Below are 144,179 nucleotides of genomic sequence, written 5' to 3' on the forward strand. Positions count from 1 at the left end.
TCCTCCTCAGAGTCCACACTTTGATGACATCATGTAGTCCAGACTTTAGGGACCCTTGATGCGAGTCCACGTGGGTGCACCGGAGTCATATTTTGGGACAGACTCGAGCATCACACCGGAAATAGGTAGAGAAGATGCCCGTCAGTGTAAACGACTCCCTTCTGTCGTCTGATTGGTCTGATTGCCCTTTTGCAAGGACTTCTGGGTTGGTAAAGTGCGCGAAGCCTGCTGCAGTGTGGGCTTCGCTGAAGACCGCATCAAGAGGGCAAAGAAGGCGCTGATGAGCACACTTCAAAGCGTAAAAATGACAGATGGGACACCCTATGGACTCGTAGACTAAGCGAGAACGCGCAATTTAAGGCCACGAGACCGAAAGTCCACATGAAGTGTGCCATTTGGGACAGGGCCTCAATCGCAAAATCTGTTCAGTGCACTGGAACGTTCGTTCCCTAAAAATTCCCACAATGCAACGCAAAAACCAGTGAGCATCGATGGTCCCTATGTTCCCTAACCGGAAATCACGTGACCTTTTCTGAAGCTCGCCAACCGAACATCACGTGATCCAACTCAATAGTTTATGAAATGTTACAGAACTTTTATAAAGATAAACGTTTGTTTAAGTTGTAAATATAAACACACATTGCTTACACAGTAAGGGACTACAATCTACTCAATATTTAAAATAATAATATTTATTTAAAATTGTAAATATATTTATTACATTTAAAATGTAATTATATGCCTCCAATTTTATGCACAGACAATTAAGAGAATAATGACAGAATTTTTCACAATGTACTGTTTTTAAAATTAAGTCAGAGAAATGTTTTGCCGGTTGTTGATGAGCTGTGAGTGATAACAACGCGCTTAAGCAGCCACGTGACAGAAAAATAAGTGAACATTTTCCCAATGTGAAGTGAGCTAGGGTCCTTACCAGTGCCTGAACCTGTGTACACGATATAGGCCCTGTCCCAAATGGCGCACTTCATGTGGACTTTCGGTCTTGTGGCCTTAAATTGCGCGTTCTCGCTTAGTCTACGAGTCCGTAGGGTGTCCCATCTGTCATTTTTACGCTTTGAAGTGTGCTCATCAGCGCCTCCTTTGCCCCCTTGATGCGGTCTTCAGCGAAGCCCGCACTGCAGCAGGCTTCGCGCACTTTGCCAACCCAGAAGTCCTTGCGAAAGGGCAATCAGACCAATCAGGCGACGGAAGGGAGGAGTTCACACTGACGGGCAACCTCTCTTCCTATTTCCGGGGTGATGCTCGAGTCTGTCCCAAAATACGACTCCGGTGCACCCACGTGGACTCACATCAAGGGTCCCTAAAGTCTGGACTACGTGATGTCATCAAAGTGTGGACTCTGAGGAGGACCACAAGTCCGGAGTGTGCCATTTGGGACAGGGCCACTCTGATTCACGACCTCGGGAGCTAGGGAACGTATTGAGACACACGGGTCGTCTTCGTCACCGCCGCGTTAATATGACGTATTCCATCTAAATTGCGTCTAATTTGCGTCATGCACCAATTTTTTTAAGGGGGCAGAGTGTGCACAGTTCACAGAAATTTGTGCATACACATACATCAAACGAATTATATTATAGAGCTTTCAGTCTTTTCCATGGCACTTACATTTCTAACAATATGAGCGCCCCTGCCTTCATGCAAAAAACTCCAAAATAAAAGTGTTGACTCACTTTCATATCAAATACTATTCAATCGGAATAATGACATGATATTGCTATCATATTTAAAACAGAAACGACATGTTTTATTTATTTAAGTTTTTATGAAATTAATGTCATTTAAAATCCATAAAGTATATAAACAACGAAAATGACAGCAACGTGATTGATTTTAATGTTCAATAATGATTTAAAAAAATATGTTTAGGTAAAATGATTGGAGGAACGAATTTTCGCCTTAAACTTTACCTCATATGTGAGCATGTGTGATCCCGCGCCCACGTGAACTCTAGCGAACTTTGACGTTGTGCCAAGGAGATGAATCTAGAAATTTCTACTAATATAACGTCGAGACGGTCACATTTTAAAACATACATTTTCTACACAGAGGAGGTTAACTGCACATTACCGTACTGCGGTTTGAAGATGTTGTGAGCGTTTCTTGCACGTTTTAATTCCTCAGATAGCCAAATCCAGCAGCAACATGAAAGCTCGTGAGCGCGCTCACGCTGATGACGTCTGCGGCTGCTCTGACTGCAGCGCCTGCCGCCAGAAAGTAACATGTTCAAAACACTATCATAACGGCAAAAATCTCTGAAAAGTGACAAGGATGCGGCACATAATTAATAATATTGTGCATATTTAAACAGATTAAAAGGCAAGTTACCGATTGATGGACGCTTGTTTGATTTTCAGGTTGCATGCAAAATCCATTTGGCTCAAAAAACCAAGGGGGCACGTCCTCCCAGTTTGAATGGGCATGACGCCTCTGCTTGTACATGTATTGTTATTGAAATAATATAGGCATAAAATCGTTTTTATTTTGCATATTTAATCTGAAATTAATTAAAATGATGATTTATGCACCCGGTCTTTATCCATCCACATGGCTATAAAAGTTCAGTAGCTTTTACAACTTATAATATTAATAAATTGAATGATCTAGTCACCTTAATGAACAAATAATAAAATCAAAGCTATCTTGAAGGTATCTTTAAGGTGTTTGGGGTAATTTGTTTACAACTCAACAAGTTTTGTTTTGCTTTTACTGGACGCTTTATGTTTTAAGTAATGTAAAAGGAAAATGTATTAGGAATTCATTAAGTGGCAAGAACCCTTAGTGCATGTTCACTGTCAGTAGTCAACACAGACAGTAGCTCCATTTTGAATCTGTGACTTTCTTCCCTTTTTTGTGTGCTGATTCTAAGTCAAAGCCTGTGGCATTATGTGGAAATAATTTTGATACGGAAAAATGTTAATCAAAGCTTAGATTACAGTAGCTACTGTTTCTGAAAGTATAACCATAACCAGTTTAGCCAATTTATATTTAAAGAGCAACTATTGTCCGATTCACAATTTTACATTTCCTTTAGTGTGTAAGTGTGTATTGGTACTAGGGGTGGGCGATAAACCGGTAGACAAAATTAACCGGTAGAAATTTGTCAACCGGTAGAGATTTTGGACTATCGTTTCTATCGAGGTTACGTGCCCACGTCACGCTCCTGTGCGTGTGGTCGCGAAAACGTAACGTTTGTACACGTATTTAAGCACTGCAGTTTTAAAACAAGTTATTTTAAGCCATTGAAACACAGACAACAGATCTGTATGCGTGCGTTCTTTCTGTGTGTCAGGAGCGGACAAGTCGCGCAACCGCTGCTCTTTCTGTCTGTGAGGAGCGCGCAAGTCGCGCGACCTCTGCTTATTAAGCTCGTGAGCATTTTTCCCGCTTTATTGGCCTTAAATACACATATGCGTCAAAATTCCCGTCTTTGCAAGCATCATCATAAACACGACCAGGAAGGTCTTAAGAGAAAGTAAACAGCTAAAAGAGAAAGCGCATGTGTAACAGTGTATTGGATCCGGACTTTGGTCTTAAAGGGGAAGTTACCTAATTTTGCTCCTGTCTGTCACTCGTGTTAATCAAACAGCATTGAGAAAAAAATCTCTCACTGCTCCTGATTAAATCACTTTTCTACCTTAAATAAAAATATATATAGGCCTATACATACATGCATAATTATTTATTATCATTCTTATTGACTGTGTATCTTCAGAGAGCTTGAGTTTTGTTTGTTTTTATCTTCTTTCTATGCTTGTATATGTTTTTTTGTGAGAATTATGAACATTTCTATGGTATTAAAGATTTAAACCTTATTAAAACATAACAAAACTCTACAGTGATACATATCGTTATCATGATATAAAATTAATCCTATCGTGATAGAAGATTTTGGTCATATCGCCCACCCCTAATTGGTACATGTTAACGATATGCAAAAGTTACAAACCCTAAAGTAAACGATGACGCAAGTAAATCTATTTACAACAAACATGGATTGTAGACAAAAATGTACTTCCTGGGGATGTTGAAGTAGACAAGACTGACATTTTCAGTGTTGGGGTAACCATTACAAGTAACGTGCATTACGTAATAATATAAATTTTCTAAAGGAATGAGTAAAGTAAAGCATTACTTTATAAATGTACACATTAATATTTGATTTATTTTTAAAAAAAGTAATGCGAGTTACTTTTCTGTTTAATGAATAAAAAAAAAATTAATTAGCCAAGTAAGAAAAAGTAATGCATTAGTAACCTAAAAGTAACGCATGTATTACTTTCCATGAAAAGTAACGCATTTAGTTACTTTTTGGGGAGTAACTTAATATTGTAATGCATTACTTTTAAAAGTAACTTTCCCCAACACTGATCATAATTCCTCTCGCTTCAGACTCAAGGGGGTCGCACACCGGATGCACAGCTCGGTGTCGCACAGCGCCACGTCGAGTTGCGTCTAGGACAACTCGGAGGTATCGTACACCGGAATGGCACATTAATTAGCGCAAGCTTATTCAGATATTGTCTACTTCAAAATGCTAAATATACGTTAGCAGCCAATGTTAATCATTAATGATTTGTAATAAAATATAATGTAATTTAATGTTTAACCCTGTGAGTGGAGCTCTGTGCCACAACAGGGATTTGAGCAACTCCCTGAGTCGTAGCTGGGTGCCGCGAACAGTCGCCACCTGTCGGCTCTGGTGTGCATATACTTATAGAAAACAATGTGTTCGCTGAGCTGCGCGTCCGGTGTGCGACCCCCTTCAGCCTGTAAGTTAACACCTGTTAGAATTGCATTGTGACCGAATCTTTCAAACATGGTAAGGAGCGTCACATTTCCTGCTGACGTCAGAGGTATTCAGGCCAATCACAATGTACAGATTAGTTGGCCAATCCGGGACACAGAGCTTTTCAGATCAATGAGTTTTGTACAAAATCAATGCGTTTGAGGAAAACAGCATATCTGGAGCTACAAAAATGTATGGTATGTGGAAAATAATGTGTTTTTTGAACCATAAACCACACAAACACATTGTATTATACCAAATACACAAAATAACATTGTTTTTTAGCAATGAAATTGGTGCACTTTAAAGGTCCAAGAGTAGCATTTGTCCCTCTATCGCCATCTCCGTTTAAACATAAAATTGCAGCTTATACTATTACCCACATACGACCCCACAGCAATTTATAAATTAGTATTATTACAACTCTACAGTTGTTAATTGGGGTAAGGTAAGGAGACATTTTTGAACACTGATTGCTTATGTAATTGCTCAATAATTTTTTCACAAAAAGAGTTATGGATTGCATTTAATATACAAACAAATAAGGGATGGTTGATGTGTAGAAATGTGTCAGTTACGAGGATAAAAAAATTATGTGGGAATCTGCAAAACATTCTGCAGAATTAAGCACGCGTGGACCTAGCAGTTAGCTCAAAACTGTTGATATGTGAAGCTCCAAAAAATTTCTGCAGCACTAAACACATGTAGGTCTAGTTCTAGATCCGAGGCTCATGGGAAGTTCAATGAAACATATTTGTGATGTAATTTAGGGGGAATTGTATGTACAGCTTTTCTGCATCAGTGAAAACAGGTAAAAATGCCAAGAAAAATTTTAGCTCTAAAAGCGGTCTATGCTAGGAAAAAGTCTGCATCTAAGTAATCTGTGTGTGTGTTTAGAAAAGGTGTGAGAGGGCACCCTAATGTCCATCTATCCTCCTTACCCTCTGACAGCCACACTGGAGCTCACTGGCCTTTTCTATTCCAATCAAACCAATTCTATCTATATTTACTCCATCTGCCCAGCCCAATGCTCCACTGAGCTGTATTCGGGTGTGTGCAAGTGTGTAATGGCACAGGGTTTGGCTGATAGATGAAGATTTAGCCCAGTGGATGAGAGCATTGGATTAGTGATGACATTGTGACTACGCTCCCATCATTCCCTGTCCAGCACCATATCCCAAAAGCCCCAAACCAGTTCCACTCCATCGAGGGGCCATGATGGGGTGATGAATGATTGGCGCTATGGGAGAAAACGGGGGCAGAAATGCTCTTTTGCAGTGAGTGACGATCCACTTTTGTCCTCTTTATCTTTCCTCTCCTCTTATGCAATGTAAGAGATATGTATTATTTGACACGCACACACTCACTATTGCTTTAGTATGCACACAAACATGCACACAAATCCAGGGTTAACAGCTTTTTATTGGCTATCCCTTGCTAGAGAGCAGTAATCCCTGGATCCATTATTCAGAGGCTCCTCCCATCTGTAAATGAACCAATTATGGGTGTTTATGTGTTTGTGTTGCTGTGATGAGGCTGAGTTAGCTGGGAAACACTGCAACGCTGAACAGCTAATCAATGCTGTTTTAGCGCTAAATCACTTTCTCTGTCTTGCACACATTTTTCTATCCTCTTTTCCACACCAACCGTCTCGCTCTCTCTCTCTCTCCCCATTTCATTCGCTCTATCTCTTTACCTCTTACCTTGTTCAATTAACACAGGCATGGATGAACTGTCAAGTCAATTGACCATGAAGCAAACATCAAGTGCAGCAGTGATATTGGAAACAGTTGTTCTTTCATTACGACATGATGGTTTTAAGAGCTTTATTTCCATAATGTGAATTCCGCTGTTAAAGTGACACACTTAAGTGTATTGATTATTTTGTTATATTGCCTAATTTATACAACTTGATTGCCTTGGTTCGTCCAACCCAATTAGTCCTGCCAAACAAGCTCTGAAGCAGCGCTTAGAGACTGTCAAATTAAATTTAGAAACATAAAAAGGATAAAAATGAAGCAAATATTGTCAGGCAAAAAATGCTGAGGCCACTAGGGTACCGTAACTGACACAGCAATGTAAAACGTGCTGGACTGAAAAATGCAATATTATAGGCTGATTGGTGTGGAGATAGAGAGCCCCTGAGATTATTTGTGATAGCATTTTAATATCATATATGTTTCCTCAAGTACCACACTATAGCATCTGAACACAAGATACAGACAGCTCAAAAAAATGGGGTATCTTTTCTGAGAAATAGCCCCATGGGTAATGTTACGATTTATGGTCCAGTAGCATCGCATTGACCTAAGTTCTTAATCCTGTCCCCCGTTCCCTCCCTTGTCATTTCAAATCTCTCCTTCACTATCCTATTGCGATAAAGGCAAAATTATCTTTAAAAAGTAGGCCATCTCCATAATGTTATGTTAAAAAATGACATAGAATTAAAAAAGAAAACATTAAGATGAGTTGTTTTAGTGTTTTGTAGCATGGCACAATGCTTTTAGCCAAGCTTTACTATCATAATGTAAAGGATCCCTGTGGGGTACGGTGTGCCATCAGCACCTACGCTATGGTCATCATTTACCAGGGTAATCGTCAAGAAAACAGGTCGTGGAAGGGTTCTGATCGCCACAGGATTCGGTATGTGATGGATTCTGATAGGGTCGATGATCATTCTTCCAATAAGAGTAATTAATACAATGAAGACCTTCTGAACACATGCAAAAGAGGGTGATGAATATAAGAAGCCATTGCTCATTACTCATATATGGCACTGTATGAAGGGAGAGAAAGCAAGAAAGAGAGAGAAAATAGATAAACACAAGGGGATGAAAATGTTCTGGAATAGTGCAGTAAGGATGTAAAGTATTGTAATTACTAAATACAGCAGATTCAAAGTATTATCCCTATTAAGACCACTGAACTTTACCCAAAATCTCTATTAAAACAAAGGTATGTACTGATTAACCCATTGGGTTAAATTAACCTTGAAAATGCCCATATTTGACTCAACCATGATTGAAACAAACCAGGATAGGTTAAATTAAACCCAAAGGTTGGGTTTTTCCAACAACCCAGAGTACTGGAGGGCAAAAGATAAATGTAACTATCAGCCTCAGTCACCATTCACTTCCATTAAATTGAAAAAAGCAGCATAAGTTTTCACAATTTCACATGTATTAGTTATAATTGCCCTGTAAATATTAACAGCATATATTTCAATACAGAAGTTACGGTTTGGCCTTTCAAGGAATTGGAAGTAAATCATAGCCCCCACACAAACACTCCTCCACCCACCTCTTACCCCTAGGGCACTAACGCATGCATCTCTCTCTGTAAAAGCCGCAGTTCTAGTTATTAGAGTATGATAATGAACACAGTGGAATGAACTGAGGGCTCACCACAGAGGAATCTAAATGAGTCTACATACACATACACACACTGGGGAAAGGGCAATTAATGTAGGCCCTTCTAGCTGACCCCATAACACACACAAGCATACAGTGAGGGACCTCCCACGGCACAACATGAGTACATATGCAGATATGTCGTGGGATGTGACTAATTGGCTAATCTTGTACCTCCAGCACACTTAATCATCTTAAGCACTTTTAAAAGGGCTAAGCAACAGGAATGTAATGAGAGAAAACCGCAGACTCCCGGTGGTGCAGTATACATCTCATCCACCTTACTTCCTCTATCTCGATTTTTCATCTTTTTTTCCACCATTAATCGGCGATTACTAAACACAATTGCTGGTCTGCAATGGTTTCTCATCTGTACATTTCTGACAAGCTTCCTTTGGAATATTCCTTAGGTTTGCTGCATGTACTTTACTTAAAGGGATAGTTCACCCAAAAATGAACATTCTGTCATCATTTACTCACTCTCATGTTGTTACAAACCTGTATACATTTTTTTGTTCTGATGAACACGAAGGAAGATATTTTAAGGAATGTTTGTAACCAAAGCGTTCGTGGACCCCATTCCCTTCTATAGTAGGAAAAAGGAATACTATGGAAGTAAATGAGAGAGTGAGTAAATGATAACAGAATTTTCATTTTTGGGTGAACTATCCCTTTAACGCTTTCCATGTTCAGAAGATGGATGTTTGAGGAAGACATATAAATAGGTCTGTCCATTTTTTTTTATAGCCAGTAGGTTTTTAGTTCCATCACAACCAAGCACAATGACTTGCTACTTGCTAGTCATGCAGATGGTCAGGAGGCGAGACACTGTCAATCTAGAGCATTTGATTGCGTGTAAATGGAAGAAAAGAGATTAGATTTTAAACTGTAGGGTACCAAAAAATTGTTCTTCACTGGCAGCGTGAAGACATTTTTTAACACCTGTATTTTAAGAACCTTTGTACACAAGGGCATAAATAAAGGTTCCTATAATACCGCTTTTCTATTGCATAGTACCCCACGGGTCAGGTCGTATCAGCTTACTTTAATTTGGCTTGGTTAGCTTTTCTATTGAGTTTATTACCACTTCAGAGTGGAAGGGATTATAGGTGTGTCCTTTTATTTGCGCTGCCTACTGCTGCGACATCATACAAAGAGTAGGAGCGAGCATGGTTGTAATGCAGTGTTTCCCATACATTCATTTATTTGTCAGTCCGCCACAAAATCTAAATTGAGCACCACAAATAGATGTTTGCACATTGCATTTATCACTACCTCTGTATCACATGACAGTTTCTGTACAAACACTGTGGCATCAGTCGTCGCGCTCGGCTAAGTTGCAAAAATGCATATGTGCGCGTCTCAGATGTGCCGCCACAAACTGCAAGGAAAACACTGGTCATGGTCTTTCTGATTCTTAGCCTGTGGATGTTTTTGACCGCTAAAAGGGAGTTTGGGAACTTACAACAAAGCCAAAAGACAACAGGTTTGCTGCGCAAGCACAGCTAGCTTCTCTCAGACCAATCAGTGATCTACAGTGTTTTCACATCACACTTAGTATCAGCTCAGCTTGCTTGGAACCCCAACCGAGGTGGTCCTAAAAAAATATCAGGGATGGACATAGTGTCAGTGACGTCACACATAGGTTTCTGAAGTTCGTTTTTGAAGCCAATAGTAGGCGGTATCTGCCGTGGCCATCTTGGCCGCGCATCACTGCTCATCACTCGCGGATAATGGAAAATGGGTAAAGAAGCGGGACGTGGGTGAAGCTGAAGTGGCTTGTTGCAAGTGGCCACGCCCAGAATTTTAAGACTTAATATAATTAAAATGGATGAGTTACAAAAAAATCACCCCTCTCACAGTTGTCATGAAGGGCAAAATTAGCTATACAGACCAAAAACTATTTTTGTACCAGGCTTTTGCTCTTAAGATGGGAATTGACTCCCTTTGGAGCCAGCCTTTAGCGGCCAGTCGATGAATTGCAGTTTAAATCACTTCCGTATTAGCTTCATCAAAGATATCTGATGGTTCCCTCTCGGGTATTACGTAGTGTACCCAGTGGAAAAGCCCCAAAAGTAAACTGACCCAACCCATGGGGTACTATGCAATGGAAAAGCGCCATAAGATGCCTTTCGGTTTCACAAAGAACTTTATCTTTCCCAGAAAAGTTCTGGTGCACGATTCTGTTGTTTTAGTGGGAAAAGGTTATATAGACTAGGAAAGGGTAACAAAAGGTTCTTTTAAGAACCTTCAAAACTAAAGGGTTCTTTGAGAAACCAAATATGGCTCTTTTGTGGCATCACATTGAGGAACCCTTTTAGCACCTTTATTATAAAGAATGTGCAGAAAGGCACATACAGAAAAATATGGGACTAAAAGCCATTACATACATACATTACAGTGAATTAAAAGAAGGCAGTGAATTTAAAGAAGCATGTGTAACTTCAGATACAAAAACTCTTATTGCATTGCTTTTTAAATCTTTTTGAAAGGATGCAAAACCAAGAACAAAGAGGAATATAAGTTTTTACCAAAACATGTATAAACTACGCATCAACAGAACTTTTTTAATGTCCATTTTAAAAATGACAGGACAACATTTTGATTGACTTGGTGAGGTTGAGATGCTTAAGATAGTTATGACCTCTAAAGTGGATGGGAGACCATGCCCGTCTCAACAGTTTGTCCATGTGTGTTTGAGCGCACAGACGTCAGTGCGGGCCGCTTTCACCGCTATTCGATTTACAGCGCCTTTCATGTCCTGTTAATGAGAAAACCACAGCACCCAGCATTCCCCTTGTAAACAAGGACAAATTAAAACCCAAATATGAATCACCCTCAACATGGCTGACGCTCAAATGTAGCATTTTACCAAGGTCAGACTGGACAGCACATCGTCTGGGCAGCTATGACACCGATTCCCTGGCATGTCTGTATGGCTACCACTACTTACACAAGCGTTATACAACCATAATATTAAAAACTGTTCATAAAGTGAATACAAATAGTTTTTTAATACTGTATTTTCAAGACAAATAGTTAAATGTAATATTAATAAAGTAACATAAGTGTTTATTTCAATATACATCATCTTTAAAGTAATTACTTCCAAGAAAATTCACAACATTGAGTTAACTATTTGTTTTGAAAATACTGATATGCAATTGATACAATTCACTAACGCAATGCTCTAAAATACAGTATAATATCCCCCTTTCCCAAAGCCATAATGTAAATATATTTATATATTACAACTTGGTCTCTATAACTAACTATATTCCCTACAATCAATACATTAAAAAACACTCACCCCTGATTTCAATCTACTGTATGACCTTTCGCATTGCTAAAATCATCCCCTATCACCATCTATTATAGCCCCACCGCCTGCATTTTCCGTTAAACACTCTTAACCAGATTCACTCTTTAGGTTTCCACTTAACAGCCGACAGTCTCAGTTAAACAATTAGTGCACTTATTGTGCGTAGGACCGTCTGAAACTACAGCCACATAACTGCACATCACGAGCGCTGGTCATAAAATTAAGACCTACAATTAAAAGTTGAGGATAAGAGCACTTTTAACAACTTATGCGTTAGTTCAGACTGGGCTTGCCTGTCTGAGGCTGTCTACAGACACAAACAGAACTGCCGGAATAACAAAAACACACAAAACTAATAACCAAGAACACTTAAAGAGAGAGCCCACGGATGATGTGTTTTTGGGGTTTCTGATTGTGATGATGGAAATAAGGCATCATCATTTGTGCAGTACGAATGTGTGTGTTTGTAGGGTTCAGTGTCTGGGCAAAACAATGGAAAAATCAGACAGACCGCAGAGACTGAAGGACCAACACTGGCACACAGGCGGATGGAAGGAGGACATTCACATAGGTAGCCAAATATTAAATGTGACCCTGCCTGTGAAGTCAAAAATCTCAGAATCTAATTAAGAGATTAAAGGAACAGTATGTAGGATTGTGGCCAAAACTGGTATTGCAACCACAAAACTTGTGGCTAAAACTGGTACTGCAATCACACAACTGGTGGCCAATACACAAAATGACAACATAAACATCAGTTGAGGGCTGCAACTCCACTTTTTAAATGACAATATCCTGGCCAGAACACTGTTGTCAGTGATATAAGTATTTGAAATGAAAATGATTTCTTAATGTCTAGTGACATATCAGGGCCATTTTATGATTAATTGATATACATTTCTTACATACTGTTCCTTTAAGAACAATTTTGATTTTATTCAGTGATTTTACATTTCAATCTTCAGTCTTACTCGGTTAATATGAATTTCAAGATAATGTCATTATGTAGCACACCTTTAGCCTGACATCACTTATCCTTTAATCTGAGTAAAACAATAATTATACAGAGCTCTTATGAGCTATTTTTGTGAGAATGATTGTTTATATTAGAATATTGATATTGATATTCAGTACCCCTAACTTGCCCCCAATGAAACCCTCTTAAACATGTTTAAAATATGGCAATTCACAATATTTAAATGGCAAAAAACCCCGCAATATTGAAATACATCAGGGTGATTCTTACAAAATCCAGATTTAGAAAGTGTCCAGCATCAGATTTTTTTTTTACAAGCCTTTGAAGCCAATTTTATTTTTGCACATATAAGATTAAGGTCTGAACTATCCAATAACCATTATTTTTAGAGGATTTAAAAAATATTTCCTATAGATTTAAATTTTTTAGATTATCATTATCAAAAATTATCATTACCGCAACATGATATTACATTAAATATATGCATTTACAAACTCATGTTTTCGGTAAAGAGAACTAAAAAGTTGTCTAGGTACTATGACAAACAAAATTTCCACTTTTATCTGGAGAGAAAAAATAAGAACTGCTTACCGGGTAGCCATCTTGAGTGTCACAGTCAATTATGTCCCTTCCAACAATTTTTTTTTTAAATGTTAGTTCCTTTTTAAATGTTAGTTCCTTGATGATTGAAAATTGTTGCGGAGAATGAGAACAGAGAACAGAAGAATGAGAACATTTTTCTTGGACACATTTATATTCCTTATTATTGTCTCTACATTTACCAATGATCACCAAATACTACATGTTTCTTTACTGTAAATGTTTATAGTATAACATGCACTGAAGCTTTTTATTTTTTACATTTTTTAATTATAAATATTTCCATGTTAAATAACCCAAATCCAGACATGTTGCGGTAATAAAAATGTTCCCCTTAAATGTGGAAAAAAACAACAAAATTGGTTTGTATGATTTTGTTTGAAATCATGTGCAAAATAGTATGTGAAGAGATGTTTGTAATTGTATGCTTCTTATTTTGATGCTCTTACTTTACATTTTTTATCAAAATGTTTTATTACACCTCATAAGTCTAATTTCACAAGAATCGCCCATCAGGAACACAAGAAAGTAAATGGCATAACAAATATTATAAGGAACCTTTCATGCAATTGTCAATACTGTGATGCAATCAAACATCCAGACCCGAGCATCTCCTAAAGCAAGGAATCTGAGCTACATACAGTACACTATCAAAAGTCAATAAACAGAGGTCAGCTGCTGACCTTTAGGCGCAAAATCAGTTCATCCATCAATGGAAAGACTCAATTAGGAGTTTAACTTTATCTTTATTGTGGAAATAATTGCCAAAAATATATATATATATTTAGAGGGCACAACATGAGTATTGGCATCTATCTCTCTTAGTATGAGTCTCAAGAGGACCTTAATAAAGAGAGATGCTGAACAATTATTGTCAGTTTCCGATACAGCACCATTACTAGTGTACTTATGTACAGACACATAAGGGTGGTTTAACACTGTTTGTTTAGATGAAAACTTAATTACAGTTGGAAGAAAAAACAAGAAAACTATAGAATATACAAAAATACATAAATATATAAACTGTTTCGTATAAAACAAAGGTCCATTTATTGTAAAGACGTGCAAACTCCAGAAAATGGAGGGAACTACTTTTGGTAAAACAAATTCACAGTTTGGAATTAGTTTAAGTAAACTGATGTACTGTTTGAGGTATGTCTTAGAGATCCTTAAACATTTCTAGCAGCGTTTGTTCACGGTGAGAATAAGGACCACATATCCATTTTAGTATAAAAAAATCAAAAGCCCTCACACGGTCTATGTGAGCAATATAGGATTTTTCTCTTACCATCAAATGGAAAAGAATTAGTGTTAAGTGTAAACTATTGCAGACTAGCGAGCATATATTTGAGTAACAGCAAAACAGTCATACAAACGTGTGAAGAACTTGCAACTAAAGCTAAACACTCATTGTCAACATCACTTTCAAAACAGACACACATGTATATCAACACTAAACTTGCCGATCATGTTTGTTTTGCATAGACAGTGTCTTACATCTGTATTACACAGCACTGTATTACTGTAGCCCCTCCTCCCGTAAGAACTGAAAGACTGAAGAAAAGTCTTTGTTTGCGTAGCCACGAGCACACATGATGCGGTAGATCTGATGTGCCAAAGACCCGAGAGGAATTGGGATCTGGCAATTGGTAGAAGTGCTTTGTGCCAAACCAAGGTCCTGTGCACAGACAGCATAATTATTTGTTAAATATTAATACACATTTTTTTTAAAGAAAAGACAAAGTCTACCTACTTTAGCCATCAGCGTAGTGAGAAATCCTCCCTGGTAGCTGTTTGCAGACGGCACCCCTTCCATGACACCCGGGACGGGGTTGTATGTGTCACTAGACCAACATCTTCCCGAGCTCATGTTCAGAATCTTCGCCAGCAGTTTCGGATCTAAACCCAGTCTGAGCGAGAATCAGAGATAGGTTAAAGGGCGGAGGTCACACAGGCTGCTGACCTTTAGGCCCAGAATCACATCATCCTTTAGTGGGAAAGTGGGCTTGGATAATACAGTATTGATATTTAACAAGAGCTGTAGTTCATCATTTTCCACTCTCTCGCTTGTTGTCCCACACACACAAATGCAGGGGTAATAAAACTCCGACACAAGCAGCTGTCTTATTAACTCACCCCCACCAATTCACCCCTGTAAGAGTAACGGGTGATTTCAGAGCTGCATTTAAAGCAGATCTGACTGAAATGGCCCTCGCTGCTTTGACTCGTCCACAGTTGATAGTGCACTTAAATATTATATTGAGTAACACCCTATGGTTCTATGATGTTCTGCTCTCTTTATGGTTCACATCCCTTTTTTAATGCAAGTCTGTGGGATTTTATTTATACACGTTTTAAAGAATGTCAGGCTCATGTAATTATATGTACTACTACTACTAATAATAACGTAATAATAATGCATTTATTTTAAAGGAAAACACCACCGTTTTTCAATATTTTACTATGTTCTTCCCTCAACTTCGACAAATTAATACATACCTATTTTTTTTCAATGCATCCATTAAACTTGCACGTGGTGAATGTGTTAGCATTTAGCCTAGCCCCATTCATTCCTTAGGATCCAAACAGGGATGAATTTAGCCATTAAAAACTTCCATGTTTCCCCTACTTAAAGTCTGTTACATGAGTAGTTACATGAGTACGTATGGTGACACAAAATAAAACGTTGCAATTTTTAAGCGGATAAAAAATGAGAACTATACTGTATGGCGGAAGAGCACTTAGTTTGCAGTACTTCGACCGCGGCGCACAATAACATCATCACTCCTGACTACTCCCCCTCTGGCTCAAACATCTGCCAATATTACTGCACCCAAGGTCGAAGTGCTGCAAACTAAGTGCTCTTCAAATGTCACAAACACACCAATTGGTTTAATCATTAGTATATAAGTCATATATGTTATTATACATTTTTGTGTATTATTAAACTATACACTGCAAAAAATGACTTTCTTAGTTAGTATTTTTGTCTCGTTTTAAGCAAAAATATCTAAAAATTCTCAAGTCAAGATGCATTTTCTTGATGAGCAAAAAACCTAAGAAAATAAGTCTATTTTTTAGACAAAAAATATAAAATGTAAATAAATTTGTGGATTAAACAAGCAAAAAAATCTGCCAATGGGGTAAGCAAAAAATCTTGAACTTTTTTTCTTAAACACTTAATTCAAGAAAAAAAAAAAATCAAGAAAAATTAGCTTACCCCACTGGCAGATTTTTTTGGCTTGTTTTATCCACAAATTAAACAAATTTGATACATTTTGTCTAAAAACTAGACTTATTTTCTTGCTCATCAAGAAAAAACATCTTGATTTTAAATTTTTTAGATATTTGTTCTGAAAACAAGACAAAAAAAGTAAGAAAGGCATTTTTTTGCAGTGTACCTGTCAAAATGATTCGCAGCAGCATCCGGGTTTCTGTATGTTATTAGTTTTGAGTGGTTGTTATCGGGGAATAACAAACCTGCAAATGTCACAACTGGCCAATCAGAATCAAGCATTCCAACCGAATGCTCTCAGCACGTATTATACGTTCATCAAATACTTTATCCTGGCCTTGGGACATTCAGACCTCTTTGTTGATTAATTAAATGATTGAACAATACATTATGATTTTTCAGCAAAGTCCTTTAAGTGCACAGAGAAAAACTGAATGACGGCGGTGCAAGACTTTTTCCCCGGTTAAAGGAGGTTTACCAAATATATTAGGATATTGACCGAATTTTTGAGGCTTTTACCTTTATTCAGGAAGGAAAGTGAAGAGTGACTGAAGACTTTTTTTACTTTATGTACTTTTGTTAAATACCAATGAAATTACTAAAGTGACATTTGTGAAGGCATTTCAATTACTAAACCTAATAGCCTGATAAAAGTGCTAAAAAAGAAAACAAGTCAGATGCACTTTCGTTTGATTTCACACTAATATTCACTGAGGCCTTATTAAAGATTGAAGATATCAAGGTTATATTTGAACAGAATGTTCTTTACATTATGTAGGATGATTATATTTGGAAAATGTCTGTGTGTTTTTAATAACCTTAAAGGGCTATTATACAAAAATCCACGTTTACAAAGTGTTTGGACATAAATGTTTGTGAACACAACCACCCTACTGTCAAAAAATCCTTCCAACCCTTTTTTTTATCCCCATTAAACCAAAGCAGTCTCATTAGACATGCTGTTTTGATTCTCTTAGCAATGTGACATCACACTGCTAAAGCACCGCCCACAACTGCTGACTGAAAGTCCTGTATTACCATAGTTTCTGCCCTAGGTGAGTTGGATGCTGTCTACTATTTTTTTTTTGTGCTTCTTTGTGAAATCAGATCTATTTTAACCAAAGCATCTCTTTTGTTAAGGGAGCTAAGAGCAATGGCTCATTTGCATTTAAAGGTACACACACACAACAGTGTGTTTTTGCTCCCACCAAAATAGGTGCATTTACGACATGCTATAACAAATTATCTGTGGGGTATTTTTAGCTGAAACTTCACAGAAACATTCAGGACACACCTGAGACTTATATTACATCTTGTAAAAATGAACATAATATATGCCCTTTAAATACACACAATAAAGTGACTTGATTGTCAAGCATGGAACGCATACTCGAAATGTGACCTCTGCATTTAACCCATCCCAGTGAGTAGAGAACACACGCACTGCAAGTACTGAACACACACACACACACACACACACACACCAGGAGCAGTGGGCAGCTATCCTTACATCGCCCAGGGAGCATTTGGGGTTAAGGTGCCTTGCTCAAGTCACAACCTGCCCGCCAAGAGACTTAAAACAGGCAACTCTCGGTTACAAGCCCGACTAGGCTACGACTGAGTAGTGAAAAGTAGTGGCGCTTGTCTCCGAAGACACCACTAATAAAAGCACAACAACAAAAACCGGACAGACATCAGACTGTTTACAGAGACAAAACATTGGATGGCAGTTGATGAGGAAAAAACATTTCAAATAAAAAATGATGACAAAGAGAAAAGGGAAATGTAAGAATGATGTGTAACTGGGCAAAGCGCTGCAGTCTCCTGCTTTAACAAGAACATAAATATGGCCACATCAAGAGCGACCCGACACACATGCGTGTGCGTGCACACACGCTGGAGTAGCAGCGGTGGTGAGACAGTAAAGTGAGCTTTGTAGCTTTTGCAATGTCTATTAAACTATGATGAGTATTTAAAGGCAGTTATACAGTAACTCCACCTGTCTCTCATTCGGCGTGCCACGCCTTCATATGCACAGACTTTTATAAGTCTCTCCAATAATTAAGAGTCAAGGACACAGCTGTGCGTAAAACGTCTATTTCTTTTCGCTTTCTACAATTTTGTCCAACCCATACTGTCTGTGTTTACAGACTGCTTTGAAAATAGTAATCACTATGATGTGTGTGCAACTATGTGTGTGTGTGCAAGCTGTTGGGATACATTGACAGTTGTTTTTGGGGGGTTTTAATGTCTGTAAACAGCCTACTGACTGACCCCGTATCAATCTACTGCGTTGTCTCTCTCTCACTCACTTTCCTTCTTTATGTCTGTGTCTCTCTGTCTCTTGGGGACAACCGGTGACATATGTTCAACATCGTCCCCTTCCCCTCCTCCAGAAACACTCACACAAACCCGTTCTGGGTCAGTGACTGAAAAGGTTACCGCCTCAACTCCAACCTGGCTTCTGTGGTACAACACAAATCACTCTCTCAGCACAAGAAATGAGAGAGAAAGAGGAGAGGAGGTGTCTTGACTGTTAAAATGCTAAATAACAACTCTGTATAACACACGCTTGGCTCCTATGTACATTATCCGAATTATCTGCATGTTACATTCACAAAAATGAAACGTGACACTTTCAAAGGATGCTTGCAGATAAAATTGAGTTGTAAAGTGTGAGCAGGTTAATGCAACGGCAGCGTGTTTAAGGAAACCAGATGTAAGAGTCTACTAGTAAGTTAATTGAATTAAAAGAAATAGAAAAGGAGAGGAAATAAACTACAGGCGTTTTGTGTTTGATCACAGCATTAAAAATACAGACCCCCTCCAAACGACGCATGTTTATGAACGATGCCTCTTGTTCTCATTTTATCTTCATCAAACCCTGGTGCACTCAGAATTAAGTAGTAAACAAGTAGTCTTATAAGCAAACACACGGCCCACAATTTTATTAATGTCTTTAGGAGGCAACAAACTGGTTTATTAGCAAATGTCAATTATCTTTTTAAACATCTGTACACAGGCTGTGTGTGTGTGCACTGGTGGATGAACTGGGAATTTCAAAGCCTTTTCAATCTCTATTCTCCATGTATGTAAAAAACACATCATTAAAAAAAAGAGCTCATTCTCGCTGGTAGCTACTGTTTTAAAGTGTAGACAGCAGCATATGCATGCATAAGTGATGATAGATGGAGAGAGCGAGGAGCGAGAGAGGGAGCGGGAGAGAGCACGCAAGAGAGAAAGGATATAACTGTCTTTTGGGGACACCTTTCCAAGCGAAACACCACGCATGGCCGGAGATACCCCGCGCTCCTTATGAGATCAACAAATTAGACAGAGAAATAGACAGCGTGACGAAGATTAGAGAACAAAAAGAACAAGAGATTCTACTTGAAGGGTGAAGTTATAAGAAAATGTATCAATAATTTTCCGTAGTGAAAGATTAATTATCTTCCTATTCTCAAATAGGCCAAACTCACATTCTTTTTACATTGTTTACATGCTGGTTGCAGCATGAGATAACTGGCTGCAATGCAGTATGGGAGATTAATGGCAGCCTGGAACCAAAGGCATCTAAATGAGTCTGTATAAATGTATATGAGCATGCACAGGCCTGATATTCCCGAGAAGAGGTTATGTTATGTGTTATGATTCCACAGCTGCAGAGGAAAAATGAATATACATATCAAATGTAGAGAGGATCTTCGAGAAACGTAGACTTAAAATCTGTTTCTCTCAATAACAAGGGTCAGTTGGAGCATGTACTCCGTAGTGCCCATGCCAATGAGATTAGTTTGAAAATGCTTTCCATTTACACCATAATATCCCATTTTATAATCAATAACAATGGTAAGAATGGCAATTTAAACCATAAAAAAATCTGTACCCTATTGTCATTAATCAATATTTTAAACAAACAGTAAACATAACACTGAATAATTTTTGCCAACAATTTCCCATAGTATGTCTTTTACCTAATTCCAAGGTTCATGGTCTCTGCCGTACCAATCATGCCAATTGCCAATAGCATGTTGTTGCAGATTTTTGTTGCCTGAAAGAAAAATTAAATATCAGTTCAGGCACAATAGTTGTTCAAAGGAAAACACCACCGTTTTTTCAATATTTTTTTATGTTCTTACCTCAACTTAGACAAATTAATACATACATTTCAGGGTTTCCCGCAGAAAATTTGTTAGTCAAGGTGGTAGTGTTGGGTGGGTGGTCAGGGCCTAGGGCGTGCCAATCAAAGGGGCGGGGCGTATGCGTCATGATGAAAATTTAAATATTTTAATAAAATAAATAAATAAAATATTTATTTTTAAAACACTAAAATAAAATTTAATTTTGAAGAAACTATGACAAAAAATGAACACATACTAGATTATTAATTAACTTTAATGTTTTTAACAGATACCTCTAATGGGAATAGCTGCGTTATGAAGTGAAACTAAAGGGTTAATAAACACAAACTAAAGCAGATGTTGTAGAACGTCTGGCGAACGATGATAGATGGCGCAAAAATGGTAAAACTGATTATTTCCCACTATTTATTACATTATCTTAAAGGAGTGTAACTGTAGCATGTAAATAATGCACATGAATAAAGTGAGCAAGAGCGCTCAACAATTATATCTAATCAACAGGCACGTAAAAAACCTAGCTAGCAGGTTGCTCAAACAACAAAATCACCAGCTAACTTAGACTTATACAATAACAGGCTTAAATAAACCCAAACCATAAGTCCACTTACAGTTCTCACGGACACGCGTTTTATCAACTGGCTGTCCTCCAGACATGACGGAGCAAGTCTTAACTCATTTCGGCCGTGTGGTGCACGTGCACGCTCGCAGTGTGAAGCACGTCGGCACTATTCTCAAAGATGTTTTATCAACTGGCTAGTTATCCTCCAGACAGTGACAGTCCGGACCACGTCTTTCTCATTTCGGCCGTGTGGCGCGCGTCCCCGCATGCGGTGTGATGCGCGTACGCGCTATTCTCGGAGATAAACTTGGCGGCCTTTTGTGCAGCAATTTTTTTTTAAGGCGGTAGGGTTTCCAAGCTTAGGCGGGCCGCCATAACTGAAATATGCTGCGAGAAACCCTGCATTTTTATCAATGCGTGCACTTAAACTTTGTACAGCGAGTTGTGAATGCGTTAGCATTTAGCCTTGCCCCATTCATTCCTTAGGATCCAAACAGGGATGAATTTAGAAGCCACCAAACACTTCCATGTTTTCCCTATTTGAAGACTGTTACATGAGTAGTTACACGAGTAAGAATGGATCCCTAAAAAACGCCATGTTTTATTTTGTGCAAATAAAAAATGAGAATTATATTGTATGGCAGAAAAACACTTAGTTTGCAGCCCTTAAAATCTTTTTAGTACTTGTGTAACTACTCCTGTAACAGTCTTTAAATAGGCAAAAACATGGAAGTATTTGGTGGCTTCTAAATACATCCCTGTTTGGATCCTACGGAATGAATGGGGCTAGGCTAAATGCTAACACATTTATGATGGGCTGTACAAAGAGTAACTGCAAGCATTGAAAAAAATAGGTAAGCATTAATTTGTCTAGGTTGAGGTAAGAACATAGTTAAATATTGAAAAACAGTGGTGTTTTCCTTTAAGCATTACAGAACTGTGAAGTTCATAATACAACATAAAACATAGCCCTTCAGCATTTCTTGGAGATCCACTCAAATTTGTGATCGTCAGCGTATTTACCTGTCCAGTTCCCACTTGGCCACAGTACACTACATTTGCTCCCATACAGGTGAGGAGCTCCTTGGCAGCATTAAACTCCACCTCCACTCCACCCACCAAGAAGGTAAGTTTAGCCAAACTGGCAGCACCAACACCTAGACAAAAAAACTCAGCCTTATTAAAACATCTCCTCAATATTAATGATTATCAGGTACCAGATGGTAATACAATAATGTGCTTTGATACATACAGTATATATACCATGGTAATGATGATAGTATCATGGTACTGTTTACTATGGTACAGTACTTTTAAAAAATGAAATTAAAGCTCACATTCTTTCTGATCCCATTTTTACATCCTAGTTAGTGTGTAATGTTGCTATAGTAGCATAAATAATACTTGTAAAATGATAAAGCTCCAATGCCAGGCGATTATATTTTCTGTAACAAAATTTGCCTTTTAAAGACTACAGTGAACAGCCAGTTTGGACTACAGCCCTCTACTTCCTGCTTTAATGACGTCACTAGAATAGTTTTTTGACTAAACTCCGCCCACAGGAATAGATCAGTCGCCAGCTAAGCTGCTATCGAATCACAACACACTAAACAAACTACACAATCAGAACTTATAACGTATTTCTAAAGGAGGGACTACATAGAACAAGGAAGACATCAGCCCGTTTTGAGGACAGTGAAAACAGCGCTATACAGATGAGTAAATTGTGTGAAAAATACCACTTTTTTACATGTGAAACATGAACACATGTTATATTGCGCACTGTAAACACAATCAAAGCTTCAGAAACAAAGAAAGAACGCGACCTTTAACCAAAGTATATATTTTTTGTATGCGTTTTTTTTCCAATCATTTAACTTTGTTCAAAAAATCCACCCTACACTACTTATAATATTATAAAGTCATCCTTATCACTTTTATGCAATAATTTCTGTAGATCTTAGCTATATGACATAATGCTGCTGCTAATTTAAGTTAAGCAGGTCAGGCTTTAGTCAACTGTGTATGTGTGTGTTTTAAAAGAGAGGAGGGTATTAATAAGCTGTCTGGCACCAGAGGGACAGCATTTGAGTGTTTGCCTTTAAAAGGCGATTGTCCAAATCATCCTTCACAGCTCTCTGAGGACAAGAACCCATTGTCCTCCTCCATACAAACACATACACTGCGTACGACAGCTGTGCCTGAAGCGACACTCCGCCCCCTAAGTGAACACGCCCCCTGGGGTATGAGTGACAGCTCTAAGAGGTAATTAACTTTACACTTTATCATGTTCAATTAAGCGCCACGCCTTAAAGAGGACCAAGCATGGCCAATCACGTTAAAGCGTGCCATGTTTTACATGGGAGGGGTTCTTTTTAAGGCTGCTGACATAGATATGTGTGTCCGGGGAGTTGCCCGATTATAATGCAATTAAAGCAGTAAAATTGGCCTGAAATTTGTTTTTAACACTAAAACCTCATCTGCTGCACTAAAATCCCCAAACTTGCATATGAATAGCAGCATATAAACATGCATCCATTTTGACATCACACAATTGAATACGATAATCTAAAAAGCATAGTTTTGTTTGTGTCGACACTAATGAATAGGCTGTTCATACTGAAAAGCTAATAATGCTTTAGTTAATTATTAAAGACAGGGAAAAGAGCTGATGCAAGACAGACAGAGCGAAACGTAAAGCGAAATAAAGGAAAAGAGAGACTTTATGACTTTCCCTTTGGTCTGTATTGATTTTTGCCGTACTTATCTGTCATCAATAATTCTCTCATTAGCTCAGCGTGTCTGTCATTTCCCTTACGCCACATACACACACAATGAGTAAACATGTGCGTGCCTGCCTAGTTAATAATATAAATGCAAGTCAGACATGTAAGACCTGTCAATCAAATCAATTCAATGATGTGCCAATTCATTAATCTAATCATATTTTAACAAATAAAACTCAATATTTATCAATATTTCTAAATTAACACATTAAACTGACAGGACTAGTACAAACAAAATGTGCACACAGAAAAATAACAAAAAAAAACTGTGTTGGAAATACACAAACATTAGATTAAAAAATTGCAGAATCATAATTTCTTACAATTTAGATAATTAATAATAATATAAATAAACTGTAATATTTTAGTTTCCAACATGAAATTGACTGCTACAGTACATGCACTGTAAAAAAAAAAGATTTGTTGGTTCAACTTAAAAAAGTTAGTTACCTGGTTGACTTAAAAATATAAGTTAATTCAAAAAAGTTAATTAATTTAAAATGTATGTAAAAATTGTTGTGTCAAATAATATTTTTAAGTTAAATTAGCTCAAAATTTTAAGACAACAAGGTAACTTACTTTTTTAAGTTACCCACTTATTAACAGTGTAAGAGAACATACAGTACTGTGCAAAAGTCTTAGGCCACCCCCACCAGACTTGTTGTTTTAAAAGTTTTAATGGCCATCCCTATTTATTTTTCAATCCATTTTATTAAGATACAAACAGAAAATACAGAAAAAATATGTACAAAAAATTAATTTTTCAGGACTAAATGTCTTCTTTAGGCATCGTCTGTGTTTAGTGTGACCTCTCTAGGGACTAAACACATCTTGAGCGTTTTTGAGCAGAATGAAGTAAAAACACAATTTTTTTTTTATTAGAAATTAGGATTTAATTTTATTAAGGTTTAAGAGATCCTGCAGTTTCCTGCTATTGCTTAAGTGGAAGGGGAGTTTACCCTTAAAACTTGACAAATCAGTTTACATTTTTACAGTTTTTAATACTATATACACATTTCCTGTATTTTCTGGATGTATTCTATTAAAGAGACTAAGAAATAATTATAATTGATCACTATAACATTGCAAAAACAACAAATCTAATTGTGGCATGGTGGCCTAAGACTTTTGAACAGTACATCCATACATATGTTTTGTATCAAGCACATCATCCTCAATATAACATTTTTAATTAATTAAAATATTAATTAAATATAACTTTTTTTTATAAAGATTTAAACGAGAAAGCACTATGGAAAGCGAATCCGTAAAAATGAACATAAATTAAAGCTGAGCGAGATCTAAGCAGTTGCTTGTGGTGTCAGGTACCACGCACTCTTTCCGACGTCTAAAATGTTCACATAAGCCACTGAACGCTTTAAGCAATCTTGAAACATTTCATTAGTGGCCCAGTTACATTAAAGTACATTTGTGGATACAAGCTACAACACACACACAGTTGAATGAGATGTTCATATGAGCCTAAACCACCTCGTTGAGCTTAAAGGTCTATGGGCCTTTATTGTGTGTTAACAAAAACCCCAAGAAACCTTCTGTCTTCTTTCTACAAGCTTCTATAACTGCTGACAGTAATAAAGACCATACATGCCACTTTTTCCAGCCCGCCCCACCAGACACACGCACAAACACTTGTCCTTTTTGCGATCTATCAGTTAGCCTCCTGAGCTGATCGATAACTTTTTCTTTGTGACTGTAAAAAGACCAGCATTGATCTGAAAGAGACAATGGGGATTCAAAGGCGATTGTCTCTGTAAATGACTGCGCTGGCAGGGCATTAAAGAGATCTCTAGAGAACGTTCTTATTGTGTTTCCAATAACAGAAACACTGCTGTGAAAACATTAGGCAAACCTCAATAAAATGCTCTTTTTTTTAAAGGCGTTATCAGAGAATGTCGATTCGTTCATTTTACAATCAAACCTATACTTGTCCATACTGGATATACAAGCAAATAAACGCACACAGTCCTCAAGACGCCTAAACTTGTTAGTCAAAACGAATTTTGATAATGCAATTTTGTCCGTTTCTCACGGAACGTTGGAGTAACGATTTTGGCTTTTGATGCAGTGGGAACGCTGATGTTGGTTAACAGTAGAACAGAAACAAAAAAGTATTTACTAGCTTCATGTGGCAAAACCTTATAATTACGACCAAGAGCAGATATTTTCTCAAACAAATTAAAAACACCAAACAAACGTAATCATTTTTTAAAGAAAAAGCACACGAGAAAACGGTTCATATGCCAGCAGTGCTAATGTGGTGTTCTGACAGGTTCACAGAGGCAAAACGGTTTTACGAGCCACCACAAAAACACGAGATCGCAAGCCTTCGCACGGTCACATGAGAGAGAGACTTACACAAACAGTAAGAGCCATGTGCTATTGGATTAGCTCATTATCTTCATCATTCCGATAAGCGGGAGTTTAATCACTGCGATACCCAATCACTGTGTCCCTTTAAGTGTGAACAAGTGAGGAATGATCTGGAATCAATGTTTTCACAGGGCCTGGGATCATCTGTATATTGGCTCATAAGGGTGCAGATTAGTAGATCTTCACACATACAAATGTTCCTCTAACCGTGCCATCATCAGCATTTTAAAATATCAATAAAAGAGGACTTAAAAGCTATTTAACGACACTGATCTTTTGAACACACACACACACACACACAAAAAAACTTCTGCCATATAAAGTGTCTGTTTAATGCAGGAGATGGGATTTGGCTTGGATTTTGAGTGACAGCTTCTCAACAGGGGGCATAAATGCATACCAGATGACACTGGAAAATGATGGACAGCTTATAGTATGGCAATCATATACATGCCATAGACATTAAAAGAGGTTCTTAAAATGTCTTCTCACCTTTAGTCTGAATATTCTTTTTCAGCTCAATCAGACTGGACAATATAAACAACACACGTAGACTGCTGTAAGGGGCTTGGTTAGACAGCTGCTATGGGTCTATTTCCATCTGGAGTTCAGGACAGACACCGACCACCCCCTGCACACACATGCAAACACACACACGTCTCCCAGTCCCTGGCCTTCCCAGCGAGGATCTTGTTATGCTAATTCTTCTGTCACTTACCTATCTATCAGCCCGTTTCTTCCTCCCCCTTCTGCTCTGGCCAACAGAGGGCAGAGATATAAATGAGTGCACTGGTGGTGCCCCAAAACAGCGCAGGAAAAGCTGATCTACATTAGGATATATCTGGCTTAACACCTCTCCGTTAATGATCTCGTTTCTGGGCAATCGGAAAACCAGATTACCTATCGTGTACAGCATCTGCTGTCCCTTCAGGATAGTAAATTAACAATTATAAGTGAATAAATAATGTTGACAGTCTAAAGGACTCCATTAACACTGTAGATATGAAAAATGAAAACTCACACACATGCACAAACAAACAAAAGCATGGACAGAATTTGATCAGTTAGCGGAAGCAGGTTAGGGTTAAGTTTAACTGTACAATTTACGGTTATTGAAACTTAACACAAATGCAAAGAGAGATACCAGAAGAATTTTTGAGGCCCAGTTGAAGAGTAGGGTTGCATAACGATTAATCGCGATTAATCTATTGCAGAATAAAGGTTTTTATACTGTTTATAATAACTTTGTATAAATAAATACACACACATGCATGTACATATATTTAAGAAATGTATACATGTGTATACACTTTTGTATATTGAAGTAAAATTTATATTATATAAATATAAATACTTAAAATATAAATTAGGGTTGTCATGAAAATCGATTAAAAAATATTCTCTGTGATTAATTAATCTAAATTATATTAAATATATTTTTTCTTAAAATTATAAATGCGTATTTACATCATTAGTATTTCACAGTTCACACAAATATATGAGATAAACAAAAAGCTTTATTCTGCGATAGATTAATCGCGATTAATCGTTATGCAACCCTACTTACTAGCTTCTCCAAATAGATCATTGATCCTGTAAGAAACTTAAAATGACACTAAAAAATTCTCATAGTCTTTTTTAATAGTGCTGATAAGGACCTGATGGGTGAAGGCAAGATGACGGCTACCCCATCAAGACAGCAAATCCATGCAGTCTATCAGAGGCAGTAAAGCCGAGGAGAAAAGACAAAAGGCTAATTTCTAGGGCTGTTTATTGGCAAGTATTTCGTGATATGATACGTTTCACTGATAAAAGTTTGCGATGCAATATGTTGCGATTCATTGCGATACTTTGAAACAGGACAGTCTTTTAGGAATATAACAGGATATAATTTAGGAAAGCTGTCATTGAGAACACATCACCATATGCAAACCTGTGCTATCTACTGGTGGAGATGTAAACTCCAAACAAAACAAATGGCATGAATCTTGTATGATTTTTATTTTTAAAATATCAATACTGCATTATTGAGAGTCGATACAGTACTGTAATACTCAACTTTCAGGATGGGCCTAAATTTAAGTCGAGGTAAAGACTGAAAAATAAAAGCAACCAGATGAAACTAAAGGGAAGGTTGACAGCCGCACGCGAATACAGTCAGCGACTGTGTTACGCAAATACACATTATGACTTACGTACGTTAGTAAGTACCACACATGACTTGAGGTTTCTGCATCGTGAGAGCAACGTACCGACGTGGCCAGGCAAAACACAAGCAAAAAACCAGATTCAAGCCCAGTCCCACCACACACAAAACTGTGACACAAACACTCTCTAGCACAAAGAACCAAAGTTTTCCCACTGTGAGGTTCGCAGTGAAAATGAGCGACAGTGTGGCCGCAATCTCAGCAAAAACCAAGGAATGTGGGTAATTACTGTTAACTAGCAGAGGACTTGTTAGACGAGGCAACGGCCACACTGCCCACGTTTCAGAGCGCGTGACGTTAGCCGGGGGTTTGTTGTGAGTCCAATTCTGCAACGGCAGACAGTGAGGTTTGTGCCTTTGACTTTATTACAAATCTACGCAAAAGAGGACAAAGAGAGGGAACGAGAGAGCGAGAGAGAGACAGAGAGGGTTCGTTTTGTCACTTTACGAGTGTATTATTTGAGAAACACATTCTTATTTGCCAAACCTTAGTGACGCACAAGAGAGAGACACCAAACCGAGAGTATAAAATTATATCAAAAGAAAATTAAATCAACAACAACATGATTTCACACACATGCAAATTTGGTCTCCCACAACTGAGACCATATATGAGAGGACAGATGGTGGGAGATTGCTGGGAATGGACCATCACACATACCATGGCGTAATGATGGCTGGAGTGCCACCTTCTGGACAGCTAAAAATGTCATTCTGTGCTGTGTTCAGAATAAGGTCTATTAAATGCTCCCCATAGACCTGACAAGGCCTTAAAGGTGCTTGTTCAGGGTATGAAATAGAGTTATTCCTGCACTACTGAAGCATCCTGTCATAAAGAAAAAGTGCACCTAAATAAATTTACTCACCCTTGTGTTGATCCAAACATGATTTGCTTTATTCTGTGGAACACACAAGGAGATATTCGAATATCATGATGCTTGTTCAGCCAACACAGCTGTAAAGCCTCATAAAATTGTTTATAAACACACCTTAGAGACTATGGGCCAAGACAATTTATAGAATTGTTAAACGAAATCCAATTCACATATGCACATATTCAAACCTAGCATAATGAAAAAGTCTGACAATAGTAAAAAAAAAAAATTATGGTGATTTGTGAACCAATATTGACTAAGTAAGGGCATGTCAAAGATTCATCAATGTAAATTCAATTACTAAATTCAATCTTTGATGCTTTATTAGCCTGGATTTCATCGACAGGGTCACATTTTTGTTATTTTTTTGTTTGCTTTCATTGAGTGAAAAAGAAAAGTGTCAATTTTTAAAAAATATTTCTTTATTTGTATTCCATGGAAATACAGGATCAATGAGAATAAATTATCAATGACCATATTTCCGTAAAATGTTTTATTTGATTTTAATATTTTTGTTTATATCTATGTTTGTATATGATATGTGACCCTGCTTGTGAAGGCCCAGCTAAAGTCCTTTTTTTTAGATTTGCTGTTTTCTACAAAAATCATCCTACATAATATAAACAACATTTTAAATATGAAAATATAACCTTGATATCTTTAATATTGACTAATTGAAAAAATTGAAATCAGTGCAATGAAAAGGTTAAAATAAATTTTGAGACTTCAGCCTGGTTTTTACAGACAGGGTCACGTCATTTTTAATGTGTTTTGTAACACAATTGATCTGACTTGGCTCAACTTGACAGTTACTGTTACAGTTTCCTGTTAAAACTCAAATGGCAAACGTATATTAATACTAATCTCACTCGACATGCATTCAAAATGATATAATCTGAGGAAATTGCTATAACGGTTAGAAGGTTTAGATCACAGTCTAGTCCAAGGGCATGGAGACATTCACCTTTTTATAGCCTAGTCCACACACAGGCCCTTTAAAACCGTGTCTGTGCTACAGACGCCACTCAGTAAACATACATCCAGCAAACCTTTAATGCTTAAGAAGTGGGGAAGAGTTGTGCAGCTTAAGCATGTGCAGTTTCTCAGCTCTTTATGGCCTTTTATCTACATGAAAGGCGCTGGCACTGGGAAAGCCAACATTACGGCTCCATCAAAGTGAAAGCTACTGACAGCGCTGTCCTCCATTATGGCTCAGGCCATTAAAGGCCTTGTCACAGAGCCTTCACAGAGACTGCATAATATAACAGCTGGGTGTTTGTGTTTCTTGAAAATCATGGGGTTTTTCATAACAATTTACTTCATAAGAAACAATTTGGCGACACGGCCCATTAAGGATTCCTTTAGGAAAATTAAATTCTGCAATTCTTTCCTCAAATCTGCACCACAATTATAAGCATTGTACAGAATGTACTGGTCACGTTTTTCATGTAATTATAAAGACTGGGACTTAAAAGTACTATTAAAGTACCAAAAAATACGACTTGTGCGCTGCAGTATATGATCTAAGCGATAGACAAAATTGAATTAAATGTAATAAATTATTTATTTAAAATATTTATATTAAAGAATTGACTGTCATTGACATTTTCTGTAAATAACATCTTAACTTTGCATTTATTTATCTATCACACATAGCAACTGTATACTCTAAAAAGACTTAAAACAAAATGAACAGGTACTATGAACTGCCATTTTAGGGCTTTCGCGATCATTATAAAGATCGACAAATGCAGTCTCCTTTCATTGCATTTGCACTGAAACAAATTGATGAATACTTTTTAAAACTTTTGTGTACATGTTTGAATGACATAAGAGCAATATTCTTTCTGGATAAACTCTTCTGTTGATCCATTCTACACCTACATATAAAGCATCTCTTTTACACTTAGATTGTAAATGTGGAAAAAAATCCTCAAAAAATTGGACCAAATTAAGTAGGGATGCACTTACACTGTATGATTTTTTGGGCCCGATACCGATTTAAACAGACAACTATTGGCCGATACTGATTTTAAACACTTGTATACAATACTATACAGTTGTTCTATTAGCTAGTTTATTTTTGCATCAAATTATTTTTACTGAACATGGATTGGATCTATTTAACATTCAACTGACCAACATAATACAGTCTTGTTCAAAATAATAGCAGTACAATGTGACTAACCAGAATAATCAAGGTTTTTAGTATATTTTTTATTGCTACGTGGCAAACAAGTTACCAGTAGGTTCAGTAGATTCTCAGAAAACAAATGAGACCCAGCATTCATGATATGCACGCTCTTAAGGCTGTGCAATTGGGCAATTCGTTGAAAGGGGTGTGTTCAAAAAAATAGCAGTGTCTACCTTTGACTGTACAAACTCAAAACTATTTTGTACAAACATTTTTTTTTCTGGGATTTAGCAATCCTGTGAATCACTAAACTAATATTTAGTTGTATGACCACAGTTTTTTAAAACTGCTTGACATCTGTGTGGCATGGAGTCAACCAACTTGTGGCACCTCTCAGCTGTTATTCCACTCCATGATTCTTTAACAACATTCCACAATTCATTCACATTTCTTGGTTTTGCTTCAGAAACAGCATTTTTGATATCACCCCACAAGTTCTCAATTGGATTAAGGTCTGGAGATTGGGCTGGCCACTCCATAACATTAATTTTGTTGGTTTGGAACCAAGACTTTGCCCGTTTACTAGTGTGTTTTGGGTCATTGTCTTGTTGAAACAACCATTTCAAGGGCATGTCCTCTTCAGCATAGGGCAACATGACCTCTTCAAGTATTTTAACATATGCAAACTGATCCATGATCCCTGGTATGCGATAAATAGGCCCAACACCATAGTAGGAGAAACATGCCCATATCATGATGCTTGCACCTCCATGCTTCACTGTCTTCACTGTGTACTGTGGCTTGAATTCAGAGTTTGGGGGTCGTCTCACAAACTGCCTGTGGCCCTTGGAACCAAAAAGAACAATTTTACTCTCATCAGTCCACAAAATGTTCCTCCATTTCTCTTTAGGCCAGTTGATGTGTTCTTTGGCAAATTGTAACCTCTTCTGCACATGCCTTTTTTTTAACAGAGGGACTTTGCGGGGGATTCTTGAAAATAGATTAGCTTCACACAGACGTTTTCTAACTGTCACAGTACTTACAGGTAACTCCAGACTGTCTTTGATCATCCTGGAGGTGATCATTGGCTGAGCCTTTGCCATTCTGGTTATTCTTCTATCCATTTTGATGGTTGTCTTCCGTTTTCTTCCACGTCTCTCTGGTTTTGCTCTCCATTTTAAGGCATTGGAGATCATTTTAGCTGAACAGCCTATCATTTTTTGCACCTCTTTATAGGTTTTCCCCTCTCCAATCAACTTTTTAATCAAAGTACGCTGTTCTTCTGAACAATGTCTTGAACGACCCATTTTCCTCAGCTTTCAAATGCATGTTCAAGTGTTGGCTTCATCCTTAAATAGGGGCCACCTGATTCACACCTGTTTCTTCACAAAATTGATGACCTCAGTGATTGAATGCCACACTGCTATTTTTTTGAACACACCCCTTTCAACTAATTCAACTACTTGTCCAATTGCACAGCCTTAAGAGCGTGCATATCATGAATGCTGGGTCTCATTTGTTTTCTGAGAATCTACTGAACCTACTGGTAACTTGTTTGCCACGTAGCAATAAAAAAATATACTAAAAACCTTGATTATTCTGGTTAGTCACATTGTACTGCTATTATTTTGAACAAGACTGTACGAGAGGCACAAAGTAATATAAAATATGAGCTTTTTTGTCTTTTTCTGAGATTTTGAAAAAAGCCCAGACCACAGACATTCTCCCAAAATACTCTTACTCTAACCGCATGGCTCCCATGAATGAGTAATCTCTTACATGATAACCTACATGATTTACTTTTTTTCATTGCAGGTCTGACAAACTATAATTTGTACAAATTTTGTTTTGGGAAGGATCAGTATCGGCCTTTCTCATGCTATTGCCGATATGCCGATGGTTTCTAATTCATCTAAAAACGGCAGATACATATCGGCGGTCGATACATCGTGCATCACTACGTTTTAACTATTTGATGACAGAATAAAGATTACAGGGTTTGGCATTCCAAATAGCATTCAGCATTGTCAGTTGGCCTATCAACGTCAATTTGTGTATTGGATAAAATAGTATCCTAACACTAAAACAGGGGTTTTCAAACTTTTTGTGTGTGTAGACCACTATTTGTAATCAAGAATTTTCGCGGACCACCTCATAATACTCATAATAAAATATGTCTACACAAAGTCATGAATTTATCTGCACTTCTAAATAGGCTTACTAGCACTAAAACTGGTCTTCACATCAGTACAACAGATTCTTAAAACATATTCTTAAAAAAATATATTTTTTCTTAAAAAATATATTCTTTTATATTTTATTTTGCCTTTACACGGACCACCTGCAGTACCCCCACGGACCACTAGTGGTCCGCGGACCACAGTTTGGGAATGGCTGCACTAAAAGTCAGTTCAAGTTACTCCCATGGACTTACAAGCATTTGTGATAAGTTTTATACATTAATAGTAATTCTTCAGTTGCTATAGGAGGTGAATGCGTTATGTGACTGTATACACAAGCCACTAAGTTATCAAGAGTAGGTAAAACTTTTGCTACAGTTTCAGCAGCAACAACATAAACAAATGGCTTTTGTGGACTAAACACAACATCCGGTAGTCTTCCACATAGAATCAATAACAGTAGAGTCCTTTTACAGAAGTTTATTTCTGATAACAAGGGTAATAAATGACAAGTAAATTACCTTATATCATATCTATCGCTTATCAACTATTACACTGAGCTAATGTTACTGTGTAAAATTAATGTATGCAATGCTAACTACAGATCCTAACCTCTCTGCACAGTTGTGATTCATTCTCGTCATCACCCCTCGTCTTTAGCAAACCAAATAATTTTATTTAGGTGCGTAAACTCGACAACACGTTTGCATCCGATGAAACCATCTATATCACCAATGAACTACTTTCACCCATTACACATGGGTAAATAAAATGATCCAGAACATTTTTAGCAATGTTAAAACTATCTTTGAATATACCGAGCACAATAAAGCGAGAATGACACAGAGAGAACAGAGTTTAATTATTAAACAGGTAACCACACTGTAATTAAATCTTCACTCAACCACTTCCAAGAAACCTAAATAATGTGATCTGTCAATCAAACCGAGTGCGACATCATGTCTATGGTATCAGTGGGTTGTTCATACCTCCTGCCACTGGAGCATCCATGTACACCGCACCAGTCTTTTCAGCAGCAATAGCCATCTCCCTAGATACTGCAGGGTCTATGGTGCTGGAGTCGATGAGAAGTGTGCCCTTTTTTATTCTCCTGAAGAAAGATTAATGTAACTGTCAATAGAGTGCTGCAGGAAGATAGTGGGATTCTGGTTCAAAAAATAAGATCTGTGCTTAACAAAAGTTTATGACACTTACACGTTTTGTCCAACAAGTTAGTCTTCACATATAAACATAATTCAGCTTTTTATATTTCTAGTAAAGGCATTTACACTTACACTAATTACGACTATTCATCTGTAAATATTAACTTGAGGGAAAAACGTGCAAGTGTCATAAACTTTTATAAAACAAGAAGTCAAGAAAAAGCTCTAACCTGTTGTGCAATAAGATGTATACAACAGTCTTTACACATTTTACATATAGGGGTGGTTTTCCTGGACAGGGATTAGCTTAAGTCAGGCCTAGGCCTTAGTTTAATTAGTAAATATAACTAGCTTTAACAAACATGCCTTACTTAAAACATTACTTGTGTGCATTTTGAGGCAAAACAAAGGGCACTGATGTATTTTAAGATATGCAAGTTGTTTTCAGTTTGGACAGCTCTTACATTTATTTTAGTTTAGGACTAGTCTGATCCCTGTCCGAGAAATCGCCCCAATATCATCTAACAATAAAAAGGTAAAGGCATAGTACAGTATTTGTGTTTATAGGCAACATATTTATATTTTGGGGTTAATCGACCCCAATATTTTTAATCAAACCTCAAATTTTAAGTAATTACATCACACATTCATAAATTGAAAGTGCAGAAACATCTTTTAAAAACTTTTGATGAATGGAAAACCTTCACTAAACAAGTTATATACCATCGGTGCATCCCTATTAAATATTGTGAGTAAATGTTAGGAAAATGTATGCAAAAAGTATAAAATGGCATTACATTTATATTGGCCATATCCATCGTTGCCATGCTTGAAGTTTTTTTTTTGGTGACTTTAAGATTTTACAAAATTACTAGATTTAGGGAGGGGCAATTTGACATGTCTAATTTATCTAACCTGCATTTTTTTGGAATGTAGTTCAAAACCGGAGTACCCGGAGTAAACCTACGCTTACACAGGGAGAACACAGAAAGACTTCCTGACCCAGCCGGGGCTCGAACTGGGGACCTTCAGTGCTACCCACTGAGCCAGTGTGTCACCCAGGATTACTAGATTAAGCCCAGACCAAGACTTATCACACTGCTAGTTAAACTTCTTTCTGGGAAAAACTCTTTAATTTTGGATGGGTCTCAAATCTTATAAAAGACCCTGACAGACATATGCTTTTTACAATATATTCTATCCAAATTACAGCATAGTAGTCCTGCCATATTGCAGGATATCATATTTTTAAGTGTCTTCTAACTTTAACAATTGATTCCGGGAGGGCAGCATTAAAAACTTTGTTTAATTTAACATACTTAAGTATCCCATTTGGTCCCGTGTAAACTTCTATGACATTGGGGCTGGATGGCAGCATGGTGATGATGCGGTCTGCTTTTTCTGCCACTTCAGCAGGGCAACCCAGGATCTGTGTGGAAGAGCGAAGGCAATTAGACTCACATTTAGCAATGTGTGTGATCTAGTTACAGAAACAAAGTGCAAAACATGAAACTACAGCAACTGATTAAAGAGTAGTAAACCTGTGCTCCCGAATCCTGGAGTTCTTTACAGGATTCTGGGAAGACATCCGTTGCAATGACAGGGTATCCATGCTTCAGTAAGTTCCTAGCCATGGGTGTACCCATGTTACCCAGTCCAATAAAACCCACTGGGGTCTTAGAAGCCATTGATCTACAGGATGCTGAAAAAAACACTTCATATGTTTAAGAAATACACATGCAAGAAAAGTTCTAATCTGCATAAAACATTGCATTTATATGGAAAATACTATAGAAAAATCTTTTACAGTGAACAATAAACATACGAATTAAAGAAGAACTTTGTGATCCAGTTCAATAGGTTCCTAACTAAATATCTGTAACAACGCCTTTAATGTCTCGTGGAAAAACTCTGTAGTGTTTACAAATATATATTGACCAAATGAGGCGAAAGGTAATAATCTGAACTTTACGGTTTACAGTACATACTTTGCTAAGTTACTTCTCAAAGTAAAGCACATCCATATTACAATGTAAATAAATCCCAGTTGTGTTGCACAGCTTGTACACATTTTCAATAGGATGCTCAAAAAACAATATTTCAAATTAACTGATTGCAATGACATTTGTGACGCTTTGTTCCCCTTAATCTGTTTAAAGAAAATTCAGTACGCATACGCAATAACATACCCATCATAATGTCCACATGTCTAGAGCACCTTTTATAGAAACTCCAGTTCCCTCTTAACAAGGCGGCCATGCTCACTTCCCTTGACCTCAGTGCTTCACTGACAGACTCAGGAACTCAGGGGGCGTGTCCTATGAGTGACAGAAAAAGTCCTCCAATAACTGACCATCTCATGACACTGTTTATGTTGTTTAAGTAACTGACTTTAATTAAACTACAAATTCCGGTTACAAACCACTGATCTATATAAATGACTGGATTGCGCATGACGTCACACTTGTGAAGCCACTGCGCCGCCATGTTGGTATACCCAAACGTTCTATTAAATCAATGGACGTTATCAGATTTTAATGATAAAACATCACTTTACTCGTCTTCGTTTTAATATGTGAAGTTACCCTGTACATTATTACAACACAAACGTTCAAAGCATGTAAATAGTTATTTACTGAAAGTTGTACATTTTGCGTTTTAATCAGTTATTATACATTCATCTTTATTACAGTATCAGATCAGCAGACAGACCGTAGCATATTTAGTATTAATGACAATAAACGTGCTCATTCTGAAATCTAAATAAATAACCATGCTTTGTACCGTATGTGCATGCAATAATTTGCTAGTTTTGTAATTATGTTACTTACAAGTTACCTAAACTTATTTAGAGAAATAACGCTGAAAAAAAACTTTATTTATACCCGTGTCATTAACAAATGCAACAGACGCACTCACCTTAACGGTTTTTTATAAATCCATTATCCTGCCCGATTAAAACATAAACATTGCAAATAACACCAGAATTAACAAATAATTAAGGTACACATATCCTAAAAATTAACCTTGTGTAACTGATACGCTGTAAAGGGGGTAAATTTTGATCATGATTTTGAATGGAAGTCAATGACGCTCTCTGCCGGTTGGGTATACCAAGATGGCGGCTCGAACTCTGCGCTGGCTTCACGTCACGCAGTTACATCAATCGTTCTATGCGCAATCCAGTCATTTATATAGATCAGTGTTACAAACCTATTTAAAGTATTCTAAATATTTCATTCGTTTCCGTTTTTCCTTAAGTTATTTATTGTCTGTATTAATATCTATTAATTGCACAACATATGCGCTACATAAATACATGTGTTTTATTCAAATGAAAAATTGAAAGGACAACAAAGAAGTTTGCAAAATAAGAACTGCATCTGCATGAACATATTCTTAAAACGCTTTCTTGTTTACGTAGTTTTCAGGTATGTTTTGTTGGTCTGTTCACCAACCAATGGCAAATCACGAATGCCTTTGGTCAGAAATAAACCAATCACAGGGCGCAGCCGCCCGGAAGTAGGATGAGGGATTCAGATTCCCAAAACATCTTGACACCCTGATCAGCTACAACGATACGTTTTCTAGCGATACAACCTACTAGAGTTATTGACCTTCAACAAAACATGAATTAACTTACAGGTATAAACTACTTTATTGTGAACGCTGTTGTGTGTATGCTGTTGATCTGCATGTTGCACGCGGTGCTTCTCGATGTTTCCAGAGATGGGGTTGCGGTGTACGCGCATGTGATTAAAACTCATTTAATTAGCTCCTCTTCTAAGACCACCGACTTGTTTTTGCTCGTATAACATACTGTAAAACGATCATGTGCAAACGGATTTAATATAGTACACTTATAGCTGTTATTTAATCCGCAGTGACTTGCCAGTTAACAATGTGATACAAATATTATTTAAATAATCTATTGATGTAAAATGGAGATGGTATATTGCGTCCCAAGCCGTTATACTTTGACATCAGTAGGAATATATGCAGTATATTTTATTCAGTTGAGCTGTCAGTGACGATCAAGGCCTTTGTTAACTGGGATAAAAGCAGCAGTGCATTACATGCAGGCCTTATTCGGCATCGCCCCATCCGGCCTGAAAAAGGGCAGGTCTTCTTCATGCGGTTTTCTTTAAGTGTGTTTTATATCTATTCCGCTTCTTTTAAAACTTCAGATTCTTAATAACGTTATCATATTTTCCTATTATGTAATAGTGTAATCATTAGCTTGTTGCAACTTGCAAGTCGTATATGCTGTATATTACTTAATCATCATTATGTAATTTCCTATAGGATATTATTGGCTTTCTATAATGTCTGTAAACTTTTATACACAATAAAAGTTATGTGACTGTATTAAGAATTTATCATCATGTTCATTATGGAGGATCTACCTATGCGCAACCTTACATTATGCTTTTATAAAAGCCAATTTTGTTATATAGTAGTTTTCAGTTTTAAAAGAACATTTGGCTTAAAACTGTATTATTTCTTTTATACCCATTACTTTTCTTTTCTACTGCAAATTCTTGTTTTTCTCTGCAGGTTTTTCTCTGCTTGCAAGCTTTACTTGACCACTTATGATGATGTCATCAGCCTGTGGTACAGGAGTATCTGCAGGTGGAGGAGGAAGTGTTGCCATGGAAACATCAAACTTCGCCCATGTCATATTCCAGAATGTGGGAAAAAGCTTCCTCCCGCAGGCAGCACTTGAATGTCATTACACACTCACATCTTTCATAACCCCACATCCTAAAGATTGGATTGGCATCTTTAAGGTTGGTACACACATAAGTGCCTTGGCAGACATGCTGTGTGTCTCAATCAGCTGCTTAGGTCGTGAATCAGTATATAGTGTATGGGTTTGGAGTTTCGGACTCTACACATTTCAGTCTAAGAGCTTCAAAAAATTAGATTTCTGTTAAGGTAACATAGTAAGCTGCGATGCTCCCTGGTTTTTGTATTGTATTGTGGGATTTTTAAGAAAACAAACTGGATTTTGTGATAAAATGGATCTGATTGAGACGCACCCAATGTCTCTTAAGTCTAAAAGATTTGAAGTTCTGTGTAGGTACTTAACTTTTTTAATACACAGAAATACAGCAACAATTTAAAACACTGGCACAGATACATTACACTGTATATACTTCAATATAACTTTCATTGTTTTGAGACGATGGTCTGTCTTTTCGAAAGGTTTATACATAGGCCTCCCTAAAGATGGGGTCTGCTTTACTTGGTTATATGTCTGTCCAAACACATACAGTACACACTGACTTAGCCATAAACTTCTGAAAACCAAGACAAGCCCTCACTACAGTTGATTTTAGTATATGGTAGTCTGTCATGCATTATCTCCATTTAATGTCACAGTTTTTTTGTATCTGTCCCTCTTTCTTTCATCTTAAAATGAAACCTTACAGTTAATAAAGAGGAAATTAGTGTGTGGAAACTTTACATCTTATTAAGATAAAATGACAGTTTATGGCTGGCATAAAATGCACTTCAAATCAACCAGATCTTTCCAGAGAGCATTTAGAGTGGTGGGTTGCAGAGTAAAACGTGGATTGGAAAAAAGATGGTTAATCTGTTTAATATCACTCTGTTTTGATGGTTAGTTTATAGTGGAATAGGATTTCATTGTGCATGTGTTTTCGTGTCCTTTCTGCAAGCTGTGGGCCTTTTTTTCTGACTGCCAGCTGCAACTAAATCTTTCGTATAGTCATATTTACAGTTTTTTTTCACCTTAAATCTTTGTGGTGGTTTTTGTGCAATAACTTCCAGTGTAATCACATACATTACCTGCCATATACACAACATTTGAAGTAGATCAAAAAAGTTAAAAGTTGTCCTAAGACATGAACGGGTATGGTTTAAAATTATTGAAAGGTTTTGATCCACTTCAAATGTTGACTTATTCATTATGCTTGGCTAGGTACTATAAATTCATTAGGCCTATATTTTATACATATATATAATGGGTATATATACTTTGAGAAAACATGTGGTATCATATTTAAGGAATTATTAAGAGAATATGGCATGAATATTTCTCAGGTCCTCACATGCTCAGGTAATTTCATCAGCACACCTTAACTTGAGTTTATATTACTTTGGTGAACCACAGGTGCCCTCTTGTGGTATTGAGTAAGTATTGCGCCTTTAGATTTGCATATTGGTTTGTTTACTTTCATTTTCTGTCCAGATATATTATCATTCTTTAAAAAAAAAATCAAATTCAAAATAAATTTGCAAATGTTTTTGCTTTATTCTCCTATATCATATATAAATCAGATTGGAATTTTCTCTAAACACTAAAGATTTGTATGTATGGCTTTGGGATTTCAGGCTGAACAAACTTTAGTACTGTTTATCTAAAGGATGTTTATGAGATGGCGGTTAAACGGGTTAAAAGGTTCTGTACATATACACGCACATACAGTAAGTTTGCAAACAGATACGCACACACACAGATACGCACACACACACACACTCAGACAGGTATCATATAATTAAGTTGTCGCACACATGGGAAACGTGTTGTTATGAATTTGATTTATAGTTACGTCAACCCTCTTATTATTATTTGATTTATCATTTACTGGTCGTGTATCTACAAGCATGGTGTGTTTGAAACGCACTCAGATATTCTCTCTCGCTCTATTTCTTCTTGCTTTCCTCTTTCCTTCTTTGTAATTAATCTGTGATTTCTTTATAGATAACTGTGTGCCAGATGAAAGCTGAATACTTTCTATAAAGTGATTATAGATGTGATGTATTGTAATCAAACAAAATTTTAGGTGGTGTGAAAAATCGCAATGACAAATTACTATCAGTAAAGATCTGTATGTGTGTGTTTGGGTTACACTGTAACTGTAATTGACCTGTTTACGATTGTGGGTTAGACCTGGGGAAATATGATATTCTTTGTTGCAATCATATTTCAATATACACAAAACCATATAATCACTCATGATTGCTTATGTAGGTGAAAATGTTGCTTTAAAGGCAAAATTATGAAATTGATGTACACACACTTTACAGCAGTGACACAACTTAAAGAATTTATGATAAATTAAAATGTAAAAAAGCTGGCCCCCCAGTTTGGCAAAACCACTGCTTTGGGACAAGCAAACAATTTCAGCTGCCTTTAAAGCAAGTGTAAAATTTTCACCTTTTCTCGTTTCTGTTTTCCATGACGCCTACTTTTCCGAGTCCGTAACACCTCCCACGCAACGCATTGTGCCATTTCACTACTGCTAAGTGTTAACATTCCTCCATAGGAATAGTTCAGACTCATATTCTAACACGCATCCTAAAACAGACTGATAGTATTAAGTTAAAATTCTGTAATTAATTACAAATTCTTATTTGATATTTATTCAATTTCAATTTTCTTTTTGTTAGCTGGCCGCTCCTGAAACTTAAACCGAGATTGTATGATTTTACTTGTATTGTTATGGTCCCACTTTATGTTTTCCTCTGTGTTTATGTTAGGTGGGCTGGAGCAGCGCGAGAGACTACTACACGTTCCTCTGGTCTCCCATGCCTGAAAACTACACCGAAGGATCTACTGTTGACCGAACCATCATCTTTCAGGGTAAACACACACACCCTGGGCATGTCTGTGTGAGAATGTATTACATAGTTAGTAATGTAATGACGCCCAACAAAATGCTCATATGTTTAAGGTAACTTTCCCTATTTAGCAATTAAACAGGCATTCATAATGCATTGATCCCATACCATTAAGTGAAATTAGTGTAATATGTTAGTTTGCATTTTAAGCCATGTTATTCCATGCTATAAAAGTAAATTTGCTGGATCTTGTTTTATGCCAGTTTTAAGAAAAAAGAGCATTTAAAATTGTACATCAACTTCTCGTTTATGCACAAATTTCAGTGCATTTGGCTTTTTAATTATCATTTAAAACATTTAGATGCTATATATTTAAATAAATATGAATGGCTAACCAAATACCATGCTTACTATTTCCTAGGTTATTACGTTCCCCGTAGTGATGGTGAGTTTTATCAGTTCTGCTACGTCACACATACTGGTGAAATCAGAGGGGCGAGCACACCGTTCCAGTTCCGCCCGGCCACGCCCACTGGGGAGGAGTTACTTACAGTGGAGGATGATGGGAATTCAGACATACTGGTTGTAACGACAAAGACCGGACTACTTGAGGTATTATGCATGAATGCACCCAAGCACCCACACAATGTGTTGATTCATTATTGATTCATGTGTATGTGTTTATGTGAGCAGCAGCGTGTAGAGGAAGTCCAACAAGAATGCAAAGAACTGCAGAAAGCGCTTCGCCTCCTCACACAGGAGAGAGATCAGCTACAGGAAAAGCAGAGAATCCAGAACCAGGTACTAAACACACACAATCCCATATAAAAGTGTCGGACCAATGCAAAACAGCCCCCCCACACACACACTCACAGTGTTACACACCAGAGATCACAAGTTCAAGTTATCTTCACATCAAAGCACTCCTGTGTGTGTGCGTATGTGCACATTTCAGCTTTAAGACTTACTGGCTCCACAAATAAAATGCTTTTTGTTTGACTGACAGTGAACCTACTCCCACAGAGCACTTTATCTTATCAAGTGATGGCTGTGTGTGTATTACTGACCGTCCGGATCGAGTGATGTGATTTTATACATGATTGAGAGTTTATGAGGATGATATAATGAATGCGAAGGAACCATGAGTTTGAGAGAGGGAAGTTTGCTTGGGCGTCTGTTATCATGGCTGTGCCATGACGACCACAGGAAGGGCAGACGTGACGTCAGGCCTGAGCACACAGCCAGGAGTAAATGTCCACAAAAACCACTCAACAGAAAGGAGCAGACCTGCCCAGTCTCTGAGACAACAGCAGCCTGTCACGCAATGCTTTTTATCTCCTTTATTTTATCCTTTATTCTATCAGTGTTTCCCTTTCTTAGTTTTACTGTATGTGCATCAGTGTAATCCAATGATGGATGGATGGATGGATGGATGAATAGATAGATAGATTTTTCACTACACTGGACACACATTGAGCCATAAATGTAGCTAAAAAAACATCAGGATTCGAATCATTTGGTTTGTTGGTCTTTTATCGCCCCCTGGTGTTTTAACAGAGACCTATTGAATATGTGCTCATGACTTATGAGCATCGCTAAGGACAAAGAACAGCACAAATAAAACATTAACACTTTTATAATTCAGTCTCACCCCAACCACACAAACCATCTCTTATGTCATAACTGTGTATATGTCTGTTAAAGTGTCAGAACATACATATGAAAATATACTTTCTCTTTATCGTAAAGGCATAAGTGTTTTGTGGCTGCTAATTTTATGACCGCAGATTTTATATGCCTGTGCAACAATTCCGAAACATCATCGGCCATAAAACACCACGAGTCACCAGAATAGCCGGAGGACAAGGGGTGGATGAATGCTTTCCAAACCAGATGTTACTGTGATTTACTGATGATGACTGTTAAACATGAACTACCGCATTGAAAGACAACTCTTCCACTGCCAACATCGAACAGCGATACTATCGTTGTGTTTTAACTTTTTATTTTTGTTTTGAATAGAGCGAATCACTATAGTTCTTTTCTGTCAATTGGTTTGATTTATATCTGCATATTTCTTCTTCTAAAAAAGAGCTTTGAAGTCTGTGTCATTTCCTGCAGGTTAGTCTTTAACCTGCAGGCCATATGAAAACTGACTAAGAGGAAGTTGCTTGTGTTAAAGCCTGTTCACACCAAACACGAAACGATTTACATCGAGTCCATGGTCTGTTAAAGCTTAAAATTAATATTTCTGGTTTCGATTTTAAGATAACCGTAAAAAAATAAATGCATTTAAGAAGCAAAACTGTAAATGATAAGAAAGCCTTTCTAATAAAATGTATAATTGTATTTGGTTATTTTTGGTTTGTGCCTAAAAAAATAGAATGGTAACACTTTACAATAAGGTTCATTACTTAACTTTATAAGTTAACATGACCTTATAATGAACTGCACTTATACAGCATTTATTATGTTGGCTTGAGAAAGCCAACATACTGTTGTTGCACTTAAACTTATTATTATTATTATTATTATTATTATTATTATTATGTTGGCTTGAGAAAGCCAACATACTGTTGTTGCACTTAAACTTATTATTATTATTATTATTATTATGTTGGCTTGAAAAAGCCAACATACTGTTCTTCATCTTAATCTTATTATTATTATTCTTCTTCTGATCCCTACTTTTTCTGACTGTAACTCCTCCTAGAGCTTTCAAGCTACACCCACAAAACTTTACAAAACTTTTAAGACTGGTCCGTAGATTTATGCTATGACTTTTCTAACTGATGGGACCTTCCGAATTCCTAAACGGGGGGCTCAAACACCCCAAAATTTCCATTGACTTAACATTGAGACAAACTTTGACGAGTCATAGCTGCGAGTGAGAAACTTGTAGAAACTTGTGGGTTACCACATTTAAGGAGGCTGACAGGCTCTGTAAGAACATACCTCACATTGGGGTGTAAGCTGTACCCCTGGGGTGTAAGAGGCCCCCAAAATTTCCCATTGACTTATAATGGGGCAGGAAACATGCCCATATAAAGGAATAAAAGCGTCCCAGATGGAATATCTTCACTTTAGAGTGTCATAGAGACACGGGGGTTGGACCGTTTTACTTGTGGCTTGAAGGTTGATTATTATGGGATGCCATTTTTCTCCCTAGCAACCAAACTTAGTACCCTAGCAACGGAATAAACAAAGCCTTATATCTCAACATCAGAACATTGTAGAGACACGGGGGTTGGACCGTTTTACTTGTGGCTTTAAGTGTGATCATTATGGGATGCCATTTTTCTCCCTAGCAACCAAACTTAGTACCCTAGCAACGGAATAAACAAAGCCTTATATCTCCGCTTCAGAACATCATAGAGACACGGGGGTTGGACCGTTTTACTTGTGGCTTGAAGGTTGATCATTATGGGATGCCAATTTTCTCCCTAGCAACCAAACTTAGTACCCTAGCAACGGAATAAACAAAGCCTTATTTCTCCGCTTCAGAACATCTTAGAGACACGGGGGTTGGACCGTTTTACTTGTGGCTTGAAGGTTGATTATTATGGGATGCCAATTTCCTCCCTAGCAACCAAACTTAGTACCCTAGCAACGGAATAAACAAAGCCTTATATCTCAGCATCAGAACATCATAGAGACACGGGGGTTGGACCGTTTTACTTGTGGCTTGAAGGTTGATCATTATGGGATGCCAATTTTCTCCCTAGCAACCAAACTTAGTACCCTAGCAACGGAATAAACAAAGCCTTATATCTCCGCTTCAGAACATCATAGAGACACGGGGGTTGGACCGTTTTACTTGTGGCTTGAAGGTTGATCATTATGGGATGCCAATTTTCTCCTTAGCAACCAAACTTAGTACCCTAGCAACGGAATAAACAAAGCCTTATATCTCCGCTTCAGAACATCATAGAGACACGGGGGTTGGACCGTTTTACTTGTGGCTTGAAGGTTGATCATTATGGGATGCCAATTTTCTCCCTAGCAACCAAACTTAGTACCCTAGCAACGGAATAAACAAAGCCTTATATCTCCGCTTCAGAACATCATAGAGACACGGGGGTTGGACCGTTTTACTTGTGGCTTGAAGGTTGATCATTATGGGATGCCAATTTCCTCCCTAGCAACCAAACTTAGTACCCTAGCAACGGAATAAACAAAGCCTTGTATCTCCGCATCAGAACATCATAGAGACACGGGGGTTGGACCGTTTTACTTGTGGCTTGAAGGTTGATTATTATGGGATGCCAATTTCCTCCCTAGCAACCAAACTTAGTACCCTAGCAACGGAATAAACAAAGCCTTATATCTCAGCATTAGAATATTGTAGAGACACGGGGGTTGGACCGTTTTACTTGTGGCTTTAAGTGTGATCATTATGGGATGCCATTTTTCTCCCTAGCAACCAAACTTAGTACCCTAGCAACGGAATAAACAAAGCCTTATATCTCCGCTTCAGAACATCATAGAGACACGGGGGTTGGACCGTTTTACTTGTGGCTTGAAGGTTGATCATTATGGGATGCCAATTTTCTCCCTAGCAACCAAACTTAGTACCCTAGCAACGGAATAAACAAAGCCTTATATCTCCGCTTCAGAACATCATAGAGACACGGGGGTTGGACCGTTTTACTTGTGGCTTGAAGGTTGATCATTATGGGATGCCAATTTTCTCCCTAGCAACCGAACTAAGTACCCTAGCAACGGAATAAACAAAGCCTTATATCTCCGCTTCAGAACATCATAGAGACACGGGGGTTGGACCGTTTTACTTGTGGCTTGAAGGTTGATCATTATGGGATGCCAATTTTCTCCCTAGCAACCAAACTTAGTACCCTAGCAACGGAATAAACAAAGCCTTATATCTCCGCTTCAGAACATCATAGAGACACTGGGGTTGGACCGTTTTACTTGTGGCTTGAAGGTTGATCATTATGGGATGCCAATTTTCTCCCTAGCAACCAAACTTAGTACCCTAGCAACGGAATAAATGTTAGCTTCATTCTAGCTTCATGCTAATCATGTTAGATTCATGCTAGCTTCATGCTAATCATGCTAGCATCATGCTAGCTTCATGCTAATCATGTTAGCTTCATGTTAGCTTCATGCTAATCATGTTAGCTTCATGCTAGCTTCATACTGATCATGCTAACATCATGCTAGCTTCATGCTAATCATGCTAGCTTCATGTTAATCATGCTAACTTCATGCTAATCATGCTAACAGCCAGATAGCCTACTAAAATAAACTTCTGTCAAACCATTTAAAATGTTCAGGCTACGCTTTTTCAAGCCAACATAAAGTTTGTCCTCAAACTTTAAAATCTAGTTATTATTATTATTCTTTTTCTTCTGAGACTAAAATTTCTAACTCTAACTCGTCCTAGAGCTTTCAAGCTACAGCCATCAAACTTTGGACAGACTTTCGGTCTGATCTGACGAGGTGTGCTATATCTTTTCTAACTGATGGGACCTTCCGAATTCCTAAACGGGGCGCTGAAACACCCCAAAATTTCCATTGACTTAACATTGAGACAAACTTTGACGGGTCATAGCTGCGAGTGAGAAACTTGTAGAAACTTGTGGCTTACCACATTTAAGGAGGCTGACAGGCTGTGTAAGAACATACCTCACAATGGGGTGTAAGCTGTACCCCTGGGGTGTAAGAGGCCCCCAAAATTTCCCATTGACTTATAATGGGGCAGGAAACATGCCCATAAAAGGGAATAAAAGCGTCCCAGATGGAATATCTTCACTTTAGAGTGTCTTAGAGACATGGGGGTGGGCTCATTTTACTCAAGCATCCAATCAGTCTCTTAGGATCACCCCAGAGCTATTAAGCCACGCCCCTAGCAACAATTTTGGGTACCCTAGCAACATCTCCCATAGACTACCATTATAGAAAGCCCAGATGGATATCTTTGCACCAGAGTGTCATAGAGACATAGGGGTGGGCTCATTTTACTCAGGCATCCAATCAGTCTCTTAGGATTCTTATTGAGGTATTAAGCCACGCCCCTAGCAACAAAATATGAAGACCCTAGCAACATAATAAACAAAGCCTTATATCTCTGGATCTGAACATTGTAGAGACACAGGGGTTGGACCGTTTTACTTGTGGCTTGAAGTGTAATCATTATGGGATGCCAATTTTCTCCCTAGCAACCAAACTTAGTACCCTAGCAACGGAATAAACAAAGCCTTATATCTCCGCTTCAGAACATCATAGAGACACGGGGGTTGGACCGTTTTACTTGTGGCTTGAAGTGTGATCATTATGGGATGCCAATTTTCTCCCTAGCAACCAAACTTAGTACCCTAGCAACGGAATAAACAAAGCCTCATATCTCTGCATCAGAAAATTGTAGAGACACGGGGGTTGGACCGTTTTACTTGTGGCTTGAAGTGTGATCATTATGGGATGCCAATTTTCTCCCTAGCAACCAAACTTAGTACCCTAGCAACGCAATACATGTTAGCTTCATGCTAGCTTCCTGCTAATCATGCTAGCTTCATGCTAGCTTCATGCTAATCATGCTAGCTTCATGCTAATCATGCTAACTTCATGCTAGCTTCATGCTAATCATGCTAACTTCATGCTAGCTTCATGCTAATCATGCTAGCATCATGCTAGCTTCATGCTAATCATGCTAGCATCATGCTAGCTTCATGCTAATCATGTTAGCATCATGCTAGCTTCATGCTAACTTCATGCTAATCATGCTAGCTTCATGCTAGCTTCATGCTAATCATGCTAGCATCATGCTAGCTTCATGCTAATCATGCTAACATCATGCTAGCTTCATGCTAATCATGCTAGCATCATGCTAGCTTCATGCTAATCATGCTAGCATCATGCTAGCTTCATGCTAATCATGCTAGCATCATGCTAGCTTCATGCTAATCATGCTAGCATCATGCTAGCTTCATGCTAACTTCATGCTAATCATGCTAGCTTCATGCTAGCTTCATGCTAATCATGCTAGCATCATGCTAGCTTCATGCTAATCATGCTAACATCATGCTAGCTTCATGCTAATCATGCTAGCATCATGCTAGCTTCATGCTAATCATGCTAGCATCATGCTAGCTTCATGCTAATCATGCTAGCATCATGCTAGCTTCATGCTAATCATGCTGGCATCATGCTAGCTTCATGCTAATCATGCTAGCATCATGCTAGCTTCATGCTAATCATGCTAACATCATGCTAGCTTCATGCTAATTATGCTAACTTCATGCTAATCATGCTAGCTTCATGCTAATCATGCTAACTTCATGCTTATCATGCTAGCATCATGCTAGCTTCATGCTAATCATGCTAGCATCATGCTAGCTTCATGTTAATCATGCTAACATCATGCTAGCTTCATGGTAAATCATGCTACCTTCATACTTAAACATACTAACAGCCAGATAGCCTACTAAACTAAACTTATGTCAAACCGTTTTAAACGTTCAGGCTACGCTTTCTCAAGCCAACATAAAGTTTGTCTTCAAACTTTACTATCTAGTTATTATTATTCTTTTTCTTCTGAGACTAAAATTTCTAACTCTAACTCGTCCTAGAGCTTTCAAGCTACAGCCATCAAACTTTTGACAGACTTTCGGTCTGATCTGACGAGGTGTGCTATATCTTTTCTAACTGATGGGACCTTCCGAATTCCTAAACGGGGCGCTGAAACACCCCAAAATTTCCATTGACTTAACATTGAGACAAACTTTGACGGGTCATAGCTGCGAGTGAGAAACTTGTAGAAACTTGTGGCTTACCACATTTAAGGAGGCTGACAGGCTGTGTAAGAACATACCTCACAATGGGGTGTAAGCTGTACCCCTGGGGTGTAAGAGGCCCCCAAAATTTCCCATTGACTTATAATGGGGCAGGAAACATGCCCATAAAAGGGAATAAAAGCGTCCCAGATGGAATATCTTCACTTTAGAGTGTCGTAGAGACATGGGGGTGGGCTCATTTTACTCAGTCATCCAATCAGTCTCTTAGGATCACCCCAGAGCTATTAAGCCACGCCCCTAGCAACAATTTTGGGTACCCTAGCAACATCTCCCATAGACTACCATTATAAAAAGCCCAGATGGATATCTTGGCACCGGAGTGTCATAGAGACATAGGGGTGGGCTCATTTTACTCAGGCATCCAATCAGTCTCTTAGGATTCTTATTGAGGTATTAAGCCACGCCCCTAGCAACAAAATATGAAGACCCTAGCAACATGATAAACAAAGCCTTATATCTCCGCTTCAGAACATCATAGAGACACGGGGGTTGGACCGTTTTACTTGTGGCTTGAAGTGTGATCATTATGGGATGCCAATTTTCTCCCTAGCAACCAAACTTAGTACCCTAGCAACGGAATAAACAAAGCCTTATATCTCCGCATCAGAACATTGTAGAGACACGGGGGTTGGACCGTTTTACTTGTGGCTTGAAGTGTGATCATTATGGGATGCCAATTTTCTCCCTAGCAACCAAACTTAGTACCCTAGTAACGGAATAAACAAAGCCTTATATCTCCGCATCAGAACATTGTAGAGACATGGGGGTTGGACCGTTTTACTTGTGGCTTGAAGGGTGATCATTATGGGATGCCAATTTTCTCCCTAGCAACCAAACTTAGTACCCTAGCAACGCAATAAATGTTAGCTTCATGCTAGCTTCCTGCTAATCATGCTAGCTTCATGCTAGCTTCATGCTAATCATGCTAACATCATGCTAGCTTCATGCTAATCATGCTAACTTCATGCTAGCTTCATGCTAATCATGCTAACTTCATGCTAGCTTCATGCTAGTCATGCTAACATCATGCTAGCTTCATGCTAATCATGCTAGCATCATGCTAGCTTCATGCTAATCATGCTAGCATCATGCTAGCTTCATGCTAATCATGCTAGCATCATGCTAGCTTCATGCTAATCATGCTAGCATCATGCTAGCTTCATGCTAATCATGCTAGCATCATGCTAGCTTCATGCTAATCATGCTAGCATCATGCTAGCTTCATGCTAATCATGCTAGCATCATGCTAGCTTCATGCTAATCATGCTAGCATCATGCTAGCTTCATGCTAATCATGCTAGCATCATGCTAGCTTCATGCTAATCATGCTAACATCATGCTAGCTTCATGCTAATCATGCTAGCAGCATGCTAGCTTCATGCTAATCATGCTAGCATCATGCTAGCTTCATGTTAATCATGCTAGCATCATGCTAGCTTCATGCTAATCATGCTAGCATCATGCTAGCTTCATGCTAATCATGCTAGCTTCATGCTAATCATGCTAGCATCAAGCTAGCTTCATGCTAATCATGCTAGCTTCATGCAAATCATGTTAGCATCATGCTAGCTTCATGCTAATCATGTTAGCATCATGCTAGCTTCATGTTAATTATGCTAACATCATGCTATCATCATACTAGCTTCATGCTAATCATGCTAGCTTCATGCTAATCATGCTAGCATCATGCTAACTTCATGCTAATCATGCTAGCATCATGCTAGCTTCATGCTAATCATGCTAGCATCATGCTAGCTTCATGCTAATCATGCTAGCATCATGCTAGCTTCATGCTAATCATGCTAGCATCATGCTAGCTTCATGCTAATCATGCTAGCATCAAGCTAGCTTCATGCTAATCATGCTAGCTTCATGCAAATCATGTTAGCATCATGCTAGCTTCATGCTAATCATGTTAGCATCATGCTAGCTTCATGTTAATTATGCTAGCATCATGCTATCATCATACTAGCTTCATGCTAATCATGCTAGCTTCATACTAATCATGCTAGCATCATGCTAGCTTCATGCTAATCATGCTAGCATCATGCTAGCTTCATGCTAATCATGCTAGCATCATGCTAGCTTCATGCTAATCATGCTAGCATCATGCTAGCTTCATGCTAATCATGCTAGCTTCATGCTAATCATGCTAGCTTCATGCTAATCATGCTAGCATCAAGCTAGCTTCATGCTAATCATGCTAGCATCATGCTAGCTTCATGCTAATCATGCTAACATCATGTTAGCTTCATGGTAAATCATGCTACCTTCATACTTAAACATACGAACAGCCAGATAGCCTACTAAACTAAACTTATGTCAAACCGTTTTAAACGTTCAGGCTACGCTTTCTCAAGCCAACATAAAGTTTGTCTTCAAACTTTACTATCTAGTTAATCTTTGTTCATGTTAATTTCAACAATTACTAATACTTTATTAAAATCTTGTTAACGTTAGTTAATGCACTGTGAACTAACATGAACAAACAATTAACAGCTTTATTTTTATTAACTAACATTAATAAGTAAGATTAATAAATGTATTGCTCATGGTTTGTTCATGTTAGTTAATACATTAATGTTAACTAATGAACCTTATTGTAAAGTGTTACCAATGGAAAAACGTAATTTCAAATATGTTACCTGAAAACACACACGTTTCAATTTGTAAATGTATAATTTTACTTGAAAATGCTATTTTATTTTTATTGTATTGTTGCACAGCTGTATCTGAAACGATTACATTTTTAATGATTTCCAAATCTTAAAACTAACCGTTAAATTCTACTTTTTACTTAACATTTTTACATTTTAATAGTAGATTTTATAAACGGATTATTATATATAATAAGTAGTGCATTTATTTTTTAGCTAATACTTTTTTGGAGGTTAATATGTGTGCAGTAATGATAAATAAGTAGTTAGATTTGTACTTTTTAAATCAGTATCGGCCATTTCAGCTATGTGATTTTATTAAATACTAATTTTATAACAGTTCCTGCTGTATTTTGAACCTCAAATCGTATGATTAATAGCATTACTGTATGTTGGCAGGAACTGCAGAAAGGCCTGTGTGAGGAAAAGGAGGCAGCCCAGGCCAAAGTGAGACAGCTTGAACAGGACCTGTTAGAAATTACACAAAAAGCAGTCCTAAAAGAGACTGAACTTGACTGGTAAGCACACACACACACATCTGTAATAAAACATTACATTACACAAATCTGAGACTACTATTTTAAATGTATTTATGAAACCTGATGATCCATGTTATAATTTGGTGACATTGTTTCCAGGAGCATCTTGTGTGCTCCAGTGGAATTGAGAAAAAAAAATATATGTCCAAAATCAGGGCATAAAAATTTAATTGCATATATAAAATATACTGTAATACATCCATTCATATGAGAGTTTAAATGTCATACTCTGTTTTTGCGTTCAGCTTGAGAGACCGCCTGCAGAAGGTGATTTCTGAGAGGGACAGTCTGCAAACTCAGCTGAAGAATGAGAAAGATGAAAGGGAGCTTTATAAAGTGAGTGAGGGTTGTATGTTGTAATGGTATGCATTCATCAGATGCATGACAGGCATTGACAGTGCTGTATGCATGCATACCTGTAGTCTCACGTGCGAAGCGCGGAGCTGGAGAACACTAAACTCAGCGCCGAGCTGCAGATGTTAAAGGCGATGGAACTGAACAGAGAAGTCACCATCGCACAGTATCAGGAGGAACTACACCGACTCCGCACAGAGAGAGACACACACTCCACTGATGCTGTGAGAGACACACAAAACATTACCACATACTTATACAATTTTTGCTAACTTCAGGCAAGCCGACTACTTTTAAGATGCTACAGTTGCTATTTATTTTGGATTGTCAGAACATAATTTCCATAGTTGAAGTTGTGTTATTGCATCAAAGTGTAAGATTTTTCCAAAATGTGGAAAAATTGTAAAGAATTTATATTGACCGTTAATGTTTCATATCCAGGGTCTCAAAGAGCAGCTGCGTCAGGCTGAGGAACAACTTCAGGCCAGCCGACAGCAGGCTGCCATGTTGGGCTCCGAGTTGCGTGATGGGCGAGATCGCACCATGGCAGAGTTGTACCGTGCACGCCAAGAGACCCAAGACCTACAAACTCGTTTAACTGAAGCCCAGGAAGAGTGCAAACACGCCCAGAATCAGCTGGATAGGATGAGAAACCAGGCATCGCAAGAAACGGTAACCACAAATGTGACATCCCATGTGATGATTTGCCTGGGAATGACTATAAAAAATGTAGACACTATGTGAACTGTGGTGGTGTGACACTCTTGCTCTCTTTTTGTCTTTTTTGTTCACATTTTATGTATTTTTTTTTTTTAGGGCAGGAATGATGGGGGATTGGGCGTGGGATCTGAATTGGAGGCGGAGCTACAGAAAGAGGTAGAGGAACTCAGGTTGCGTCTAAATATGGCAGCAGAGCACTACAAAGAGAAATACAGAGAGTGTCAACGTTTACGAAGACAGGTCGTCAAACTAACCCAACAACAGGAGGCACAACAGGTAGTAAGTATATGAAATATTGGCTCTACCCTGATGAGTCATTCACAAATATGCAACCATTAAGTATTAATATATTCTAGTTTTGTTCAGTTTAGGTTCCTGAGAATTTTCTCTGTGAAGAAACTAAATCTATTATGTGTGTTTCAGGACTTTAACAGAAATGATGCTTCTACCGAGACCACACAGGAGCTAAACACCCCGGATGCAGAGATGCCTCCCGCAGGTATTGACATGCACAGAAATATACCATAACTTTCTTTAAATTTCTTCATGCATATTTAAAGTAGGTTTTGTACAAAGCAGAACATACAGATTTAGAGTAGTTATTTTGATAATAAGTAATAGTAATGGGTATGAATGCTTTACCTGCATGTTTCTGAAAGTTCAATGTCCTGTGGAAATAATTGCAGTGAAGACGGATGCTGAAAAACAGAAAAATGTTGATGAAAAAGAAGGCGAAGAAGACGAAGAAGAAGAGGAGGAGGAGGATGATGAAGAAGATGAAGATGAGGAAGAGTGCAGTGTGTCAGTAGAGACTGAGCTTGCATGCATGGAGGAGAAATGGAGAGAACAGTGCACCATCAATGAAAACCTAAAGCTCCAGCTAGCAAATGAGGAAAAGAGGTTTAAGGTACGTAAACGCACTCATAGACAGATATACATGCATCAAGTTCTTTCAAAACAGCATGCACAGATAAACGTCTGCACCCCACACGTTTGTATGCTAAGGCAGGTATGACGTCTGTGCATGCGGGTATGGATTTGTTTTAGCTCATATGCTCTGGTTCACTGATATATTACATTTCCAACAGCAGTAGTGTGTGTGTGCGTGTGTGTATAAAAGACTGAGTTGGCCAAGTGGAAAGGAACTGGGGTCATAAAGGACTCTACTTGTCTGAGTATTTAAACAAAGCTGGAGACACCATCAAAAGAAGAGCCTTTTATTTATAGCGTGTTTAAACACGTGCACACGTTCTCACTGCATGCTTTATGACTGTTTACTGCAGAGCAGGGTAAGCAAACCCATTTCGACAGAACCCAAACAGACATTCACACAAACATCACTCAGGGAGAGAGAAATTAGCAGACACTAAGTGGGAGATTGCTTTTCTTTATTTAGATGAGAGACCTCTTGTTGTGTAAATCAAGTCAGACTTATATGTCTGTGTGTCTCAGTGAGTTATACGTGCTGATGTTGCCTTTCCATTAAGGCAGTTAAAGACCATTGTGCACTAGGGGTGTAAAAAAATATCAATACATGTGAGTATTGAATTTTTTTTGCAATAATATATCGATAAATTCTGACGTTGTGTTTACCATATATGGGGCTCAACGTCGTCTTGCTGCCCTTGCTTCTAGTGCCTTTATCAAAAATACTGCATTTCTTTTTTCTGTGCACATCATTCAGTTTGGCAATTACAAGCAGCACTGCTAATAAATTAATAACTTGCCCATCGTGACTACATGCGTCTCCATTTTCCAAGCAAGCCTTCTTTTGCTTTGTTTACTGTTTGTTATTAGGGGTGTATCTCAAGGGTCTGGATCATTCAGGGGCTTGGTCCCATTAAAGCCGCGGACTTTGAAGGCATGGCTCGATATTTGAATGCTGCAGCCTCTAAAGTGCACGAAGGAAACTGAAATTAGATGGTCTAGCCTACGTGGGGAAGTTGGGTCACCTGCTGTTCCCACCCACTATGCTTGTCAGCGGGACACAACAGCTGATACCTATCAGACTTTTAAAAATTAATATGGAGGCAGATTTTTATTTCTTTTTTATTTGAGAAAATATGACACATTGATGCAGATTAAACCATCCAACAGTATGTACAATTCACCACCCTTTGAAATATACAAAAGCAAAATGCAACACGCACAGTATTGCAGCAATAATATTAATTCACATTACTAAAACATCATTTATAATAGTAAAACAGTGACAAGGACCTTTTAATTGGCAAAATATACACAGTTTTGAATGTTTATTTCAAAATACACAGACGTCATATGCGCGCATTGAATCTTGGGATAGCCAAGGCTGTGAAAGATACATCTATGGAAAAAACCTTCTAATTGGGACAGCCTTCGTCGCGCCCCGGTGACGTCATTAGCCTTCAAATACGGCCTTGGAAAGCTGCAGCTCCTGAATTGGGATGCACCCTAGGTTACCAATACCACCGTTATTCGCCACTGTATGGAAACGCACCTAATTTGCATTTGATTTTTGATTTTTTGCCAGTTTTGAAAAGATTCAATTTCAAGTTTCGATGGAAACCCAGCTACAGTCAGGAAGTGCTACAGACAGGAAGTACTAACATAGGGGCGCGCCCCAAAGTGTTTTGCTAAGGTTTGCATATGGGGGTGTGTTCTCAATGGCAGTTTTCCTAAAATAATTTCCTATTATATTCCTAAAAGAGAAAATATCTCAATAGATCACTTTGCTTTACATTACCACTATGTATTGCAACACATTGTACCGCAACCCATGTGTCGTCTCGCTTATACACACCCTATTGTCCACATTGCTCTACCATTTGAGCTGCAAAGACTATTGTATAATGACAATTTATTTTGGTTTTAATAGTTGCAGAAAAATGACATTAAATTTAATTGAATATGTGAATTACTTTATAGGCTCATGTGACGGAGAAAGACAGAGAGGTATCAGCATTAAGAGAGAGTCTTGTGGTGGTGACCAAAGAAAAGGAGAGATTGGAAGAGGTAAGATCAAATAAAGGTGTTATTACACATTATTGACGACTTGTACAAAATCAGCAATATAGCAGTGAAGAATCAATCAGCTTTTTACATTTATGCGTTTTACTTACAGTGCTTTACAACGTATACATCAACATGTGTGTTCCCTGGATTCGACCTAATGACCTTTGCGCTGCTAACGCAATGCTCTACCTCTGACTTTTTTAATTTCAAGTTTTAAAATTCACTTGTACTGTGTTGTACATGTTATGTTTTTGCCAGTTATTTGCTATTTATAGATAAAAAAAACTGAAAAAACTTCTTAAACTAGTATTTTTATAACTTGAACTGCTGAATGGTAATGAATTTAAATATTAAACACTTTAACTCGGACTGAGTGTGAATGTTTGAGCCCCAGGAGTCACGGCTAAATGCCACGTTCGGCTCCCTGATTACCCATCAGCATCTGTGTGAAATGTTAAGTGTGGGAATAATGCCTCTAATCATGGCACACAGATATAGGGTCAGAGGAGAGAGAAGGAAAGATTAGGAATAAGAATGAAAAAGGACAAAGTTACACACTGTGTTTCATTGCTATTTAAAGACTGATAATTTCTTATCTGTATTACAGTAATTTATCATTCACTGGTTGAGAATTGAGGTTGAAGAGGTTCAACCTTGATTCTAAAAGATTATTAGGATTATAATGCGGACGCGACTAAGTTTTAAATATGGATATTTCTACAACAACACCGCGCGGATTACCCTCAGAAGACTTTTGTTTATCATCCTGGAGCCGTTTGGATTTAATTTGTGAAGGATGGACACACTTTTTTTGGACTTGAAGGTCGTGGACCCCGTAACATTACATTTAATCAACTGAAAGACCTAAAACATTTTCTAAAATATCCGAAAATGTGCAACTCGGACAGCTTGGGGGTTAGTAAATCATGGGTTTAATATCATTTTTGGTCGAACTATCCCTTTAAGAATACTGTCATTGCTGCTGTCATAATTGGTACGTTGTCGCAGAACTTTTTCGACAGCGATCAGCTGTAAAATGTTTTTGTCCTACTCCATTTTCGTGGACTTAAAAGTAATATAATGGAAAGTTTTTCATAAAATCCCCTGGGGTCAATGTGTTAGCATGAGAGAAACTTGATGCTGTCGTGTGACAACAAGAAACAGCCGGCATTTTTCCTTCACCCGAGTGTCTCTTACGTAAATTATTTGATTTTGATTGCTTCCGTTTCTTCCCCGCCACAGAAAACCACCAAAGGTTTATCAATGTCATACATTTTTTGTTGTTGTTTATTGATCATGAAGCACAAAGTAGATGGGGAAAGGATTCTTGTGTATTTAAAGTGCCTTCAGTATTGTTTACAATGTGTGGAATGGTGCGCTGTGATTGGTTAAGCAGATTTATTGCATTCTGTAGAGAAGGAGGATTGGTGTTTGTCGCGGTTTGGGAAAAAAGGGAGAAAAGATGACAGAATAACACGCCAGATATCAGATTTTGCGTAAAATTAAGAATGTACTTTTTAATACTGACCAGATACAATACTGATTTTGGCGGTAACTTTCTTTTATTGTGTTTATTGCGTTTTGGAACCAAACTCTTCAAATGCATGTTGTTTGTATATCCTTTTCACTTTAAATACTTTTAAATAAGAATAATGGTAACAAACTAGTGTAGTTTCCAATTCTTACTATTAACTGGTTGGTTATTAGCATTATTACTACTAAGATATTGGCTGATTATTATTACTTAAAAAGAACATATTAATGCCTGAATCTGCACCCTTAATTTGACCCAATACCTACCAATACACAACTCCTTTACTAATTATTGAAAAGCCGTAATCGGGTCAAGTCTATCTTTGTATCATTTATTAAATAGGATTTTTATATATATATATATATATATATATAAGAATAATATTTTTTGAAGAGTTTAATTTATACAGTAATCTAATTACATGATTGAAGATGTAATTAGTAACTAGTAATGAATTACTTAACACAGAATCAGAGTTAGGAATGACTTGTGTAGCTACAGCATCTATAAACACTGCTGTAAGCAAAGCATTGATAACTGCTCATGTCTTTTAGGAGCTGCGGAAGTGTATGAACCGAGGGGAAGCAGCAGGTGGTCTGAGATCAGAGCCCAGGGAGCTGGTGTTTCTTCGTTACCCGCTGCCCTACCGGCAAGATCCACCCCCAATTCCACTTGTGCCACAGCAACCTGCTGAACTGCAGTATGGAAACCCCTATTTAGAGCAGGAGACCCGTGGTAGGACTGTGTTCCATTTTTAGTCCATTTTATAAAAACGGATACTTACGATTTATTCAAAACTTCCCGTTTCTTGTTGCTCAGATGGAGCAGATGGGGCGTTATCTCCAGAACAAACCTGTCGGCCCCCTCTTTTGGCACCGCTGCTGTGGGGTGGTCCTGTAGTTTGCAGTCAACCATCAAGGAGTCTCAGCCCCCCTGATGGACTGGAGAACCCTGCTGAGGAGCGGACTAATGTAAGGATGCATACCCAACATTAATGGAAGTAGTTGAATAGAAGGCATAACAGCAGCTTTTCCTATACACGATCAGCCACATATACATGTTCCTAAGTACTAGTGTTTCCGTGGGGAATTGTGTTGGCTTGGCAAAAGTCATGCATTCAAAGAGAACATGCATACTGAGCTCAGATGCACAACTGAGCATCTGACATATTTTGTTATGTACTCTTAAAGTCCCTGTAAAGTCTTGAGAATTGCATCCTAAATGTTTGAAAAGTATTGCTGAAACACACCACAAAGACTGTAAACTAGGGATGTAATGGTTTTACAAATTTCGCTTTATTCCGGTATCAAAATTTCCCAGAATCATTGTGGTCACGATTCGATTAAACATTAGGTATTCCGGGCAAGTGTATTGTTTTTTTTCGTCAAGTGTAGCGAGTGCAGGGAGACGCAAGGACTACAATTCCCATGCCACTCTGATGCCTCTCTACAAGAAGACCGACAATGGCGGATGCTGCTAGTGGCGAAGAAATGCAAATTTTAAATTGGATGTGTGGAAAAATGTCAGGTTCGCTGTGACAAAAAACGAGAGAGGACAAAAGGTGACGGATATAAAAAACAAGTGTCGAACCTTGAATAATAGAAAGTTGGAAATTCTGATTTTCCCAGTTGAATAGTACACGGGATTACATGGCATCTTCTTTTAGTTTACCTCACTCTTCAGTCTTTTACGGCAACCATCACTTAATTCTTTGTCTTTCCATCATTTCTAAGCTTTCAACCCCTTCATCTTGACTTCCACCTCTTCACCCTTTTCTCTCATCCCTTCCTCTGTGCCCCCAACATTCCTCGCAGGTTCACAGGTGAATACAGAGGTGGCTCATTTGCATGAAACGGCAATTAAGTCTTTTTTCTTCCGAGCTCATTAGCGTATTGGAGTGACGAGGGTAGAGGCTCGCTAGAGAGAGATGTTGACTAGGGCAATGCTAATTGGCTCAGGGTGCCGGCCTGTGATATTTGAGGGTGCGGATCCGAGATGACCCTTCTCTCCTCTTCTCTCGTTTGCTGCGTTAAAAGCCCATTAACCTTTGCAGGAAGCCAGTTGTGTGCAGACAGGCGTGGCTTATAGCAGAATGTGTGGGTTTGCGTGAGATCTGAGCTGGTGTGTCTCAATGAAGATGTGACAGCTTCTGGAGAGCGCTGTATTGTTACGTTTCAGTCACAAAGAAAAGATGTGCGCGTTTCAGTTTTGCTTTTTCTTTCTTTGTTAGGAAGCTGATGGCGAGGCCCCGGAAGTTTGCGAACATCAGAGCCCGGAATCCGACGAGAGCCATGCTAGCTTCTGTTTTGACACCAGGTAAAGGCTATATAGACAGACAGCATGCTACTCGAAGTATTGGTTGATATGCGCAAAATACACGACTTGCATACTATGTTTGCCAGAAATGTGCAGTGTACCAAATTTCCTTTAGGGATAGTCTTGATGTTCAGACTGACGGCTCAGGTCTGTATTCCATAGCAACTTTCACTGGTCATGGATTGCCTACGAGGACATCTTAAGTGACATTTATATCAAGCAATCACATTTTGTTTTGTTCAGCATAATATTTAGGGACATTAAAGGGATAGTTCACCTAAAAATGAAAATAATGTAATTAATGACTCATCCTCATGTCGTTTCAAACTCGTAAGACCTCAGTTCATCTTCGGAACACAGTTTAAGATGTTTTAGATTTAGTCCGAGAGCTTGTTGACCCTTCATTGAAAATCTAGTACGGTATACGGTTCATGTCCAGAAAGGTAATAAAAAACATTATCATAGTAGTCCATGTGACATCAGTGGGTCAGTTAGAATGTGTTGAAGCATCAAAAATACATTTTGTCTTCTCTTCCACGTCTGCTGTGAAGCATATGCGCGAGACTAAAGTCACGTGACTGCAGTGACGCGGCTGACGTGTTATCCTCAGACATGTTTGCTAAGTTTTTTTTTCAAACTTACAGCGTGCGTCTCCTTCAGACTGTAAACGAAGTCTGGGCGCACAAACAAAAACAGCTGGAGCGCACCATATAACACGTCAGCCGCGTCACTGCAGTCATGTAACTTTTTTTGAAGTCGTATTTTTTGTTCTTTTTTGGCCAAAATGTATTTTCAATGCTTCAACACATTCTAACTGACCCACTGATGTCACATGGACTACTTTGATGATGTTTTTATTACTTTTCTGGACATGGACAGTATACAGTTACTATATTTTCAATGTAGGGGGCAGAAAGCTCTCAGACTAAATAAACATCTTAAACTGTGTTCTGAAGATGACAGAGGTCTTACGAGTTTGAAACGACATGAGAGTGAGTCATTAATTACATTATTTTCATTTTTTGGTGTACTATCCCTTTAAAGTGTGAAATCGAAGTCTCTATGTCAATCAATCTAAATTTGAAACTGAACAGTTTTCAAATTTGGGAAACCTTATGCATCAGATGCTCAGCCAATGGTCTGTGTATATAAATATATATTTAAAAAAATCCCTTTTGCTCTAGCTACTGTGCATTTGCAGAGGTTTGCCAGTTCCTCACAAAACTCAGTAAAGGGCCGCTTTCCAGAGAATCGTTAATCTTCAATGATTGGCTCTTTTTGTTGGAAGGTGTGTCTTCCTTTACTCGAGCAGCCATATTGAGTGTTGCACTGTTTCCCATTCATAGTAATAGCACTGCGACTGGGAACAATACTGTGCACCGAAGACTGCATCTTATGGTAGAGACAATACATTTCACAGTATGCAGTGAGTTACACCATCTCATGTCTTTCTCCAATAGAGCTGACGTCCATAAGCAATGTCCTCTCTGTGAGGTCATCTTCCCACCACACTTTGAGCAAAGCAGTTTTGAACAGCACGTCGAGTCTCACTGGAGAGTGTGTCCCGTCTGCAGCGAACAGTTTCCTCTGGACTGCCAACAGCAGCTTTATGAGAAGCACGTGCACACACATTTCGACGGCAACGTTCTCAATTTCGACAACCTTGATGATTAGAGAGGTTTTTTGGCGGTTAAATAAAAATGCATCAGGTTATGGAGGGTTTTGGCTAGAAGGGATACAGCTACGACCTAAACCTCACAAGATGTTTAGGTTTAAAACAGCGCTCATTTGGTGAAATCTCTGTGTTTGCTGTATCCCTTCTATCCAAAACGTGATGGTGGGGCTTTAGTGTTTTGTCGAACACACGCTTATGATGTTGCTTTGTTGTAACAGCTGCGAAATAACTTCACCAATCGGAATATTTTATTTGCACATAGATGAACATTATTATTTAGATATTTAAACTTTTAAAGAGACAGATAAGTTGTATTATATTGTCTTCAGGTGGAATAGATATTTAAAAAAAAAGAATACAAAATTACTTTTTTAGTTCAAATGGTGGTGTACCACTGTAAATCTAATGCTTTAATATGAGTTGTGTTTGCAAGCTTTATAGGCCTTAGGTTATGACAATTGTTTATTAAATTAAAATATTTATTTAAAAAAAAAAATTTAAATTTAAGACTTTAAAAGGACCAGTGATGAAATGATGTTTGTTTTATGTGACCGAAAAAAAGAAAGCCATCATAAATAAATCAAACCCTCAAACAGCCCTGAAATTAAAATCATAACCTCAAGAGCATTGAAGCATTTCTTTATGAGCTACTAATATACTCATTTAAAGGAATGGTTAACCCAAAAATGAAAATTCCACCGCTTGACATTCCCTCTTGTGTATAACATACAAGTAGTTAAAGGGATAGTTCACCCCCCAAAAAAAATTTATTGGGTCATAATATACCCACCCTCACAATTTTCCAAACCTATATTAATGTATTTGTTCTGCTAAACACAATGAAAGATATTTGTAATCAAGAAAAAAAACAGGAGCACCATTGACTTCCATAGTAGGAGATGTCAATGGTGCTTATAATCACTTTGGTAACAAACATTGGCCAAAAAAATCTTCATTTGTTTTCAGCATTACAAAGTAATTTATACAGCTCTTTAATAACTTAAGTATGAGTAAATGATGCCACAATTTTCATTTTTGGGTTAGCTATCCCTTTAACTAGCACATCTTTACCATGTTATTCAAATAAAAGGTGACAACTTCTATTTCTGGTCCCTTATCCACTTTCATTGTTGGGAATACCTAATTAGTCCTAAATAGTATTAAAAACCTATTTGAGGGTGAGTAATGAAAAAATTTTGGGGTGAATTGTTCCTTACAAACAGCTTTTCAATGCATCATTGGTTCAAGCATCTTACTTTAAGCAATGCCAACATAGACACTGGTTTTAACATTATATCCATCCAATATTTTACTCATGACATAGCTTAATCACATTTACAGTTGCTGCCTGAAATCCATCTATCCATCACAGCTAATGCTGAAAATGTGACGGGAAGTTTAACATACAGTTGCTCTGTGTTTGTGTGTCAAATGTATAAGAATGCTACAGCTCCGGTCCTTCGAATTAAATTTGTTCTTGTTTCGGTAATGAATTGTGCACATAAACGTGTGCGGTCAGACACTGTATAAACAATAAATCAAAAAACAGGCACCATACATCGTGTTTGCTCTTTTATTGTTTTTATCAATGTCCTAAGGTTTACATTGCAGCTTGAGACGTCTCAAAGATGTCTCTCATTCGCTCGCACAAACACGCACACGTTACACATCATCTCACGTACAAATAGCCTCTGTTCCACAAAACATTTTCCACAAAAACATACAGTACGAAAATATAATTTCAAAGCACTTTACAAAAGACTTGCAATACGATACATTCACTATATATAGTATATCAAACTCCCTCCAAAATAAACGCATTTCAGTCGATTTTAACTAGATTGTTGTTCTAGCAGGTTCTGTTTTCTGTGTCAAATTCGAGACCAATATGACATCGTAGCCAAAAAGAGGTACAAATGCGGTAACCGCTACAGCCTGTAAAAATACACGCGTACAAACAAACATGACACAGGGTGACTTGAAAAATAAGATGAGTCACTCACGGACACAGTTCTGTTTTCAGCTCAAGTTTTTGGCATCTAAGTAACTACTCATTCAACTTCAAGCCTCTTCTTTCCAAATGCTGTCAGGTGGAAAATATTTTCCATTATCTCAGTACGTATGACTGATCTAGATATTAGTGTTTAACTGCAGGCACCACTTTTCTCAAAGATAACATGGAGCCATGTTGAAGTCTTATTCATTTCTAGACTTTTCAATCTTAGCACCACTTACATAAAAGTACCATGGTATTTTCTCCACATGGTAATCCCATGGCTTTTTTTACTGGTAATACCATTGCATTCCTTTAAGTATCTTTGAAGTACAAGATAAGCACCATGGTATATGACTACATTAATCATGGTATCTTTTAATTGTATTACCATGCAATGCCAAGGAATTTTTTTTGTAAGGGACGATAACACCATATTTTACATTCCAAGCATCACACCTTGAAATTTGGCAGTGCCATTTTTGGTCCACGTTGTTAAATTTGACCAACATTACTACAGCGAACCAAAAGAAATAAGGTTAGTCGACAGGTCCTTACTTGGTCCTTCTGCACACCACCAAGAGTTCAAACTCTTCGCAGTTGCTAAGATAGGCTGACAAACAGCCCAGAGGCCTTTTTCTTTTGTAAACTGGTATGCTTTTTTGGCTAACGAATAGGACCGATGCAGAATTAAAGTTGAGAAAATATATTCATGCATAGCTATGCATCTGGCACTATTAAACCGTAATACTAACGATATAAAGTAATGCTATAATACTTCTGAAAACAGAGATTGTAACAGTAAGACTATAAGCCAAGAGACAGCAAAGCAGCTAAACGTTCGTGTCATGCTAAAAAGCCGTAGTCTACGTTACAAGGCAAGCATAGGGCAACAAATACTTTCTTTACTTATACAAATACAACCACGGACGTTAAAATCGAGGACCAAATGTGTAAATAAACAATCAACAAGGCTGACGAAATCTTGCAAGCTAAAACTGACGGAAACAATACTGCAAGGCTGAATATATAAACGGAAGTTAAGGTTTTTCCGCTAACAGGCACCGAACGGATAGCCAGATGTTTAGATTTGGCAGATCAACCATGTTTCATTTTAAACTAAAGTGGAAACATCTTGGCACATCTGCACTGCTGGCATAACAATAGGAGAATAAATCTGCCCTTCTTTGTACAAAATGCATTTTGAATGCATGGGTCATCATACTATGAAATATTGCTCGGAGGTCAAATGCAACTCAATGCATGTTTCTATCTGATATTGAATGCAATCTCCATGATTTCATATTAGGTGCTGCATGCACGGCGACTGCATACGAACGGAATCAGTGAAAAAAAAACACTTTACTGCGTGATGTCGGTCGTTTTTTCTTTTTCTTTTGTGGAATGTTCTGGAACGAAGTGAGTGGTACTTCCATGTTTTCCTTGTTTTGAAAGTTGGCAGCTGATGTGACCTGAGATCAATGTACTTCCAATTGGGCAATAAAAGACTGCTTCTTTAGGAAGCAAATGAAAATATGAAATGTCATTTAAAAAAGGTCCATAAAGATGAGATAAAGTTCTTGTATAAAAACAATATAAATGTTCTTAAAAATATAGAATGTAAAATTAAATGTTTGGATAATACAACTTAGCTACTAATATTTATATATGTATATATATATATAAATGTGTATTTATATAACTTTATATGTACACATGTGTTTCATAAGTATGTTAAACTGACAAAATAAAGCTTATCTAGAATCTCTCTGCTCTTTTTGCACTGATTGAACAATTTTCAGCAAGAGTCCTTCGATTTACCAGTCACTTAAATAAAAGAAACAAATAAAGGAAATCTGAAGAAATAATGAATGGAATGTGCAAATGTACAAAATATCTACATGCATATATAAGTCACACACACAAAGTAGAAGGAAATGTGAAAAAATCAGCGTTTGATCCCAGTCTACGCATGATTTGTGTTTAGGCAGAAATGTCAGCGTGTGTGTATCACAGGGGCGGGTGAAAGTTGATAGTGTGATGTCTAAGACCTTGTGAGGTTTTATAACTTTTCCCACAGCGACACTTAAAGGGCTTCCTCACGCGGATCTGCGTCCTGTGCCCGTTTTTGGCATGGTACTTTATACCGTTCACATTCTGAAGAGAAAAGGAAAAAGAGATTGAAGCACAGAACGGATGCTCTAGAAATAAAGTTTGGCATAATCGACTGCAACGGTTAACTCAAAAATGTTTCAGACAAGCATGCAAAATAACTTTGGCCCTCAAAGGAGCTTTTTTATTGCACTAGTAATAGTTTCATTATTATTCTGTAGCCACGCCCACAATAAATTCTTACGGTCTCCTAACAAATGCCTTTAATATTAAATATTTTCTGATTGGCTTTTACAGTGTTGTGCAGAAAGCATCATAGTAAACATCATTACAGACAAACGTGTTTGTTTGTGTGTGCAGTACCTTGTATCTCTTTTTGCATCCTGGAACAGGGCAGGCAAAAGGTTTTTCATCCCCTCCGTTCATGCACATGGAGCTGAGAATGGATTCTGAACTGATTGCGCTTTCTGTGGTCCAGGATTCATCGCTGTCTGAGTCTTCATACTCCACCTCCTCTTCATCGCACTCACTGCCTGGGGCACAACAGTGAAACTCTTTAATTAGTCATTTATTTGCTTCATATATTAGCTGATGAAAGAACTAATGAGAACTGAAAAAGCAAACGTGGCCTTTGGTCCAATTATCCAGCGTTTCATTATCATTAGGGTCCTAATGCGTTTTATGTTGCAGATCAGGCTTAACTATTATATGTAACATGGATTTAATCTAATTCAGATGAAACCAACAGTGAAAAACCAATTTATACTTATTCAGACTTATTAGGAGAGACTCTTTGGTTTCCAGTTTCAATGCGGTTTAAAATTGCAGCTTTAAAGGGCTCTAAACGATCCCAGCCGAGGCGTAAGGGTCTTATCTAGTGAAACGTTCATCATTTTTGCAAAAAAACAAAAAACTTCTCGTCTTGCAATAGTCGTCTGACATATTACGTAATCACGGCAAAAGGTCACGCGTTACATATGTGAAATGCACACTTGCGGGCCATTAAACAATAAACTGACACAAAGACATTAATAGGTATCATTCCACATACAACAACGTCGGAACGGTCCTCTTTCTTCACACTTGTAAACACCGGGGCAATAGTTCGCATACATCATGTGTGACCTTTCGACATGATTACGTAATACGTAAGGTCAAGCTGGCGCATCACAAGGCTAGTGCAAAATGAAAAGTTGTGGTTAAAAAGGTTTTTTTTTTTTAGCGAAAATAACGATCGTTTTGCTAGATAAGACCTTTATGCCTGGGTTGGGATCGTTGGGAGTCCTTTGAAGCTGGATTGAAACTTTAAACTCCTATAAAGTCCATTATATAATCCTGGAATGTTTAAAAAAAAAAAAAACTTATGTTTCTTTGTAACTGAAAAAAGAAAGACATGAACATCTTGGATGACATATGAGTGAGTAAATTATCAGAATTTTTTTAAGACAGTGGAATAATCCTTTAATCTCCTAATTAGACAGACAGGATAGTTTTTACGACTTTCAAACGTCATTCTCATTTAACAACAAACACACACACACACTCCAGTAACCTGTTGGTGTGCTGCTGCGAAAAGAGGATGAGGGAGTGATGGGCGGGGTCACGGGTGGGGTTAAGCTGCCATTGCTGTGGCGAGGAGGAGTTGCCGTATTGCTCCGTGATATGCCTCCGGTGACTGATATAGCGATTTTGGGTTGGACCTTCTTCTTCAGAGTTTCTTGCTCTCTACGTGCTGCTTCAGTCATGAATCTAAACAAAAACAGAAATTAGGCCATGCTTGCGGACCTGAACTTGAAGGCACCACCATACCTGAGGACTTAAAGACCCCATGAAATTAAAATTAAACTTGTTTTACTTTTATTATAAATTCCTTAGGCTTAAGAATAAATATAAACTGGTATGGTCCAAAACACTGACAACATTCTTATACAGAAGATATAAGCATTATACAGTTTGGCACATGCGCTAAAATTTTTATGACATCACTAAACGCTTCTCATCAAATTTCCTGTCCAATAAAATGCTCTTTAGATGATGAAGCATCCTGCCCTATGATTTGTTATGCAAATTTTTTTGTAATAAATTAAATGCTATTGGTTATTTTCTTTAAAGTGTGAGGGTCTCCTCGATAGTTCACCAAACCCACCTGTTAATATAGCTCAAAGCAACATATGTGGGCTGCTGCAACTCCTGCCTCTCCAGAACTCTGGGGTCTGTGTCTATGAGAGAGAACAAAGCACATAATACTGTTAAATATCTGTCGATGAAAAAATGTACATATACATACAGTACTGTGCAAAAGTCTTAGGCCACCACCACCAGACTTGTAGTTTTAATGTCCATCCATATTTATCTATTTTATCAAGATACAAACAGAAAAAAAAATGTACAAAAAAATAAACAATTACATTTTAAGGACTAAAGGTCTTCTTTAGGCATTGTCTGTGTTTAGTGTGACCTCTCTTGGCACTAAACACATCTTGAGCATTTTTGTGCAGAATGAAGACTAATTTCTTTAAAATTAGAAATTAGGACTTAATTTTATTTAGGTTTAAGAGATCCTGCAATTTCCTGCTATTGCTCAAGTGGAAGGGGAGTTTACCCTAAAAACTTGACACATTAGTATACATTTTTATAAAAATTTTAATACATACACTTTTTCTGTATTTTCTGGATGTATGTGAATGTAAATATTACATATAACACACACACATAATATACACACTTACTGTAAGTTTAATCAAACAATGCTCTCCCCAGAACCAACCCACCCGCCACAATACCACACTTTTTCCATTCGACTTGTGATAGCAGGCAGCTTACAATGCCTGGGGCACACCAGGCAAAGCTTCAAACACTTCTTGCCAAATGTGTGTGTGTTGTGCTTTAGTCTGTATCATGGCCTGAGACTGCCCTCATGTGGCAAATAATGTCCTATAATGACATTGAACAGTATATCTGTCATGTGCACACATATAGGGGCCCAACAGACCTCATATATAAAAAGAAGTGTGCAAAAGTTTAGGTAAAACTGTCGCTTTCTATCACACAGATTCCCATGACGGCAAAAAAAGAAACCCAGGCTTTGCATGCGTGTGCACAGTTATATCTAAGCATAACAGGCAGTGTATATAATAGCTCCCATATGTCTAAATGAGGTATTACCCGATGCCATTAAAAGCATTCCTCCATGTTCACTTAACCATTATTCTCATTTAACATGGAGCAACTTCTACACACTTTCTTGGCTTTGTAAAATGTGTCGGATTTCACGTGCCAACACAACTCCTTTGCATTCAGCCCACTTTGCAATCGATCAGCATTAAGTGAACACCTTTTAATTTCTGGAAGTCTTTACCACCAACTAGTCCAGAGTGCTACCTGTTTGTGTGTGTGTGTGTGTGTGTGTGTGTGTGTGTGTGTGTGTGTGTGTGTGTGTGTGTGTGTGTGCGTGCGTGCGTGCGTGCGTGCGTGCGTGCGTGCGTGTGTGTGTGTGTGTTACTGCCTCAGAGCACTTTCTAGTGTCTGCACTGCATGGAATAGGCATTCCTCACCTCATAAAAGGACAAACACCCTCGCACACACATTACTCTATCTCAGGTGGTCCACCGAGGTGGTCTTCATCAGTGGTTTATTAGCGTTCCCAAATCAGACTACCTGCTGGTGTGTGCTTTCAAGCTTAAAAATGTGATTTTATACCAGCTTGTGAGGACAGTCTTAGGTGCTCCTCACTATAGTAAAAAATGGGGGAAATTTAGCATTTGCCTGGTATGAAAACCATGAAAGTCTAGGTTGTCCTCACTACTATATAGTGAAATGTGTATGTGTGTGTGTGTGTGTGTGTGTGTGTTGAGATGTGGTTAAGTGTAATTAAGTGTGCCAGGTGCAGAAAAGTGTAGGGAAGGCAAAGTTAATGTTTTCCGATTTTATGATTTCCTTTCACCTACAGAATGGAGGCACACAAGCTCTTTCCACAGGAAAGGTAGCTTGGAAACACACACATACACTCACAAATACATCTAATACGCCTTACATTAAACGCCCCGGAGTTAATTTTCACATTTAACAAAATCATAAACTTTAATAATGGCCATCATAATTCAGAGCAAACAACGAGTACTCTAAAGCCTTGAGTTAAGGCTCTTGTCCCCACCAGTAGCAGTAATATTACATTTTAATGGGCCATGACCAGTATTAAATCCCTATGAAATCTTTATGTAGGGCTAATAACACTAGGCCCTCTGTGAGGACATTAAAGAACTTTCGCCCATAAACATGTCCCATATTCACAGCCTTATCATTAAATCCTCTGCCTATCAAACCTCACAGCTGTCTTGTGCAAACACTGACTTGGGATCAGGTGGATCTAAATAGAAATATATCCCTAGAACCTTTTTGAAGTATAGCTGGGAATGGGAAAGTGCACGAAACCACAAGAAGAGCACATATGCTACCCTGTGGTGAAGTACCGCAACTACATCAGATGTGGGTGTCACTGTTAAGTCTCTGCTGAAGTGTTTGCGTGTAGGTGAGTACAGAGAGCCCGGTATGGAGCGGCTATGCAAGAATGCTGGGTTTGTTTTCCAGACGGCTAATTAAAAAGCAGGAGAGTGTTTTAATGTGTTGGAGAGCAGCAGGTCTCCGGATGGAGGGAACAGAGAGGAGGGGAAGAGGGACCGAGAGGAGAAGTCGAAACGTGGCTGTAATTACGCTTCTCAGAGCTCAGCAGGGCACGCCGTTCCAAACACTTCTGTATGCACATGCAAACTAACACACATGCTACATGCACACATGAAAAGGGAAGCACAAACATAAACATTCGCCCAACCACACACACACACAAATGAACGGATTATGCACACACCAGCACATACAGACAAACACATACTGAGTTTTGGGTGGGACTGGGATATAAAGCTGGGATAATGGATTTTCCACTGGATCTCACTAATTGCCTCATAAAAGAGCTGACGAGTCATTTAATGCAACTCTCTCTCACTCACACACACACACACACAAATAATTAACTTTTGTAGTTATCTAATCTTTTGGTATTGGTTTATTTCATAATTTGTAACCCTGAGTATTATAATCTAATGTTGAGATAAGTAGCATGAAAGTTTGATTCCACTCATTGATTTAACATTGATTTCAATCTTTGACATGCCCTTAATCAGTCAGTATTAAATATAACAAGGGTACATTTTCACAGAATGTTCTGTTGTGTGTAAAAACAGTAAACCACATAAAAAAATGAACTGGATTTTCACATATTGGATCACATTTATAAGACAGTGAGCCTTAAACATACTCAGAGAGACACCAAAGTGTCCTTATGTTGGAAAATGCTTAGAAACAAAACATTCACCATTTTATTATTTAACAAGTCAAGCAATATTGATGGAAATGTGATACTCATGAGTACTTATTATTATTATCATTTTCTTATGTTCTTGAAGAATCAAAGCTTGTTCGTTTACAAGTCTTTTCCTACAGCAATGTACAGTAGCACTTTCCTTGCAAACCTGTCCTGTGTAACAAGCCTGACATCTTCTGGCCACTGAAAGAAACTCGATTTTAAAAAATGAAAATCTGTCATCATTTACTCACCCTCATGTTGTTACAAACCTGTATAAATTTCTGTGTTCTCTAACACAGATTGAGATATTTAAAGCAGTGGTTCTCAAACTGGGGGTGCCATGGGGGCCCCAGATTTATGACATTTTATAAAATAAATAAATTTATCATAAATTCTGTGTAATTAAACAAAAAAAATAAGCCTACTAACCAACAACACTACTTTGTATAATTTAATATGTTTTGTTTAATTAAAATGTTACATTTTAGAACTAGTTTTTGGCATACATTTTCTTTGGGGGGCCGTAAAGGAATGCAATGTACACAAGGGGGGCCGCACATTGAAAAAGTTTGAGAACCACTAAAGGAATGTTTGTAACAAACCAATCAGAAGCGCCATAGTATTCCTTTTTCCTATGGATGTCAATGGGGCTTCTAAATGGTTTGGTTACAAATATTTTTCAACATATCTTCCTTTGTGTTTATCAGAAAAAAAATATTCTTTATAGGTTTGTAACAACATGAGGGTAAATTTTCATTTTTGGGTGAACTATCCCTTTAAAAATCCCACGTCCACCATTCAGTTAAAATATTAAATCTGGGTCCTTACTACATTAAGAGAGGAACCAAGAAAATTGTATCACCCATTTATGATGGCCATTTGCACCAAAGCTGGGCTGAACTAGAATTGCAAATCGTTTTTTCATTGTTTTCTCATTTGACACTGATGTTACAGAAGTTGTGAATGTAAAGAATTAAACAAATTTTATAGATGACAATTAATAAAATTTGCAGATAGTACTGGTGCTTTGTCTGTGATACTGAATAACTGTTCATGTTACCAACTTTACAGTATACCAGTTTAGGCTTTATAAAGATGACTAATTCATAGTTAAAAGATTACTCAACTTTCTTAAAAGAAAAATCTAGATTATTCACTCATCCCCATGTCAGCCAAAATGTATTCATTTGTTCAGTATAGAGAAAAAAAATGTTAAGGTCTCGCTGGCGTGTCACACGTATAGCGCAAGACAAGAAGTTATGGTTTAAAAGTAAAAAAAAAATTTATTCCCGAAAATGACAATCGTTTCGCTAGATATGACCCTTATGCCTCATTTGGGATTGTTTAAAGCCCGTTGAAGCTGCACTGAAACTGCAATTTTAAACTGCATTTAAATTATAAAGTGTTGGGGTCCAATAAAATCTATTAAAAAAAGTCCTGGAATGTTTTTCTTAAAATACTTATTAGCGGTGTAGTTCTCGAGACCGGTCTCGGTCTCAAGACTGGTATCAAGACCGCTTTTAAGGTCTGGTATCGACCACATTTTTACTCTGTCTCGTTTCGGTCTCAGAAAAGAGGACTCGGAATTTTATTTCAAGACCAGTCAAGACCACAACTGATGGCACACTGCAAAAAAACTATTTTCAAGAAAGAAAAAAAATCTTTGTATTTTTGTCTTGTTTTCAGTAAAAAATATCTAAAAATTCTTAAATTAAGACACTTTTTTTCTTGAATTTAGTGTTTAAGAAAAAGGTTCAAGATTTTTTTGCTTAACCCATTGGCAGATTTTTTGCTTGTTTTATGCACAAAATTACTTAAATTTGATATTTTTGGTCTAAAAACTAGACTTATTTTCCTGGGTAGTTTTGCTAATCAAGAAAAAGCATCTTTATTAAAGAATTTTTTGATATTTTTACTGAAAACAAGACAAAAATACTAAGAATTTTTTTTTCTTGAAAATAATTTTTTTGGAGTGCACATCACAAATGTATTTTTTATCATTAATTTTATGCAGTTCATTCAGGTTTGGGATATGCTGTTGGCATTGTTTAAGCATTGTTTAAGTTTTTCCCAATGACAGTTTTTCAAATTTTATTACTAAAAACACCTGCATTGTGTTAAGTGGATGGCAAGCCATGGAAAGACAGTTCAGAATAAATGGTTAAGTTGATTTTAGGTCTTTAGTGTTTGTTCACTTTTATCTGCTTATAGAAAACATAAATTCCCATATATCTGCAATGCCTTTGATTATTTTATCAACTTCTCTAATGGGACACACCCACGTGCACACACACAGACAAGAAGTGCCTTATCATATGCATATTCTACATTTTATCGTAAGTGTTTTAATGCAGTGACTTGCACTGGTCTTGGTCTTGACTCGGTCTCGGCCTGTCTTGGTCTTGGTCATGACTTGGTCTCGGTTTAGGTGGTCTTGACTTCAACACTAATACTTATTTTCTTCTCGACTGAAAAAAGAGAAACATTTTAGAACACAGGGGGTGAGTAAATTATTGGGATTTTTTTTTTTTTTTAAGAAAGTGGAGTAATCCCTTAAGTATTCAAAGGCAGCTTAAAGAAGATATGGTATAAAACTGTTGCATCTATAAATAGTTAATAAAAATACAAGTTTCTAAATAGCACTGTTTAATGTTTAGCTTTAAATGTTTTAGTGACACATGAAAGAAAGTGTTATTTATACTAGCCTAACTATTGACACAGCCCGGCTGGCATTTGGTTACTTTACCTCTCTTGCATTAATTACTAAAGCCATTGATCTATCACAAAAGTTTTATTTAAATGCATTGTTTTCACAGTTGTGGGGGGACAGACAAGACCTGCGATTAAAAAAAAGACGCAATATGCAGATGAGAGGATTTGAGTTAAACAAAGTAATTCTCTATTCTCAGTTGTTTTAGATGACGTCATCTGCTACCTGCTACATGCAATTACAACAGATGGGAAATGTACCGGGCATGTTTGAACATATGTTCATCCTCGCAACACAAACAACTTTAAATACAGGTCAGTCTATCTGACAAGACGTGGGTATGACATAATCCAAAATTCCTTTTGGCCTTGGCAACTATAAACAGACATTACCAATGAAGTCTCTCTCCTAGCCTAGCTGTATGCATCTCTTGCTCTCATTTGCATGCCCTGACACATACTGCACATAGAGGTACAGGTGTTGAACCTAAATTTTGAGGAAACAATAACATTACGTTCTGGCACCTACAACAGACATGTCAACTGATTCTCGTATTTAATCAAACCGGCTTTCAGTTAGAGCAATAAAAACATTGATATGATCTCTAATTCTGTATGGGCTGCTTTGATAACTGTCAGTCAAAGTAAATGTGTGCACAAAGATCTTATAACTGTAAGCAAGTTTCTGTTCAGCTGATATAACGGTGCATCCACTATACCACAAGGAGGCAATGTTGCTTAAGTTCAATACTGACAAGTATAAGCAACTTCACCATGCAAATCATAGATTAACAGATATAAATTTGTATGACCTATTCAGAAACTTATAAATTGAAGCAACAAAAAAATTGATTAAAAAAAGTGCACTTTACACACACGTGTACTCTAAAATTCTGGGTTGTTTCAGCCCATGGGTAAAAAACAACCATTGCTTAAGTTAACCTAAACAATGTTTATATTTGTTTATGGATTAAAACACAAGTTTTAGGGCGTATACAAAGACTCAAATTGCATTCAAATGTATTATGTTTCATTAGTGAATGTTTTATTTTGATTGGTTGAGTAATCTTCCACAGCTGTTGATTATTATTCTGTAAAACGCACACCTAACCTATCAAATGTTTTAAAAACACAACCAGAGCAACGTTTGTGGTAACCGTGGTATAAGCAGAATAATTGACTCCGGTCATTAAATTATGTGAGGAATAAATGACGACGGGCCTTTAAATTATAAGAAAATAATGCACATTTGCAGAAAAATAATCAACACCTATGGAACATTTCTTAGCCAATCAGAATAAAGCATTCAACAGACCAATGGTATAATTGAAAATAATGCACACCCACAGTATAACAGCACTCTGCTTCGTGCCATTACCACCTTGGGGGCGCATTTTTTTTAAATAATTCAACGCCCGTCATCACTTATTGGTACATTAAAATGCTACATTAGTTACATAGTTACAAATGAAGACCTAAAAGGCCACACCAAGTATTCATTTAAATACTACTTCCTAAGTTGTATTTGTTTTAGTAATAAGACTTTTTTACATTCTTACAACAGCATAAAGTACATTAACTATAAATTTCACTGATAACGGAAGTAACTTTTATGTCGGGAAGGTATGGAAATGATTATGGAGAAAAGAGCCCATTCAGATTTAAGCTTATTCAAATTTTAATCTCATGTGATGGCAAACGCACTTTTAGTCACAAGTAACTTAATAAACTGGCTTACATTATACAAGAATTTCAATATACATGTAAAAACTTGAAACAAGTGATATCTGTAGTTAAAACAGAAAAAGTAATTAACAGTTTATTACAAAGTATCCGATGTAACACAAAACAGACTGCAGCAGTCTTTGATAGTTTTTAAACATCCGTGCTGTTGAGAATTTCTTGGTCTTTTTGTAAACAAGTGCCTGTGATGTCTTAACATCTGAGGTGATGTTGCTGGTTACATTGTAGATGGCCTTATGTTCTGGAAGTAATTGTAACTGCAATGGTGTCAGACCCTCTGCTTGCCCGAAATCACTTAAAGGAACTTATTAGCACAAATAACAACAACTATCTTCTTAACTCTCTCTCTCTCTCTCTAATACCTTTACCCATAGTAAAGCACATCAGAGAAAATGCTAATCAAAATGCAAAGAGAACCTTAATGAAAACTGGTTCCAGCATGTTCACATCCCCTCGCCATATTTACACCTTAAGGTGAATTCAGAATATACTTAATGATTGTATATCATTTTGTTGTCACATATATGTTCTGTTTTTGTAAAATAATCCCTGAGAGTAAATATAAAGAATATAAACAATAAACATATTATATTTCTAAATTCATAGGCATTTAAAACCAAAAATATAACATTGGAAATGGCACAACCTGTTTTATGAAATGCTTTGACTATATTATTTAGCATGGGTCACCAAACTAAGGGCCGCGGGCCGAATCAGGCCCGCCACCCCAGCCCCTCTGCCCCCCACTACTTGAACCGGCCCTATGAGGCAATTTTATTTTTGTAATTGTTTTTTGGAACAAAAATATGTTCGCATCTGTTTTTTTTTAAGTAAAAAAAATGATATTTAGTTATAAAATTAACTATATGCTCTTGATTAAGCGGTGACAGACGAGTGTAAACGAAAAGTTGATAAGAGAGTTTTCAAAGAACACTGGACCAACGATACATTTTTTGTTCAGTGTAAGGACCATGCAATTTGTATTATATGTAAAGAAAGTGTGGCAGTTTTTAAAAATTATAATCTCTGTCGTCATTATGAAACCGCCACAAAGAGTATGCTAGCTAGCGAGGGTAAGCAAGAGAAGAAAGGATTCGGAGGATGAAAGGCATACTGGCCGCACAAAAGAATGTATTCCTTCACCAAACTCAGGTAAACCAGGCTGCTGTCCGAGCTAGCTATAAGGTAGCTCACCTACTAGCTACCCATGAAAAGCCGTTTACTGATGGGGACTTTGGCTGTGACAGGCCAGTAATCTCTACTGCTGGTGGTCATACAACTGGTCTGGGTCATACAATTCTATATAGCTGACCCGGCCCCCCATCACAGTCAGGAACGATAATGCGGCCCCCAGAGAAAAAAGATGGTGACCCCTGATATATAGTAAAACACAAAACTAGGGATGCACCGATAGGATTTTTTTGGGCCGATACCGATACCGATTTAAACAGACAACTTCTGGCCGATACCGCTGCCGATACCGATATTAAACACTTGTATACAATACTAAACAGTTGGTCTATTAGCTAGTTTATTTCTGCATCATTTTTACATATAATGGATTTCTTTATACAATTAATTAATAAACAATCGGTATTGGCCTTTCTCGTGCTATTGTCGATATGCCAATGGTTTCAAATTCATCAAAAATCAGTCAATAAGTATCGGCGGACGATTCATCGGTGCATCACTACACAAAACTAAACATACCATCATAGCTTCTATGTCACATAAGGTCAGAGGTCACCCCTAGCCACACATCACTGTTTTGCTACTTGTTAACAACAGTGATTAAAAAGTAAGTGACCATTTTATCAATTAGCATATTAATTATTTAATCCCAGACCACTGTCATGCGTGTGCTTTCCAAAGTCTGTGAAAGACAGGAAGTGTTGGGGACAATCATGGGATGTAATTCAGGACATAGCTGCTCTGAGTACAAAGAGTTTAAAAAATAGGTAACTTAGTCCTATCAGCAGCTCACCACAATTTGCCAATACTAGTGTGACTCAAACTACCACTAACTCTGAACTCTCTAGCAGAAACCGACTGCTCAGTGGTTAATGTTGTATTTAATATCTTGGCTTATTCATAAATCATTCAACCAATCATTCGGATGCCTGGCCAACTTGCCAACATAAATCACAGCCTGTGACTAGCACCTAACAGGATTGTTATTGATTTTTAGAAATAATAGAGGTGGGGGGGTTTAGTCATTGTTGTGTTCATTAAAAGAAAAGCACTGGGGTCACAAGCCCAACCTTTAGAGTCAAAACAGTGACCCCTGAGGGAAATCAGGCCAGCTGATCTTTTATGATGCTAGAGTGGGGTGATGCAGGTGTGCTTCATTCTGACAGAGGCACTGTCACTATGTCACTATGGAAACAAACTGTCACTATGGAAACAACCATCAGAATATAGAATGTGCAGGTTTTATAAACCATGCATGTAAGCACACATGAATGCACAGCAAAAAAAAAAAAAACTACGTACCAGTTAAACATAAATATTATAACTTAGAACTGCAAGGATTTCCAATCATTTAGCACACAAACATTGACTGTATATGGAAATCATGTCATTGACTGTCAATGATTTGTATTTTTAAGTAGAAGTTTTTTAGGTAGTTTTAATTCCTGATGTTACCTCAAGACATACAAATAATAAATAATTAATGAAAAACCAGAGTGAAAAATATTATTCATTATTATGAAACAAGATATATCAAGGGATTCATATTGAGGCTTTCTTTATAGACTATTCCAGGTGGATTGTATTGATATTATGAAATGAAAACTTATATTGATAGTTCACCCTAAAATGAAAATCAGCACATATTTTACTCACCCCTAAGCAGTCCTGGGTGTATATGACTTTCTTATTTCAGCCAAACACAGGCAGAGTTATTTAAAATAATATCCTGGATTCCTGGCTCTTTTCGGCTTTATAATGACATTGAATAGTGCCCCATTTTAAAGCTCCACAAAAGTGCATTCATCCATCAAAAACTAATCGTTATTAGTACATAGTTATTAAATGTCTTCTGAGGTAATGCAATCGTTTTTGTAATATTCGGTCAGAGGTCAGCCTTCATCCTGACCTTAACACTCAAGTGCACATGGTTGGCCGTAGTTTATAAAGTTTGAAACATAAATGTTTTCTCTTTATAAAAATCCATGGCTTCACATCAGAAGACATATAATAATGGTATGGATTAGTTTTTGATGAATGGATGTGCTTTTTGCAGCTTTAAAAATTGGGGCACTATCCAATGCCATTATAAAGCTAAAAAAGACCTAGGATATAACTCTATATTACCGATATAATATATATTCGGTATAACTCTGTGTTTGGGTGAAAGAAGAAAAACAGATACACCTGGGATGGTAGGAGGGTGAGTAAAATATGTGCTTATTTATCTTTTTGGGTGGTAAACTGTTGGACTATTCCTTTAACTAGATAAAGTCACTTCACTGACATGGGAGTCATAATACATCACGAAAAAAAATTTTTTCTTAAGTTCTGACAAAGTTCCCAACTGGTAAAGCATTGCATTAGCATTGGTTCAGTCATCAGGTAACATACCTTAATAAAAACCTACAGATCGAATGCAATATTAGTCGCTTTGCATAAAAGTTCCTTCCTATTGCATATAAACCTGAGGTTAGTTTGAAACGGAAATTTTGCATGTCAGCCTCAACAAACTGTTAATTAACTGAGCAGTGGCCCATTCCTGTGAACTTGACAGACAGCTTGAATACACACGCGTAAACAATGGCTCTCGGCCGCGAGCACTAATTACAGTACATACGGGCCTACATCTAAACAGAGCGGCGTCTGAGAACCGTGCGCGCACCCGTCGCCGAAACCTGCCCGTGATTTTTTGCAGCTTCAAAGCAGGCTAATCAAACCAAAGCCAAAGCTAATGCTATTTACATCGCGCTAAGGAAATTTAACGCGTCCTGACGCGCCTACCGAGCGGCCGCTTAGCGGGACAGCAGGCCGAAACCGGATCGCGACTCACCGATGTGGTTATCCTCGATGTGAACGATGAGCTCGCCCAGGGACTCGAAGTGCAACCCGCAGCCGCCGAACCGGCAAACGTTGGAGAAGAATGAGGCAGCCGCGACGCCCGTCATTATGGATGTGTCGGCGGAGGTCCGTGAGCTTGCAGACCGGTGGAGGCAGAGCTTGTGCTGGATGGGGGGGGGTGATCTATGTGATCGGATAGCCGGCAGCTCGTAACAGCGGCAGCGATTGCAGCTGGAGCTGTTTAGACGGCTGGCAGCCGATGGGAGGGGGATGGGGGCCAAACAGCATGACGGAGGAGGAGGAGGGACCGGAGAAACAGACACGCTGCTGTTCACCTGAGCGGAGAGAACGAGGAATGTCTGGCATAATATAGTTTTGCGATGCGACTTTAACAAATGAGACACACGTATAACTTATAGTTTTATTATGTACTGTTTTATGCATAAACGCATCTAATTTTTAAAGCTCCGTATTAAACGTCTCGGAATGCAAGTTTGCATTTAGCCAACGCTTTTGGGACTTACAAAGTGAGAAAACAACGAAGCGATTCAAAGGAGGCAATCATAGAAGTGCTACGGTACAACATTGTTATAAACACATAGCGACCTGATTTTACCAAGTGAGCCATGGACCAACATAATTTGTTGACCCTGGAACAACATTTCTGTAAAGACCCCATCCATACTCCAAACCCTAACCAAAACATATCAGAGGGACAAGATGTGTGGTCATACAAAGGTAACAATTGTGTGGAAGCACCCTGTAAGCCTATACTTCAGGTTTACTGTTTACTGACGTATCAAATCTGATTGGTTGATTGAAATGTCCCAGTATTAATGTATCCCTGAAATCTGTTACAATGCCTACAGGAACATCTCTCTTGCCAAATCAGGAAGATCAAACATACCTGTGTAAAGGGTAAAGTAGTATATTTTATAATTACTCCTGACTTAAATGATACACTCACCTAAAGAATTATTAGGAACACCTGTTCAATTTCTCATTAATGCAATTATCTAATCAACCAATCATATGGCAGTTGCTTCAATGCATTTAGGGGTGTGGTCCTGGTCAAGACAATCTCCTGAACTCCAAACTGAATATCAGAATGGGAAAGAAAGGTGATTTAAGCAATTTTGAGCGTGGCATGGTTGTTCGTGCCAGACGGGTCGGTCTGAGTATTTCACAATTTGCTCAGTTACTGGGATTTTCACGCACTAGTGTTCACAAAGAATGGCGTGAAAAGGGAAAAACATCCAGTATGCGGCAGTCCTGTGAGCGAAAATGCCTTGTTGATGCTAGAGGTCAGAGGAGAATGGGCCGACTGATTCAAGCTGATAGAAGAGCAACTTTGACTGAAATAACCACTCGTTACAACCAAGGTATGCAGCAAAGCATTTGTGAAGCCAGAACACTCACAACTTTGAGGTGGATGGGCTAGAACAGCAGAATACCACACCAGGTACCACTCATCTCCACTACAAATAGGAAAAAGAAGCTACAATTTGCACAAGCTCACCAAAATTGAACAGTTAATTACTGGAAAAATGTTGCCTGGTCTGATGAGTCTCGATTTCTGTTGAGACATTCAGATGGTAGAGTCAGAATTTGGCGTAAACAGAATGAGAACATGGATCCATCATGCCTTACCACTGTGCAGGCTGGTGGTGGTGTAATGTTGTGGGGGATGTTTTCTTGGCACACTTAAGGCCCCTTAGTGCCAATTGGGCATCGTTTAAATTCCATGGCCTACCTGAGCATTGTTTCTGACCATGTCCATCCCTTTATGACCACCATGTACCCATCCTCTGATGGCTACTTCCAGCAGTATAATGCACCATGTCACAAATCTCGAATCATTTCAAACTGGTTTCTTGAACATGACAATGAATTAAAACTTTTCACTAGGACAACATACATAATGTGCTCTATATTTACAGAGAGCAAGAGGAATTTATCTTTGATTAGCTTGTGACAGTGACCATGTGACGTGTTAATCAACCGTTAAATCGTCCTGTTATAAATGTTCCCTGTCACTGGCCTATGTAAATAAGTGAAAGACGGTAGAGAATAAATGGCCAGATTTTCCATAACACTATACCCAACAAACACACATACATGCATAAACACTGACACTGTCTATTTCTATGCAGATGCATTACATTGTGATAATGCAGAACATACAGAGATTTAAGCAAATTCCCAAATGCGTACATGGACTCAAATTAAAAACCTCACGCAAGTAGAGACAATTCTCTCTCTCTCTCTCTCTCTCTCTCTCTCTCTGACGTACCTTATAATGCCAGTACGATAAACTAGCCAGATGTTGGTAAATGCAACCACCTGCCTCACACAAGATAGATTTAAGTGGTCAATGCCAGATGCTAGTAAATATGAGAACTGCCAGGTCAGCTCATTCGATTAAACAATATCAAAGATTTCAGATGAGTGTTTTTATTAGACTATTACCCTACTATCCGGTATGCATGGTGATTCTGTAATCGATCAAGATTAAAGCATTGCGAAGGATCATGTCCAAAACTCTATTATACACAGTGTTACACATATAAACATGTAAACATATGCTTTATTCATTATCAGACATAAAATGTGTAAAACATTTAGAAGTGCCTTAAAGAGCTTTGATATCAAAAGTTTGCTTTGGTTTATTATTTTGTTTATTGTCATTTATCTAAATAATTTAAATTAGAAAGCAGTCATCACATTTATTACGCATTCTTTAAATGGTAAAAAGGATTAACACAGTTCCTTTAATTATGTCATGAGAGAAACGTGGATGATGTCATGAGTCTTGTGGGTACATGCCCTCTGGTGCATTGTCTGTATGATTGTTTGTATGTGTGTGAATGATTCATGCACAGAGATGTAGGAGTCAACTAAGGTTGGGGCTTGATGTGACATCATGACCACTTCCTGTTTTTTGTGTTGCTGAGGAAACATCTACTAGCGTTCTGAGTTAGATCAGACAAATGAATCACTCCCTCTCTCTCTCTCTCTCTCTTGCTTCCCCCGTTCTTTCACACCTTCACTTTAAGTAAATGCACAAAAAACTTAATATTGAATATCCTTAGATGGCATCTCTTGTTGATAGTCGATCTGCCTTTACATTGTTCAATCAGGCCAGTTTTCCTCAAGATTTGAGGACATAACCTCGATCCGCGATCTTTACTGTTCGTGTCATTGTGCTGATCCTAATTGTAAGGAAACCTATAGGCAAGGGCTAACACGCTCACACTTGTCCTGTTCTACGTCTTGTCTCTTCTCTATTTACACACACCATTCGCTAATCGGGACCGTCCCGCGCAAGGCTACAGACAGCTGTTGGCGCAGCACGCATCGAGGGAAACGCCGCCCTCACTTCCCCTCGCTTCCTTAACGCGCCAATGAACGAATCGAACGCCCCCTACGTCCACTCGGGGGCGGGACGCGCGCTCGAAACCCCTCCCCTTTTAAAAAGCGGACCGCAATGATTTAGAAGTTCAGGAATCCCACGTGACGTCACCGTGAGGTGATGTAATGCTTCTGTAAATAGATCATATCGTAATCGCGTTTCACTTCAGCGTGCTTCGTCCGAGCGCGAGGAGCGTCGCAAGTCTCAGTCTGCGCGCGTTTGGGTAAGTTTGTATTACTATTTCACACTCGCGCTCCTACATACAGTTTTAAAACGCAAGCAGAGCGCGGGTTTTATAGACTGTTAGTGGGATTTTTGCGACTGCTGTTGTTTTTCTGTCAAGTCTGGACTGTATCTGTCAAAGTGCCGGTTATCCAATGAGATGTTCATAAACTGTTTGAATGTTTATCTGAGCGTCTGTGACACCACAAAACAAACAGGCAAGAAGTGTTAAACGAAAAACATTTTAACTATCTGAATAGTGTCTTTTAAAAGAATGTCACACGCTTTAGAGGAATTGGTGTTTGACAGTTAGATGGTTTAGGACTATTTGAAATTTAAATGTAGGCTATTTAAATTGCAAGGCGCACACGTGTGTGTGTGCGTGTCTATCTGCATTTGTTTTAGACAAATATGTTTTTCCGAATGGACCTTACGTGACATCTGCCAGTTGAATCCAACAAGCTTGCTGTAAAGTTTTAACAGTAATTCAGGCAACTTAAAATATATTTTCGTTTAACCTGACACATAGATATAGCCTCTGGTTGGTATCTGATCTCAGGTGTTTGTCTTAGTAAAATTCGTGGAACCGCGTGAGTCCTTCGGTTTCGCCATTACGTCATTCTGCAGACCAGTTAGACGGTTTGATTTAGCGCCGTAAATGTTATCAGCAGGCGCACCGTTAACTCGTCTTGCCAATGCGAACTATCGTCCCGGCTAAACTCAATGGCGATGATGTCATGAATGGGGTGACGTCAATGTGATCAAAGGGCCGCTCACGTTATGAGTGATAATGACTGGGGGAGTAGCAGGTTTTTATAAGGTACGACAGACTGATGACATAATTTGTGATATCAGAGTACGAACAAAGCTGTAAAATAATATGAGTCTGTGTTTGACATCTTATATTATTTCTAATTTGTTTTCTTGTATCTTTGAAGGTGCTCATTGCTATTGCCTGATATTAGATTGTTAACTTACGAGTGAGTGTGAGAGAGAGAAAGAGAGAGACAGAGACTGACTGACCCAGGCGATAGTAGTTAGAAAAATATCCAAAGGCAAACAGGGAAATGTGAATGAAATATGGAGAAATGAAACAAATCTACAATGATTCACCCAATAATTTTTTTTGTGTATGCCTAGTTTTGTAGGTCTCAGTGATGAATGTTGATCAGGAAAGGTCATATGTTTGCAATGCTCCTGGATGCTCCCAGGTAAGTCACCGCTGCCAATACTGTAAATAGCAGCAATGTTTTTTCATTTACTGTCACAAACTTCAGATATTTTAAATGAATATAAGTACACTAATTGAAAAGTTCAGAAGCAAAACCCTCTAAGTGCATCTGACATGTTTTCTTGTAAATGAGCATTTTTACCAAGCTCTTAAGTTCAGTAATTTCACTTTAATGCAATGAAAAGGTTATTAGTCGGTAATCGAAATGCCATATTTTCACAAATGTTACTTTAGTCATTTCATTGGTCTTTTGCTGCAAAACCCATCATTCATTAAATTCCTCTTTCATGCACTTAAGAGGACTTTGCTGAAAAATTGTTGTGGCGTTTAATGGTATTTCTGAATGGCCCGAGGCCAGGATAAAGTGAATTTGAAGAGATACTATTTGTTGAACATAACACGTACTAAAAGCATTCAGAAAATAGCATATCTCAGTTTTGACGGAGATGGCGTTTTGCATCTGAGCTCTTCCATTTTAAACATGCCAAGAAATTCTAAAGAGCTAATTAAGAATTGTCATAATGTGTATTTTTTGTTGTTGTTGTTGTTGTCTCATAGCGCTTCCAAAGAGAAGATCACCTTATTATCCACAGACACAAACATGAGATGACACTCAAATTTCCTTCTATTAAGTGTGACAATATACTTTCAGGTGAGTCAACTTCAATTAATAATAAAATATCATGCTTACAGTACCATATTGTATTTACTTTGTATATAAAGTAGCTTACAGTAGACATATACATTATGGTTGAATTGAAACACTCAGTTTTTACAATGTAATGGGGTCCCTGCATCCACCAGGAACCTTAAAAAGGTCGAAAGCCCCCTGATATAAATATTTATTACCCTCGTACTCAAAGTCTAAATGGTGAAAGGGTGCAACTGCTATGAATGCCCGTAAAACAAAATAATAAGCTAAATAATTTTAATAAGCTAATCATTTTCCTAGTTTTAATAAATGCAAGCTACGATTGTCTATAATTGTTATTATTATGTAATTATTGTTCTTAAATTTTAAGTTCTCAAATGTTAGTTGTTTTACATTTTTAAACTATTTCCAGGATTATAATTTTAAATACCACTATGAAAGGGACACTTCACCCATTTGCATTATAAGCTTTGTATAGTTAGAACCCCAGTCATGTTTTTGAATGGTCATGCATCATTTCCTCAGTTGCCTCTGAGACAGGAGAAATACAGATTTCAGTGTTGCACTTCCTTCTGTCAATGATGTAAAAATCATCGCTTTGCATCACTGAAAGAAGGAAGTCCAATATCTTTGTTGAGGGGGTGAGACTAACACCCCTTTTCTCGGTCAAATAGGCACTAAATTCTAAATGCATGTTACATTTCAACTACAAATATGACACACTTTCAATAAAGATGAATGTTTCTACGGGTTAAATGCTCCTTTAAATAACAATCAGCCTGACACAGGGATCTGTCAAATAGATAATGATTGGTTGTACCACCTGACTTTTTAAATGAAGATATCAAAAATATATATACAGAAATATTGTTCAATAAACAAAACGTTTTAAACAAATTGTTTATGACAAAAAAATTACATCGGTTTTTAAAATATTTTTTACTATGTCTTTTATGTGCTTGTGTTGTCATTGACCCATATGTCATGATAGATCATGCTCTCCATCTCCTCTAATTTAGGTTTTAGACAATGTCTGTTACCCTGGAAACCCAATGTCTGACATATAAACATCAGCCTGACCTTTGACCTTTGGGGTCTGTGAGCCATCATTGCAGCGACAGAAACATTTACATAAAAAACAAAACCCTCCGACCCCTTTCATGGTAGTCCTGAGAAAACAGCTTAGTTTAGACTACCTTTAAATTACCAAAACAACAAGAGTAAAATCAGGCTCATGTTCATGACACAAGGTTAAATTGTAACATTTTTGCAGCATGTCAAAAGATAGGTTAGCACTTTAGACAACCTCTGCCCATGACTTTGAGAAGAAGGCCGTTCTTCTGCATTTGTTTAAAATGCCAAAAGGATATGTGATACCGATCTACTGATCTAAAGTTTTCACAATATGACCTTGAGAAATCTCTTCGGCCTACTCGGTTTACATGTTTAGTCTATATTCTTTAACCTCAAATCATATAAAAATATACTGTATGTTTGCTTTACTAAATTACTATTACATATTAAACTCTTTTATTCTACATATTCTATACCTTTAACTAATTCTATTCCAGCACTTTAATTTTCATAAACTTTTCATAAACACATAAAATGTAAAGTTTATAAATTAAATTACAATATAGTATATGACACAGTGTTTAAACGTGTTCGGTATTGCAGACATTGACATTAGAAAATGTAAAACGAATAAATCATCTCATTATATTCTTCCTCTGTATGTTCACTTATTTTATATATCTTGAATAAAATGACCATTTGCCAAAGCTATTTTCTTGTTGGCTCTATAGGCTGTTTGCATTACTGAAATGTGTGTTCACTGTTTTATATGCAGATCAGACTCCAACTCCAACCCGTTTCTTACAGGATTGTGAGGAAGTAGGTCTCTTTAATGATCTTGAGCTTAACCAATCACAGGAGGTAGAGGGCACCAAACCGGTGAGAGAAACTTTCAGTAATCTGAATAAAACTCTAGGCAATTAATGTAGTGTTATTAAAAATAAAATAAAAGCATACTGTAATTTTGTATAAAACGTGTTTCTGTGTGCTTGAGTGTACAGTATGTGTGCTGGTAGACTGTAAATGAGATCATGTATACTCATAGATCATCATGGGTTCTTGTATACTGTATATACACAAAATTGGTCCAAAAGGGTCAATAAGAGCACAGACAGATAGAGATGAGGAAAAAGAAAGTATATAAATGATTTGATCTGTTTATAATTGTTCTCTTGTTTACAGAACTTTCCTTTGCAAGCATCAAGTCAGAACCAGCCTCACAATGAGACACGAGCTCCACCTGGTCAACATCATTCGTTTCAACAGTGCGCTCTGGCCCATCTAAACCAGAACCAGCTCCACACACACAGCTCACAGCCCCAGTCCCAATGCACTGCCACATACTGCACTTCTAATAAACAGTGAGTTTACAATAACACTTACATTTATGCATTTTGTAGATGCTCTAAACCAAAGCGACTTGCAGTACACTCTCAGAAAGAAGGTACAATAGTTGTTACTCAGGACGGTACCTTTTCAAAAAGTACACATTTGTACCTATGTGCATATTGGTACCTCAAAAGTACACATTTGTACTGTAGAAGTACATACTGGAACCTGAAAAGTACATACACTGTTAACCCAGATATTGTCTTTACTTAAACACTTTTATGTAAACAACACTCGATATTTTGAAAATCTAAGTTAATTTAAAAGAGCAACTATCCTCCGATATACGATTTTACATTTTATTTTGTGTGTAAAGGGGATCGCACACCGGCCACGCAGCTCAGCGTAGCGCCGCGTCGCGTCTAGGACAACTCGGAGGTATTGTAAACTGGAAATGCACATTAAATAGCGCGAGCTTCGTCAGATAGCGTCTACTTTAAAATGCAAAATATATGTTAGCAGCCAATGTTAATCGTTAATGATTTGGGACAAATATGATGTTATTTAATGTTAAACTATGTGAGTGGCGCTGTCAGGGATTTGAGCAACTTCACAGGATTTGAGCAAAGTCACAGCTGGGCGGCACGGACAGGCGTCACCTGGCGGCGCCGGTGTGTGTATACTCATAGAAAACAATGTGTTCGATTTTTTTTAGAACGGCGCGGCGCGGCTGGTGTGCGATCCCCTTAAAGCAGACATATCATGCTTTTAAGCCTGTCCTTTTTACATATAAATCATCTATTTGAGGTCTATATAAAGCGAAACTGCAATGCTTGGGTCTGAATTCCTCATTATTATAGCTCCACAGGCCCCCTTTTCACCCCTTTTCTGATGTGCATCTGAGAGCAACTCATTTTGGTGCTGTCTTTTTAAATGCACGTCATACCCTGCCCCCTCTACAGGTTGCAGAGGTGACACTCGGTTAAACTCCACCCCGTTCGGCCATTTTTGTAGTTTTATGGCAGAGATACGATTATCTAGCGGCACAGAAACTTTTTATTCACTCGTTATTCACAAAATGTCAACAACGGAAGACTTGTCCATCCAGCCTTACATGTTCGAGCCAGAGTAAGAAACGGAGCGAGATGAAAATGAAGACGACGAACCTGCAGAACAACGTCTTCATATGGAGGTATCGCAATGGTGTGAGGCTGCAGCCTCCAGAGGTCGCATTTCTAGGCTGCATACGTCATCAAGACGGTCTTATTTCAGAATATTAACAATTATAAAGTTGACTATTATTCTTAGTTAATCGTAAGTTGTTGTAATGTGCTCATGACTTGCAAATTTAATGCTCAGTTAACTTAATTAAACCAGGCTTGATGACCAAAAAGTGATCTCCGCAGGCTCCAGCCTTCGGATTGAGAAACGGCACTGCTAAACCATGACCATCGTGTACTTTACTTTTTTTAAGTTATTTACAGCTTACCGAAGTGCTCTGCTCGTCGTCTCCAAAGAAAGAAGTAATTGACCCCTCAATCAGACGAAGTCTATCGGCAAATCATTCTTTATACTGGTGGAGATTGGTGAATTAGTTATCCTTGAAGTGCTTCGGGCACACAAAAATGACTTTACCCACAGATATGGGTACATTTCTTACGCTCTCGTAACTTCTGCATCCTTGAGCTTGGACTACAATATCGCAGCGAGAAATAGAAAATGGCGGATTGCTCGAAGTGTTGGGCTGGGAGTCGATGTCCTTATTTGACAGTTTTGCTGCAAATACTGTGACGTAATTGTTCAAAAAACGTAATAGATAATAGAAAAATCAGAACAGGTTGGAAAATATGACCAAAAAAGAATATAAAGATATCAACAAAGCACCTGAAGAGACTAATTTCAACTTTTATGTACTTATAAACACTACAAATATACAACAAAATGCATTTAAGAGCTAAGAAAATGGATTTAGCATGATATGTCTCCTTTAAGTGTGTATTAGTATGTTAACAATATGCAAAGGTCCATATCCCACAATGACGCAAGTTATCGTTTCTAATGTAAATCTCTTTTCCTGAACTACAACAAACACACGGATTGTAGGCAACAGTTTACTTCCTGGGATTGGTGATGTAGACAAGACCGACATTATCATAATTTCTCCGGCTTGGATTCACAGCCTGTAAGTTAACTGTAAAGGCCGGGATATACCTTTTTCCGCGTCCGCGTCCGGCTCGCGCGCTCACACGTCCGCGCAGCTTTTCGGGTATACTCCCCGCGGCTACACGCGAGTGGCCGCGTTCGACACTACACGCAATACAAATTATTTCTTATTCAAATTATTAGTCTACCAGGCTGTCAGGGCAGCACTGATTTGGCGACATTTACAGTACATTAAAACATTAGGATAGATGAAGAAAAGTAACTGATCCACCATTGCAAACACAGTTTAGAACAAACAACAAGACAACAAAGAACAGGAATCAAACAAACATGCTCTACGCGGACGTCCCTTGTATACTTTCGGCTTACGTTAATGTTAGCATTATATTGTGTGCGAATCTTTCAAACATGGTAAGGAGCTTCACATTTCCGGCTGACGTCAGAGGTATTCAGGCCAATCAAAACGTACAGATTAGCTGGCCAATCAGGGACACAGCACTTTTCAGATCGATGAGTTTTCTACAAAAATCAGTGTGTTTGAGGAAAGCAAGATATCCAAAGCTACAAAAATGTATGGTATGTGGAAAATAATGTGTTTTTTTAACCATAAACCACACAAAGAAATTGTGACCAGTAGTGTTAATTTATAAATTTTGTTTTTAAAAATGACTTAAATATCCTAATTTAACTAATGCCTAGTCCTGGTTTAAGCTAATCCCTGTCCGGGAAACCACCCCATAGTCAGTTGTGAATTTTGTGTTATAATACCATTTATTATAACAATAAAAGCAATATAAATTAATTAAAAATCTTTGAATCAGAGCGATTAATATTACAATTTATTTCAAGTTAAATCAACTTTAAACTAAGTTTAATCAACCTGCTGAATTATATTGCAATTACTAGAAATTTTAAGGTAAATGTACTTTTGTTCACATTACTTTATTTCTTTAGGGCTTTAACAACTTTATTCGTGAATGTCCTAAAGTGGGACCCTTCCTTGTAGGTCCCCTAAAAATACCTAAATCCCAGTGAAACTATGACATCACAAAAATAAAAAAAATCACATTACCTATCAAATGTCCAGTCAAATAAGAAGCGCATTTCACAGAAGTCTTTAAAAAAATGGTCTCATTTTAGGGCAATTCACCCTATCTGTACTAAAATGGTGCACTAGGACCTTTTTAAAAGGTACCGTCCCAAGTGACAGCATTTGTACCTTTATTTCTAGTGTACTTTTTATTACTTTCAAACCCAAAATCTTTCCTCTAGCAGTTAAGAGTCTTGCTCCTAACTTTTTCATTTTTTAAAGCAGGATAAACAATCATAATGGCATTGTTTGTAGAGAATTTTAGACCCTTATCTACGCCCTTGTATCCCTCTGACTGATTTTAGATCACCACCCAGCTGTCTACACAGCAGACAGACACACTCTGTGGCCAACACAATGCCTGGGACATCAACAATGAGCGTAAGGAAAGCACTCTCTATCTCACCTTCTCTTTCTTTCTCTCTCACACACAAATAACATCCAGATAACAAACATTTCTAACTCTTGCTAACTTTTTAAAGTACATTTTTAGTGCACAGAATTGTAATCCATTTCATTAAATATGATGTTATTATTGATCATTATTTTGTTATTGATATTATTGAAACGATAGATGGATGCACAGTTGTCTATGAACCCCAGTATAATTGGCATACCAGGCCCAGCTCACCCTAGCGCTCGCCCCTCCCTTCAGGTACAACCTCCAATACTTTCTCACTTTGTTTGACTCCATGGTTACAGGATTATGATGTCTCTATAGAAACATTACACGTCAGAGAGGGGTTACTTATCCCACAGTGCTCTGTAACTAATGTAGACATCTTGATTAAATTATCCAATTCAAACACACACACATGAGCACATACACATGTAAAATAGGCAACATTGTTGTTTAACCAATTAAAAAACTGCATTCATCAGCAAGGCAGATTTATCATAGATTGCATATGTTAGAAATGTAAAAACACACACACATATGTTCAAACATGCAGGAGTCTTACATGAAGTGGATGAGATAGAATTTCAAAGGTTTTAGGTTGATCTGGTTTTCATTTGATGTTTCAAAGGTGTCTTTGTAGATCCACTGTGAACGTAATCGCACCAATCACCATACATCGGAAACCTTAGAAACACTCATTAAAGGGACACTCTACTTTTTTTTTAAACATTGTAGTTAATTATTAAAAACGGGAAACCGTGCCTTTTTTGTAGGCTACAATGTGCCTTTAAAGAGACATTCCACTTTTTTTGAAAATATTCTCATTTTCCAGCTCCCCTAGAGTAAAACATTTGATTCTTACTGTTTTGAAATCCATTCAGCTGGTCTCCGGTCTGGCGCTAGCACTTTTAGCATAGCTTAGCAGAATCCATTGAATCTAATTAGACCATTAGCATTGCGCTAAAAATAACCAAAGACTTTCCATATTTTTCCTATTTAAAACTTGACTCTTCTGTAGTTACATCGTGTACGAAGAAGACCGACAGAAAATTAAAAGCTGCAATTTTCTAGGCAGATATGGCTAGGAACTATACTATCATTCTGGCGTAATAATCAAGGACTTTGCTGCTGTAACATGGCTGCAGCAGGCGTAGTGATATTACGCACTGCCCCGAAAATAATCCCCTTGGTTACTTTTAATGGCAGGGGACTATTTTCGGGCAGTGCGTAATATCACTACACCTGCTGCAGCCATGTTACAGCAGCAAAGTCCTTGATTATTACGCCAGAATGAGAGCATAGTTCCTAGCCATATCTGCCTAGAAAATTGCAACTTTTAATTTCTAGTACACAATGTAACTACAGAAGCGTCAAGTTTTAAATAGGAAAATTATTAAATTAAAATAACTCTTTGGTTATTTTTTAGCGCAATGCTAATGGTCTAATCAGATTCAATGGATTGTGCTAAGCTATGCTAAAATTGCTAGCGCCAGACCTGGAGATCAGCTGAATGGATTCCAAAACGTTAAAAATCAAATGTTTAACTCTAGGGGAGCTGGAAAATTACCATATTTAAAAAAAAGTTGAATGTCCCTTTAAAGGCACATTGTAGTCTACAAAAAAGGCATGGTTTTCCGTTTTTAATAATAAACTACAATGCGCACTCATGTGTGTATATTTACTGTATGTCCCTGTGAATGTTCAACCATGAGTTAAGAGGTTGACAGTGACCCATCTCTCATGCTCTGTAATCCTTTAGAGGTCAAAGGTCATACCAAGCCACACCCAACCTGCAGTTTCCAACGGCAGTCAGAATCCTCTCTGCCACATGATGATGTCCCCACAGCAGCAGCCAGTGTCGCATTTACAATCTGCACCTCATCATCGCGCATACCAGCAGCACCTCCACAACCAATCGCCACAAAGACTTACGCATCAACATCAAAGCCAAGACCAATCACATCACAGCCACGCTCACCACTCTCCACCTGTGCACTTGCATCCTTGCTCCTCCCAACAGACTCCTCCTCCCCTTTCACATCAGCCAATACCTGCACAGGTGTGACCACAATCATTTATTATCATTTTAATGTTTGGTCCAACTATTTAACATAACTCGGCTTTGTTTGTGTTTTACAGATGTCGTCTTCTGCACCGAAACAGACACACTGTCCGAAATCTCCTCCACCGGCGACTGGGGGCAGACGAAGGCGGACAGCGGAAGACGACCCGGATGAGCGCCGACGCAAGTTTCTGGAAAGAAACAGAGCTGCAGCTACACGATGCAGACAGAAGAGAAAAGTCTGGGTGTCGTCATTGGAGAGAAAAGCTGAGGAGCTTACTCACACAAACTTACAGCTACAGGTACGTTTGACCTACATCCTCACTGGGATGCAGTATGATATATAATTCATAGTTCTGGTTCACTGCATTCATGTACACATTCACATTCTTTTTTTTCTCAGGATGAAGTGACGTCCCTCAAGACAGAAGTCACTCAGTTGAAGCAAATTCTGCTTGCACATAAAGACTGTCCTGTCTCTGTGAGACAGCGAGAAACACAGAGTGAGTATGAATGATCCCATCAAACACAATCTTTTATCACTTACAATTTAATATAATTTATCTTTTTAATAATTTATGTTTAGGTGGAGTGAGTAGTCCAACAGGAAGTCCTGTCCAGCAACATGCCATCCAACACAACAGCATCTCAACATCAAGCACCACCCTATCACACAGTCACCTTACTACACACTCACACCGTGCTAACACCACACAACTATAAAGATGGTCACGAGAGCCATGTGAATTTGAGGCTTAGGTTTATTATTGCACCCAACACATGTGTGATCTTTAAGTATTAAACATTTCATATGTCTCTTTATATATCTGTCTCTTGACATCTCAGGTAATCAACTAAGGGTCAGATGGATTTTCCAGGGGTTTGATCTTTGATTACAGTGCTGGAAAACAAACTGGCTTCTCTTAAACACTAACTTTGGTTTCCTTTTTTAGTTTCTCACTCTGTTCATGCCTCTCTGTCTATTTCTCACACTCCTTGCTTTTTTAAGCTCCTCTTTCTCAGGGACACTCCTGGAGTGTGTGTGCGAGGTGTGTATGCATGTGTCTCTCTCTCTCTCTCTCTCTCTCTCTCTCTCTCTCTCTCTCTCTCTCTCTCTCTCTCTCTCTCTCTCTCTCTCTCTCTCTCTCTCTCTCTCTCTCTCTCTCTCTCTCTCTCTCTCTCTCTCTCTCTCTCTCTCTCTCTCTCTCTCTTTTGGCCACTTTAAGTGTAAATGCTTTGATAGCGCTTGGATATTCTAAAACTTAAGGCATTGAATCAGGGCAACTTGTAATTGTAAATAGGAGTCTTTAGTTTTATAAATGTACGATGATGCAGTAAAGTTGTTACTGTAAATATTGTCAAATGATCATCTGTTAAAAAATAGTATGCATCACATTACCCATGAAAGAACTAAGAAAATCCCATGTGAATTTTGGATTACACATACTAACAAAGATGCAATACATGCGAATAACAATCCATCGTTTAAAATGGAGCAAGCATTATAAATGCATCATCTGCATTGTGTGCAATTATCTAATCACATAGCAAAATGTCTAGCAGTATTTTTATAACAATATGACATGAATCATTTCACACTTGCTGGCTTGATGACAATCAAAATGTCAATATGGACATTTCCTGGAAATGACATGCAAGCTTGTGTCATCTCTTAACAAAATGCTTGATAAAGCCTTCACGTATGGCTATACATAGCCTACTGTGTACTATGAAATTTGGACACGTGCAAAAAAATTTGTAAATCGTGCAGGTTTTAACTGCGTTATGCATGTACAGTTTTCTGAAAATGTTTATCTATTTTTGTACCCTTTTGTGGCCATTTTTATTAAAAGCACTTATTATCTTCGCCTGTTTCTGCCTTTTCTCATAGCTCACTCCAAATATTTCACAACACTTAATAAAATGTCAGATCAAATCCAAACCAAACATGCTTTATCTGTGGCATCGCTGCAAACCCCTTTACAACCCAAGTGTGTATTATTAGTGTCTGCAAAAACTAGAATTTGTATAATAATAATAATAATAAAATGTCAGATCAAAACCAAACATGCTTTATCTGTGGCATCGCTGCAAAACCCTTCACAACTCAAGTGTGTATCATTAGTGTCTGCAAAAACTAGAATTTGTAAAATAATAATAATAATAATAATAATAATAATTGTTATTAATCATAATAATAATAATAATAATATTATTATTATAATCATAATAATAATAATTATTATTATAATTACTATAATTATAGTTTTAGTTATTTTTATCATTATCACTTTGGGTTTAATTCATGTCCGACCAACAACATGATAGTGACTGTGTCAACTTTGTGAAAACTTGGTTTATTGCGCCCTCTACTGGTTAGATGTATGCGTAATTTGCATTTTACGTCACATCATTTTTAGTACAAACATAATTAGGATATTTGTGCAGTCTAGTTCGGTATACACACAAAACACACCCATTACATACAAAACGATACTTTAAGATATTATATGAAGTTAAGTTCTTTTATTTTAAATAAATGTTTGTTTAATGAAATGCCTATTTTGAGCTTGAATTTATCAAGCACTATACATGCCTGAAATACTTCAGTATATTTGCACAAAGTACAAAAGAAATCAAATACGTGAACAATGTCTGGAATACATGCCAACCAGCAGCTGAAAGAAAGAAAGAAAGAAAGAAAGAAAGAAAGAAAGAAAGAAAGAAAGAAAAAAAGAAAGAAAGAAAGAAAGGAAGAAAGACATGAGAAAAGCACTATTCGGACGGGATTAGTTTTCCAAACAACGTTTGAGTTTCAACGTGTCCCCCAGGACGTCTGTGATTTTATGTACCGATTCGGACAGGATTAAAATGATGCAGGCTATTCCAGAGATGGGAGTGTTTGTTTCATGCATTTGGGCGTTGCAGAAGAGCACGTGCTCTGGATACGCGTGTTTGTAATGTTTAATATTTTGCTTTAAATGTAAAATTATGAAAGAACATGTAATGTATTAATTTAATTTTAACAAATCAAAATAAAATATACAAATCCTACTAAAGTAACGTTAGCCTACGTGTTTTATATAACTGTCTGCTTATAATAAACCCAAAGAAATGAAGAAATAATGATTAATAACAATTTATTATCTTTATTAATTAACATTACCATTCCGGAGTTGAAGAACTTTGAACGGAGTTTCTTATAACGTTACTGATATTACAGTGGCCAGTCTTAACAGTGTTTGATATTCAGCTCGTCTTGATTTAATTATTTTATTTTGCCGAATGCGAAAAAACATCCATATCTGAATGAATGGGACTCAGGAAATACAATATACGCGCATTAGTAAGACTTTACGGCAGATCACGGTGGCCAAAACACGAAATGAACCGCGTTTTCAAAAGATATTGCGGGCAAACACAGACATTTGCATCCGGACGGGATTACATTTCTCAGAGGACCTCTGAGTTCGGCGAAAAACAGTAGGTAAATTGCTCTGGAATTCTTACGGAGGTCCTCAGAGAAAAACACAGACATGGCCGATTCGGACGGGATTAAAAACACAGAGGACCTCTGAGAAGCACGATTTTCTCAGAGGTCCCCCTGTAAAACTAATCCCGTCCGAATCTGGTTAAAGAAAGATTTCACAAACAATATGAAAGACTGGTTGAGAAAATCACTTTCCTCCATTTGCATGTCCTTGAAAACCAAATTTGAATGATTATAATGTAGTAGTTACTTATCATTAGTGCCAAAATGCAAAAAATGTCTAAAACAAAAAAATAACCCGACAATAGTCATTGTAAGGTTTACAAGATACACAAATACACAAGAGCATCTCATCTAATCAGAGTATCTAAGCATTATGGCATCATCATCCCTTCGTACAGGGCTGTTGTCAAAGAAACGTTCACCGGGGAACTGAATGAGGTCACCTTCTTCAGCAGCCAGCTGTCTGCCACTCTGGTACCCACTGAATTCAGAAGACACGCAGGTAGTGGCCATGGCAGAACGAAACGGATATCTGGTAGAGTACATGTGACGGACATGAGCATGTGCAGATGATTTCCTGCTTTTCATCCTCCTCTTTACCAAGCGCCCCAGCCAGACTCCACCCACCACGAGGAGAAGCAGTGCATTGGCTGCCAGAGCTACAACTGTGATGAGCTGCATGTTGACCTCACTTTTCAGTGAGGGTGAAAGGGTTACAAATCCAGTGCAGTGATCTCGAGGAGCTACCTGGCACAAAGCCCCACCCACCACACTCTCCACACAGGTGATATAGGTGGAGTCCGGGCATAGCTCCTGGAGGGTCACAGCCCTGTCAGATCCATCTGTGTAAACATAGCGTGGGAAACGAAAAGCGTGACCGAAACGGTCAAATAAAATACGGAATGTGAGTTCTTTCCCATTAACTAGTTCCATGTCGGGAGCTGTGCTCCAGCGTACTGTGGCCGTATTGGATGTGACATCTTCCACGCTGACATTAAGGATGGAGTGACGGTTGAATTGACAAGCATCTGTAATCACTGCAGTTTGTGAGTCGTGATGCTTCAATCTTTCTTGTAGGGGCAGGTTAAACTGTTCCTGTTGGTTTGAGGTGAAAGGAAAGTGGGTCACGTCCTCTTGGTTGTTGCTGTGGTTGTGCATACTGTCAGCTGTCAATAGAGTTGCCTTGGTAGTCAATAAATCAGTGCTGTATGCTATTGACAAGCCTGTTTTCCTCACATTCCCAGAATCTTCAGTTGTAGGTCGAGGCCTTGTGCTAGCTAATTTCCTCCTCTTCTTTCTCCCCATGGTTGTTGCAGGCCCTTGCTTTCCTTCATCTCCTTGGATCCCCACATTCTTCTTTCCTTTACTCTCTTTGAGAACCGATGATTTTAACACTACTCCACGGCTCTCCATAGGCTGGGACAGATGTGCAGACTCACAATAACCACTAAGATTACCCAGTTGAGAATGGCTGACATAGTCCAAATACTTTCCCGCCAATGCAGGTGGGCTATGGCAACGCACAAATGCGCTCAACAGTTTTCCCTGAGAATGCGCTTGCGTCATCCAGCTTTTAAGTTTCTCCATTCGGCAGTCGCATGTCCAATTATTCCCATTCAGCTCCACGTGAAACAGGACACCGTTAGTGGTGAAAATGCCACCGGAAAGATTCGTGAGAAGATTGTTTTTCAGTTTTAAGGTTTTTAAGTGTGATAGAAAACTGAAAGCACCGGGGTCCACTCGGGTTATGTGGTTATCACTGAAGTCGAGATGTTCAATGCGCTCGAGTGGATCCAGTAGACCTGCAGGTATCTCTGTCAGCTCGTTGCTGTCAACTGCAAACTCTTTGAGGCGCGAGAGTCCTTTCAACGCCTCGTTGTCTACTTTTGATATCTTATTGCGGCTTAAAGACAATTTCGTGAGCCTTTTTAAGTTCTCGAAGACGTGATTTCCAACGTACCTTATGTCGTTGCCTGCGAGCAGAAGAGTAGCCAAGGACTTCAGATGGGAAAACGTGAAAATATCACTGAGCTCCGTCTGCTTGTTGTTTGACAGATTTAAAAACTGTAATTTGTTAAGTCTGGAAAACGCATTTCTGTCAATATGGCGAAGCTGGTTGGATTCTAAGTGCAGAAACATTAAATTTGTGAGACCTTTGAAGACAGACTCTTTTAGGAGCTCTATACCGTTTCCATCAAGTCTTAGTTTGACAAGACTATTTAAATGACTAAAAGATTCAGAAATGACGTCTTTGATTTCATTGTTGTTACTGTATAATATTGTTAATTTTTTAAGCGACTGTAACGTTCCAGATTCTATGGTCGAGATCAAGTTGTTCCCCAAATAGAGTTCCTCCAGCTTGGAGAGTTTCTCGAAAGCTTTCGTGTGTATATTCCGTATTTGGTTGTATTGGAGATTGAGCCTCATGAGGTTGCCATAGCGCGTGAAGTCAAACGCGCTGAGGTTGTGAATGAAGTTTCCCGCGAGGCCGAGAACTCGAACGTCCCCCGCGCGCTCTACGTGCGGCGCTTTGGGCACCGCGCGCAGACCGCGGTTTGCACAAACGATATGCTGCGCGTGCTGGCAATCGCATCGCTCGGGACAAACTGCGCAAACAGGCGCAAAAAATATCAGCACTCCACCGCAGGACAAAAGAAAACTGCAGTAAAACCAATATGCCATTCCACTGGAGCGCAAAACAACACGTTTAACAAATCAACGCATTCCTTTGTTGCATTCAAGTTTCGCCAAATTCCTCCTTGGATGCAAATGATTTAATGCAACCATTACGGATCCAACACTGTTTGATGAAAGACATTTAGTTAGCATTTAACTACAGCACACTTGGATCGCCATTTTAGCTGAGATGTCCATGCAGATCGAAGCAGTGGCTTTAACCGAGGAAACTTTAGCTTTCTTTAGACCCTCTCATCCCCCAAAAGTCATCTGCTGCAGATTACACACGCGCGCACACACACACCATAGCCTATCTCAGAGTTCAGGCATGGATCACCCCTCCCCTCTTCCCTCCAGATGTGCACAGTACAATCCCTAAACACAGACACACATACATGTGGTAGAAGTTCCCCTGTGGGCTCAATCTAAAACTCCACTCCTTGTTTAAAATCAACAGCAGGGAGGCGAAAATAGAAAAGTAAAGAAAGGAAATTTCTGACGGATTTTTGTCTCAGGTCGTGGGAAGCAGTGTGTAGTGTGCTCTCTTGGGTGCGTGGGCTGACATCACTCAACTACCAAAGCTCCGAATTCATTAATGTGAAGTTTACGTGAAGAAATGACTTGTCAAAGACATTTTATCATGAAGTATTTCAATTTTCCATAACTGTCCTAAATCCAACTTGAAAACAGTAAATAACGTCCATTCGATTAAGTGAAAAGTCCAGATGTTTCAGATTTCCTTTTAGGTAAGAGCATTGTGAGGCAGAATGGAGGAGGAGTGTATGGCAAAGAGTGAAGAAAATGATGGAGTGGACAAACAGGATGTTGACAAAACTCTTTGAAAGTAAATATAGGTAAGCATTCATAAACTGACATATTTTATATATCTTCCTTGTACATGTGCCCGTGTGTATATCCAGTGAGGAACCCCCACACCCCTAAGGGCATTTCCTGTTTAGCCTTCCTATGAATTTGCAGCTGACACATGCTAAGCCATAGATGAAGAAAAACTGCCATGTACATAAAACAAACAACCTGATTAATTTAAGTTGCATTGGAAATAATTGTCGAGAGAGGGCAGACCAAGAGACAGAGACATATGGATCATGCAGCCTAGTTGGTTAAGCATTGCATTAGGAGTGTAAAAAGCTGTGTCCCAGGGAAAGCACATATTGATATACTGATAATAGCTTGAATATAGCACTGTATAAAAGTGTCTGTCATATGCATAAATGTAAATAAATGATCTTGAAAAGAATAAATCCTAATCCATATGTAGTTGCAGAAGCACAAAAAAAGTGCAGGAGAGGCGATGAAGGGTGAAAACATAATAAATTTGAAATTATGACAAGCAGGTGAGGAATAGCAGAAGTGAATAAGAAAACAGACTGTGAGAAAGAGACGTTAAGGTCCTTTAGCCCTCAAAGGGAACTCTCTGTGCATTAGCCAGTTATGATCTTCTACTGTCATTTTTTATATATCCTGCTGTAACAAAAACCCCAACACATACCAGAAATACAAATAATCTCTGTTGCACCTCTAAATGTTTAAACTGCACAATGTTAGTAGAGCTCACAGCACAAACATGCATGTATGCACACACAAACACTTCAAGCAGATGCTTCCGCAGTCTGATGGCTAAAACGGTTTCCTCAGGACATCAGACTCCTCAACATGGACACATCCACTCCACTATGGTTTAGTGTTCCTTAGTATAATGCTACACACTGCACTTTTTCTAGTGTTAACATCATTTATTTTGCACATTGTTAGTTTCACTATTGCCAGATTTACATTTCACTGCCATATAACAGTGTATGTAACAAATAAAAACCTATCTGTCAGTCTCTCTATTTCTCTTATGGGCTATGTCTCCTAGTAACGATCTCCTCGGAGAAAGCGGGAAGGTTGCCTATTGGAAACACATGTCGTTGCCTTATTGATGAACAACAGCTTGCCTTGAAAACACATCACTCATTGACCATCATTAACCCATCCAAACCGAATGCAAGATGCAAGGCCACATCCAGCTAGCATGTATGTGCATGTTGTGTATGTGCATGTGTGTTTCACTCTCTCTCTCTCTCTCTCTCTCTCTCTCTCTCTCTCTCTCTCTCTCTCTCTCTCTCTCTCTCTCTCTCTCTCTCTCTCTCTCTCTCTCGGTGTGGATTGCATGTGGGGAGTGGAAGTTTGGTGTGAGAGCTGCACGCTTGAATTGATTTTCAAGGTTATTTCTTTTTTTTTCCTATATTTCTTTTTTTCTATTTATGTTTTGTATGATTTTTCACGTTTTGGTTTAGTTTATTAGTTTAAGGAAAGCATCAAAATAATTCTTTCTTTGATAAGGGAAACCATGGCGTCTCCCTCAGGTGAGGGAACGTCGGGTTTCTCTATCAAGAATGGATGCAAAGTGTTTTCGGATCAAGCGTTTACGGTTGAAGACGTGCTTCTAGCAATGGGCGAAATTGTAGGGCACGAAAATATAGCATCAGCTTCTAGAATGAATAAGGCTGTAGTGGTGTTTCTTAAAGATGAAAAACTCGTAAACAGCCTTGTTGAAAGAGGAATTGTTGTTTCCGACACTCTGGTACAAGTAATGCCTTTGCGTGCACCTGCTACAAAGATTACCATTTCAAACGCGCCTCCATTCATTTCTAATGAGCAAATTACAAAGGAACTGAGTCGGTTCGGAAAGTTTGCTGGACCGATTAAAATGGTCCCGCTCGGGTGTAAAAATGCAGCTTTAAAACATGTGTTGTCCTTTCGAAGACAAGTGTTCATGTTTCTAAACGCGCAATCACCGACTTTGGATATCTCGTTTCGCATTCAACATGGTGACAGTTCCTATATGATTTTTGCAACGACAGAAAGTTTGCGTTGCTTTGAATGCGGTGATTTAGGACATAAGAAGTTCACGTGTCCGCATAAGAAACGCTCAGAAAATGGAAAAAATGATGGGAATGATGAAGAGCAAAACGGTCAAAGAAAAGCTAATGAAAGTCCAGAGAATGAAAAACGGCCTATATTGGTAGAAGAGGTAGTGATTCCGGAAAAAAAACAAAAGACAAGCGGGATTAATGTAAAGGATTCGGAGGTTTCTGCAGGTGAGCCCAGCGGGATTCCTCGGACCTGTACAGCCGAGCAGAGTGATTTAGATTCAAGTTCAAAGTCAGAGGTGAGTGAGTTTATTTCATCTATGCGAGCTGGTGACAATGCTGTAGGCCCGAATGTTTTGAAGGATGATGTTGAGTTTGCTTATGGTGATAAGGAACAACTGAGTTTTAGCGAGTCTCAGTCTAGTACGTTTGTGGAAAATGAAATTAGTGATGAAGAACTGATGGAGGATTGTGATAATTGTTCGGAGGTTTCGGAGATAGATTATAGTCAGTCTTTGGATGACGTATATTCTGTCGAGGAGTTAAATGAATTTCTGGATGCAACTAAAGGGAAAAAGGTTGATGTTCTAAAACATTTCCCCGATGTTAATAAGTTTATTAAGTCAGTGCTGATAGCGCAGAAGACGGTTAGCTATGATATCATTTCAAAACAAAAAAGATTTCGGCTGAAAAAGTTTCTAGCAACTGTACGTAAAGCCCAAAAAGAGAATGTGAAACGTTTGAAAGGGAAAAAATAAAGCACATGGCTATGGGTTCTATCTCTACTTTTGTTTTGCCTTTCTGTCTTGTTTTCCTTTCTTTTTCTCTCTTCCCTGCTATGCAGATTCTTAGATTAGGATCTTTAAATATTAACGGGTTGAGAGATGGTGGAAAAAGAGCATTATTGAATGAATTTCTTAGGCTTAAAGATGCTGAAGTAATATATTTACAAGAGACGCATAGTGAAACCAAAATTGAATCTGATTTAAATAGGTGGTGGGGAGGAAAAATATGTTTTAGCCATGGCACTAATGTTAGCGCAGGTGTAGCGATTTTATTTTCAGCTCATCTTGATGTTAATATTTTATCACAAATAGAAATTGAGAAAGGGCGGATTTTAATGGTAAAAGCTGAGGTTAAAAATCAGTTGTTTGTTTTCATAAATATTTATGCTCCTAATAAAGGGTCAGATAGAATAATTATGTTTAGAAAATTGGAAGGATTTTTAAAAAGTAATGTTTTGGATGGGGTTTTAATTATTGGAGGCGATTGGAATTGTACTCTTAATTTTCTTTTAGATAGGAATAATGAGGAACCACATCCTGTATCGGCCTCTCTCTTGAAAAGCATTATATTTCAGAATGATCTAGTAGATATATGGAGAGATAGGAATAAAGAGACGAAACAATTTACATGGACAAAAGTTTCACAGGGAAGGATAAGTGTAGCAAGACTTGACAGGCTTTATGTCAAGAGTACTGAAAATAACAGAGTAATGGGGTGTAATATCTTTCCATGTTGTCTATCAGATCACCATTTTGTTACAGTCAATATTGCTTTGACACAGTCTAATTTTAAAAGTCCTTATTGGAAATTTAATGTTGCATTGTTGAAAGAAAGGGGTTTTTATGAAAAATTTGAATTGTTTTGGAATGAATGGGTTTCTAAAAAAAATGAATTTGATAATTTGATACAGTGGTGGGAGATAGGAAAGACACAAATTAAAATTTTCTGTCAGCAGTATACATGCTTTGCAACAAGGGAAATAAAACAAAAGATTTCTGAAATAGAACAAGAAATCTTTAACATTACATCTGGTATGATTCAGAACTCGAATACATCTTCGGATGGTATTTTATATGAAAAGAAACAAGATCTAGAACATTTGTTGCATGTGCGGGCTAAAGGTGCCCTGATAAGATCTCGGTTTGTGTCTGTACATGAGATGGATGCTCCCACTGCATATTTTTTTAATTTAGAAAAAGTGTCAAAACAGCAAAATGAAATGTATTGTTTGAAAGCAACTGATGGACATAAGACTTCTGATGTAATGCAAATGAGAAGGATTGCAGTGGATTTTTATTCAGAATTGTATAAAAAAGAACGGACAGATAAGGAATGTGTTTCACAGCTACTGAAGCAGCTGCCTACTCTGACTAAAACACAAAGTAAGAGCTTGGACAGTTTAGTTTCGTTGGATGAGTTAACTGATGCCGTCAAACAGATGAAACCGGGTAAAGCACCTGGAATAGATGGACTATCAGTGGACTTTTACAAAGCAATGTGGAAATACATGGGAAAAGACTTTTATGAAGTGGTCCTTGAGTGTTTTAAAGAAAAACGCCTTCCCACAAGTTGTCAAAGGGCAGTCCTAACATTATTACCAAAAAAAGGCGACTTGAGTGATCTTAAAAATTGGAGACCTGTGTCAATTTTAACGACCGAATATAAGCTAATAGCTAAGGCTTTGGCAAATAGGCTAAAAACTGTACTGGGAGATTTAATTCACCAAGACCAATCCTATTGCATTCCAGAAAGGACAATTTATGACAATATTTTCATGATTAGAGACATGTTGGAGTTTTCAAAATTAAATGAAGTGGATTTTGGGTTTCTATTTCTGGACCAAGAAAAAGCATTCGATAGAGTGGACCATGAGTTCTTGTTTGAAACGATGAGTGCTTTTGGATTTGGAGATGTTTTTATTTCTTGGGTCAAACTCCTTTACATGAATGCCTCTTGTGTTTTAAAAATAGGTGGTGGGTTAAGCAAACCAATATGTCTTCTTAAAGGTATACGACAAGGATGCCCACTGTCTGGCCAGTTATATGCTTTAGCAGTGGAGCCTCTCCTGTGTCTTTTAAGAAAAGATCTTTCTGGTATAAGGTTTAGTGGTAAATACAATGCTTTTAATTTAACAGCATATGCAGATGATATTACTGTAATTGTGAAAGACCAAAGAGATATTGATATTGTTAATTACAGTATTTCTGTGTATGAGAGAGCTTCATCTGCAAAACTCAATTGGAGTAAAACAGAAGCGTTTTGGTGTAATGATAATAGGAAAATGCCTTTGCCTGTTCTCCCGGGAAATATTAAATGGGAAAAAGAAGGTTTCAAGTTTTTAGGGATTTATTTAGGATCAGAAGTGTATCAAAGAAAAAACTGGGAAAATGTCAAAGATAAAATTTGCAATAGATTATTGAAATGGAACTGGATTTTACCGCAACTTTCTTATAGAGGAAGAGTGTTGGTTATAAATAATCTTGTCGCTTCTGTACTTTGGCATAAATTAATAGTGTTGAATCCCCCTGATGATTTTATTAGAGAAATTCAGAAAGTATTTGTTAATTTTTTCTGGGATGGACAACATTGGCAGTAGTTGTATGGGGGCACCATTCGTCAAACTTTTATGACCCCCTCCCCCACCCGGTGACAGTTGCTGTCTGACAGGTCGTGTTTTATGACCCCTTGACAGATGGCGTTTTATGACCCCTTGACAGATGGCGTTTTATGACCCCATGACAGATGGTGTTTTGACAGGTTGTGTTTTATGATCCTTAACAGATGGTTTTATGACAGTTTGTGTTTTATGACTCCTTAACAGATGGTGTTTTGACAGTTTGTGTTTTATGACTTCTTTGACAGCTCGTGTTTGACAGGGGGCGGGACCATCAATCAAAATCTGTACAAGTTGTCAACTTTAGACAGAGAATGTTTTATCGTTTTATGACGGGTCATTTAGTGGTTTGTTTATTCCTGAGTGTGTTTTATGTCAAGCGTATGCTGTCATTAAACATGACGGCTCGTGTGTGACATTTGCTGTCTATCACCCCCTCCCTTTTCGACCCGTGCGCGTCTCACCACTGTGTCACACTGTGTGTGTGTGTTGTTGAATCTAAAGTTTTGCAACATTAAAAGTTTATTTTAAGGCAATCACTAATCATATATATATATATATATATATATATATATATATATATATATATATCTTTTCATGACCTGGTCTACAGTTTCACGCGTATTAAAGATCCGGCGGTGTCTGACAAAGCGTCGGGTGATTGTTCATATCTGTCATTTAAAATAAAGTTAATAAATGTAATTCTGTCCACTATGGCAAAATAGGAGTTTTATTTTAGATTTAGGGGAATCTTTAACCATGTCTCTGATTAAAACTTTTGATTGTAACATCACAAGTTATTTAATTAAATATTCCGTATACGGGTATAGTTTAAGCAATGACCTGAGCCAATACTACAATCTTTAGACGAAAGGCTGAACTAAATAAAATTTAAAACGGTTCATGAGGTCCGTGAATCTTTTCATGACCTGCTCTATAGTTTCACGCATATTAAAGATCCGTCGGTGCATGACAAAGCGCCGGGTGAGCGTTCATATCTGCCATTTTAAAATAATGTTAATAAATGTAATTCTGTCCACTATGGCAAAATAGGATTTTATTTTAGATTTAGGGGAATCTTTAACCAAGTCTCTGATTAAGACATGTGTATATGTGCACAGATGGTGACAGAGAAACTTATATATGACGTTAATAAACTTTTAAATGTTTTTAAGACGTATTCACCCCATTTTGGGGGTTTATTTTTAATTAAAGGCTTCTTAAAACATGTGTGAATATGTGTATATTATACAAAGAGTCTTATATTGTCTGCTCTGACAAAAATAAAGTATTTTTTTTAGATTTAGGGGAATTGACTGCGTGTATCTTATAAATACAAATTGATAATACGTTTGTATTGGCAAGAGACTTCTTTAAAGTCACGCAAGAATAAAATATTTTAGTTGTAACTGGTTAAACTTAAATCTGTTATTATCTATTTAACTATAAGCTGTATTTTTCTGATAAGACACAAAGTTTTTGATGCTGAACTTATGACCGTGTGTGATAGATATTTCACAGCAGGGTCGGTTTGTAATCTAGGTAGAGTCTTTTAAAACTGTAGTGGTAAAATGTAATATGGTAACTCTGTCAAAAAAATAAAAGGTTTATTTTAGATCATAATCTATTTATGGCAAACATTACTGTATCTAAAAGTTTTTAACAACACAATTTATTTAATGAAATACGCAGTACGTGTATAGCAAGGAATTGTACCAAAACCCCCGTAGGTCGACATTTCTTTAGACTAAATCCTATTTATTTTAAACTATATAAAAGCTGATTCGCTTCACGAGATCTGTGAAGCATTTCAAGCAGGGGGTTCTGTTCAAGCCATTAAAGATCGGGGGCTCCGGCGTTTACAATAGAACATACACGGATGCGGGGACATAGGGGCCATTAAGAAACTTTTAAACGATTAAAAACATATTCATATCATCTTCTGGGTTTTGTTTTAAATTAATGACATCTTAAAACCAACTGGCAATATGTGTTTATTACACAATAAAATGTAATTATGGCCGCTCTGACAAAATGAGGGTTAGTTTTAGATTTAGGGAATTATTTAACCAAGTCTCTGATTAAAACACGGGAATGCGTGCACCAAAGTTGTCAGATAACGTAGGCTGAGGTGCTCTTATGGCGTTAAGAACCTTTTTATTGTTTAAGACATTTTGACCCCATTTCCTGGTTTTGTGTCCGCTGTGGATCCCAACCTCTATGTGTTTATTATACAACAAATGCAATTCTGTCAGCATTTCTAGTTTAGAACGCCTCTGATTTAAACATGCGGGTTTTAAAATGAAACGGCCATGTGACTTTTATGACAAAAGCTATTCGATCTTAATTTTTTGTTTTAACATCCAAAAGTTTTTATACACATTCCATAATTAAACATCTAGGTGTGTATGAGTAAGTTTATATCTAATGTCACACGAGCAGCACCAAATCGCGCTTGTGTCTCTGTGTGTGCATCCAGGCTGTTTATGTGGGGGCGTGTTTATGAGCCCGTGTCTTTGCAAGGTGTGTGTGCGTGTGTGTGTGCGTGTGTGTGTGTGTGTGTGTGTGTGTGTGTGTGTGTGTGTGTTTGCATGGTGGTCTATGATGTCTCTGTTTGTTACTAAAGTTTTGATATTAAGTCTGTGTCCTCATTGACAATAAGTAAGGGTTTTTAGATGTAGGCTTCATTACACAGATACTGATTAAATCATGTTATCCATTATTTGCGATTTAAAGAAACTTAAAAGGTTTAAGACATTTTATCTCACATTGTGGTGTTGTTTTTTAATTAATGTAACCTTAAACCCCTCTGTTATCCATTTAGGGAACAATAAAATGTTAGCAAATATTATTTATCAAAGTTGACGATGTTATAAGCCAGGATGTCACTAACGTGACAACAAACATTTATTTAAAGACAAAACATTTTAACAAAATTGCCATGGCTTACAGAGACACACTAGACTTAATAATAAAAATAAAAATATACTATTCGAACATCCTAACCTGATATTAGGTTAGATTAGGTTTAAGGTCAATCAGAGTCTTTAGCTTTACAACTTACAGCACAAAACCCCCCCAATGACAGGATTTTTATGAAGTGGAGCAGACCCTTGGTATGCCTGTGGGGTTAGGTTCAACTAAGGTCAACATCTATCAGTGCATAATAAGCAAACATGAAATTATATTTTACCTATGGTTTGTTAATGATGTTGCTAGGTTCGCGTATTTTTTCTGAAACAAATTTTTCTTTTCAAACTTAGTTAGGATACACATGTTTGTCGCCTCAAACACCTGATCAAAGTTTTTTCTTCGCTAGCGACAACTAATGTCTGAGATTTTGTAAATTCATCAGATGTTTCTTACTTGTGTATTTTCTTAAACAAACTATTCTTTTCAATCTTAGACAGTCTTCATACGTTTGTCTTTCGATAAGTTGTTCATAGTTTTTCTTCGCTAGTGTCAACTCATGTCTGAGATTTGTAAATTTCATCAGATGTTCTTACATGTTTATTTTCTAAAACAAATTTATGCTTTTCCAACTTAGGTAGTCATCATACTTTTGTCTTTCGATAAGTTGTTCATAGTTTTTTATGTGGTAGTGTCAACTTATGTCTGAGATTTTGTAAATTCATCAGATGTTTCTTACGTGTATATTTTCTTAAACAAACATTTTTTTGTTTTCCAAACATAGTTAGGATACACACTTTTGTCGCCTCAAACACTTGATCAAAGTTTTTCTTCGTTAGTGTCAACTAATGTCTGAGATTTTGTAAATTCATCAGATGTTTCTTACTTGTGTATTTTCTTAAACAAACTTTTCTTTTCAATCTTAGACAGTCTTCATACGTTTGTCTTTCGATAAGTTGTTCATAGTTTTTCTTCGCTAGTGTCAACTCATGTCTGAGATTTGTAAATTTCATCAGATGTTCTTACATGTGTATTTTCTAAAACAAATTTATGCTTTTCAAACTTAGGTAGTCATCATACTTTTGTCTTTCGATAAGTTGTTCATAGTTTTTTATGTGGTAGTGTCAACTTATGTCTGAGATTTTGTAAATTCATCAGATGTTTCTTACGTGTATATTTTCTTAAACAAACATTTTTTTTGTTTTCCAAACATAGTTAGGATACACACTTTTGTCGCCTCAAACACTTGATCAAAGTTTTTCTTCGTTAGTGTCAACTAATGTCTGAGATTTTGTAAATTCATCAGATGTTTCTTACTTGTGTATTTTCTTAAACAAACTTTTCTTTTCAATCTTAGACAGTCTTCATACGTTTGTCTTTCGATAAGTTGTTCATAGTTTTTCTTCGCTAGTGTCAACTCATGTCTGAGATTTGTAAATTTCATCAGATGTTCTTACATGTGTATTTTCTAAAACAAATTTATGCTTTTCAAACTTAGGTAGTCATCATACTTTTGTCTTTCGATAAGTTGTTCATAGTTTTTTATGTGGTAGTGTCAACTTATGTCTGAGATTTTGTAAATTCATCAGATGTTTCTTACGTGTATATTTTCTTAAACAAACATTTTTTTTTGTTTTCCAAACATAGTTAGGATACACACTTTTGTCGCCTCAAACACTTGATCAAAGTTTTTCTTCGTTAGTGTCAACTAATGTCTGAGATTTTGTAAATTCATCAGATGTTTCTTACTTGTGTATTTTCTTAAACAAACTTTTCTTTTCAATCTTAGACAGTCTTCATACGTTTGTCTTTCGATAAGTTGTTCATAGTTTTTCTTCGCTAGTGTCAACTCATGTCTGAGATTTGTAAATTTCATCAGATGTTCTTACATGTGTATTTTCTAAAACAAATTTATGCTTTTCAAACTTAGGTAGTCATCATACTTTTGTCTTTCGATAAGTTGTTCATAGTTTTTTATGTGGTAGTGTCAACTTATGTCTGAGATTTTGTAAATTCATCAGATGTTTCTTACGTGTATATTTTCTTAAACAAACATTTTTTTTGTTTTCCAAACATAGTTAGGATACACACTTTTGTCGCCTCAAACACTTGATCAAAGTTTTTCTTCGTTAGTGTCAACTAATGTCTGAGATTTTGTAAATTCATCAGATGTTTCTTACTTGTGTATTTTCTTAAACAAACTTTTCTTTTCAATCTTAGACAGTCTTCATACGTTTGTCTTTCGATAAGTTGTTCATAGTTTTTCTTCGCTAGTGTCAACTCATGTCTGAGATTTGTAAATTTCATCAGATGTTCTTACATGTGTATTTTCTAAAACAAATTTATGCTTTTCAAACTTAGGTAGTTATCATACTTTTGTCTTTCGATAAGTTGTTCATAGTTTTTTATGTGGTAGTGTCAACTTATGTCTGAGATTTTGTAAATTCATCAGATGTTTCTTACGTGTATATTTTCTTAAACAAACATTTTTTTTTGTTTTCCAAACATAGTTAGGATACACACTTTTGTCGCCTCAAACACTTGATCAAAGTTTTTCTTCGTTAGTGTCAACTAATGTCTGAGATTTTGTAAATTCATCAGATGTTTCTTACTTGTGTATTTTCTTAAACAAACTATTCTTTTCAATCTTAGACAGTCTTCATACGTTTGTCTTTCGATAAGTTGTTCATAGTTTTTCTTCGCTAGTGTCAACTCATGTCTGAGATTTGTAAATTTCATCAGATGTTCTTACATGTGTATTTTCTAAAACAAATTTATGCTTTTCAAACTTAGGTAGTCATCATACTTTTGTCTTTCGATAAGTTGTTCATAGTTTTTTATGTGGTAGTGTCAACTTATGTCTGAGATTTTGTAAATTCATCAGATGTTTCTTACGTGTATATTTTCTCAAACAAACATTTTTTGTTTTTCAAACATAGTTAGGATACACACTTTTGTCGCCTCAAACACTTGATCAAAGTTTTTCTTCGTTAGTGTCAACTAATGTCTGAGATTTTGTAAATTCATCAGATGTTTCTTACTTGTGTATTTTCTTAAACAAACTTTTCTTTACAATCTTAGACAGTCTTCATACGTTTGTCTTTCGATAAGTTGTTCATAGTTTTTCTTCGATAGTGTCAACTCATGTCTGAGATTTGTAAATTTCATCATATGTTCTTACATGTGTATTTTCTGAAACAAATTTATGCTTTTCAAACTTAGGTAGTCATCATACTTTTGTCTCTACATACATTTGTTCAAAGTTTCTTGTAGCTAGTGTCAACTGATGTATGAGATTTTGTAAATTCAACAGATGGTCTTACGTGTGTATTTCTTAAACAAACATGTTGCTGTTCAAACTTAGGCAGAGGTCATACGTTTGTCTTTTCATAAGTTGTTCATAGTTTTTATTTGTTAGTGTCAACTAATGACAGAAATTTTGTAAACTCATCAGATTCAAACAAAACTCATTCATTTCTGTAGTTTATGTAACACCTTGTCAAACTCTTAAAGGTAGTACTAACTGTTTAAAACAACAATGCAAAGTATTTTAGATTTACTTGATAAATCTTTTACATCAAAACAAACTAGGATAGCAATATGTCTGAATCTGTAACAGGTGATACCACCAATAGCGTGTTGTACATAATAAAGTCTGCAAAATAATAAAGATTGATTAGGTTTTTATTTAGTAAACCTTTTAACATAAAGTGTAGAGTCTTTTGTATGTAACAACAAAGATGCGATGAAACAACGCAAAACAAGAGAGGATGCGTTTGTTAAAACACATATAAATTAAGATGCATACATCTACAAATGGGGCAATGTCTTTAATCTATTGGTCCCGAATTTAGATGCTATACGGGCAAACTATTTCAAACATTGCCCCATTTGTAGATGTATGCATCTTAATTTATATGTGTTTTAACAAACGCATCCTCTCTTGTTTTGCGTTGTTTCATCGCATCTTTGTTGTTACATACAAAAGACTCTACACTTTATGTTAAAAGGTTTACTAAATAAAAACCTAATCAATCTTTATTATTTTGCAGACTTTGTTATGTACAACACGCTATTGGTGGTATCACCTGTTACAGATTCAGACATATTGCTATCCTAGTTTGTTTTGATGTAAAAGATTTATCAAGTAAATCTAAAATACTTTGCATTGTTGTTTTAAACAGTTAGTACTACCTTTAAGAGTTTGACAAGGTGTTACATAAACTACAGAAATGAATGAGTTTTGTTTGAATCTGATGAGTTTACAAAATTTCTGTCATTAGTTGACACTAACAAATAAAAACTATGAACAACTTATGAAAAGACAAACGTATGACCTCTGCCTAAGTTTGAACAGCAACATGTTTGTTTAAGAAATACACACGTAAGACCATCTGTTGAATTTACAAAATCTCATACATCAGTTGACACTAGCTACAAGAAACTTTGAACAAATGTATGTAGAGACAAAAGTATGATGACTACCTAAGTTTGAAAAGCATAAATTTGTTTCAGAAAATACACATGTAAGAACATATGATGAAATTTACAAATCTCAGACATGAGTTGACACTATCGAAGAAAAACTATGAACAACTTATCGAAAGACAAACGTATGAAGACTGTCTAAGATTGTAAAGAAAAGTTTGTTTAAGAAAATACACAAGTAAGAAACATCTGATGAATTTACAAAATCTCAGACATTAGTTGACACTAACGAAGAAAAACTTTGATCAAGTGTTTGAGGCGACAAAAGTGTGTATCCTAACTATGTTTGAAAAACAAAAAATGTTTGTTTGAGAAAATATACACGTAAGAAACATCTGATGAATTTACAAAATCTCAGACATAAGTTGACACTACCACATAAAAAACTATGAACAACTTATCGAAAGACAAAAGTATGATGACTACCTAAGTTTGAAAAGCATAAATTTGTTTTAGAAAATACACATGTAAGAACATCTGATGAAATTTACAAATCTCAGACATGAGTTGACACTAGCGAAGAAAAACTATGAACAACTTATCGAAAGACAAACGTATGAAGACTGTCTAAGATTGAAAAGAATAGTTTGTTTAAGAAAATACACAAGTAAGAAACATCTGATGAATTTACAAAATCTCAGACATTAGTTGACACTAACGAAGAAAAACTTTGATCAAGTGTTTGAGGCGACAAAAGTGTGTATCCTAACTATGTTTGGAAAACAAAAAAAAATGTTTGTTTAAGAAAATATACACGTAAGAAACATCTGATGAATTTACAAAATCTCAGACATAAGTTGACACTACCACATAAAAAACTATGAACAACTTATCGAAAGACAAAAGTATGATAACTACCTAAGTTTGAAAAGCATAAATTTGTTTTAGAAAATACACATGTAAGAACATCTGATGAAATTTACAAATCTCAGACATGAGTTGACACTAGCGAAGAAAAACTATGAACAACTTATCGAAAGACAAACGTATGAAGACTGTCTAAGATTGAAAAGAAAAGTTTGTTTAAGAAAATACACAAGTAAGAAACATCTGATGAATTTACAAAATCTCAGACATTAGTTGACACTAACGAAGAAAAACTTTGATCAAGTGTTTGAGGCGACAAAAGTGTGTATCCTAACTATGTTTGGAAAACAAAAAAAATGTTTGTTTAAGAAAATATACACGTAAGAAACATCTGATGAATTTACAAAATCTCAGACATAAGTTGACACTACCACATAAAAAACTATGAACAACTTATCGAAAGACAAAAGTATGATGACTACCTAAGTTTGAAAAGCATAAATTTGTTTTAGAAAATACACATGTAAGAACATCTGATGAAATTTACAAATCTCAGACATGAGTTGACACTAGCGAAGAAAAACTATGAACAACTTATCGAAAGACAAACGTATGAAGACTGTCTAAGATTGAAAAGAAAAGTTTGTTTAAGAAAATACACAAGTAAGAAACATCTGATGAATTTACAAAATCTCAGACATTAGTTGACACTAACGAAGAAAAACTTTGATCAAGTGTTTGAGGCGACAAAAGTGTGTATCCTAACTATGTTTGGAAAACAAAAAAAAATGTTTGTTTAAGAAAATATACACGTAAGAAACATCTGATGAATTTACAAAATCTCAGACATAAGTTGACACTACCACATAAAAAACTATGAACAACTTATCGAAAGACAAAAGTATGATGACTACCTAAGTTTGAAAAGCATAAATTTGTTTTAGAAAATACACATGTAAGAACATCTGATGAAATTTACAAATCTCAGACATGAGTTGACACTAGCGAAGAAAAACTATGAACAACTTATCGAAAGACAAACGTATGAAGACTGTCTAAGATTGAAAAGAAAAGTTTGTTTAAGAAAATACACAAGTAAGAAACATCTGATGAATTTACAAAATCTCAGACATTAGTTGACACTAACGAAGAAAAACTTTGATCAAGTGTTTGAGGCGACAAAAGTGTGTATCCTAACTATGTTTGGAAAACAAAAAAAATGTTTGTTTAAGAAAATATACACGTAAGAAACATCTGATGAATTTACAAAATCTCAGACATAAGTTGACACTACCACATAAAAAACTATGAACAACTTATCGAAAGACAAAAGTATGATGACTACCTAAGTTTGAAAAGCATAAATTTGTTTTAGAAAATACACATGTAAGAACATCTGATGAAATTTACAAATCTCAGACATGAGTTGACACTAGCGAAGAAAAACTATGAACAACTTATCGAAAGACAAACGTATGAAGACTGTCTAAGATTGAAAAGAAAAGTTTGTTTAAGAAAATACACAAGTAAGAAACATCTGATGAATTTACAAAATCTCAGACATTAGTTGACACTAACGAAGAAAAACTTTGATCAAGTGTTTGAGGCGACAAAAGTGTGTATCCTAACTATGTTTGGAAAACAAAAAAATGTTTGTTTAAGAAAATATACACGTAAGAAACATCTGATGAATTTACAAAATCTCAGACATAAGTTGACACTACCACATAAAAAACTATGAACAACTTATCGAAAGACAAAAGTATGATGACTACCTAAGTTGGAAAAGCATAAATTTGTTTTAGAAAATAAACATGTAAGAACATCTGATGAAATTTACAAATCTCAGACATGAGTTGACACTAGCGAAGAAAAACTATGAACAACTTATCGAAAGACAAACGTATGAAGACTGTCTAAGATTGAAAAGAATAGTTTGTTTAAGAAAATACACAAGTAAGAAACATCTGATGAATTTACAAAATCTCAGACATTAGTTGTCGCTAGCGAAGAAAAAACTTTGATCAGGTGTTTGAGGCGACAAACATGTGTATCCTAACTAAGTTTGAAAAGAAAAATTTGTTTCAGAAAAAATACGCGAACCTAGCAACATCATTAACAAACCATAGGTAAAATATAATTTCATGTTTGCTTATTATGCACTGATAGATGTTGACCTTAGTTGAACCTAACCCCACAGGCATACCAAGGGTCTGCTCCACTTCATAAAAATCCTGTCATTGGGGGGGTTTTGTGCTGTAAGTTGTAAAGCTAAAGACTCTGATTGACCTTAAACCTAATCTAACCTAATATCAGGTTAGGATGTTCGAATAGTATATTTTTATTTTTATTATTAAGTCTAGTGTGTCTCTGTAAGCCATGGCAATTTTGTTAAAATGTTTTGTCTTTAAATAAATGTTTGTTGTCACGTTAGTGACATCCTGGCTTATAACATCGTCAACTTTGATAAATAATATTTGCTAACATTTTATTGTTCCCTAAATGGATAACAGAGGGGTTTAAGGTTACATTAATTAAAAAACAACACCACAATGTGAGATAAAATGTCTTAAACCTTTTAAGTTTCTTTAAATCGCAAATAATGGATAACATGATTTAATCAGTATCTGTGTAATGAAGCCTACATCTAAAAACCCTTACTTATTGTCAATGAGGACACAGACTTAATATCAAAACTTTAGTAACAAACAGAGACATCATAGACCACCATGCAAACACACACACACACACACACACACACACACACACACGCACACACACACGCACACACACCTTGCAAAGACACGGGCTCATAAACACGCCCCCACATAAACAGCCTGGATGCACACACAGAGACACAAGCGCGATTTGGTGCTGCTCGTGTGACATTAGATATAAACTTACTCATACACACCTAGATGTTTAATTATGGAATGTGTATAAAAACTTTTGGATGTTAAAACAAAAAATTAAGATCGAATAGCTTTTGTCATAAAAGTCACATGGCCGTTTCATTTTAAAACCCGCATGTTTAAATCAGAGGCGTTCTAAACTAGAAATGCTGACAGAATTGCATTTGTTGTATAATAAACACATAGAGGTTGGGATCCACAGCGGACACAAAACCAGGAAATGGGGTCAAAATGTCTTAAACAATAAAAAGGTTCTTAACGCCATAAGAGCACCTCAGCCTACGTTATCTGACAACTTTGGTGCACGCATTCCCGTGTTTTAATCAGAGACTTGGTTAAATAATTCCCTAAATCTAAAACTAACCCTCATTTTGTCAGAGCGGCCATAATTACATTTTATTGTGTAATAAACACATATTGCCAGTTGGTTTTAAGATGTCATTAATTTAAAACAAAACCCAGAAGATGATATGAATATGTTTTTAATCGTTTAAAAGTTTCTTAATGGCCCCTATGTCCCCGCATCCGTGTATGTTCTATTGTAAACGCCGGAGCCCCCGATCTTTAATGGCTTGAACAGAACCCCCTGCTTGAAATGCTTCACAGATCTCGTGAAGCGAATCAGCTTTTATATAGTTTAAAATAAATAGGATTTAGTCTAAAGAAATGTCGACCTACGGGGGTTTTGGTACAATTCCTTGCTATACACGTACTGCGTATTTCATTAAATAAATTGTGTTGTTAAAAACTTTTAGATACAGTAATGTTTGCCATAAATAGATTATGATCTAAAATAAACCTTTTATTTTTTTGACAGAGTTACCATATTACATTTTACCACTACAGTTTTAAAAGACTCTACCTAGATTACAAACCGACCCTGCTGTGAAATATCTATCACACACGGTCATAAGTTCAGCATCAAAAACTTTGTGTCTTATCAGAAAAATACAGCTTATAGTTAAATAGATAATAACAGATTTAAGTTTAACCAGTTACAACTAAAATATTTTATTCTTGCGTGACTTTAAAGAAGTCTCTTGCCAATACAAACGTATTATCAATTTGTATTTATAAGATACACGCAGTCAATTCCCCTAAATCTAAAAAAAATACTTTATTTTTGTCAGAGCAGACAATATAAGACTCTTTGTATAATATACACATATTCACACATGTTTTAAGAAGCCTTTAATTAAAAATAAACCCCCAAAATGGGGTGAATACGTCTTAAAAACATTTAAAAGTTTATTAACGTCATATATAAGTTTCTCTGTCACCATCTGTGCACATATACACATGTCTTAATCAGAGACTTGGTTAAAGATTCCCCTAAATCTAAAATAAAATCCTATTTTGCCATAGTGGACAGAATTACATTTATTAACATTATTTTAAAATGGCAGATATGAACGCTCACCCGGCGCTTTGTCATGCACCGACGGATCTTTAATATGCGTGAAACTATAGAGCAGGTCATGAAAAGATTCACGGACCTCATGAACCGTTTTAAATTTTATTTAGTTCAGCCTTTCGTCTAAAGATTGTAGTATTGGCTCAGGTCATTGCTTAAACTATACCCGTATACGGAATATTTAATTAAATAACTTGTGATGTTACAATCAAAAGTTTTAATCAGAGACATGGTTAAAGATTCCCCTAAATCTAAAATAAAACTCCTATTTTGCCATAGTGGACAGAATTACATTTATTAACTTTATTTTAAATGACAGATATGAACAATCACCCGACGCTTTGTCAGACACCGCCGGATCTTTAATACGCGTGAAACTGTAGACCAGGTCATGAAAAGATATATATATATATATATATATATATATATATATATATATATGATTAGTGATTGCCTTAAAATAAACTTTTAATGTTGCAAAACTTTAGATTCAACAACACACACACACAGTGTGACACAGTGGTGAGACGCGCACGGGTCGAAAAGGGAGGGGGTGATAGACAGCAAATGTCACACACGAGCCGTCATGTTTAATGACAGCATACGCTTGACATAAAACACACTCAGGAATAAACAAACCACTAAATGACCCGTCATAAAACGATAAAACATTCTCTGTCTAAAGTTGACAACTTGTACAGATTTTGATTGATGGTCCCGCCCCCTGTCAAACACGAGCTGTCAAAGAAGTCATAAAACACAAACTGTCAAAACACCATCTGTTAAGGAGTCATAAAACACAAACTGTCATAAAACCATCTGTTAAGGATCATAAAACACAACCTGTCAAAACACCATCTGTCATGGGGTCATAAAACGCCATCTGTCAAGGGGTCATAAAACGCCATCTGTCAAGGGGTCATAAAACACGACCTGTCAGACAGCAACTGTCACCGGGTGGGGGAGGGGGTCATAAAAGTTTGACGAATGGTGCCCCCATACAACTACTATTGGCTAAGAGAATCAGTATTGTATTTGCAGTTAAGTGAAGGAGGCCAAGGCCTTATGGACATAAAGTCCAAAATAGCTGCTTTTAGACTGCAAACTGCACAAAGACTCCTGTATGAACAGTCTCTGAATTGGACAGAAATAGCTTGTGTTTTACTAAATAGAGTGGGGAGAATGAATTTGGATAGACACCTCTTTTTGATGAATTTGAAGGAAGTGGATTTTAATGGACTTTCTTCTTTTTATGCATCAGTATTGAATGCATGGCAAATATTTATTGTCAATAGAAAGCAGTCTGACATAAATCATGAGTGGGTTCTTGAAGAGCCTTTATTGTTTAATCCCCATTTATCTTGTGACATGTTAAAATCTAGAGGTATCTGCACAAGCTTGATGAGAGCAGGAATATGTAAAATTGGTCATCTTAGGACAATGGACCAATGGATTTCTGCAGAAATACTGGCTAAAAAAATTGGGATCCATTCTGTTCGGACTGTTGAAAAATTATTATCAGAGATTCAGGAGTCTTTTCCTACAATACCTTTACAAACTGAGACAGTGGAGAATGTATTTCCCAGTATTAGTGTGGAAGTAAATTTAGGAGAGTGGCAGGAATCTAATGGAAGAATACTTTCATTCTTAACACCTGAACTTGGGCTCTTTGACACTATATCTAAGAAGTCATTGTATTTAGTTTGTGTCAAATATTTAAATTTTAAAGCATTGAAAGAGTTTCCAGAAACCAAATGGACTAATTTTGTTGAATCAGGTGCCTCTCCAAAAGGAAGTTGGAGGTCACTGTATAAGAAGCCAGTAGAAAAAAGAACAGGGGATTTACAATGGCGGATTTCTCATTGGATTTTAGCAACAAATCGTTTTAAAGCTCATCTTAATCCTTTGCAAGGAGATGAATGTTTGTTTTGTGGTCTCCCAGAAACTATGGATCATTTGTTTATTGGTTGTTCAAGGCTACTGGGAATTATTGATCTGTTAAAAGAATTGTGTGAAAGTTTTGGTTTTATTTTCACAAAGAGTTTTTTTATTTTTGGACCAAAATATAGTGCCTCAAACAAAACCAGAATTGTTTTGATAAATTTTATTTTTGGTATGGCAAAAATGGCAACTTGGTTGACAAGAAAGAGAAAATTATTGTCTAATTGTGACACTGATCCTTTGAACATGTTCAGAGCACTAGTAAAAAGTAGGTTGGTAATGGAGTATAAATATTATGAATTGGTGAATGATACTGAATCGTTCTTCTTTTTATGGGGTGTTGGAAATATTTTATGTCATCCCAATGAGGAGGGAGGTTATTATACATGTTTCTAAAAGGAGTTGATTTCTTTCTTTTCTTTTTTTGTTTTGTATGTATATTTGTATAAAATATGTTGTTATAGGAATATGTATTTACAAAATAATGTATTGTTTTTAATGGAATAATGTATTTTATGCAAAAGAATTGTAATTAAAGCGAAGTTAAAAGTCAAAGTCTCTCTCTCTCTCTCTCTCTCTCTCTCTCTCTCTCTCTCTCTCTCTCTCTCTCTCTCTCTCTCTCTCTCTCTCTCTCTCTCTCTCACTACAACAGATTTGTGAATTAATTTTCATTCCTACAATTGTTTAGCTGTTTCTGAGAACAAGCGAAAATGGGGGAAGTGAATGCGAGTGAGGCAGAAAAGTAAAAGAGAGATTTAAGGGGTTGACATGAGCAACAGCTGGTTGGGTCATTAGATTCTTTAACCTAGATCTGCTCTACAGACTTTAACTCCCCACTTCCCCTTACGCATTATGTGCATGTGTCTGCGGTTTGAATGCACAAATCCTAATTAACAAACATCTGAAAGTAACAGCAATCCAATATTACCACTGTAATTCTCAATGTAATTGTTTGAGTGCATATTTAAATGTTGTACAGTATGAGGTTACTACCAGCATCTGGACCTCCACATGCCACTTATGTATTTTGATATGTAGCATGCTTACATGCATTCTCTCAGAAACCTCTAATCGCATATTTATGTCAAAGTAGGGAATGTCAAAGTGTTAAAAAATTTCTCTTACACTGCATTGAATCAGTTTCTTGACTGTATCTAATGTGAAGTTTTACCACCACTACTGTAACTGTTTCAAGGCATAGAAGAAGTGAAGTAAAACAATGTAACAGTCAGTCACAGATTAGCGTTACCAACGACTGAGGTTACATCTGGAAAACATTTAAACCTTTCAACCAAGAGAGAAGTAAAGGGGGAGAGAGAAAGAAAGGGGGAGAGAAAGCAGTTTGTGTGAGTTTGATGTTCCACATCATTACATTGTACCAAATGACTTCTTTCATCTCCTCACTCTTTTTGATAACATACTCACTCACATACGCAAGCAAAACTAACTAAGACAAGGCTGAGATTAAAGCAAAGCTGATAAGAATGCAAAAGAACACAAACTCAAGATGTTTTTGTACTTTTGCCTGATATAGATTTGCTAAGTAGCCTAAATGAGAACAGTGCCATCTGCTGGTTGTTTTCTAAAATGTGCATATTAACATTGCCTAAACAAACAAACATTTTAATATTATAATTCAAGATCTGGACTGCAAAGGGAATAAAAAAGGACAAAAAAATATGTTTTTGTCTCATGTGATGGTTATGACTTTAATGTTGTGTTTTTTTTGTGAACAAGAGAGGATGCGTTTGGTTTTGGAAAATCAATTAAATTACCATTTGATTTTAGGACAACGTGAAACTATACAAACTACACTTTCCAAATATCTATATTTAAAAACACATCTGATATATATATCTGAAAATCATCCATACAGCCAGACATATTTTAACTATAAAGGTTTGTAAGGCGCCTCATTCATTTTTAGACATTTACGCACAATTGAGTAACTATTGCACACATGGCAAACAAAAACACACAATCACCAGGACGGCTTAAACACACACATACACAAAGTAAACGCATTGTACGGTGAGCTAAATTGGTGTTTCTGAATGAGACCTACTCTACCAGTCAAACAGGCTGATTGTCTCTTTTCCCCTCTCACGCTCATAGAGAATAAGAGAAAAGACACAGAGAGGGAGTGGTGAAGCAAAAAGAGAGAGATGATGTACGGCTGTATTTCAACCAGGCCTTTGTTGTTTGATGTCCATTTGAAATAAAACACCTAGAGGCAAACATTGAATGGTGCACCTGTTGCCACTTCAGCGGTGCATTATCTTTGCGGGCTGGGGTTTACTGTATGTTAGTACAGCATATACTGACAATGATTTTACTAATAAGACATATGAGGAAAAAATGTATTCCTTATTTTTCTCAACATTCCTATTATCAAGCAATTATTCAATCAATGCACCAAGTCACATATGTTGCTTTTAGCTAAAATGTGACCCGGTGAAATTCAAGCTAAAATCTCAATCTAATTATGAAATCAGGAATATCAAAGTTTGATTTTTATCACATGAGCTTGCTCAGTCAATATTAAAGATATCAAAGTTATATTGACTCATGCTGGATTTCACATATTGGGTCACAAATGTGTACGTCATACACAGAGAGTGAAATGACTTTCCAAATCATTCAATGGGTTTGTTTATATTTTGCCTCTGCATGTTTCCTCACTACTGAAAGATTGGAATGTCTCTCAGTCTCAGGTAAATGTTTTACTCATGACTAAACGGAAAGGGTGTTTATGTACGAGTGTCTTGTGTGTCTGTTCTTTCAATGAATTATGGTATCCAAAACATTTTGCAATATTCAGCAACAAATACATTTTACTATGAATGTGTGCAAGTCTGTGGTTTGCACACCTCTTTGCATGCATGGAATACAGGACATATAAATTAAGGTCAGATGTCTATTAGAAGTACGAGTATGTTTGTGCTGTGGTCTTAAGCTGCGTGGGAGACAGGGAGTCCCCAAGCATGCAGCAGGGCAGGAAACCCTAAAAATATTTTCTCTCTCACACGTTTGAATGATACAGCAAAAACCACATTCCTGGATATTTCTTACTGGATCGTCTTACTCTCTTTCACATATGTTACCAAACAAATTACATTCTTCATCAAACCTGGCACCATCTCAGAGAAAGCAGAAACCGTCATGCCTTCAATCAACTCTCGGTCTGGTTTCCCTATGCATGTAAACTAAAAAAATGGCATTCCGAGTCACCTCTCCTCTGACCCATCCAACCTTTTCTGAAACCAGGATGTTTCTGTCTCTCATATGGCTCCAATATGACTTGAAGCCCACCCAATGAGGCTCTCCTGACCTTTGTTAAGTTAAACTATAAGGGGCAGTTTCCCGGACAGGGCTTATCTTAGTCCCAGACTAAAGTGCATGTTTGAGCTTCATTTAAAAACATCTTGTCCTGTTTAACTTTAACATGTACCAGTGGCATTGTTTTGTCTTAAGATGCACACCTGTAGTGTTTTTTGTAAGGTATGTTTGTAAAAACCTCTTAAATGATCTAATATAAATAAAACCTAGTCTTGGATTAACCTAAACTCTGTCCAAGAAACCGCACCAAAAAGTGAGCAAAATCTAGAAATAAATAAAAAAATTGTCCATGGCGATCACTGGAGCAGTACCTTTCCAAAAACTACACCTTTGCACCAAAAGAGTTTATATTAGTACCAAAGATTGCCCATATTAGTACTTCAAAGGAACATAGTAGTACTTCAGAGAGTACTTCAAAGTGGTACAAAATGTATACATACCTGTACCTAAATGGTACATATTAGGACGTACATTTAAAAGGGTAGTGCCCCGGTGACAGCTAGGCATCATTTTGACATTTTTTTATTCCTTTTAATTTAATATCACGACAACCGTCCTAAATATATTTCACTCTCTTCTATTATATGAAGCATAATGTGTAATTTTAATAGTAAATACAGGCCTATCTGACCTGTATTGTAATCTAACAGATGCCCATGAATGCGTTTTTAAATATTTTCGATCCTCTGCATTCCTGTATGTTGTCTTAGCATGTGACATAAATTGATCAAATGTATAGGATGCATTAAATGCACTGTAAGTCATTTTGGATAAAAGTGCCTCTGACAAAAAATTTAATAAAATCGTCATCTAATTTTGCTGACACTGCAGTCTATTAAAAAATACTTATGAGGAAATGCAGGCCTAATTTCAACCAATTTAATAATATGTGTGAATTATCTGTAAAAAGTGAAAAGTTGAATTTTAAACTTTAAAAAATGCTTTAATTGGTAACAACTTAAATGTTTCACTTAAAGTATTTTTCACTTAAACATATGGGTTGAAAAAAATATATATTTTCAACTTATTTTTACCAATTTAAGTAATTTAAGTTGATCAAACGTTTCACTATTTACAGTGCATGTGAATCTCCTTTAGATTATGGTTGTAGGATTATTCCTGTAGCCAAACATATGGAGAAAGCAAGAAAAAATAAGCAAAAAAAGACAATGAAAATGTAAAAAAAACATCGGAAGTGTTGATTGTTAACCTGTGTGCCGGCACATGTATCAAAAGTGACGTCACATCATTGGCCTGATACTGGCGTCAATCCACATTACAGTTTAAAATTAAACTCATACTTCAGGACGAGCTGGGAGTGACGGAATGGTTCAAGACTTCAGCCCTAGAGGGATTCCCTCAAACAATGCAACTATCCTGAGAGATCTGGAATGTTCTGTAATGCCTTATTCTCATTTTGAATAAATAAAATAAATCAGCCAATCAGCTACTTGCAACATTATCTGTACATTCACAATAAAGTGAGGTGAAAAATAGGCTAATACTGTTGTCGTCACTGTTCCAGCAATAGCCTACACACTGCATTCTATCTTCATGTGGGGTTTTAAGAATGACAGCCAAGCATAATGTTTCCATTGTCATCTCAGTAACAAGCGAGCAGCATCACTCAACTATTTCCCAGAGTTCTCCCCTGGTATGAAGTGGGAACACTCTTCTACGTGTAAATTGATATTTCTATTGTCAAACTCTACACAGTCTTGATTACTTTCCCCATTTAGTCCATCAATAGGCATTGACATAGTAGTTAAGGGTTGGGCATGTTTGTTTAGATCACACAAGAATGCTCCCCACCTTGAAAAAAAGAAAGGAAAAAGTTTCACAGAAAAAAGCGACTCGCTGTCCGTTGCCTGGGCAACCGCAAGCCCATCCTACTACCATAGCAGAATTACCTGAATTCTCGTCACGTGACCGATCCCCAGTCCACTCGACCAATCAGAACGGAGGACAGGTGCTCTCATGGTAGTTTCGGAGGTGGAATCTCAATTGCTGCTGTAAACGGCGACGGCACTATAAAGTCTTTCACGCAAGTTGTAATGTTGCGTACCACAATCACAAGCCACTCCAATGGATGATGTTACTTTATCTAAGAGACAAAAATATATTCATTGAGTTATTGCGTTATGAGCGTAACTGTCTGTCAGTGATTTAAATCTTTGGATACGTGGGAGTAAACGATGATTTTAACGCACAGTGATTTCTTCTGAGGATTCGTTTCTCTCACACTCTCTCTCGTCTATACACACCTTTCATTTAGAGGAACCTCGGGCTGCGTTTATCTCGTTCTCATCACTTTTGGCCGGCTTGTCCAGGTAAGTCGCTCGGGCTGATGATCAGGTTCGTGTTTTTGACATGAATCATCACCTGTAAATTCTCTCGGGGCTTTGCAAACCTGTTCTTCGTCGCAGGGCAATATATTATTAATCTGTGTAAATAAGCACTTTTCATTTAATAACTTTTAAACAAGTGTGCCATATCGGTAAGGAATAAACCTTTATCAATTCTGATTTAAATAGCTGTATAGTGGCACACCAAATGTATACATTGCCTAAGCATAGAAACAATAAACATACATACAAATTCAAAATTAAGTAATCTCAGACTGTTGTTATTTTTGAATAATGCATTGCATTTACAACGAGGTAACTAAATGTTTTACTAACCATAGTATTTGTAGTAAAACTGTTGTAATGCAAAAATTAGGCTACTTCAAAAAAATCATAGTTCATTTTCCTAAATGGTGTACCTAAATTTGTTCGCACACGTCATAGAAAGTAGGCTTGTTGTTGCACTTCTTTTACATGCTGTGCCAAACAGGTGAAAAAAATATTTTTATTCTCCACAGTTTCAATAATGACGGAGAAAACTGCGCCCTGGTGGAGGTCCTTCGTGGGCAAGAGAAGAAAAGCGGCCAGAGAATCGGCAGCGATACTGGAACAGGACCTCCGCAATCCGACAGTGGCGGGGTCCACACAGCACCCTACCGACCAGGACCAACGGATCAATTCACATTCGAAAGAAGGAGGAAACTGCATACCAAGTGATGAAACATACGACGACTCCGCCGTTCAGCCAACTTTCAGCGAGAGCTCAAACCGCCGCGTGCTCAGCGTGTCCCGTTCGGGTCGCTTCAAAGAGAAGCGGAGGACGCGCGTGAGTCTGCCGCAGAACAGTGACGATGGGACACCTGCAGGACCCAAAACAACCGACAGCCAATCAAAGCGCTGATTACACCGGACAACAACAAACGGGATTTTTATCCGATGGTAGAGCTAGAACACTATGAAACGGAACTAGCTCAAAATGAAGTCGATAATTTTGCCTGATGAATGCACTTATTTAATTTTGGGGAATAGCTTTTTGGTAAGAGTAATGAGTTGGGAGCTCATGATATGAACATGGTTCAATTAACTACCCAAAAGCTGGACATTCTTGAATTTCATTCTTGAATATTTTTTGTGAAGGAGACAAGTTTTGTCATGTACATTATTTGCACTGTACACGTTTATGTTTGTTTTGTGGTGTTACATGCACTGTTTTATGAAGGACTTTTAAATTAGAAGGATTTTGCTGGTTGCATTTGCAAGCACAGCCTGATTCTTAATAGTTTTGATGATACAGAACATTTATAAAAAGTTAGGGAAGTGGTCCTATCTGTCCATCAGTCATCATAACAAAAAAAAAAGGTCAACATACACATGCCATGATGGGCATACATCAGAAGGGAAATCAGATACACGCCATTGCCTATTGTGTATTCAGTTTTATAGACTGCAAGACAATATCACTGATACTGTCGAATTGCACAACAGCAATAATATTTGTGCTTATCAGACAAACCAAAAATTTTGACTGTAATTTCATATGAATTAAAAATGTAAGTGAGTGTACATATGGAACAAATGGGTAAAAGAGTAATATAACTAAATGAAAAGCTTTTTGTGTACTTAGCAAACAGTGTTTGCAGTTTACGTTTGATTATTTATATTGTTGGCTTATTACTGTAGGTAAAATTACAGTGCTTTATACAAGATTCTCCCCAATGACTGCTAAGAGCAGATGGCTCTTCAGTAGCTTTGATGTTCAAAACCTTTAAGCAGGTTTTGCCTGTTTGTGTGAGTAATATCTAACAATTAATGACATTTGTTTCAGTAAGGCTAAAAAGAGACCTAGACAAGGTTACAGTACAATTAGTCAAATCTGAATGGAAAATACTTTGGTTTTATGCTTAGTTTGCCAGATGTGGCCTTGGGAAGTGTTACCAGATTCTAAATAAACAGATGATTTTCTATCTATAAAAGCTTCCGGTTGTACTGCATGTGCTGAGGTGTCATTGCTCATGAATGTGCTGACGTGTATATGAGTGTTTGTTATGGGTGGGGTAAACTGACGGCTATAGGTCATTATTAGAGATACAGCATTTAGAAGTCCATCAGTGTGTGCAAGTGATTGTCACCGGGCCCAAGGCTGTCTTCTTTAACCTCATCAACCCTGTGCCACAACATTCCTGACTTATAAAACACAACACGAGTTCTCAAAGAATGCCAAAATAGCTACACTGTGTTTCTCTAATAGAAAAAAATAGATCAAATGACGTGATGACAAGACAGTCTTTGTGGCTCTTAACCTTCTCGTTTTCTTAAATGCGTATTAGTGTTTTTCTGTCACATAGTGATTATATTTCTGCTAGCATTCAGATAGTCTTTCGACCTTATTTTTGATTAAATCTGGTTTGGAGGTCATCTTTAATTAGAGATTCCTCTATGCTTAGCACATGTGCTTTTAAAAGCTACATCAGTGACGACTTTAGACACAATGGTTTTCATACTAAAACAATGCTGTTTATTAATAACCCTACTGAAAAATCCAGCTTATACCAGCATAAGCTGGTGAGCTGGTTTAAGCTGGTGTAGCAAGCTGATCTAGCTATGTTTTGGTCACTTTTTAAGCTGGTCTAGCTGGACTTTGCTGTTCAGACTGGAAGACCAGCTGACCCACCAGCTTTGCCAGGCTGGGAGGGCCTGCTTAGACCCGCTACTGCCACCTTAAGCCAGCGTAAACATAAGTTTATGCTGGTTTTTGCAGTAGGGAACCTAACAATCACAGAAACCTGTTGTTAGATTTTTTTAGCAAAACATCATTATTCACCTTATAGACCATTTCAAAGGATGTAAACAACACTGGTCCAGAAGCACTTCCTGTTTCAGTTTTTGAACACTAGATAAACGTTGGGATAAAATACAACCAACAGAACATATAGAACTGAATCAAAAAGTTAATCAAACACCTTAATGATATATGTGAAATCAAAAAACAGTCATAAACTGAAACAGGAAGTGTTTCTGGACCAGTGTTGTTTACATCTTTTGAAATGGTCTATACGACATATTCAGGAATTCTTTAAAAGTTCTTAATCGGTTTCTAGACGTTTCTTAGCTTTTTATATCTGTACATTCAAACCTACACACAAACTCACTTGTCCTGACCTTTTCAAAAACTACCACTAGAGAGCGAGCTCGTCTTGAACTAAAATAAAGCAGCTTTTCACCTGAGACACATCTTTAAACAAATGTAATAATCAAATAAAGTTATCAAAAGAAGAAATATTTGACATACCCGTACCACATATGCATAGCCTATAGCCTAATGAAAATTTAGGGCTTGAAAATGGCAAATTATACTACAAAACTAGAAATGTAACAGCACGTCTCGTGGTCAACATAACCTACCACTGTGCTCCGCCTTCCGTGTTGACATTCTCACGCGCTTGCGTAGCGGGCAGGCGCAACAGGCAAAAAGCCTGCTGGAGTCCAGTTAACTTTATACAAATTTCAAGCTGGGAAAGGGAGACAGTGTCATTGTCAAACATTTCCAGAGGATTATATTTACCTTGAAAGGAGGACGTCCTCCTAAAATTAAATAATTCTGTTTTGCTAGTAAATTATAGCCTAGTTTTATCTGTTTCATGCGCGTGAGGATTTGAATTTGAACTGCACTGTGTAAATTTTTACTAAAAAAAAACATTAAACAAAAACAAATGGTCGTAGTGAAATCATACAGACTGCGTCCTCGGCTCGTGCCTAATTATAACCCGAGCTCGCGGGCAGTAACAGTATCTCGTGGCTGGTAATGCAGACAGAGGCTCGCGCCACAACTGCCCTCTGACAACTTCACTGCGTCCACTGGAGGAATAGAAACTGCACGAAATTTCAGCTGTCAAACGCACTAAGGTAAGATTCAATCTTTTAAAAAAAATCATACGACAGTAAAGTAGGTTTACACAAGTATTCTTACGTTACCGTTATGTTTACCTCACTTTATTGGTTTGCTTTCTCAGTTGCACTCTGCGTGTCATTTGACACAGTGCCGACAATTTCCATCTTGAAAGTCATCCTGTAGCCTATGTATTTCCCACCTTTCCGTTTAACATTAGCCAAAATAGCCTACATATGAAAATTGTTGGCTCCTAAACAAAATATTTATTTAGTGAACTTTTTTTGATATAAAAATTACATATGTTATTATTATCTAGCTACAAGATACTACACAGTAGGTGAATAAAAATGTTTCCACATGGGTGGATCAGCACAACTTTGTGTGTCAACATCTCCATGGGAAAGCTGTTAATGGGGCTCTAGGGAACAAGGAGTTGTTAAGAGACATGGATTATAATCCACGCATTAGACAAGCATATCATAAAAGAGGCCAAATGTTTTCAAATGCTTTGAAAATACATTTTAAATAAATCATAATTTTTAGTAATGCTAAACCTGGATTTTTGTCCTTTTCTTCTCACCTATAATTCTTTCACAGAAGTTCATTAGCGCATTACTGGGCCATTCTACCGAATTCGTGCAAATTGCTGTCCCGGAACCAAAAAACTAATTTAAAAAGCATTAACGTAGGAAAATTTTTGATAATAAAAAAATATAAGCAAATAGCAATCAAAACCCAAAGTAATATTTGAGGTAGCTGCAGACTTTATATATAAAATATCATCATTTATATAGTGGTTTCAATTGAGAGGTGGTTGTCCCAAACCCCAAGGTCTGAATTTCACCATAGAAAAAAAAATATGAAATAATTTTTTAATAATTTTTTATAATTTTTTAAATAAGTATCATTTTGATTACTTTTGTTAATTAAAACCAAAAATATATTTATTGGATATTTTCAGTAAAAATCATGAATAATCATGTAAAAAAACACTGTCCCGCATTTTCACGTCACTACCGAAACATTGCATAGTTCGGTCAATAATATAATACTGCTTTAAGCCACTCCCCTCAATTTTGAACCAGAAACTTTGTCTGTGCCTCACTCCCTCGTGGTGGCATGGTGATTAGATCAGTCCCATGGTTTTGAAGTAAATGTGATCAAAAGTTTGGAAATCAGTGTGTGACATTTATCAATGTCACTACCGATCACACATTTTTAATGATTAATTGATTTTTTAAATTTTTTTCTACTGGTCATTTAGGTTTTACTCATGTTTCAATGTCGAGAACTGTGCTGGCTAACTATGTACTAATTAGCTTCTTAGCAGTAGGATCAAAGTTAGCTTAAATTGTCACTACCGAAACAGTCACAACCGAAACATTTGTTGACTTTTCGGTTGTGACGTGATTGTTTCGGTAGTGACAAAATGACACTTGTTTCTTTATTTTAATAAATAAATAGAAACTTTCAAGTGCACATATATTCTTTTTCAGTACAAATAATTTGTCAGTCATATTTCTGTAATGTTGTATGCGATTTGACTAGGACTACAAACTAGGCCAGATTAATTTAATTAATTCATAGTAGCTTGACTCATTATTGAGATAAATGAAGGCTAAATGATTCTACCTCTGGTCTCATGGAAAACTTTCTGCGCTAATTTAGCGGGACTTTGACTGATTGCATCATATAATTTATATAACAGATAGCACATGGTATCATAGTAAATTGACATGTCATTGTTAAGTGTAGACAGGGCAGGCTCACACTAATAATGTAAATGTAAATATCTTTGGTTAATTTGTAGAGATAGCTACAGAGAGAGAGGAATTGCCAATATGCATAGACGGAAAGATGAAAGTAGAGCGGACAGACTGAGAAAATACAGACAAAGATCGAGGGAGGACCCAGAAAGGTACCAACAGGGCTCCAGACTGCCACCAATTGGTGGTATTTTGCAACCAAAATTTGAGAGTGTGCCACTGAATTTTACATCCATTCGCACATGTGCGACTAGTAAATTTGACTTTTTTTCTGATGTGACAGTGAATTTGAAACAGCACATTGTACTTTCTGCATCTATCATCAAAGTATGTATTAGTAATACAGTGGAATTTTGTAGAAATGTGATTATTTGGTTAGCATGTTGATTTACGGTGTGTGCCCCTAATTTTTTTGGTTGCGCCCCTAAAATTTTCAGTTGGGGGCCACTTTGCTCCTAGTAAAAAAAGTTAGTCTGGAGCCCTGACCAAGAATACTTAAAAAAGCAAAGAGAACGAAATCAAAAATGCAGGGAAGAAAGGATGCTGAAAAGTATCAAACAATTATCTGACAGGGAGCAAAGAAATGTCAGAAAAGAATGGAGGAAAAGACAGGACAAACACAGGAAGATGGTTAAAAGACAGTTCTGTGTGTATAGTTCTTTTTAGAGATTGACCCATATGGACTTTTTTTGTGCCAATGCCGATACCGATTTTTGTTTCATTAGCCTTAGCCGATACAGGCTGCCTATTTTCTTGAGCCGATACTTGGAGCCGATACTGCTTTTGCTCACTCAGTTTACATTATAAATGTCTCAATTTAAAAAAGTAACATTTATTGAACTTAAAAAAAAAACGATATTTAAAAAAGGTGATGGTTCTATGGAACCATGAACTGCACTCTCCACAATGATGAGGAACTATCAGCAAAGGATATTGATTTCTAGCACTTTATTACTACAAATATATATAAATAAAAAAATTATATAGAAATAAAAACCCGCTTTGTCAAGTTATGATCAGCTGTTAGGCCGAGCTTACAATGTTGTCACGGAAAGGTTGTTTGTTTTTAGTCACATGACCTGCAATCGCTTGCGGCTTCCTGCACTCTGTAAATAATGCCAGTGACAATGTCGGTGAACACAGCAGCCACATATTGGCCAGTATACACATAAACACATAAAATATACACGATACACATAAAACTCGCAAAAATCGGCTATCTTGCATCCCTTTAAGGTCTGAACTATCCGTCATCAGCGTAATGTCAGTGCAAAGTGCTTTTATGTGGTGTTGCTTTAGATATTTTTTGTGCTGTATGTTTTGACTGCATAATGCCAATCATTTTTGACTAACTAATTATTTTTTTTTAAACAAAATATGGACAATCCAATATGGATGTCACTAACGAAACATTACTGTCACGACCGAAACAAATAATGTTCTAGAAAAATAAAATAGGTTTTGTTGTCAGAAAAGATTATATAATTTTATTTAGTTAGATAAAAATTTAAACTAATGAATCCTTGAATTTCAAATCTGTATCAGTGCATGTATGGCAATTACAGAGAAATAATGCTTTCAAAATGCATTTCATTTGATAAACCACGCTTATAGTTTTGTTAAAATTATATTTCTAATCGATATAACAATGAAACTGTCTTTAAAAAAATGTAAAAAATATATTTAGAAGGTTAATGTAAAGAAAATCAGAATAGGCTATTAAAAACCTAATTTTTATATCAAATGTTGTTGTGTTTCGGTAGTGACACATTTTGGGAGAGAGAAAACATTTCGAAACTGTATAAAAACACGCTAGGAAACTAAAGTGTCCAATCAGTAGATTAGTGTTCCTTAGATGTTCTACTATGTTTATGACTACAAAGCTTGCAGGAAAAAACACACTTTTTTCAAGAAGTTTTGAAGTGTCAATTTGCACCAATTCGGTAGAATGGCCCTACTAAAGCTACTCAATTTGTTTTGGCAAGAATAAACATTCCTGAAAATTAACATATTAACTAAATTCCTATTACATTTCTCAGCTGTATTTAGCATATTTCTCTTCCTCACATAATCACTCAGAGCGTTGTTGATGCTGCCAGAGGTTGAGCAGCTCTACTTTCAAAACAACAGACTCTATTGTTAACTCCAGAGTCCTCTAGTTCCCGATAAGGGGTTGTGTTCTCTTGTGTTCTGATCTGAGATCATTTTATTGCCAATTCTTTACAAGCATACTTTTAGGATTTTATATGGTAGAGATGGCCCCCAGATCAGCGTTAAGGGCACTCTCTACAAAAAAGATGATCTCTGGGAAGTTTTTAGCCATTGTGGAATCAGGAGATTGGTTTTCCTATAAGAGAAGGGAGGGTTCCTGTTTGGTGCATCTTGTGATGGATAAGCTTCCTGCCAAGTGGAACATAGACATCGTGAAGAGGGAGGGGGAAAGAAAGACAGATTGCTTTGTCATGTAGAAACCACACTTGAACTTGTTAAATGAACTTCTTTAACACTTCATCGACCAAGTCAGCAGAAGACTGTGCCGAAATAAATAATAATCATAATAGATAACCACAGTACAGACTAACTTACCAAGTTTATTTTTTAAACAACACTCAATCCTCTGTTTGCACTTGGTAAAATTATATTAAGTTAGTTAATGCTGGTAACCTGGCATTACACAACATTAATGGTATGTGTTTTAATGTTTATTCAGGTTCTTGATCCATGCCTGTCCCTCCACCTCCACCTCCCCCAGCACCTCCACCCCCACCTCCAAATGCTTCAGCTCCTGCACAGGTAAGATCCTCACGCACATATACATTAATATAATATCTTTTATCTATATACATGTATATCAGCACATTGCAAAGGGTTTTCTTTTTAGCTCTTCTGTTTTTGCTCTATCGCGATATCTAATAGTCTGCCAGTTTCTCCTGGCAACCACCTGGCTAGATTTGCATTATTAATTCCAGATAAAATTACATGCATAAGAACAGCACTCTGTGTCACGTTTGTCATTCCTTGTTAGAGTAACCCACATTTTAACAGGTTAATTTATAGTGCAATTTAAAGTGTGCCATAAAATAAATGTAAACTAACACTTGATGAATATTGTTGTATACTAGGTTACACCCATTGTTAGACATGTTTTTATTAAAAATACAGCACTGTGGTTATGTGCATTACTCATGCTGTAACTTAGTAAGTGACTAGATTAGACAGCTGTTGTTGGTTGACTATTATTTAGTGTATCCTAGATACCATTTTAAAACCACAGAAAATGGCATCCAAAGTAAATATTGAGTGTTTTAGCAGAGAATATTTTAGTGAGATTGATAAAAAAGTGCATAGTTGTGTAACAACCAGAAATCTCTTTAGAAGTCACGGGCAGAACCTCCTAAAGTCCAGCGTTCTGAAGGAGGAGGTCGTAATGCCCTATTGGCTGACATTCACAAGGGGGCGAGGCTGAAAAAGGTCACACAGGTCAACGACCGGAGCGGCCCCTTTCTTGACAGTGAGTTTACAATGAAATGTATTCATATGCGACCCTTTAAATTTTAAATTAAGTGAATGGCAACAGTGTGTTTGCACAGTGATACTATTGGTTCATTTGACAGACCACATTGTTTAAATTGATGTAACCAGGTTTACCCCAGCACAGTGTAAAATTGCACAATTTTTTCATATAGCTTGAGAAAAGGTATCAGCATGACAGCCTGTATTAAAATTCTCTTTCAAATAAAAGAAAGTAGAAGATTTTGATAGACAGAACAAAGAGTACATACGACAGTGAAAACTTGCCATTGAAGAAAGTTTGAATTGCTGATAAGTTCTAAGAGCTCGTCTGTGACAGAGCTATGTTTGAGCTTAAGGTCCATAGCCATTGGTTTCTCACACTTCAAAGCACTCAAGTGCACAAAAGACACATGCCCTAGGTCTGTATATGGAAATGAACAGCAGCAGATAAAGGGCAAGACACACCATAGGAAGTTGATGAAGTGAGGGTTGTAAGGATAGCGGGGGGCCTGAATGTTGCCTGACTTCCTCTTCTTTACAAAAGAGGGCAGTATTCTCTGAACACTGGACATGCTGTTCATTAAAAAGTCACTGGCTTGCTTAAGCACACAGTTCCTGTTTATGTACTATAATGCGTTTGTTCTGATGTGCCTACCTTATGTGAATAAATGGTGAAATACTGTGAAACAAATACAATCAGAAACAGTGTCAGAAAGGTCAACATTTTTATTAGGGGCATTTATTTCCGACTGATTTAGTGTTTTAATGTTTTTCGGGGGAAATATCTCTTTTATAAAAACTCACTATGTGTCATCCTTCTGTTTACAGAACTTAATTTGGCTTAAAATTATTTATACATTTTTATATATATTTATTTATATATTTATAATTAAAATATTTACAATATATTTTAGAAAACATAAAAATAAATTTTAAACTTGAATACTCATAATCTTAAATTTGTGACCCTGGCTCTAATGTTATTCCTAATTCCAAATTTAAACTGTTTATAGATGTATTTTGTTACAGCTACATCATGGATGTTGATTCATGTTTTTATTGGGTATGTCACTATAAATACAATCTAATGTGTCTTTAGAGCCTAAAGTGAGCAGTTTGGATGATAGTGGAAGACATGCGGCTGCTGGAAACTCTGCAGGCACAGCAGGGTCTGCTCCATCTACAGTGGGTCCAAGTCTGGGTGGCCTGTTTGCTGGGGGATTTCCTGTACTTAGATCAGTTGGAAAAAGAGACAAACAGCCACAGCTCAACACAGGTATAGAAATCAAATGTATTTATGCATACACTGTCAAAAATTAAGGTACAAAGCTGTCACTGGGGCAGTACCCTTTAAAAAAAGGTCGTAATATGTACCATTTAGGTACAAATATGTATCTTTGAACTACCAAAATGTACCTTTGAAGTACTTATATGCACTTTTTGGGGACAAAGGTGTATCTTTTTGAAAGGGTACTGTCCCAGTGACAACTTTTGTACCTTAATTTCTGAGTGTACATATTTTTTAATGGTGAGTTTATATTCATGCTTGTTTGTATTTCAGTTTCTCGCTCTGGTTCTTATGCTAGCCTGAAGCAACCTCTCTGGAACCCACCATCACAGGGAGATGGTTTTAGAGGAAGCGCCCCTGATCTGTCCCCCTCCCACAAACCTTTGGAAAGAGCCGCCTCTTTGCCTAAAGCTCGGCCCCTTTCCTCATACACGGCCCCTCCCTCCCCCAGCCAAACTGCTCATCCTGATTTCAAACTTTCCTCTACTGTGCCTTCTTCTGCAACACCCCCTCCTCCTCCTCCATTTGCACCACAGCAGCGGCCTAGTCATAAACCACCTCCACTCCCCACTGGCCCGCCGCCACCCCCACCTCCCCAAATGGCCAAACCCATGTGGTTACCGGTCCAATCACACTCCATTCCTATGCCCACAACTCCGCCTCCTCCACTGCCTCCATCAGTCCCTCCTTCCTCAATCTCTGATAGATCATCAGGTATATTTTATCCTCCGCCTCCTCCACCCCCACCATCAGTACCTCCATCTTCACTCCCTGACAGATCATCTGGGGTATTTTACTCTCCACCCCCTCCACCGCCTCCCTCGACTCCTCCATCCTCGCTCCCTAAACGGTCATCTGGCATCTTTTTTCCTCCACCTCCTCCTCAAGACATGTTAGAAATAAATGGCCCTCCTTCTCTTCCTGCTTCTTTTTCATCTAGCCACCCCCCCTCAGCACCCCCTCCTCTACCTCCGAAAGTAACTCCCGTGCCCTCACCCACATACAGGCCCATCGTTCCACCTCTGCCACCTTCTTACCCCTGTACCGCCCCCAGCAGACGTCCCCCAGCGGTGCCACGGAGCACAGGTAGATAATGACCTCTTATGACTGATCCTAGGTGATAATTGCCAAATGTGATACATTTTTGCATTCACAGAGAGATACTGTGATCCTAAAGGGACAGATCACCCCCTCAGGCATATTTTTTACCCTCATGTTTCAAACCTGTGTTTTTGCTCTGCAAAAGACAGGAGATGTATGGCAGAATAGGTTGGGTAAGAGCACCACCTGGTGGATAATAGCAGAAACATGGATTGCCGTAAAAACTCGTCATTGGCAGGGAAGCATTTTTGATGAGTTAACTCGCCAATGGCGAGGAAAGAGTTAAATAGAATAAAGAAACTCATACAGGTTTACAACAACATGAGGATGTAAATGGTGACAGAATTTAGATTTTTGGGTGAACTATACCTTTAACATTTATGTGTTCTACAGAAGTCATACATCAGGTTTCGATCATGAGTTTGAGTAAATAATCAATTGTCATTTTGATGATTTTGATTATATCAGTTTAGTTGGTAAACGAGGTGAACTAGTATTATAAGTTATTTAGTATCTTGGATTGACAGGTCCTCCACGGTTGGCTCCGCCTCCTGCACCACCAGCTCGTTCTCCTAGCACTGAGCTTTCCAGTAGGGTCTTGCCCCCTCCTCCACTTCCACTGTCAGCTCCGCCCAGTGCAGTCCGGAACGGACACCTGCATAGTTTAGGTGAGACTCCAGTTTATCATTATGAATAAAACAGCAATACATTGATGCAAGGTGTTCATTACAAACCTTATTTTGTGTGTGAAAGCTCCCATGACTGGCTGCATGTTTATATATCTGTGTTTGCGTCAGTATGTAGAAAGCGGAAAGATGCAATTTCTGTTTTTAAAACTTAAGAAGTATCTCTGTCCACTTTTCTTAGATGACTTTGAGTCAAAGTTTCATTTCCATCCAATTGAGGACTTCCCCCCACCTGAAGAGTTCAGGCCTTTCCCACGTATCTACCCCAGCAAGGAGAACAGAGGTACAACAGACTCTTTGTGTGTGAAAGGTGAAGTCTCTGTTTAGTGACAATACTCACAGTGTTGACTTTGTTCATTTAGTCAGGATTGAGGCAGATGATCAGATCATTCAATGTAACAGAACCTTACACATACACAACTTTGATACAGTACAAACAGCATACAGATCCATTTGACAGGCCCAAGCGGAAATAATAAAAAACGGCATTCTGAAAGCTGAATTTGCAATGTTTTCCTAATTCCTGAGATATTTCTGAGATTATCTAAAAGACAGATCTGAAACAAAAACAATTCAGTGCTGGAATTACCTGTTTTCTTGATAACAAGTTACAAAATGAGCTCTTCCTGTTTTGTTTTTACAGTCAACCCACAACCTCCTGGCATGAGGACTCATTTAAGATGAAATGTGACAATACCATGTTTGGTGCTTAAAGGACAAGTTCGGTATTTTACACTTAAAGCCCGGTTTTCAGATTGTTTATGATGAAATAGAACGGTTTTGACTGAAATTTGGACATATTCTGCTGGCCCGAAAATTTTCGGCTTCTGTGGTATCACCCACAATGGCTGCATAGGTGCACTGGAACAATCCTTCCTAAAATGCATTAAACTTTCGTTTACAAAGACGTGAAACAATTTTTGTGTTCACTGATATGCTCACACAAAAATAGCTGCAAAAGATGCTTTCCAACAGGTTTTATCATAGTTTTTGTCCAACTCCATTGACTTGTATTAGATGTGCTGTGAGGTACGGTATTACTCTGTTGCCGGAAACGGAAATGGAGTTGTTTGTATTCTTGCAATTGGCAAAGGTGGATTATCGCCACCAACTGGGCTGGAGTGTCTATTATTCAAGCTCTCAATCGAAGAATGTACGGGTGTGAGGCGTTTGGAAAAATAGGTCCACAAGTTTACAACAAATGGTAAAACACCTGTTGGAAAGCATCTTTTGCAGCGATTTTTGTGTGAGCATATCAGTGAACACCCCTGACCACTCGGTGAGTTTCACGTCTTTGTAAACGAAAGTTTAATGCATTTTAGGAAGGATTGTTCCAGTGCACTTATGCAGCCATTGTGGAGGTGGGGGGTGATACCACAGAAACCGAAAATTCTCGGGCCAGCATTATATGTCCAAATTTCGGTCAAAACCATTCTATTTCAGCGTAAACAGGCCCATGAAAACAGGGCTTTACGTGTAAAATACCGAACTTGTCCTTTAACCAAACCGTGATATTTCTGACCAGCATCAGTGCAGAACAGCTGCCAAAACAAAGTTGGAAAGACTCAATTACAAATCTGTGAAAACCTTTTTCTTTTATGTGAAATGAGAATTACCATATTTTGGACATGTGATCTGCATATGCTCACCTCTTCTAATCATCCATGTTTATGGTTTTAACCTTTTTAAAAGCCCCAAAGGGCTCTTTATATCTGGTATTAGGAGGCATTTTGGTCAATCGGATCACAAGTGGACAAGACAAGACACCTGGTATTTTAATCCGTCTCTTTTGTCCACTCTCAAATGCTTCTAAAATGACGCAAATTAGTATTAGGTCAGTGCACAGAGTTTTGTAGATGTGTATCTAAGAGCTTTATGATATTTCAGAGCAATTGATGAAATAAGCTTGCTCATCTTTCAAACGCTTGCAAAATGAAAAGAATTCTTATTTTTTATAAATAAAAGCCTAAAGGTTGCGCTGAACACTTGGGTTCGCGCTAGTAGTCAGGACCGATGCAAAAACATTGTGCTCGGTACATCACATTAGATCATTAGGCCGAGAGTAGGTGGTCTTCTCAGGTGCAGTAATATTGACGAAGTTTGAGCGAGAGGTGGAGTAGTCAGGAGTGATGATGTTACTGCGCGCCAAGGTCGAAGTGCTGCAAACTAAGTGCTCTTCCGCCATACAATATAGTTCTCATTTTTGATCCACTTAAAAATCGCCACATTTTATTTTGTGCCACCATACTTGTGTAACTACTCATGTAACAGTCTTTAAATAGGGAAAACATGGTGGCTTCTAAATTCATCCCTGTTTGGATCCTAAGGAATGAATGGGGCTAGGCTAAATGCTAACACATTCACAGGCACGCTGTATAAAGATTAAGTGTACACATTGAAAAAATAGGTGTGTATTAATTTGTCTAAGTTGAGGTAAAAACAAAGTAAAATATTGAAAAATTGGGGTGTTTTCCTTTAAACACATTCGACCACATGAGCTTTATAAAGGAAAGACCAAGAGTATTACAGTCTCTGCAAGGCTACAGAAAGTTTGATGGAAGAGAAAGAAAGCAATTAAATGCAAGTAAAGCAGAGTGCTTTGGATCTGTATAAAATTATGTGAACTTGAATGAATCAGGTGGGTGATTGTGTAAGTGCAGGGACATTTCGTGTCCAAAATTTCTTTTAAATTTGGTACTCATTGTCATGGATCATGAGTTGTTACAGGGCATAACAATATAATATTTTCTGTAAAAGGGGTCTTACATAGCTGAAAATCGTGATTAGTCAATTCAGTTACCGTCAAACTCTTTACCAAAGTAGAATAACAGTGTTGACAGTCGCGCGCGCGTGTGTGTGTGTGTGTGTGTGTGTGTGTACCTGGTAATTATCACGTTGTGGGGACCAATTCTCCCCACAAAGATAGGAATACCAGTGTTTTTGTGACCTTGTGGGGATATTTTGATGTCCCCATGAGGAAACAAGCTTATAAATTAAACAGAATGATGTTTCTTGAAAATGTGAAGTAGGAGAAGGGTTAGGGTAATAGAATATACAGTTTGTATGGTATAAAATGCATTACGTCTATGGAATGTCCCCACAAAACATGGAAACCAGAATGTGTGTGTGTGTGAGAGAGAGAGAGAGAGAGAGAGAGTGTGTCTCTGTGTATGACTGTTCTGTTACCGTCCAACTTTGTTACTAAGGTAGAGTAAAAGTGTTCGACGACGGTAATGGAATTGACACTAATTTGGACGACAGGACATCATGATTTTCACCTATATAAGACAATTTTTACAAAAAAATTATACTTCTATGTTCTATAACATATTGTGATGGCAAATTAGTAAAATAATTAAAAATATAACCATTTAAAAAAAAGTTTAAATAAATAATGACTTTGGACACACATGTACCTGCACTGTAAAAAAAATCCTTGTTGCACTTAAACTCCTCACTAGTCAAGAAATTTTAAATTAAAAAAGTGCAACAAGGATTTTTTACAGTGTGTAGTTAAATAATCACACAAAATGTTTGAAAAAGAAATGGTAAAGGTAAATAAATTAACATGGCTAAAACTAACAAGATAAATATTTTTGTGTTAAGTGGCTGCTAAAGCCCCATCTTACTAATTGTTAAATCCAACATTTTTAAAACAAAAACGACTTTTTTCCAACATGCTGTGTGTTTCTTTACTTTTACTGTATTTGATCTTTGTGCCAGTTTGGGATGCTGTACCTTTCAGAACTATGTAAACTGGAAAACAGTGCCACCAACTGGAATTCACATACTTGCAATTTATTGAATGATTTATCTAACCAATGCAACACATAGCTGTTTCTATGAAAAAATTATTACAAATTATTGGGCATCAATGCGTCAAATATAAGACAAAGTTCAATAAATAAAAAACAAAATAAATAAATACAATTAGTTATCTTTCCTTTACAATGCATGTCCTAGTAAAATATTATTCAGTGTTTTGTTCATTATGAAAATAAAACATACATACATCATGTAAACATGCATCAACTGACTCATGCATTTACAATGCCAACCAAATAAATAGGCTTCATATAAACATATTATACAGTCATTCAATCATGCCATCTCCTGATCTCCATAATGCAGTTGCTTATTTAAAACATTTAACCACCAGCTGCCATTAAATCTAGCATCAAAGAGCAGATACTGCAAATAGTGCAGGACCTGCTGAGTTTGTGTGAGGCGAGGGAGGAGAAGGAGACCGAAAAAAAAAGAGCCAAATCCTCTCAGATGATTTGCTTAATACTGTTGATCTTAGCAGGCTCTGCCTTATATCTCTGTGTGTGTGTATATGTGTGTGCGGGCACACAGTGAGATCCAAAAGTAAAATTTTCTGATTTTTCTTTTTGTTTTATGAGGTTTAAAAGAAAAAAAAAACTTTTAAGGAAAATGAATTTTTGTAAAAACAAAACATTTTGGCATTCCAGTTCAAGTGCTTCCATTTAACCAAAATGGGGGTATTCAAAATACTAAAAAAGTTTAAAGTTAAACTGTGTGTGTTTAATTCAAATTGTAATGCTGATCAATTTTAAATTGATTTTTTTATTTAATTGGCAAAATACAGGATTTTCACTAGTTCTAGACTTTTGGACCTCACTGTATGTATGTCCATGAGTAAATATTTGTGGGCCTCAGGTCCTGTATTTACAGCCAGTGGAGTCAATGAAACAGGAGTCAGTGCACCTGAGCTGCCCAAAGGTGCTGTAGATACAAAAGATACAAAAGCCC

General features: G+C 37.3%; 7 protein-coding genes across 11 annotated transcripts in view; 3 read left to right on the forward strand and 4 right to left on the reverse strand.

The window, feature by feature from the left end:
• Positions 1-13,223: 13,223 nt before the first annotated feature.
• hibadha (3-hydroxyisobutyrate dehydrogenase a) lies at positions 13,224-37,097 on the reverse strand. Its single transcript, XM_065289505.2, has 8 exons — positions 36,979-37,097; positions 36,331-36,491; positions 36,109-36,218; positions 34,616-34,737; positions 22,078-22,211; positions 20,328-20,404; positions 14,872-15,028; positions 13,224-14,796 (listed from the first exon to the last, which is right to left on the reverse strand). The coding sequence occupies exons 1-8, from the start codon at positions 37,046-37,048 to the stop codon at positions 14,638-14,640; spliced, it is 990 nt and encodes a 329-aa protein (XP_065145577.1). The 5' UTR covers positions 37,049-37,097; the 3' UTR covers positions 13,224-14,637.
• A 1,201-nt stretch (positions 37,098-38,298) lies between these two features.
• tax1bp1a (Tax1 (human T-cell leukemia virus type I) binding protein 1a) lies at positions 38,299-64,536 on the forward strand. Of its 4 annotated transcripts, none has more exons than XM_065289519.1 (17): positions 38,299-38,434; positions 39,347-39,579; positions 42,299-42,401; positions 42,801-42,991; positions 43,073-43,180; positions 53,247-53,365; positions 53,632-53,722; positions 53,809-53,964; positions 54,182-54,412; positions 54,557-54,739; positions 54,884-54,959; positions 55,120-55,367; positions 57,368-57,454; positions 59,543-59,723; positions 59,808-59,959; positions 61,219-61,304; positions 62,765-64,536. In XM_065289519.1, the coding sequence occupies exons 2-17, from the start codon at positions 39,382-39,384 to the stop codon at positions 62,976-62,978; spliced, it is 2,424 nt and encodes an 807-aa protein (XP_065145591.1). In that variant the 5' UTR covers positions 38,299-38,434; positions 39,347-39,381; the 3' UTR covers positions 62,979-64,536. The 4 variants fall into 4 exon arrangements, with proteins under 4 accessions (XP_065145591.1, XP_065145609.1, XP_065145600.1 ...); XM_065289537.1 differs by having other exon boundaries at positions 55,147-55,367; XM_065289528.1 differs by having other exon boundaries at positions 54,557-54,736.
• A 194-nt stretch (positions 64,537-64,730) lies between these two features.
• On the reverse strand, positions 64,731-81,189 carry jazf1a (JAZF zinc finger 1a). Its single transcript, XM_065289559.2, has 5 exons — positions 80,920-81,189; positions 69,231-69,303; positions 68,637-68,833; positions 67,448-67,617; positions 64,731-67,129 (listed from the first exon to the last, which is right to left on the reverse strand). The coding sequence occupies exons 1-5, from the start codon at positions 81,032-81,034 to the stop codon at positions 66,983-66,985; spliced, it is 702 nt and encodes a 233-aa protein (XP_065145631.1). The 5' UTR covers positions 81,035-81,189; the 3' UTR covers positions 64,731-66,982.
• Positions 81,190-84,486: 3,297 nt separating this feature from the next.
• creb5a (cAMP responsive element binding protein 5a) lies at positions 84,487-95,688 on the forward strand. Of its 2 annotated transcripts, XM_065289566.1 has the most exons (11): positions 84,487-84,562; positions 85,702-85,772; positions 86,351-86,444; positions 88,294-88,397; positions 88,701-88,879; positions 92,406-92,481; positions 92,675-92,755; positions 94,260-94,559; positions 94,640-94,864; positions 94,966-95,065; positions 95,149-95,688. In XM_065289566.1, exons 2-11 carry the CDS (start codon positions 85,719-85,721, stop codon positions 95,283-95,285), a joined length of 1,350 nt encoding a protein of 449 aa, XP_065145638.1. In that variant the 5' UTR covers positions 84,487-84,562; positions 85,702-85,718; the 3' UTR covers positions 95,286-95,688. The 2 variants fall into 2 exon arrangements, with proteins under 2 accessions (XP_065145638.1, XP_065145643.1); XM_065289571.1 differs by lacking the exon at positions 92,675-92,755.
• A 2,514-nt stretch (positions 95,689-98,202) lies between these two features.
• tril (TLR4 interactor with leucine-rich repeats) lies at positions 98,203-101,024 on the reverse strand. The gene has a single exon (XM_065289581.2). The coding sequence runs from the start codon at positions 100,735-100,737 to the stop codon at positions 98,407-98,409; it is 2,331 nt and encodes a 776-aa protein (XP_065145653.1). The 5' UTR covers positions 100,738-101,024; the 3' UTR covers positions 98,203-98,406.
• Positions 101,025-130,583: 29,559 nt separating this feature from the next.
• Positions 130,584-140,208, forward strand: wipf3 (WAS/WASL interacting protein family member 3). The gene is made up of 8 exons (XM_065289595.2): positions 130,584-131,066; positions 135,529-135,611; positions 136,194-136,329; positions 137,431-137,607; positions 137,893-138,705; positions 139,248-139,388; positions 139,588-139,689; positions 140,050-140,208. The coding sequence occupies exons 2-8, from the start codon at positions 135,540-135,542 to the stop codon at positions 140,088-140,090; spliced, it is 1,482 nt and encodes a 493-aa protein (XP_065145667.1). The 5' UTR covers positions 130,584-131,066; positions 135,529-135,539; the 3' UTR covers positions 140,091-140,208.
• Positions 140,209-143,035: 2,827 nt separating this feature from the next.
• Positions 143,036-144,179, reverse strand: part of LOC135778978 (uncharacterized) — an 11,556-nt gene continuing 10,412 nt past the window's right edge. Inside the window, exon 17 of the mRNA XM_065289615.2 lies at positions 143,036-144,152. Within this exon, the coding sequence (XP_065145687.1) occupies positions 144,083-144,152 (70 nt within the window). The 3' untranslated portion in view covers positions 143,036-144,082. The remainder of the gene's footprint in view (positions 144,153-144,179) is intronic.

This window comes from Paramisgurnus dabryanus, chromosome 19 (genome assembly GCF_030506205.2).
Source record: "Paramisgurnus dabryanus chromosome 19, PD_genome_1.1, whole genome shotgun sequence".
NCBI lineage: Eukaryota > Metazoa > Chordata > Actinopteri > Cypriniformes > Cobitidae > Paramisgurnus > Paramisgurnus dabryanus.

Bases quoted from the DNA above. Each gene is read 5' to 3' on its own strand.
- creb5a (XM_065289566.1), top strand. From the start codon at position 85,719: ATGAATGTTGATCAGGAAAGGTCATATGTTTGCAATGCTCCTGGATGC. The intron at 85,773-86,350 runs GTAAGTCACCGC...GTTGTCTCATAG, and splicing joins ATGCTCCTGGATGCTCCCAG to CGCTTCCAAAGAGAAGATCA. The intron at 92,482-92,674 runs GTAAGGAAAGCA...TTGAAACGATAG, and splicing joins CTGGGACATCAACAATGAGC to ATGGATGCACAGTTGTCTAT.
- tax1bp1a (XM_065289519.1), top strand. From the start codon at position 39,382: ATGATGATGTCATCAGCCTGTGGTACAGGAGTATCTGCAGGTGGAGGA. The intron at 42,992-43,072 runs GTATTATGCATG...TTATGTGAGCAG, and splicing joins CAAAGACCGGACTACTTGAG to CAGCGTGTAGAGGAAGTCCA. The intron at 59,960-61,218 runs GTAAGGATGCAT...TTTCTTTGTTAG, and splicing joins CTGCTGAGGAGCGGACTAAT to GAAGCTGATGGCGAGGCCCC.
- tril (XM_065289581.2), bottom strand. From the start codon at position 100,737: ATGGCATATTGGTTTTACTGCAGTTTTCTTTTGTCCTGCGGTGGAGTG.
- wipf3 (XM_065289595.2), top strand. From the start codon at position 135,540: ATGCCTGTCCCTCCACCTCCACCTCCCCCAGCACCTCCACCCCCACCT. The intron at 137,608-137,892 runs GTATAGAAATCA...TTTGTATTTCAG, and splicing joins ACAGCCACAGCTCAACACAG to TTTCTCGCTCTGGTTCTTAT. The intron at 139,389-139,587 runs GTGAGACTCCAG...CACTTTTCTTAG, and splicing joins CGGACACCTGCATAGTTTAG to ATGACTTTGAGTCAAAGTTT.
- jazf1a (XM_065289559.2), bottom strand. From the start codon at position 81,034: ATGACGGGCGTCGCGGCTGCCTCATTCTTCTCCAACGTTTGCCGGTTC. The intron at 67,618-68,636 runs GTTACTGGAGTG...GTTGTGCCCCAG, and splicing joins TCGCAGCAGCACACCAACAG to GCAGTGAGTGCGATGAAGAG. The intron at 67,130-67,447 runs GTACTGCACACA...TTTTCTCTTCAG, and splicing joins GATGCAAAAAGAGATACAAG to AATGTGAACGGTATAAAGTA.
- hibadha (XM_065289505.2), bottom strand. From the start codon at position 37,048: ATGGCCGCCTTGTTAAGAGGGAACTGGAGTTTCTATAAAAGGTGCTCT. The intron at 34,738-36,108 runs GTATGTTAAATT...ATCTTTCTTCAG, and splicing joins GGACCAAATGGGATACTTAA to GAGAATAAAAAAGGGCACAC. The intron at 22,212-34,615 runs GTATGAACAACC...TTTTTTGTCTAG, and splicing joins GGATGCTCCAGTGGCAGGAG to GTGTTGGTGCTGCCAGTTTG.